This window comes from Prionailurus viverrinus, chromosome A1 (genome assembly GCF_022837055.1).
Source record: "Prionailurus viverrinus isolate Anna chromosome A1, UM_Priviv_1.0, whole genome shotgun sequence".
NCBI lineage: Eukaryota > Metazoa > Chordata > Mammalia > Carnivora > Felidae > Prionailurus > Prionailurus viverrinus.
The window spans coordinates 77265774-77387669 of NC_062561.1; the positions used below are offsets into that span (position 1 = coordinate 77265774).

A 121896-nucleotide genomic window follows, 5' to 3' on the forward strand; every position below is an offset into this window, starting at 1 on the left:
CTGCAAGGACTTGTTAGATTACAACACCAAAGTTATAATCTATGAAAGAAATACTTGATGAGCTGGACTTCATTAAAATTAAAACCTCTGCTCTGTGAGGTTCAATGTCAAGAGAATGAAAAGATAAGCTACAGACTGGGAGAAAATATTTGCAAAAGGCACACAAAGGACTATTGTCCAACATATACAAAACACTTTTACATCTCAACAATAAGGAGACAAACAACCTGGTTTAAAAATGGGCCAAAGGGGGGGAGCCTGGGTGGCGCAATCGGTTAAGCGTCCAACTTCAGCCAGGTCACGATCTCGTGGTCCCTGAGTACGATCTCGCGGTCCCTGAGTTCGAGCCCCGCGTCAGGCTCTGGGCTGATGGCTCGGAGCCTGGAGCCTGTTTCCGATTCTGTGTCTCCCTCTCTCTCTGCCCCTCCCCTGTTCATGCTCTGTCTCTCTCTGTTCCAAAAATAAATAAACGTTGAAAAAAAAATTTTTAAATAAAATAAAAAAATAAAATAAAAATGGGCCAAAGACCTTGACAGATACGTCACCCAAGAAGATATACAGGTGACAAATAAGCCTATGAAAAGCTGCCTCACTTCTTACGTCCTAGGGAAATGCAAATGAAAACAATGAGATCCCACGACACGCACATCAGAAATCCGAAATACTGACAGCACCACTGGTTGGGGACGAGTGGAACTGTCATTCCCAGTGGGAGTGCAACATTCCCAGTCGGTTTCTTTTTTTTTTTTTTTTTTTTTCAACGTTTATTTATTTTTGGGACAGAGAGAGACAGAGCATGAACGGGCGAGGGGCAGAGAGAGAGGGAGACACAGAATCGGAAACAGGCTCCAGGCTCTGAGCCATCAGCTCAGAGCCCGACGCGGGGCTCGAACTCCCGGACCGCGAGATCGTGACCTGGCTGAAGTCGGACGCTTAACCGACTGCGCCACCCAGGCGCCCCTCCCAGTCAGTTTCAAACCAACCATCCTCTTACCAAAGATCCAGCAGTAGCTCTCCTAAGTATTTACCCAAAGGTATGGAAAGTGTACGTCCACGTGAAAACCTGCACACGGACGTTTATAGCCGCTTTATTCATTGTCACCAAAACTTGGCAACAAGCAAGATGTCCTTTAGTAGGTGAATGGGGAAATGAACGGCGGCACGTCCAGACAATGGAATATTATTCAGCACTAAAAAGAAACTATTCAAGCCATGAAAAAGCAAAGGAATCCTAAATGCATGTTACTAAGTGAAAGTCGATCCGAAAAAGGTTACATACTGGATGATTCCAACTTGGTGGCATTCTGGAAAAGGCAGACCTATGGAGACACTAAAAACATCAGTAGCTGCCGGGAGTTGTTGGGGGTTGGGGGATGAATAGGGGATTTTTAGGGCAGTGAAAATACTCTGTATGATACCATAATAATGGTTAAATGTAATTATACATTTGTCCAAACCCGTAGAACATATAACACTGAGAGTGAATGCTAGAGTAAACTATGGACTCTGGGTGATAATTATGTATCTGTGTGGGTTCGTGCATCCTAACAATTATACCACTCCAGTGGGGGACACTGACGATGAGGAAATGTGTGGGTCCGAGGGGTATATGGGAAATCCCTGTAGGTCCTCCTCAATTTTGATATGAATGTAAAATGTATTTTCTCTAAAGAAATAAAGTCTTAGGGCACGCAGGTGGCTCAGTCAGTTAAGCGTTCGACTTCCGCTCAGGTCATGGTCTCGTGGTTTGTGAGTTCAAGACCTGCATCGGGCTCTGTGCTGACAGCTCAGAGCCTGGAGCCTGCTTTGGATTCTGTGTGTGTGTGTGTCTGTCTCTCTCTGCCCCTCTCCTGCTCGTGCTCTCTCTCTCAAAAACAAATAAACATTAAAAGAGTTTTTAAAAAATAATAGTTTTACGAAGAAAGAAGAAAGGAGAAAGAAAGAAAGAAAGAAAGAAAGAAAGAAAGAAGAAAAAGGAAAAGGAGAAAGAAAAAAAGAGAAAGAAAGAAAGAAAGAAAGAAAGAAAGAAGAAAAAGGAAAAGGAGAAAGAAAGAAAAAGAAAGAAAGAAAGAAAGAAAGAAAGAAAGAAGAAAAAGGAAAAGGAGAAAGAAAGAAAGAAAAAGAAGAAAGAAAGAAAGAAAGAAAGAAAGAAAGAAAGAAAGGGAGGAAGAAAGACAAGACAGAAGAGATCACCTATTTTAGGTACCTCTCTCCAAAAAGCGCAAACCCAGGGTAAACTGACTAAACCTTTTTGTCTCCTCTGCTTACCTCAGGCTAAGATAGTTCTTTGGAATAAGGTGGTAGGATACAGTACATTCCTGTGATATACAAATATCTTGTTTTTATTATAGAGTTGGCATGAAAATAAATTTTGTTTAGGGCTCCGTATTTTCCTGATAGATATATGGCCAGTGGGTAGCTGTTGACTGGTGCTCAGTGCTAGCGACATAAGGAATAATTTACCAGATGTGAGGATGTGATGTCTCCACTCCACTGTTTCTCTCTCAGATATCTTTAGTTTCACACCTTCCTCACTGGAACAACTCGAGTTTCTCATGTATTACTCATCAACCCAGTAACTCTCTTCAAAGTATGAAGGAATCGGATTAAATTTTCCTCTTGCCTTAGAATATTTTTCTAAAGCCAACAGGAGGATTTCGCTGGAGACCAGCCGTAGAGAATCAGGACACAGGCAGGCACAAAATGCAGAATCAAGCATGAAAGTGTGTATGGTGGTCCCTTTCCGAATCTACAAGCGCCCTCTTATAAATAAAGGAAAATAACTTGAATGAAGGATGGACAACAACAATAAAAACCATGGCGATTAGCAAACCGCACCCCCGATGTCTGGGAACCATAAATATCCGTCCTTCCTCATGTGGAGGAATAAGCCTGACTGTTTGCAACAACTTACTGTTCTCATCATGGGGATATTGGGTTGGGGACTTACGGTAACTTACAGCTTATCTTGGGTTGGGGACTTACGGTAACTTACAGCTGCACGTTGTTGGCTGGAAGGCCATATGTTTTATGATTCAACCAGATGTAGGCCATAAAACTGTTCTATCTGTTTTGTGGTTTGCTTAGTACTAATAAAATAAACTCCAAATACCTAACTTAGTGGCTGTGCTGACATGGTAGCACTTAGGCAAAGGACAGCTTTGCTGTCTGCTACACTCAAAATGTCCTGAGATCCGAGTATATCTGAGAAGATGTATTCCCGCTCCTAAAGATTTCATAAAGACCCCTTGCAATCTGAATGAATGGTGCTTTGCAATGACTTGTTTTTCTATTGATTTCCAGGCTGATGGACCGTAACCTTCATTGATAGTTCATTTTGGCTTCCTACAGACTGAAAAGGAAATAGCTGTAAGTCTGTTCTCTTCCTTGGAGCCTACATTATTGATATTCTTTAATCATTGAACTGGAACATAAAGCTTCTGTTATGTTGCAATTATTATGTGTCCTTACTAGAACGTAGTTAGGGAAACAAAAATAGACAAGGCAGGGCGACACAGGGCTGTCCCGCTGTTCTCTGCCACACTGAGCACAAAACACACAGCTCAGAGAAAACTCCCCATTCATGCTGATTTTTTGGCAACAGTTGCACAAAAGGAATCTTTCTAAAGTTCTCACAAGTGAAAATATCATCATTTGCATTTTAACCCGATGGGGGTTATGCCGAGGAGCTGAGTCAATTTTCACGGAACAATGTATTTTTTTTTTTTTTAACTCGCTGCTCTCTTTCCCCGGAGACTTTTTGTGGATTTCACAGCATTTTTAAGAACTGGAAGGATGCAAAAAGATTATGAACTTTCGACGCGGAAAAAGCTGACAAAAGTGAGCCAGATTTTTCAACATCTTTTGAGATTTCTTCCACGAGGTTTTATCTGAGTGCCCGCAAACTACGGAAGCAGTGCAGGGAACCTACAGCCACTGAGATTTCTTAAAACACACCCGGTTTAACATTCCTAAGATGCTTCTATGCCTTTTTTTTTTTTTTTTTGCTTTTGTATTCATTAAAGAAAAACAAGATCTAACGTTCCTGCTTACCAGATATTTACATTTCTGAGAATAACCGTGGCGAAAGGTGGCATATGTTAATTCAAAGTCTGAATGGATGGGGAGGGTGGGCTAACTGGTTTTGTCATCTATGGTTTCCTCCTGTGACAGCAATTACCTGCTGTTTACAGACTCTTTCTGATTTTCTCCCCCTTCCCCGTCCTGAGACCATGTGACCAGCTCTGGCCAATGCCTTGTAAGTGGAAGTAATGGGTCCCCCTGAACTGAGTTTTGAACTCTTAGTGCCAGACCCTCCAGATGTACCCCCCACCCCCCACCCCGTCTCTCTCTTGCACGGCAGCTAGGGGCCTACTTCACCTGCCCAGCTTCTGCCCAGGGAGGGGACATAAACCAACCTTTGTTGTTTGAAGGTACTGACATTCTGCGGTTGGTTAATATCAAAGCATAACCTGGGCGACTCTGACAGATCTTTAAAAAGAAATATTTGCAATAGTTGAACCACTTCCGCATCTTGCCTTATAAGTACGGTTGTCTGCGTTGAAAACAGTGTCGCTTTCAAAGGGCTTCGTATCCCTGGGTTTCTGGGCAGTGATGAATGGACCGTAGGCAGGAAAGGACAGTGGCCCTGAAGGTACTCTTTTTTTTTCTAAGTCACGGAGTTCAAAATGCCTGGAGGTCCCGTAGAACAAGAGCTCAGGCTAAGAGTTACCTATCCGCCCCCCACCTTTTTTTTTTTTTTTTACAAGAGAAATCTGGTTAAAATGAACTTCAAAAGTTGCTTTGAAGAGAAAAAAAAAAGTGTTTTGGGTGGAGGGAACATAATACACAGTTAGAACCAAGTAAGTAGGCAAAAGTACCTGGTATTTATGTACTCATTATATGTATATGAATTTCAGAACTTTGATTGTTTTTTTTTTAAGTGGCAGCTGTGACTGTACATTCCCCCACCTATTGCCCGCTGGTCACGGAAGCAGATCACAGGACCCAGGGGTGACGGCAGTCTGTTCTACCCTAGGGGACTTCAGGAGAAGCAGGTGTGATCCAAGATGAAAAAGTACGAGGTTCCTTTGCTCTCTCTGTCACCTCCTGGCCTCACAGCTGTAAATGCCGAGCTTTTTACTGTCTCTGCGTTCTGACCACAGGAACACTCACATTTCACTTGCTTGAAATAATGTGGAAGTCATAAGCACAGTGGACTTGATCTTTTGAACTTCCAGAAGACCCTAACTTGAAGCAGGTTATCTTTCATTTTGAGGACACAATGCAATGTAGAACCTTCTATGCACGAGCTCTGTGCCTTCCATTAGCTACTCGGACAGGTTTTCTTTTTCACCCGTGGCAACGTGAAAAGGCATCTCCCTCTCCTCTCTCTCTCTCTCTCTCTCTCTCTCTCTGACAGTATGTGAACATCTGGTTTGTAGCCTTCTCCACAAAGTTCGTTCTGCAGGACCATTACGTTAAAACATCTGTCATTTATATCAAGCAGTTGACAAAGTGCTCCGTGTTGCACCGCTGCACAGGGCATCACAGCATTAAAATATCTTTTTTGGAAACAAATGGAAACACAGCTCATTGTCTCTTCTTCAGGGAAGTGGGTCCCCATCACCAAGGTTGTCTGCGTTCTTTACCAAATGAGAATAGGTATTCAATTTATGCTAGTGACTTCCCATATTCTGTCCCACTGACTACTATATTTAATTACTCTGAATCACTCCCCACTTAAAGACAATGATGTGCTTCTGAGAGCCCTTTGGACGCTATTGTTTTGTAAATGTGTTTGGCTCTTTAAAAAGCACTGAAAGTTTTCAGCAGCTTTGAACTCGCTGGTGAGAACCAGGCCAGATAGATAAGTCATTGCTTAAAATAAGACCCAGTGTGTGGACACTGCAGCCTTGACCCCCCAGAGACCGGAGCGCCTAGCCCTGTCTTCACATTCTCCAGGAGGGGAGAAGAACCCATAAAACATAAACGAAAAAATGTCATTAGCTGTTTAAGCGTAAAGTGACAACAGAGGAGTATCATTAAGACCCCTGGACCTTTTGAATCCAGCAAGAGGATAAGATTTGATTTGTAAAGAGACTGGCAGATTGCCCCTCGGTGCCTCTGTGCGGCTGAAAAGCTCAGCCATTCCGGAGCAGGTAATACATGATTGATTACATATAAAATATCTAGATGGCCTGATGCCACTCACGAGGCTTTGATGCTGATGTCTTTTTCAAGCAACGGGATACAGCAGCTTTTTGTTTCCAACGGACTAAATGTATTCTTTCTATTCCGTAAGTTTAAGACCGTGTCAGGTATAACGCCTATGAAGGATTAGATAATGTGAGAATGTTTATTATGTTTCAAAAACATGGGGTTTCAGTCAAAGTCTTTAAGCTGATCTTGCTTCTTCCTTTAAAAACATTTTTTTAATGTTTATTTTTAAGAGAGAGAGACAGAGACAGAGCGTGAGTCGGGGAGGGACAGGGAGAGGGAGACACAGAATCCAGAGCAGGCTCCAGGCTCCGAGCTGGCAGCACAGAGCCCGACGCGGGGCTCGAACCCATGAACCATGAGATCATGACTTGAGCCAAAGTTGGATGCTTAATCAACTTAGCCACCCAGGCGCCTCAAGTTGACCTTGCTTCTTAAAAACTCTAGTAACCATAAGAAACTCTACCATTTCTGCATCAGATTCTTTTTTGTCTGGGTAAGACACCGTGTGTGTGTGTGTGTGTGTGTGTGTGTGTGCGCGCGCGCGCGCGTGTGTGTGATGGTCCTTAAATTACTTATAATGCCAAGTTCCAAAGCATAAAAAAAGGAAGAAACAAAGTAAGAATAAAGCAGGCACACTGTTTTATCTTCCAGCTCTCTGTATTCCCTCTGTCCCAACCGTGGTGATAAATCCTACCTCGTCCCCTTGTTCTGGGAACTGAATTAGACAATGCAGATAAGGAGACTGGCAGGCAAGTTGCTCAGGAAAAAAGCAGCTATTCCAACCACTTCCAGTAATTTCAGAATATTTGAATAATTTCTGAATATCACTGGATATCAGAAGTTGCATTTCTTTATTTTTTCTTGTCAAAGAATATGCGATCTTGGCCCAGGCTTCCTTTCTCTGGGTGGTTTTGAGATTTGGCTCAAAATGACCTTTGGTTTTCCATTATTTGATAGGAACCAAGTGTCTTGCTTTTGTTCTTGGCTGGTGGGGTTTTAATGAAATAGAGAATCAAAGCACCTCCCCAGCTAAAGAGGACAAACCAGGCACATGAAAAGCCTGCATTTTTCGAAGCCTAGAGCCAGCCTGAACCTATCAGGTATGTGGACGCTGTTCCAATCAAAATGTCCTGTTTTGCCCACTCAGAATTAGCGTTGAAATACAACCTGGTTAGGTAGACACTTTTTAAATCTTTTTTCTTTTTCTTTAAGTTTTAGTCACTTCTTTTGAGAAAGAGGAAGAAAACGAGCAAGGGGGGGCAGACAGAGAGAAAGTATCCCAAGCAGGCTCCGGGAACCCTGAAACCATGAGATCATGACCTGAGCCTAAATCAAGAGTTGTACATGGGGCAGCTGGGTGCCTGAGTCGGTTAAACATCCAACTTCGGCTCAGGTCATGATCTCGAGGTTCACGGGTTCGAGCCCTGCATCGGGCTCTGTGCCGACAGCTCGGAGCCTGGGGCCTGCTTCGGATTCTGTGTCTCCCCCTCTCTCCGCCCCTCCCCCACTCACACTCTGTCTCCTTCTCACAAAAATAAATACACGTTAAAAACAAAAAGAGTTGGACGTTAACGATTGAGTCACCCACCCAGGTGCCCTAACAAACACACTTTTAAAGCAAACCTCAACGCTGTGATGAGACATGGCAATATTTTGCATCCTACTTTAAAAAAAAACGAACAAACAAAAAAACCCACTAGCTCCGATCCTAAATGGGGGGAATATTGTTTAAATATTGTTTAAATATCAATAGTGTTTAAATATTGTTTAAAATTGTTTAAATATTGTTTAAATACCCACCGAGTAGTACAACAGGTTTCTAGAATTCAGAGATTCCACAAAGAGCAATTTATTACCAAAGGCGTTAGGGTGGCCTTACCACCTCTAATAAGCAAGCAGCTTAATTTTTATCCAATGTATGAAATTATGGTCATATCTGTGATTAGAGAAATATAGTTTGGGTGTGTGTAGCATTCATAAGCCCTTCCTTAGCTTTCCTGGAACAGAATGTGTCCATAAACTAACCAGATAAGACACGGATACAAAACCGGAGTCTGCATTTTAAACTCAACAAGCCTAACTTTCAAACTGTATGCTTCTCCAAGCTAAGGATCAGGAAAACATCACAAAATAGACAGCTTTTTTGCATTGACGCTTGAAATTTTCAAATGAATTCAGCTCTTTTGAGATTTGTGTCCAAGTTGTTTTGGGCAAGATGCCACTTCCTGGAATTGCAGCGAACCTGTTTTTGAGGCCGTTTATTGGAAAGCCTCCCAAGGGGTCCAGGACCTCAGGATGCTTTTCAAGGCAAACAAAAGCCTGAAGAGATGAGTGAAAATTAAGCATCGACCTTCTGCTGGGATTAGCTCCACCTGACCCGAGTGTCCCAGGAACGGCCCTGGCAGGTGTGGCTGCCCGGGTCACCAGCCCGTAACACAAACAAACGAAGGAGAACTCAGTATGTTTTCCTTCGGTCGAGAGAAGAAAAGGCACGAGAGAGGAATTCTGGTTTCCCTAATAACTTCAAAATACTCCTGAGTATTTGAGTCAGGCGGGTTGTTTCTTCACCGCACCTACGTTCATGATGGCAGCTGGAAAACATTTGCCCTACACTCTTCGGATTTCTATAGAGGCTTGGTGGAAAATAGCATATTGTCCAAAGTGCATCAGAAACGAATGCGGAATTATACCCGGTATCCCATCATTACTATCTGGGCCTGGACTCTGTGTTCATAAATAGTACAGATTTATTGACAATCTGAGACAAATGCGCAACTGTAAACAAATAAATGTAGGTACTGGTGGCTTCTATTTAGTTTAATAGATGTACAAACACAGGAAAACTTGCAAACAGCAAATGAAAGTTACGAAGGGGCTTGCCTAAAGGATAGATAAAACTCTTTCAATTTTCTTTTCTTTCGTATAGTCATTTTTTTCCCCTGAATTCCCTAAATATATTCAGTGGAAGAGGTGGATAGAGGAGCTGATTTAAAACAAGGTCAGAATTAGATTTAATTTTAAAAAACTATATGCGGAGAGAAACCTCCACGTTGGGAAAACACACACACACACACACACACACACAGAAAAATAAAAATACACGAAAGAGGGACGCGTGGGTGGCTCAGTCAGTTAAGTGTCTGACTCTTGATCTCGGCTCGGGTCATGATTTCGTGGTTTCTGAGTTCGAGCCCCACATCTGGCTCTGGGCTGGCAGAGTGTAGCCGGCTTGGGATTCCCTCTCTCCCTCTCTCTCTGCCCCTCCCCTGCTCATGCTCTGTCTCTGTCTCAAAATAAATAAATAAACTTGAAAAAAAAAAAGAATGTGATATAGTTGGATGACTATATTTCTTCCGTCCATTTACTTCTCAATAAGATTTTCCTTGGGAGAGACCTCGCTGAGGCTTTTGGGTATGTCTCTATCCGAATATCGAAGCACGACCTCAAACTCGACATGTCCACACCAAGCTATAATTACCTTCCCACAGGCAGACTCGCTCACACACACATACCCTAACTTCACAACTCCTAGGAATAGAGCCACCATTATGCCGCCCTTGCAGATTCTGGAATTATATCTGCTTCTCCCTCCCCCTCACCTTATACAGTGAGATCCCACCACCAGAAACTCTTTTCAGCTCTCCTTTTCCTTTCCATCGCAACCGTCCCAATTCCAAATTCATCGCCCCCTTCCCCCCACTTGAGAATTACAGGGGCCTCCTTGCTGTCGTTCCTTCCACCGTCTGACCCTCCCTCACATTTATGGTTCCCGCTCTTCACCCTTTGACAGCCTCTCAGGGAGTTAATATCGCCAGTCAACAGCTTTGTCCGCCTCGATTTCTAGATCCTTCGCTTTAGGGACCCAACCTGGTCCACCGCCAGTCTGCCACTGCTCCCTTACGCATAGACCGTGCTCCAGAGAAACCGGCTGACTCATCGTCCCCCCAGTCACGCCTGGGGCTTCTCACCCACTTATCTGCCCGTTGCTTATGCCCTTCCAGCCTTTAAAATCGCGCGCCCCTTCCATCCCCGCCTTTTGAAATCTCTGCCGTCCCAAAGCTCTGCTGCCCCTGTTGCCTCCTCTGTGCTACCGTGTCACATCCCAATGCAAGTCCCTTGTCTTTGAACCTTCCGCCCCACCCACAGCACTTTGTGATTCCCTCGTGACACTTGTCAAAGTCCACCCGCCTTGTGCAATAGTTACCCGCAAACCCATCGTATCAAGCTTCCTTAGACTAAATACTCAGAAAGTGACTCAGACGTCCCCTCTTTGCACTCCTGCTTTGCACAATGCAAGCCCTCTGCCCAGCTTGGGTGATTTTTTTTTTTAATGTTTATTTTTGAGACAGAGAGAGAGAGACAGAGTGTGAGTGGGGGAGGGGCAGAGAGAGAGGGAGACACAGAATCCCAAGCAGGCTCCAGGCTCTGAGCCGTCAGCTCAGAGACTGACGTGGGGCTCGAACTCACGAACTGTGAGATTGTGACCTGAGCCAAAGTCAGACGCTCAACCGACGGAGCCACCCAGGCGCCCCCGGCTTGGTTGTTTCTAAAATACTGATTGCTGATTGCCATAGTACTTGAAGACCCTGAAAAACCGGAGAGGTGGAGGTTTCCATCCATACATTGGTATGGTGAAGTTCTCGGAACAATGCCGGGCCTGCCACCGGCACCGTTATTAGTCCTGTTAGCTCTCGGTCAGTGCTCAGACACAGGCAAGAGCAGGACTCCGATGCCACGCTGCGCTGAATGAATGGAAACTAGGTGGAACCAATGCAGATTCTAAATTCGGAGCCTACCCCACAAATCACAGGGCCAGACACCAGCCCCGAGGGCCCTGCGCAACTGAAACAAAGGTCCCGAAGTCCTCAAGGCAAACAAAAGCCAACCTAGAGCCGTGGAAGGAAAGGCGACCTGGAACATTCCCTGTAGGGGACATTCCTAACCCCACCTGACCTCTGACCTCCGACTTACGCCTAAGGCTTGGAAGGTCACCCAAGACCCTCTCTCTTATCCAGATTGACCGCTGGGGCCAGCAGCCAAGGGGAGACTGGCCTTTTTACCTGTTTAGAGGGAAACATAAAGGAGGAAGCTAAAATACGTTCCGAAAAGGTGACTCCCATTCAGGCTCCTTTGCGTGCTTGCCAGAACTTGTGGCTGCCACCCAGGAGGAGACGGTGCCTTCCTTCTGGAGACCGGCTGTTGTCCCACGCCCTTATTCTCTGCTGCCTGCAAAAAGGCAGCTAATGAGCCCAGTGGGCCTTAGACGGCCATGGGGAAGGATCTGTTTGAGAATATGGAAAATTTAATTCCCAGAGGCCATCACTGAGAGTTTTAATTTCAAGAAAGGTGCTTACACATAAATACAATAAATGCTTTTTCATCAGGCAGAGAGAAAACGAAAGTAATCCCACCCTATGTACAAGGTAGCCGCCCATTTCTTACAGGAGGGAATTGGTCTCGTGTACCTTATCTGAATCAGAAGTTTAAACACTCATAGAATACTGTGCCTTGTTATGAATCTTAATACCTGTCAGTCTAATATTTATTTATTTATTTATTTATTTATTTATTTTAATGGGTATTTATTTTTGAGACAGAGAGAATCAGAGCATGAGTGAGGGAAGGGGCAGAGAGAGAGGGAGACACAGGATCCGAAGCAGGCTCCGGGCTCCGAACCGTCAGCACAGAGCCTGACGCAGAGCTAGAACCCACAAACTGCGAGATCATGACCTGAGCCGAAGTAGGAAGCTTAGCCGACTGAGCCATCCAGGCGCCCCTCAGTCCAATATTTATGAGGAAAAAGGATAATCACATTAAAAAAACGCTCATTGTTTCAGAAATCATAATAGAACCTGACCGACAGCAGCAAATAAAGCTCTGAGTTCTGAGAAACAAGGATTCTCAAGAGGAAGTGAAGAGACTGTATCCCAGGACACTGGCCGCTGACCCACCGTCATTTGTACTCAAAACATGGACAAGGTCCCAGGCCATTTGCTCTCCACACGTCATCTGATGTAGTCAGTACAACAATCCTAAAGAGGTAGAATTGTGTGGCATAATAAGTCAATACTTGGAGTTTAAAGTAACTTAACCATTACAAATAAATAAATAAACGAAGTGGAGAAAGACAATATGTTAGAAAACCGGCGAGGGGAGAGGGTCATCAGTCCCCAGACTATTAACTCATCAAAATCTCAAGATTTCTTTCATTCCTTCCAAGAAATAGTTGCTTTTGTTCATCCAGGAAGGATTTGTCTCAGGACACGGATAAGGGAGAGGTGACCTCATGATAATCAGTATGAGAGGGGGAGGAGGGACCTTGTGTTGATAAGTTACTGAATTTCAGGAAGGCTTTTTACTGATAACATACCTTTTAAAAGGGTCTCAGTATTTGTCCAGTAAAATATCTCGGATGCGCGAAATAGTCAAGTATTCATCCAGGAACATAAAACATTAAGGATCTCTTGATTAATTGAGACTTTAACTTTCTTTGTCGCGCTACAGACAAGAAGCATTGTCTGACTATATATAGCAGGCTGATCCTTCACCAAAACTCATCCTCTTTCTTGTTATAAAGCTCAGAGTGAAAGCAACCTTGGCCAAGGTCAGGTAGCCTGCATGGAAGGGTGGACCCCGTTAGAAAGCCCCAGATCGTGGTACCTTTCTGTTCTATCTCCCTGATTTGTTTATCTGCAAATAGCAATGATATCATTTCCCCTGGGAGGGTTTTATAAGGAGTAAATGAGATAATGATGTATATAGAGTATTTGGCATAGTTTATGGGTTGAATTGTGTCCCCTGAAAATTCATATGTTGAAAGGTTAACCCCAGTAGTTCAGAATGTGGCTATATTTGGAGATAATAGCCTTTACCGAGGCAATTAAGCAAGAAAGGAGGTCATAATTCAATCTCACTGGTGTCCTTATAAGAAGGGATTAGGGCACAGACACACACAGAGGGAAGGCCACGGGAAGACCCAGGGAGAAGGCGGCCATCTACAAGCCAGGGAGAGAAGCCACAGAAGAAAGAAGCCTGCCGACACCTTGATCTGGGACTTCCAGCCTCCACAGCTGTGAGAAAATAAATTTCTGTTGGTTAAGCCACGAAGAACGTGGCATACTGGGCTATGGCGCGATCGTGAACTGTTACAACGTATGTTGTGCAGTAAATGTGAATTTCCCTCACGTTGTCAACCTGAGGGCTGACTGCTCCCATAATGAGCTTTCTCCAGTCCAAGACCCAGGCAAACTCTTGACCGCTCTGTATACACATTCTGTGCTGCCAGGATTGTGTCTCATTTCTTGTTTTATGTCCCCTCCCAGGCCCAGAGCCCAGCACTTGGCTGATAGCAAGAATCCTTTAAAAGATGAACAGAAGACGAACTCCGCAAGACCCCTGGGCGGCCGCAGGCCCCTTGAGAGAGCGTGTGAGCCTCTAAGACCACCGGGCCTTGAGCCCATTAGCCCCATGGAGTAAAGGAAGCAGTGAGAAAATCCCGTTCATGGATCAGTAATAACAAATATTTAGTGGTTGCTTCTAGAAGAAGCATGATTCGAGCCTCTCTTTTTGCAGGTTATCGTGATGGCAATAAAACCGACAGATACCTAAACCAGTTTCGTGTGCCCAGTGAACCGGATTATTTGCCACACTGATCGGTAACAGGTGAGCACACGGTGTTGGAAGGACCCTGGTCACTCCCTGAAGCACGCAGGAATTATCACACAAATAAGTCACTGACAGTAGGAGTCTGAGGGTGAAATGTTCTTTGGAAACCGCCCCAACTAATGGGAATAACCATACCTACCCACCCCGGGTGAAAACTGTCCTTCCTTTGTTCCCATTCAATAATCCTTGAAGGCTCACATTCATAACCAAGAGAAAAAAAGGCACTGATGTCCTCGTGAGTGGTTATAAACCTACCTTGGGATGTGACAGATGACCAGTGAGGCTACAATCTGTAAGGTGATACGTTTGAATCTTGATTTAAGGAAAAACAAAAACCAATATTTTAAAGCACTGGGATACGCCTAACAGCTTATCATTCTACAGCTTATCAGTTGCTCTGAGAACGAAGAATTGGCTCTTGGTATCTCCTGAGCAGGACAACGCCCTTAGCAACATCACCAGCTTTTGGTGTTAACTCTTTACTGGGTCTGGACACTTAGCAGCAGAATATGAAACTGATTTTTTTTTTTCCTGATCACATATTCCATCCAGGTATAACGGAATGTAAATGGCTTGTCTAAGAAAATGGTAAAAATTTTATTGAAGCGCAATTTTATTTAAAAATTCATTGTAAGCTGGGGGCGCCTGGGTGGCTCAGTCGGTTAAGCGTCCGACTTCAGCTCAGGCCATGATCTTGCGGTTCGTGGGTTCGAGCCCCGCGTCCGGCTCTGTGCTGACAGCTCAGAGGCTGGAGCCTGCTTCAGATTCTGTCTTCCTCTCTTTTTGCCCCTTCCCCGCTCGTGCTCTGTCTCTCTCTGTCTCTTAAAAATGAATAAATGTTAATTTTTTTTTTAATTTCATTTTAAGTTGAATATGTCATTCGTGCACGTAGCGGTTTGGAGCACAGACAGGCCCTGGAGTCAGACCTCACGCTCCTAACTAACAATGCCATATATTCACCAGCTTGGGGAAATTATTCTCCCTCTCCCTGCCTCAGTCTCCCCATTTGGAAATGGGGGATAATAATGGCACCCATGTCAAAGGACTGCTGCGAAGGCCAACTGACAGAAACATCAGAAAGACTGAGAACTGTTTGTGGCACGCAGGAAGCACTCAAAACCTTTTAGGTGTTGCTTTTCCACATCCTGCCAACGGCAATAATACTAACAAGTTCACAACTTGGAAATCTCTCTCTTGAATGGTTTTCAACGAGATAACCCTAAGGTAGCAGGTAGGTACAAACACCTTGATGAAGATTCCAGCGCACGGGGGTATAATCGCGTTCATTCAATATAATGATTAAAGAGCTTTGTAGCAATACAGCGAGCCCATCTAGACAGATTCTGATTAACCAACGAGAGGCGTGAGGAAGCGATTACAGAGCAGAAATTGGTAAGAAACAGTCAAATAGGTTGTGGAAAGCTGTAAATATTACTTTGTCTCCCTAACAAAATATACATAATCATCAAACACACATTAGTGGAAAACAATATAGAACCTGACATGTAAATGAGGAATTGGAAGAGAAAAGAGAATCACAAGTCGAGAAGAAAAGTCAGCATTTTGTTTCATCTTCGATTTGACCGTCAGGCATTTTTCATTATTATTTAAGGTAAAATTCTTTATAATCACCTGCTACATTTTTTTTTAATTTTTTTTTCAATTTTTTTTTATTACTTTTGGGACAGAGAGAGACAGAGCATGAACAGGGGAGGGGCAGAGAGAGAGGGAGACACAGAATCGGAAACAGGCTCCAGGCTCCGAGCCATCCGCCCAGAGCCTGACGAGGGGCTCGAACTCACAGACCGCGAGATCGTGACCTGGCTGAGGTCGGACGCTTAACCGAATGCGCCACCCAGGCGCCCCGCACCTGCTACATTTAATTGCAATATTCACATACAGATACATAACTCTAGAACATCTCAAACTTTCACAAAGCCTCTAAATAGGAAAAAAAAAATACTTTGAACCAACACCCACCTGCCCTTTTATAGCAAGCAGAGAGTTTCAATCCACGCACGCACATCTGAGAACACTAGCCTTACACGATGGGTCTTGAGCTCTGTCCTGCAAAATAACAAAGTGACAACTTCCAGAGGGCATAGCACCCCGCAGTCCAGGGAAAACGCACACAACCCTGAAAGGCTTTGAAGAGTGGCCAGATTCCCCCAGACATTGATTGCTACCACCTAGATTAGGCACTTGGTAAAATTTTTCCAGGAGAAAAAAAAAAAAGAGTATGCTTTCCGTAACTACTTTAACACAGCTTAATTGAGAAATAAATATCTTCTCTCCAGATCTCAATTTCTTCAGGGAGGGGGTTAGGATCTGATTATCTCTGAATTACCACCTCAATTCCTACATTCCCGGACTCTTTGGAAGCACGTCATATATCTTGCTCTATAAGAAGCTCTCAATAAATGAGTTTTACGGGTGAATGAATATATGCTATGCTCGTCATTCTCCGTGTAATGTACAAAAATCTTTCTGAAGTCCAGCACTTAAGCAGGAATCCAACCTTAACCCCTCTTGACAAATCGGATGGATTTCGCGTCAGAATAAACTTCTCATAAAACAAACTATTAATGTATGTATATATATATATACACACACACACATTCATTTCTTTGCTTTGATCCCTTGAATAAATTGAAGCTTATTTGGTCTAAGCAGGGCACAGTCCCTTCAAGCTAACTGTCCATGGGTCAGTCATACTTGGTACATGTCACCGAAACTGTGTTTTATTTTCCTGGGTTCGCTTATTTTTTTTTAAAGGTGTTTAAAACATTTCAAGGTATCTTAAGTTTGCCTCGCATCCAGATAGGCAACTTGCAAAGTTCAGAAATTCACTCTTCTCTGCCTTTGAAGGCAAGAACAAGTTGGCAGAGAACACTTGGCAGCAAAGAAGGAGACACTGGCCTGCACAGGATGAGAAGTAGATTGAGAGAAGGAGCTATATTGGGCGGTAGGTTTCCATTAAATGGATGTCTTGGGCTTGCCATCTTTCACTGTAATTGCTGGTCCGGGAAGTTGACGGTCTCTGGAGATGAATCTATTTTAAGTTTAATGGATCAGTGGAAGCTATTGAGAGACTGGTACGACTCTTTCTCCTTGACTTTTCCAGTCCAAATGAAGGCATTGCTATCTATAAAGCTGTACATGGATGTGCCAACACGCCCCCTCATCACACCCAAAAGGAAACCACCTTCCATGGACTTTACCTATTGAAAATCTTTCCTGCTGAAAGCACTAGGTCATTTATATTTATTAGCAGTTATATATGTGTTTTCCTGTATAATATACATTTATCATAGATGGATAGATAGATAGATAGATAGATAGATAGATAGATATAGATAGATGATAGATAGATAGATAGATAGAGATGATAGATAGATAGATAGATAGATACAGAGAGAGAGAGAAACCCTTCTGATCACTGTGAAATTTTTCGTATTAACAAAATGAATTTATATAATGCCCAGGAAAAGCAAAGAAAATTCACATGCATTCAGCCTTTCTATGTTTTGGCTTCATTGCAGGTAAGTGTGCAAGCTTCACGCACCTTTATTTGGAAGAGCCTTGGCATTCAAAGACGTAACCTTTGTGGATTAATAAAAAGCCCCCTTCAATGTTCATGGCACAGAATCGTTTGTTATTTTCTGAAGGGCAGATATAAATCATGCACTGGTGTGTGCTACAAAGTGACTTAGCTCTTGAGGAACCCAAACGGTTCGCCAGCTTCCACATACTAAAGTCCTGAATGGGTGAGGAGGGGTGTGATGGGTTGAACTGTGTCTCTTTGAAATCCATAGACTGGGGTCCTACTCCCTGGTACCCGTAACATGACCTTACTTGGAAGCAGGGTGTTTGCAGATGTATTCAACTTAAAATGAGGTCATAAGGATGATCTGTAATCCAACATGACTGGTGTCTCTATAAACAGAAGGAATTTGGGGGATGGACACACATACAGGGAGAACATGTAGATGTCCATCTAGAAGCCAGCGAGAGAGGCCTGGAGCAGAGTCTCCCTCCATAGCCTCGGAAGGAACCAACACTGTCCACACCTTGACCTCAGAATGCCAGCATCCAGAACCATGAGATAACACGTCTCTATTGGACAAGTCACCTGGTCTGTGGTACTTGGTCACAGCAGCCCTACACAGATATAGGGGTATCAAGAAATATAACCAGAGAGGAACGATGCAGACCAAGTTGAGGATTTTAGGGCTTTCATTCCAGGTGCACTGGGTCCGTCATGGTCCCATCCACATTTGTTATAGGTCCACCTGGCTACCGTGTAGAGAATGGATTAGAAGCTAGAATGGATGGCTGGAGAGAAGTAAGAAGGCAATTCCAGGAATCCGGGTAAGAGGTGACAGAGCTGGGACCGGGGTGGTGGCGGAGAGATGGATGGAAATGGCCTGAATCAGGATGTACTTGGAAGGTAGAACCAACAGGACTCAGTAAAGGACTGGATGTGAACCGATGGGAGGTGGAGATGATAGCTTGGAGAATGGCTCATGGGCCTCTGGCTGGCACAGCTGTGTGGATGGTGTGAGTTCTTCCGAAAGGAAGCAGAAAGGAAGAGGAACACATTTAAGATGACGGGCCAAATATAGTTTGGAAAGGAGTTTGGGATACCTGCGAGGGATGTAAATGTGCCTTTCAGGTAGACGGGTAAACATCTAGACTTGGAACTCAGAAAAAATCTAGTCTGAAAATATAAGACGGGGATCTGTTGGCAGAGAAATGGCATTGACAACTGGGGAGACCGTTGAGATCATCTAAGGCCAGAGGTAGAATGAGAAGACAAGAAGGCCCAAAACCAACCCCTGCAGGACGCTGTTAGAATTTCACTCTAGGGTGACATTTCTCAACCTTCGGTCTGCAGACATTTGGGGCCACGCAATTCTTGGTGGGGGGGGGGGGGCACTGCCCTGTGCATTATAGGATGTTTACCAGCATCCCTGACCTCAACCCACTAGATATTACCATCACCCCCTCAGTTACGACAACCCAAGATGTCTCCAGGCATTACCAAATGTCCCCTGTGAGCCAACCTAACCCCTGGTTGAGAACCAATGGTGCTAGACCAAGTGTACATGGTGTAGACCAAACAAGCAAAGTAAAAGTATACGGAGAGACTAGAGATTGAGGAGGGAGAAAAGAAGCAGGGCACGATGCATCGAAAGCCGAGAGAAGAAACTATCTCAGGAATTAACGTGCAAATCAATGCAAAATAGTCAAGGACTATATGTACTGGGAAGTGCCCAGCAGTTTTAACAACATGGAAATCATCGGGGGCTTTAGCAAGAGGGATTTTGTTAAGCGACAGGAGCACGTGGCAAATTGGAGTAGACTGCTATTATATTTTATTTGTACCGTTGACCACATATATCTATGTAACCGGTTTGTAATAATATTTGTGTAGGGGGTGGGGGAGGTTTAATGCCATTAGTCGCCCTGCTCAACAATCCCTCTTTGTTAACAGAACTTTCATTTTTTCATATGCTCTATAGTCTATTCATGGGAAACCACTTTACAATGCCAGTGGTGGTGACCTCATTCTCCTTGCCGGCTATTGGTTTAGGACCAGTCATGCAATAGAAATGTAGTCAATGACGACATCACAAGAACTCTGAAGGCTTTGCGTCAATGTTTCTTTGCTGATGCAGACAACCCAGAAGGGACATCGGTCTTCCTCTTCGGGGGTATAGCCTCTCAAAATTCCTGGAGGATTTGGGCACTTTTACCACAATTTTTCTCTGCGCCGCGTAAGTAGAATTAACCTGAGGGCAAGCTAACCAGTAAGCGTAGCAAGAGGAAAAATGGGAGGGACATGGGTCCTTGAACGAAGTGGTTAGAACTTTGAATCAACCAACCTGGAAGCCATCAGTCGCAGATGTCTTAATGGAGTCAACCTAGCTTCCTTCCGCCTCCCATCTGTTTTCAGCAGTTTCACTTTGCTTGTTTATCGTCACCTCAGCATCTTTCCCTTGGGAATCTTCATTCTGTTGCCAGCAACCTCTGGAACAATACGATCCTTTGCTTCTGATACTCTGTTCTCTTACTAACGTGAATGGAATTCTGAGTTCCCCATTTCATGGTTTTCCAAAATAAGGCAAATCAACCATTGTCACCTCTTGGCCCCTGAGCTATTGTCTTCCACAACTGGTTTCTTGAAGCCAACTCAGGTAGCTCTTCCCTCCCCGTGTGGCTGTCGCCCCCTGGCTTTCTCTGCTTCGGCCACACGCCTTGAGGGTTTGCACACTTGGTCCGTCACCCCCTTCCCCACCCCATCGGTGCCGTTTATTTTGATGATCCTTGCAAACCCGTAGCTCCACACTTCAGTGACCTCCAGTGACCTTCAGCTATCCCCACCTTTAGCACCCACATTCACGGCCACACCTTGGACCTCATCATTACCTTGAAACTGTTCCACCTCCAAGATCTTAAACTCAGAAATTCTTTCCTCTATTACAACCTCCTACTGCCTCACTCCTGGGAAGCTTCCTGTGCCCTTTGATCCTCAGCCCCTCCCTAATCTCTCACGGGTCCCTTTCTGGATATAAAACCTAATTGGAGGCCCCTTAGGAACTGAAAAGGGCAATCAATTATAACGTATTAGGAGGTTCACTTCATCAGTACACTTTTCAAACAACTCAGCCTGGAACGACGTGTGTTTAACTACTTCGATTAAATTTTCACCTGCACTCAAAATTCCTGCATTCTCTAAACCCATCTTATCAGAAGCCAAGTCAAGGATAACCTGCCATGAGTTTTCCCCACTCTTGACTCTCAGTTGTAGAAACTACAAAAGGTAATTAAATGACCACATGTAAGCCAGTATTTCTGCCCCAAATGTCTAAAAAAAACCACGGATGGGAAGGCCATTTTAAGAATGACAACAGAAGTCTTCCAGCTAGCCGAAGAGGGAAACATCCATAAAGAAGATGCTACAGAATGTGTCTTTTGTTTTCTGTAGGGTCACCTTTCTGTCCATTCAGAGTGAGCTTTAGTGGGGTTCCCAGGTGCTTCTTTTCCCCCTGATTGCCCTTCTTCCCTCTTCCTTCACCCTGGCTGTCCCTTGAGATGCATGGTTAAGGCCATGGAACAGCCACCGTTTGGGAAATGAAGGCAGGTACTGTGATCAGCGGGCTGTAATAATGCTGAATAGGAGTCGACTTAGGTCCTTCCGATTCTTCAGAATAGAACAGCTTCCCACTCTCCCCAAAAAGCTTTCTTGAGAATGCTGGGCTCTTAACAACGAAACTTTGATGCATTCCGTTGGAGATGCATTATTAAAGCATTTAATTGACACATATTTACTATAAGAGCTCGAGGAAATAATAATACAATTTCATACAAAATGATACAACTTTATGCCCACCATTCCACTCACTGAGCCTGGCTGGGCGACGACCATGATGTCCTCACTTGCTCAACCCTAGAAACACTGCTCCCCTTCCATCTCAGAGACTCTTGTGCTTATTGAGAGAAAGTACGGAAGTCACCAGTATGGCGTCATCACAAAGGATTTTCAGGAATAAGTTTGACCATCAGCTCTTTTTGCCCCACCAGCTGATTTGACTCTAACCTTGACTTAATTTCTGTCTTCCCTCTACCAGTTTTTTGCTGCCCTAGAAGACTCCTTTTCCACTGGGAGTAAGGATAAGCTTCGGAAACCATATCATCCTGGAGACAAGCTTTTTTATTTTTATTTTTTTTAATTTTTTTTAACGTTTATTTATTTTTTTGGGACAGAGCATGAACGGGGGAGGGGCAGAGAGAGAGGGAGACACAGAATCGGAAACAGGCTCCAGACTCCGAGCCATCAGCCCAGAGCCCGACGCGGGGCTCGAACTCACGGACCGCGAGATCGTGACCTGGCTGAAGTCGGACGCTCAACCGACTGCGCCACCCAGGCGCCCCGTCAAGCTTTTTGACATCAACTGGACCATCCAGATAACTCAGCAGCCACTCGCTCACAGGGAGCTGGCTTGCTCTCTGACTTGCCTCGGTTCCCCCTTCCCATCTTCCCTGGCCCAGAGTCTACTGCTGTCCCTCCATGGTCACCCAGAAATCTCATCTCTTTTAACAGAGAAAACAGTGGTCATTAAGCTCCTCAAATTCCTTTCAGTGCATCCCAAGGAACATTTAAAATTCTGTTCGTTTTTCACATCAGGTCTGTTTCAGAGGGTATCTACCTTTCCAACACCAACCATCCCTCCCTATGCTTGTGAAAAAATTGTCTTCATGTACTAAAGTATACAACATAAGATTTGCCGTTTTCACCATTTTTAACTGTATGGTCAGTGGCATTAAATACATTCACAGTGTTGTGCAACCGTCACCACCACCTGTCTCCAGAACGTATCACCCCAGACAGAAGCTGCGTCCCCATTAGACAATAACACCCCACTCCCTGTGCTTTCGAGTGCAGGAAATACTGTGATGCCTTGAATCCCCCCACGAATGTATTTTCCTCAATTTATAAACATTTTGACTCCTCATCTTAGAGACACTTTGCTTGGATTTGCTCTCAAAAACCTACCCCCATTTTTCCTGACAATTCTTTAAGCAGAATTCTTCCATAGCCACTTCTGTCCATCATCTGCCCATCAGGCCATCTGCTCTGCTTACTCCTCGTCTTCATTAAACTGAAAATGCCTTGAGGGCCAAGACGATGCCTTTCACACCTGCATCCTCAGTGCTAGGCAGGGTGTATGATGCAAAGCAGACAATAAATATTTTTTGGACACGTGGCTGGAGGAAAACAATGGCTTCAGTTGTACGAGTACTTGCGGAGTGTGCTGCTGGGCTGTTTGGGTGGATTTTTTCGTTGTTGCCAAGTTTGACTCCTGAGACTGTGACTCTAGAGACTGCACTCCACCCTTTTTCTGGTCTGCATCTATCTAGTCAATGACATAAATGAACCTATCCCTGATGATAATCGCTACCTTCCAAAATCTTTGCAGGAAAGATACTTAGATTACTAACCAATCTTAGCACTTCACTAACATGGTCTATCGAGTGTTAAAGGTAAGCACCCTTTGGTGTATCTATGCAGATCGAGTTCAATTTCCTAAATTAGGAGCCAAAGAAGAGAAATAATGGCAGGTGAACTAATGCTGAAGAGAAAACATGGAGGAAAGCTATTATTTCTGTGCATATTTTAAAAATGCGTTTATACATTATGGTAGATGACGTTTATCAGTTTTTTGCTGCCCTTCTTAGGAGAATACATTCCTCCCTCACTGAGATCATGGCCTTGCCAGAGCCAATGAGCCGTATGTCCCAGAGGGTGGCCACTTCTTCAGTCTGGGCTCAACACAAAGGCATACAGAATCTGAGTCAACCTGCAACAAGAGTAAGAAGTAAGTCTTTGTTCCAAGATTTGGGGGCTGTTTGTTACCAAGCATAACCTAACAATGGCTGACAAATAGACACCTAAATTCATCCCCACTTATATAAAGTCAATGAGAACATAGATAGAATTTAAATGTACCCGTTTAGTTGAGTTACTGATAGTCTAGCTGAATGTAAACTTCCTAGGACATCTAACTTGTGTTTAGTACATATGACTTTTAACTTGTTTGAGAAAGACATGATAAAGGGAAGATTCAAAACCTCAGGCAGAAGCTATGATCTCCAGAAGCTATTGATTTTTAATCAAATGTATTGGTTAAAACAATGTCGATATTCTATGGCTTTTCTTTTTTGCAGGTAAATGGTAAATATAGTATCTCAAATTCTGTCTTTTCTTCTAACATTCACTCCAAATATTTAGGATTTATGCATTTTTTATGTAATAAAATATAGCTTTCATATTGATATCTTTTCCCCTGAGGGTGAAAATTCATTCTCAGTAGGTCATGTGTTATATGTGAAAAACATACAGTCCTCATAAAATGCTTTAAAGCCCAGGTGAATGCCACTGTGAATTGGTCTAGCTTCTTCAGCCTCACTTTTAAAAGGTCTATAAATCTATCTGTGTTGTACCTTTGGCCCTCTCAAAGCTGGTGCTGTGCATGGGCTGACTCATAAATGAGAGACTACGTATGATTTGAAGGGCACCATGGATTTCTCACAAGTTGCTCTGCACCCAGTGCAAGCGTGATCCTCAAGGACTGAAGTGCATCATCTTAAAGCGTTGCATATTTGAGCTAGTAAAGTCAGGAAGGCTGAAAGATCGATTCTTTTTTATTAGACAAAGCAGATTTCAGTGTATCAGATTAGCTGAGCTCTGCAGAGGAGATCGGTAAGTTGTTTCCCAGGTGGAAAGGTGGAAAAGGTATTAAAATTCTTCAGTGTCTCCCCAGAGCCTTGAGAAAAAAAAAATTCTTTGCAAGACAGACTGAAGTCCCCTGAGACCTGGCCTCTGATTTCCTCTCCAGACTCATCTGTCTGACTCTAGCTACACTGAATTATTCAAAGAGGACGTTTTCGAGTCCCTTTCTCCTGGATAACCCTAGATTTCCTGATTTACCATTTGGCCTATATTTTATTTAGGAAAACTAATGTGAGCTATGACAATGGAAATACCCCAAAGACTTTGATGGTTTACACAAAAGGCCCAATGTGGGCCTGGTCACCAGCCTCCACGTAAAGGAATAAAGGAAGGGAGAGGCATCCTGATCCCATAGCCCATGGCCCGCAGTCCCTAGGCTAGCACTGGTCACAGGACCCCAACCTCACTTCAAGGAAAGCTGGAGGGACAGACATGGGCTTCATACCCAACCACAGCCTGTGCTTTGTCTAGGCCATAGGGCACACCACGCTGAGCCACCAACATCTGCTTGCCCATCTCCCCTCCTCATTCAATAAGGAGCACTTGAGAGTCGTGTCTGCACCTTATTTCTTTGCACTCAGAGCTCCCCGTACCTTCTCTGTCACACAGCAAGTGCTTAATAAATGTTTATTAAAATAAAGAATAAATGGGTGGGTGGATGGATGGATGAATGGACGGATGGATAGTTGGATGGATGGATGGATCATTAAGAATGAGGAACCATTGTTTGAATATTTGTTAGGCCCGTACCTTTGGAAACTCTTGCTATGAATGAGAAAGTTTCAAAAGTGAGAATCCCGCCTCCCCAAAGTACAGTCCAGAAGACTGGATTTTCTCCAATCTCCTGCACCCTGAGATTGAGAGGTCACAGGCATGTTGCCTAAGTTTCTCTGGCCAAATAGACCCACACAGACTCCAAAGCAGATGCAAGCCACAAGGGGGAACATCGTTGTGGGGCTGTAGGTAACAGAACTGATTTCATGGCCTCAGCAGAAGCCATAGTGACTTCACCATCGTTGAATGGATTTCCTGGTGCAGAGGATCAACGGGCGGCAACGGTGTGGGTAGCAGACCAGCAAGGGTGGTTTCTCATTAGCTGCCTCTGTGCTTGTGGTTTTGGGCATTTTTCCATGGGGTTTGGCCTTGGGTCTGGTTTGGTAGCCCTCCCAAGATGTCTGTGATCTACTCAACGTTCCCTTAATTAAATATCTTTTTATGTAACTAGAAAGAGTCAGTTTCCATTACTTGCAATTAAGAGCCAGTTAAGATCCAAGAGAAGAGCACGAGGCCACAGGACATTGGAACTGAGAGAGAGAGAGTGTGTGTGTGTGTGTGTGCACGCGTGCATGTGTGTGCTCCCATACGTGTGTGCATGTGTATGTGTTTGGAATCAAAGGTGAAGGAAGCAGGTGCACAGTGAGGCAGCAATAAAGGCATAAAGGGGAAGCCAGAGCGGCAAACAGGCATCACAGGTAAATTTTGCTGACTTCATTCTACATTTCTTTCTTCTGTTCAGGCTGGTACCTTACACTGCAAGAATTCAGGTCGGTGGTCCCGTGACAGCCCTAATATTTGTCTGTTAAATTCATGTCTTGTTCCTTCAATCCACCATTAAACCTAATATCAATTACGCTCATAAAATTGTGCTCTAAGTAAAAGCTGTTACGAACAGCTTCAAGTGGTAGGTAACTCCGTGGTCTTGCTAAAAAGTGTACCTTTGAAGGCAAGTTCAGATTAACAGGATTTCTGAGCTAGAAGAAAATGAGGCCCAGAAAGCTCGATTGCCTTTGCTCCAAGTAGCAGAGTTTTGCATAGTCAAAGGGTCTAAAAGGGTTTGGAACAGCAAGAGAGTCTTAATGATAGAACTGCAAGAACATTCTGAAGCAAATAGTGCGTCTACCCCATAACACCGTAACATTATGCGTGTACTAATAAATATCGACTCAAAAGGAGGGACCTGTCATAATCTTGGAAGGAACGCTTGAACAAGAGAGAATTTGGAGTTTTGCCCAAGAAATTTTAACTGAATGCGTTTGTTTTCATAAAATATTTATTTCCACTAAAAGTTCATCGAAAGACTATCAAAAGACAGCTTCCTAGGGGACTGCTTTTTCTAGTGGCGATACCTACAACACATTCAGGTGTCAGTTGTTTAATTTTGAAAACCGGTATTTCAAGCAACCCACCACGGCTTGCCCATCTGCACCCAAAGGGCCCTCTCTGAAACAAACCAAAAAAGCATTAATGTTCAAAATGCCTTGAGTTAGGGTTTTCCAAGGTGGCTCCTTCGTGGATGTGAAGGCAATTGACTTTCTCTTGCAATTATGCTCCCAGTTGAGAGAGGTGTAATTGAGGCTAACATAACTGCTTCTGGATGTTTTCAAGGTACTGAAAAGACTGGCTGGAAATGAAGGGTTGACCCTTTCTGAAGCCTGAATCACCGAAGGTTTACAGTCATCCGGGACAGCAAAGCCAGCTCTTGTTTTCAAACAAGACCGTTTTTCAAGCTGTTGCTGAGATTGCTATAGATCCTGGGGGCAGGACTGAAAACAAGATCATAATTGAGCAGTAGGAGATCTGCTTATCTCCCTCTGCAAAGAGCTGGCCGAGGACTGGGGGCCCAGACTGTGTAAATGCAGGGAACAACGCACCTGCTTGGAGCCCTGCGTGATTTTAAAACTTGGAAAAAGGTGAGAAGAAATGGGTCCAAATGCTCTTATGTTTGCTGACTTAAGATTTGGTGTGGGGGTGGAGGCCTGGCGGTGCTACAGGGTAGGCAGAAAAGACATAATTAAAACTATTCATTTCGTTTCAAAAAAAAAAAAAATCTGCTCTATCTTCCCAGCGGGCCTTGATCTCTTTGTCACACTGTATTTGGAAAGTTCTATTGAAATGTCATTCAGGAAGTGCCACTCGGTGGCCTAGTAGAAAAAAAAAGAGAAAGGATAGTTAGGGAATAAGAGGCAGTGAAAGATAAAAGCATGCATGTTTTAAAAGAGTAATATTTCATTAGAAGCCTCTTACTAAGTGCTTGCTCGAACCTAAGCACACACTCAAATCATTTCTTATAAACAAAGTGAGATCTTAAAGAATTACTAATTTTATGCAACTACACGTTTGATTTGTTTTCTTCTGAGCTAATTGATGTGAACCTTCAATTTGATTTTCTTATTCCTTTTTCTGCCTCTAAACAACCTCTTTCTGCTGCTAAGATCTCCCGTGGACATCAAAGGGAGGGTCTTGTATACAAGAGGAGACACCAGGGGACAACAGAGGAGAAGGAGGGTTAGGGTTGCGGGGACCACATTTGTTGGAGCTAATTTTGAAAGAATGCGCACACAGTATGAATATATGTTTCGTGTAAATATGTGATTATGCAGGACAAACACGACAACCTCTCCATCCGCCCCGCCCCCCCATCCCTAAAAGCTGTATCTATCAAAGCTAGGTATTCCAAGAGTGGGGGCAGTAATATCAACACAGGCATTTAAACTTGTCAGTTGTTTTCCTTCTCGGGAACCATGTGAATGCAAAGCCAAAGCAGTTCTGCCAATTCAGAATAATGAGTCAGCTCTTTAGGTTATTAACCAGAATACGGCACATCTTCATTACAACGCGGCAGAGGGGACAGGGGATAGCCGGGGGGCGGGGGGCGTGGGGAGGGGATGATCGTCTTTTTGTCATGAATTTGAGCTTTATTTTCCAAAGTTTATCTGTGTTCTGCACTCGTGCTGAGACACGGATGCGAGCTCCCAGCCAGATAAATGGCAGCATAACTCACTTGCAACGCTTTCAATTATGATTATAATTAGACACGCGAGTAAATCAAATATCTTGCCTGGAGCCTCTCTGTATTCCACAGAAAGAATAGCATTTCTTTTTCTCAAAGAAACTAATTTTCTGTCATCTAATCAATGCATTTAAGCAGGGAGGAAATTAGAATCATTTCTTTTTCTAACATCGATAATGTTTGTCTGGCTCTAAAGAATGTGACATCGCCTAAAATCGTATTGATTACTAGACGCAAAAAACGGGCAGAGAAATCATTTTTACCCTTTTACCAGGTAAACATAGGAAGAATTTGAGCACAACTTCTTAGAACTTTTGCAAAACGTGTTTCTCAGTAGCAACAACTGGATGCTTCCTTCAAATAATCAAAAGTGTTATCATGAATTCACTTTTAAAGTGACTGTCAGGGGCGCCTGGGTGGCGCAGTCGGTGAAGCGTCCGACTTCAGCCAGGTCACGATCTCGCGGTCCGGGAGTTCGAGCCCCGCGTCGGGCTCTGGGCTGATGGCTCAGAGCCTGGAGCCTGTTTCCGATTCTGTGTCTCCCTCTCTCTCTGCCCCTCCCCCGTTCATGCTCTGTCTCTCTCTGTCCCAAAAATAAATAAACGTTGAAAAAAAATAAAATAAAATAAAGTGACCGTCAAAGTTCCAAATCTGTTAGGAGAAATAATCCTACTGGCATTTCCATATACAAATGAGCCATACATGTGTATTTCACCTTTGGTTTTGCTTATAAAAAATAAGTATTTAACAATATTTGACCACTTTCTGAGATAGCCTGTTCAGAAAACCCGAAATCTTGGGAAACGTCAAATCCTTGTGTTAAAAGAGAATAGCGTTTTACGTGTTTCTCGCATGGGTGCCAAAACACTGCCGGCACTAAAAAATGTAAGCAACTATTTAAGAATGTTCTATACCACAGTGCATGCAGCTCTAGAGCAATTGGAAACAACTTAGTGAGGGAAACAGAGTAAGAAGATGAATAATGATGTCTTGTGTACCTCAAAGATGGCCTCCATTTATAATCTGAAAGATTTTGTTACAGCAATCAAGTTGCGTAATCCCACTTCAAAATTAAAACCGCTCTCTTATAAGCCAATGCCATCAGAGACTATGATGTGGGGGGAGACGATTGTTTAGAAAGGAAATACCATCTAGTTGTCTAAGAAGACATTTTGCGGAAAGGCATCAAGACAGGGTTTCATTGTAAGTTGTGAATCCTTTCAAAGGGACGGTGCCCTGAATGTTAACATCATCTCATACATTCCCAGGATGTGTGCAATTACCTCAGAGACAAGAGCTGGGTAGTGAGGTCTCAAGGGTTTAGATAATGACATAAAGTATGTCGCAACGATTATCCGTGTACTTTTCCGGGAGATGTATTATTTAAAACCTACCCAGGACTTCAAGAATGAAAGACAGAGGAACGTCCACTTTATGAAATTGCCATTAAAGTCTTATCTGGAGTTGAAGACAAGGCTAATTATTGGTTTTTAACCGAAGTATCATTCCAGTTTAATATCAGTGCCCGGGTCTTAAATATTGAAGCAAGTCACATTTTTCAGGGACAATTGCCTTTGAATGAAGAATGACAGGGCTCTGGTCTTTGCTGACCCTTACGACTCCTGCCGCGCAATCCATGGCAACTCAGTTACTACAGCAACCCAGGACCACGCACAAGAACAGGATAAGACCGTGAAATCTGATGTCATACTTTCACAGGATAGAAATTGCAAAAGATATTCTGAAGTAGATTTGGTAAGTATGTGATCTACATTATCAATTAGTTGGAAGTGAATATGGAGCTTTCATTGGGGCCGAGAAGGAAGGATCTTGTGTTCAAATGTGGGGCAACATCTCCCGACCGTCTACTATGTGTGACCTACGAAAAGGAACAAGAATGGAGTGTCGAAAAGCTCTTTTCCAGCCTTGTCCTCACCGGTCTCAGCTAGAAGCTCAAACTTAGTTCGCTGCTTTTCTGAGAGGCTTTCGGGCCAAAAATTAAGTGATTTACTTTGAAATGCTTCCATTGGTCGGGTCAACATAAAATCCATAATCAGGTCTCATTAGAAATTATCCAGATAGGGGCGCCTGGGTGGCGCAGTCGGTTAAGCGTCCGACTTCGGCCAGGTCACGATCTCGCGGTCCGGGAGTTCGAGCCCCGCGTCGGGCTCTGGGCTGACGGCTCGGAGCCTGGAGCCTGTTTCCGATTCTGTCTCCCTCTCTCCCTGCCCCTTCCTGCTTGTGCTCTCTCTCTCTCTCAAAATAAATAAACTTGAAAAAAATTAAAAAAAAAAAAAAGAATTGGTCTCAGGCCCCATTCTAGAAAATAAATCTAATTAATTCTGTCAGAGTTTGGGTTCATGAAGTAGTCGTAGCGACTTTCATCCCTGTATTCCTGGCACTTCATCATTAACACATAATTTGGACAAAATCAGTGAGAAAGAGAACAAATTTTGGCCTCAGGTTATTGGCGTTCTACAATTAGAGTATAAAAAGTCCACTTTCCATGTTCTGCTTAGACACACCATGGAACCTAGAATTGACTTTTGTGTTAGGACTCTGTTAAGCCTTTTTATTTTTTATTTTTATTTTTTTTCAACGTTTATTTATTTTTTTTGGGACAGAGAGAGACAGAGCATGAACGGGGGAGGGGCAGAGAGAGAGGGAGACACAGAATCGGAAACAGGCTCCAGGCTCTGAGCCATCAGCCCAGAGCCCGACGCGGGGCTCGAACTCCCGGACCGCGAGATCGTGACCTGGCTGAAGTCGGACGCTCAACCGACTGCGCCACCCAGGCGCCCCTGTTAAGGCTTTTTAAATAAACCCGAGATTTATGTGGCAATAATCGCAATGATGTGTGACCCTAACCCTGCCATTGGCTCTGAGTCAACTTGTCTCAACTTCAAGACTCATAGCCAGCCTCAACTTTGTAACCCTGGAGACAAATGTCATAGCCAGTCCTTCAGTTTGTAATCTCTACAAAAGGAAACACCGAGACTTTGGGGAAACGGGAGACAGCAAAATTAGCACCCATGAACGACTACACGTGATCATGTCTCCATGCTTGTTCACAGATTCGATGTAGGTAGTTTTATTTTTTAAATTTTTTTTTTCAACGTTTATTTATTTTGGGGACAGAGAGAGACAGAGCTTGAACGGGGGAGGGGCAGAGAGAGAGGGAGACACAGAATCGGAAACAGGCTCCAGGCTCCGAGCCATCAGCCCAGAGCCCGACGCGGGGCTCGAACTCCCGGACCGCGAGATCGTGACCTGGCTGAAGTCGGACGCTTAACCGACTGCGCCACCCAGGCGCCCCGTCGATGTAGGTAGTTTTAACTGTTGCATTTTCCCCGCAACCCTGAGCCCATCGTTGGCCTGACTAGCATGCACTCCCATCCAAGTACCATCAGACAGAATGCTACAGGCCGAATTGCTCTGCACCAGCCTGTTTCCAAGTCAGGTGACCCGAAACAGCTCCTTCCTCTCCTTTCAGATCGGTCCCACTGCAAGGGGAGCCCTCGTGTCACATATTAAAAGAATAGAAAGGAAAGCATATCTGCACTTCGTAAGAGGTCGGAGGCAGAAAATAACACTGCCATCCGAGCTCTGGAGTCATTCCTTCGTTTATCGTTAAAATATTTCTGAAGTACCACGTGGCCGAGCGCCGTGTGCCTCGGAGAGACACGGCTCTCCAACAGACTCAGTTTGCGGAGAGAATCAAATCCCGGCTGTGCTGAGCAACAGTGACCAGAACTGTAATGAAGAGTGCACGGCCTGCCAAGAAAGCGAGAGACCTCTGACTTCACGTCTGAGGGGAAGAACGGATAAGGCCTCTGACAGCGGGGGCCTGAGTGCTCCTTCGAGGAGGTGGGGGAGTGACCCCACGGTGCGGAAGGTATGCAGCATTGCAAGCAGATAGAAGATGTGCAGTGTGACCGGGGGTTCTGTGCACCTGCAGGAGGGGGAGGCGTGGGCCATACTCTGAAGGGCTACACTGAGGAATTTGGTCTTCTTCCCCTCAAAGAACCAGGGAGCCTTTTATAATACTCATCATCTGCCACCTCTGTGGCCAACGGTCCAGGCCCGCAACACGGCCCCGGCGTAGCCCCAGCTCTGGTATCGTGTTAGTTAGCCATTGCTGCGTAACAAATTACCCCCCAACACGTAGCATCTTGAAGCAACAATCATTTATTTTTTTTTTAATTTTTTTTTTTTAACGTTTATTTATTTTTGAGACAGACAGAGACAGAGCATGAATGGTGGAGGGTCAGAGAGAGGGAGACACAGAATCTGAAACAGGCTCCAGGCTCGGAGCTGTCAGCACAGAGCCCGACACGGGGCTTGAACTCACGGACCGCGAGATCATGACCTGAGCTAAAATTGAGATTCAGACACTCAACCGACTGAGCTCCACAGGCACCCTCAACAACCATGTATTACGTCCCACTTCATGTGGCTCAGGAACACAGCGGTGGCTCATCTGGTCACCTGTGGCTCCAGGCTGCAGTCTGGTTGGGACCGAAGGGACAGTGCTAGGAAGTGACGTAAGGATGTGCCCGCCAGCTCAGTCCACGAGTGGAGTCGCTTCCCCCGCGTGACTAACCCAAGGGAGAGCGAGACACACACCCAAGATGGAAGATGCCCAGGCCAGAGCTTCCTACGCTTGCAGCCTATTCGCCAAAGTGATATCCCATCACTTTTGCCACCTTCCGTTTGCTGGAAGTGAGTCACAGGTCCAGCCCACAGTCTAGGGGACAGTAGTCCAAGGGTGTGAATACCCACAAGGCACAGGTCCCTGGAAGCTACCTAATGGGCTGCCTAGCACGGGGATGGTCCCAAGTTTGCCTATGTGGCTGGTGACACAGGGCCACACTGCTGGAACAGAGAGGACAGCAGCATGACGCTTGAAGCACATGCTGGATTCCAGTGACATTCTAGAACCCAAGAGGTATGAAGCTCACTGCTTACTCCAATTCTCAGAATGACCATGCGAGACAGGAGGTATCGTGTCCATTTCACAGCTGAGGAACGTGTAATTAATTTACCAAAGGAAAGACCCCCCTCAAATGTTAAGAATGTTGCTGGAACTGGGGTTCAGACCTGACGTAAGTCTGTCTGTCTCCCGACCCACCTGTTTATCTGCTGTGCCCACAGCGTCTGATACCCTATCTCCTTCTGTGAGCTTGTGTTCAGCTGTGGTCCCCCCCCTCAAAGCACTGCGGAACACGCTGTATCATTCATGACGCTCTACAGAGGGAACCATAACATCCCAAAGAAACATGTCAAACAGGACCTTATGACAGATGTTCCAGTGCCCTCAAGACCAGACATGCAGCTCCGATGGTTTTATCATCGCTGAAGAGTACAGGAAGTTACACATCCACAAACTGAACCTCAGACCTAGAGTACTAACCCTGCAATTCGTGATCTCTTCCGGATTGAAAGCACCATCGTGTTGACTTTCTGTGTTCCAAGTAGCACTGTGAATCTTGCAGAACGTGCAGTGTAGAGAAACGAGTTGTGGACGGATGCCAATTTTCGGGAAAGAAGACCGACAATTAACACACAGAAATTTCATTCAAGATTCTATACGAAAATAGAAGCGGCAACCACATTGAACACACATGGAAATATGTCGCGTTTCCCCCCAGAAGATCCTAGTTAATGAGCTTAAAGTAACTTTAAAAAAATGAAGGTTGAGTAGTTATGAAAGCACTTAGTAAAAAGCAGAGAGACATTGGCTCCGTCTGATTGCACGGTTCAAAGATGAAACATGTTTAAATATGTTCTGTAATAATAGCTTTTATTTATATTTATTCCAAGGAACTCAAAGTACTTTGCGAAATGATTTCATGCCCAAGAGGTAGTAGGAGATAGGTATTATTATCCTTATTTTGCATGAGGAAGCTAACACTTCTGAGTGTCCTGGGCTGAGTATTCAGTCCCCGGGCAGACTGGCGAGGCACACCCACTCTGTCCCAGGTGCCTGTCTGGACAGCCGGGGCAAGTTAGCCGCTGCCTTTGAGCTTTGAGCGGCTCGCCACGTGAGAGGGGAGACAGGGCTGAATCGCAAAGCTCTGTGGGAACACAGACGTGAGGATGACTAATTCTTCCTGGGCTGTCAGAAAAGGTTGACAAAAAGAGACGAAAATCTAAACTAGACCCCGAAAGATGAGTAGGTGGGAAGGGAAGTCAGGGAAAGGGAACAGGAGGGGCCAAAGCATAGAGGAGAGGAGCAGGTGGGGAGCGCTGATGAAGGACAAGGTCAACAGCGGCTTCTTTCCACTCACCACCGCTTCTTTCTACTCCTCTTAGTGCAACATACACGTTGCTGCACTTTGCTTTTGTTTATTTACTACTGTTGTCTTCCCATTTCGTTTTTAGGTGTAAAAACCTCTTGCCTATTAGAACTACACACTGAAGTCCCCCAGAATAGCTATCATATGCGGGCTTTTGGTCAGACAGCTCTCACTTCCCCCAGAAAAGACGTTTTCCAGAATGTTCTCTATTCGGCTTCCTGATATAAGAAGTCCTTCCTGGCCTTCCCACCACCACCCTCTGTAATCCTATCAGGAACGATTTCTCCCATGCTGGGTGAGTCCGGAGGACTCCCTACCTGGACTGCCCACTCACATCCAACCCCCGCCCCCCCGCCCCGGGCACCTCCATTACTCCTCGTGCAGGACACAAGATGAGAGGTCTTCAAAGAATACCCCAGAGGAGCAACCTTTTTTTTTTTTTTTAAAGGAGGTTATCTAGGGAAAAAGAAAAAAATCCATCAAATACAAGAACCGTTTCTCAGCAAAATGTCTCTTTTCCCTGAAAAAGAAACAGAAACTGGTCTATCGCGAGCCATCCTTCAATCTGGGGTCATTTTGCAATATAGAGCTTCAAATGATTTTCTCTTTCTTAAAACAGGTCTTATCATTAACTTAATGCAAAAAAGAAAAAAGTCTGAAGGACAAAATTAGATCTACTGGTGTGCATCAATGGTCCCCTCCCCCCACCCAGTTACGGATTTGCTACATTACCAAAAAATCACATGAAAGTCAAAGAATTTAGACAATATTAAAAACGTTTCCAAAAGAACTCAACCTGACTTATATACTAACATGGAAAGTTGTCTACGTTATTTACTCAAAAAGGCAAAAAACAAAAGAAAACAAAACCCAGTTAGAGGATTCCATTGCGGTTTAAAAACATAACGCGTGTGTTTGTAAATTTACTTGTTTTAAAATCTGAGGAAAATAGATCTAATTGTTAACAGTGGTCATCTCTGGGGAGGAGGTTATGAGAAAAATCACGCTTCTTTATATTACAAATTTCTCTATTGTTTTAAGTTTTTATCATAAGCATGTCATTTTTAACAATCAGAAACCAAGAAAAAAGAAACCCAAGGTGGGGGAAAAAAATCTGTTTTAAGGTTTTCTCTCATAAACAGTTCTTAAAACTTTGGAACCTACTTGCCTTTCTTCCATGTTTCATAAAAACCTGCTTTGTTTGTTAAGCTTCATCTGTGAGTATTTTATGTAGTTTTACAAAACACAGTGGGGGGCGCCCCTGGGCAGCTCAGTTGGCGAAGCATCTGACTCTTGATTTCAGTTCAGGTCATGAGCTCGGTTCGTGAGTTCAAGCCCTGTGTCGGGCTCTGTGCTGACAGCATGGAGCCTGCTTGGGATTCTCTCTCTTCCTCTCTTTCCTCCCTCCCTGGCTCGAGAGAGCTCTCTCTTTCTCTCTGTCTCTCAATATAAACTTAAAAAAAAAACAAAACCCAGTCTGGTTCTTCAGCACCTGACTGTACTTGAGAATGTCCAACCCAATATCCCTAGCAAGGTACCGGGGTCCCTCCCTCTCTGCCCTCGGTGCTCAGCTTGGGGCAAGCTGAGGGCAAGATACAGGCTAACAGCATCCTCCCACCGCCACTCCCACCCCCCCACCCCAGGTGAAATATGTGTGATATTCCTCAGAGGCTCCCACCTACCCAGGAGCAAAGGAAAAGGGTTAAAGTGTTTGCCATGGTGATTTGGGAAACTAAGGCAAATGAAAAATTCAATTCCCTTACCGCCTACAGCCCATTGACAAGTCCTCGAAACCCGCAGAGTGACCTCCCTCCAGGAGCTCAGCTGCCTCCATGATGACACTTTGCTGGGGGCAAAAGAGAATCTTGGCTTCACATTATCCCAACCTCGAGGATCCTGTCGGTCTACTTCCTTTATCTCAACTGCCCCAAGATATACGCAGGCAATCCTATTCCAAGCTTATGGTCCCCGATATGCATCTGAAGGGTCTCATGACTGAGGCTTTATTAAACGGTAATAAGTGGCATTTCCCTGGCAACAGCTAGCCCCTGAAGGTCCTAGAAACCTTGCTTCCAAAATACCTCAGAGACTTAACTCTATCCCTGACCCCCTTCCAACCTGAGGGTAGATAATGAGTTAACCCGTCAGGACCCAGTGCAGCTAATCCTGCCCACTTGTCCCCGAGCTTGTCCCCGAGCTTTAATAGAATCACCTTTTTGCACCAAAGACGTCTTCAAGAATTCTTTCTGGGCCATCGGCTCCGGACCACCCCACCATCACCCTAAAACGCTATCGCTCTGGTCCCGAGGAACCCAGGAGTCCTGCTTCTGTGCATGTGGTTCCCTCTGCCTGGACTCCCCCTCCCCCCTTCCCTCCTCACTTCAGACCCAGGTCAACATTGGCCTTCTTTGAGACACTTTCTCTGTTCTCCCTCCCCCCAATACTAGGCCCTCTTCCTAGTATGTGGCACGTACCTCTCTTTTGGAGACTTTTCACACTGTACACATCTGTACTTACTTTTTCTCTCTCCCTGACTAGATGGTGGCTCCCTCACAAACAGGCACAGCGTCCATTCACCTTTGTCCCCTAGCACCGCAGCCACAAAGGGTCCATGTAAAGTACTGATCACTAAAGTAATTTCATAATGGGGGAAATGTTGAACCCAACCCTGTCTCTAACCCTAGCTAATCCAAACCCCACCCTACTAGTATCTCATTGGGAACTCAGGAAGAATAGAGGAAGGGAGGGAGGAAGGAAAAAACGGGGGGGGGGGGGATGAATCCAAAGCATTTTTCTATGCCTTTTAAAACCTACCCATGTGAAATGACCACTAGAGTTTACTTAGAAGCTTGTGTGATAATGTCCCCTCCCCCCGACCTCCCCGCCGGGGTATTAAGGTCTATTTTGCAAATATTTATGGAACACCCATCCTGTGCCAGTTATGATGCCGAGTACATGGTAGGCCCTGGTCTCATGGACCAACAGACATTGATCAATGGTCACACATGCTTATAAGCTATAATAATTGCCACAAATAAAAAAATATGGGGGCGCCTGGGTGGCTCAGTAGGTTGAACGTCCGACTTCTGCTCAGGTCACGATCTCACGTCTTGTGGGTTCAAACCCCGCATCCGGGTCGGTGCTGACAGCTCAGAGCCTGGAGCCTGCTTTGGATTCTGTGTCTCCCTCCCTCTCGGCCCCTCCCCTGCTTGTGCTCTCTCTCTCTCTCTCAAAAATAAATAAACATTTAAAAAATTGTTTTAAATATATATAAGAGGAGGCTGTGGCCTGGTCTGGGAGCATGTTGATGGGCCTAACATGAAGGACGAAAGGAGTTTGCCACGCGGCAAGGCTGGGGTGGCCGCATTCAGAGCAGGGAGGACATTGTGTCACAAAGCTTCAGAGTCACCCCTGGGCCTGACTGTGGATCCGGAGGTCAGTGTGCCTGGAGAACAAAGATGAATGGGCCTGAGAAGAAAGCAGGGGCAGATGACCGTGGGCCTGCCTGGCCACCTCAGGGGCAAAGGGAAACCCCAGAGGGCTTTGCACGTGAGGGTGACGCCATGAGATGAGCATTTTGAACATCTCCAGCCACTGGGTAAAGACGCAAAGAAGGCAAATGGGTGCAGCGAAACCATTTCAGGCATCCAGGCAACAGAGGGGGACCGGTTGTGGGGAGAAGAGAAGAAAATAGGTAATTCCTAGAAGCCAAAACCAATAGGACTTGGGGAAGAGTTGGAGGCAGGGAAGTTAGCGGGCAGACAGGCTGAGACTTCTGGTCCAAAAGATGGACAAGTCCTTAGTTCGTTTACTGAGACAAGGGATCCTTGGAGACCCTCCCCGAGTCGTTTGGGACGTGTTGAGTCTCAGGGGGTTTCTAGACACCCACGTGGGGTTTGGGTGTCTCTCATAATTACTTGCAGGAACTCAGAGGAACCAAATCCGCCGTTCAGGCCTCGGCAGGTTGAGTCTCAAACCAGGAAAGGTTTGGGAGGAGATTGGAGGAGGAGAAAGGTGTCTTTCTTCCGGCTGGCCTCGCACTTGAGCGAAAGCCCGCGTTAGCCTTCTTTGTCTTCTTTGTAAATCATGTCTCTGTGGGAAGTACTACAAACAAGTAACTGCCAAGGCTAGTCGCTGTGAAGTCGCAAAGGATAGAAGCTTCGGAGGTGGGAAAAGCCAAAAATTCACTCGATCCGCCAGCCAGCCACCTATCACGCACCCCACCATCACACCTATGTGTGCGATGGCACCCTCGGACCTTGATACTCTATCACATGGTATTATTCAATTTCACTTCTTCTGGTTCTTAGGTATGTCCACTTTTCCTTACCTGAATATACGTTTTTGAGGGTCAAATCCTTCTTTGTAATCCTTACTCCTCACAAGACCTAGAAAAATGCTCTACTTAAGAGTCTCTCAATAAAGAGCTGTGGAGAGAGTTGAAATAGGGACAGCGACATTAGCTAAACATCCGGCGAGAAGGGGCGTTGCGGGGTCCTCCGTGAGTTGTCAGGGTGCGGTCATCAGCGGGTCCGCGCGTGGCCTTTATGGCTCTGCAGGGGGAAGCGTTCACGCACTGAGACGCTCATCCCTCCGTCCAACAGGCACTGTACCACGGCCATAGGCAGGACACAGAAGGGGAAAGATGCTTTCTCCCAGGAGTGACCCACGACAGGACCTGCCAGGGTGCCGGCTTGGCCTGGAGAGTCTCTCCAAACTACACAGAAGCCACAGCTTCTGCTGACCCAAAAGCAAGAAGAAAGCATCGTTCATCTTTCAAACACCCTCGCTGTTGCTCTGCTTTGCGAAGACCCGGCTCCCTGCCTTGCTGAATGTCAGTATGAGAGATACTTAAACTATGCAGAATGATGGTTTGGGAGGAGAGGCAGCATAAAAGGTGAAATGGACAGGAAGGTTCTTGTCCAAAATTGTGAAACCAAGAAGAGGCATGTGCCCCTCCCTGACTCCTGAGAGCCCTGAGATCCTCTACACGGCCGTTTCGTCATGCTTCTGTGACTAACTCTCTGTCTGGCAACACAACGCCCTCACCGCCACCAGACCTGGTGCGAAGATTCAGACACCCCCCCCCACTTTGGGGCAGACGTGGGTTCAAGGGGGCTGGGGAGGGTTCCCACAGCAGCCGCAGGGAGAACATCTCTCCTGGATACTTGGGGGACTCCTCCGTGTAGACCACACACCGATCCACAGTGTGCCCTCCCACCCAGACGGCAGAGCCGGTCCTGGCTTAGGACCCCCCTGGCCGTGGACCTTGAGCACGGGAGTGATTTCCTCCCTGCTCGGTCTCCTCGGCTGTTCCACAGAGCTGGAAGTTTCGCCCAACGCCAGAGGGCTGTGAGGAGAAATAATACAAGGCTATAAAATCCTTCCGAGTATAAGAGCATTTTGTAGTGTATAATAATTTCCATGGTCATTAGCATTATTTCAAAGTTGCGTAGGAAGCAGTGGTCTACCAAAATTTCTGAACTGGGGATAATTAAAGAATAATGAGAGTCTTGCCCCGGGCACCTGGGCATCTGCGTTGGACGCACACTGAGCTAGGTGCCCCTGAAGGTGCTGGTTTACTTTGGAGAAAGACAGACTTGTTTTTCAAGGTGGGACGGTTTGTGGCGATAGACAGCGGAAGTGAGTTCCGCAGTGACGGGGCAACCATTCATCCTTCATCAGCTTGACACTTTGTCTTTCAGGCTGGATGGTTGTTAAAATGAGAGTCCACGCTGGTCCAGGAATGTGGAATTCCTCTCGTGTGTGTATTGTTATTTTTATACTTTTGATTATTTTCTTAATCTACTTTCCAGGCTTCCTTATTTTATCAGCTGAAAAGCTGGAAAATATCCTTGTGACTAAATACTTTGCTGTTTATTATTTTACTTATTTTTTTTAGCCAAACCCTATGATAACATTTTAATTTGATAATGTTCCATTAAACACATTACTAGGAGGTGGAAAAATATAACAATTAAGGAATGTTTTAGCAATGTTTAGTAAAATGCATCCTCGCGCATAAAAAAAATCATATTTAAGTGCATATAAAAATGCATTCCCTAGCATAAAGACATCATCCTTTTTGAGTTTTAAGATCTGTGACAAATGATTTATAGTAACAAGCTATAGGTACAAGTACACACACATTTTGTAAAGCACAAACTAGAAGCAATAACATGTGGACAATGTTCTGGGATGTAGTGTGAAGATTAAAAACTTAAATGGTTCTAACACTGTTATAATCAGCAAATCATTGACCTTCCTTCATTGACTCCATCAAATGCGTAGTGGAAATTATGTTACTATGTTAGAGTGATGTCATCACGAGGAACTAAGAAGCACAAAGGTATCCCATAAATGCTGCAGAGGGGCGCCTGGGTGGCACAGTCGGTTGAGCGTCCGACTTCAGCCAGGTCACGATCTCGCGGTCCGGGAGTTCGAGCCCCGCGTCGGGCTCTGGGCTGATGGCTCGGAGCCTGGAGCCTGTTTCCGATTCTGTGTCTCCCTCTCTCTCTGCCCCTCCCCCGTTCATGCTCTGTCTCTCTCTGTCCCAAAAATAAATAAAAAACGTTGAAAAAAAAATTTAAATGCTGCAGAAAAATAAGCATTCAGGTAGATCTTGAGTTTAAACACATTTTGTCCAGGAGTCAAGCTAATGAACAGGCCCTTTCAGATATAACTTTTAGGATATAGCTGATAAGCAGACTGAATCTCATTAAGTATTAAGATATAATAAATGTTCTCCCAAGAAAGGGAATAATTGTGTTAGAATTTAGGCTCATATCTTCTCGACGGCAAAGATTTCAATAAAGAAAAGAGGGAAATTCAAAAGGGTTATTTGCAAGTGATGTTCACCCATGTAAGGAAATCTTATTAGGAAGATAATCACGTGAAGGAATCTCGAACAAGAATCCGTATTTTTGGACTTTACTAAAGCCAGTGGTATTTCTGTTGTAAATCTGTATTCCCTTCTACACGTTTTTCTACTATTCAAGTTTTACATTCAATTTTTAGAAAGTAGTTATGGAAGCAATCAACATCTGTGGTGGTATCTGAAAACAAATATCGAGCAGAAAGCCAAAAAACAATAAGATTAAGTAATATTTACATAATGGGCCTAAATTAACCACATGCACAAATGTCTTAAATTAAAGTAGCAAAAACTTGAAACTAGATGTTGGGATGCTTTAGAAAAGCTTAACATTCCTTTACCCCAGACATTTTTTTTTTTCCTAAACAAGTTTGTTTAAAATAATTAGAAAAGGAAACAAATCCTTATGAGCCATATATACGAGTACAGACATGCACACACACACACACACACATACACATTTTAAAAATTTAGCCTCAATTTATTTCTCATGTGGTAGTATGCAATCATTATCCTGCATTATAAAAATTTATTGTGAGCAGAGCTTAAATACATTTTGTTTAATATAATACCAACTGTTATAAAAGTTTCACTTTGCGTTGGGTATGGCCTTGCTTCCTTGCCTTGCTCAGACTAGTAACATACACAATACCGGAAAAGGCACAACTGTGGAGACAGTAAACAGAGCGGGTGATTTCAGGGGTTAGGGGAGAAGAAGGGATGAACAGACAGAGCATAGAAGATGTGTAGGAAAATGAAAGTGTTCTGTATGATTCCACAGTATTAGGTACCTGCCTTTGCACATCTGTCCAAACCCCTTGAACGCACATCACCAAGAGTGACCCTCAGGTAAAGTATGGACTCTGAATGATGAGGACACCTCGATGTGTTTTCCTCGGTTGTAACAAATGCACCCTTTGTTGGGGATGTTTGGAATGAGGGGCCTAGGCTAGGTGTGTGGGAGTGCAGGACGTTTATGGGGAATCTCTACCTCGGCTCAATTTTGCTGGGAACCCGAAACCACAGACTGAAGTCTGGTCAATGTTGAGCTATTACAAGTGTATGTAAGTTACAATCTCTACATATCCCACCTCTAAATCTATATTTCTTTTTTATTAAGGACACAAGTACAAATAACCGTCTAACCGAGAACAGCTGATAATGTTTTTCCTCACGTCTTTTTCCCTACTGACCATTTCAAAAAACTTTTCTTTCTGACGTCAAATATCTTGAAATACTGATTTTTCTGAGCCCTGTGTTCCTGTCGACCGAACTCCCCTTCTTGGCGGGCTTATGTTTGCCGTGGAAGGATTCACCCCCTTTGCACTTGATACGCAAGCTTCTTGGGAAGCTGCTTTCTTCTCTCACTTCCTCCCGGCTGATCCTACCCAGGGTCAGCTTGCATTTCCAAAGGGGAGTCGAGCCAAGAGAAAGAAGGACGCACCATGCACCTGTCACGTGATGGGCACTCACTGAGAGCATATGTGTCGAATGAACGAACAAATACATGAACGAATGAACTGGTTTCTTATCTGTTCACATCCAGTCCTGCACTTCTCGGTTAATCTCTCATGCTGAACTAATCTTGGGCAAGAGTATGAAACAAGCAGCATGAGTAGCATGGTCCACAAACCTCTTCCTTCCCGATGTTCAAGGCCACAGGCGCGGCCTTTCTGCTGCTACTCCAGGTCACAACCATGCTGTGTCAGTGTCCTAGGGCTGCAGTGCCACAAACGGGGTGGCTTAAAACAATAGAGATATAGGGGCGCCTGGGTGGCTCAGTCGGTTGAGCGTCCGACTTCATCCCAGGTCGTGATCTCTCGGTCCGTGGGTTCGAGCCCCGCGTCGGGCTCTGTGCTGACAGCTCGGAGCCCGGAGCCTGTTTCAGATTCTGTGTCTCCTTCTCTCTGACCCTCCCCTGTTCATGCTCTGTCTCTCTCTGTCTCAAAAATAAATAAACATTAAAAAAAATTAAAAACAAAAACAAAAAAACCCAGAGATTTAGTGCCTCGCTGTTCTGAAGGCCAAAGCCAAAACTCAAGGTGTCTGCACGGCCACGGTCCCTCTGGACTCTGGGTGGAACCCTTCCTTGCCCCTTCCAGCTTCCGAGGTTGCTGGCCATCCTCAGTGCTCCTTGGCTGCCACCTGCACCGCCTCGTCTCTGCCTCTATTGTCACGTGCCGCCCTCCCTGTGTGTCCTTGTCCTAACCTGACATTTTGTCTTTTTATTAGGACAACAGTCATACTGGATGAAGGTCCACTCCGACGAGCTCCTCTTGACACGTTTATACCTGCAAAGATCCTATTTCCAAATAAGGCCACCCATCCACACGTACCTTACTGGAAGTGCCCATGCCTCAAAATGCTTACTAAAAAATCACGATGACCACTACGACAGTGGCAGCTGTGCGACCAACAGAATGAGAACAAACAGCCACGCCCTGGTGATGATTTAGAACAGCTTAATGTCTCCTTATTCCAGGAGTGCTCATTCCGAACAAGTGTGTCGCAAACAATGGGAAAACCATACACATCTCTACCTCTTGATTTTACCAAAGGTAACAACCACGTCTTACGTAAGCCTCCAATTCCCTAGCGTTAGCCGCCGGCTGCAGAGGAAGTGATCTCATGTTCAATCAGGCTGAAATTTGGGGAAATTGGTGTTTTTGTCCAGTGATGTGAAACCTAGTGGTAAAATGCTCCGTCTTGCACTAGGAGGCTGGAAAAGGGTCTAGGCTACGCGCTCGGCGATCTGCACGGTACGCGTCGGAGGCCATCATCAGATCTGCCCGTAACCAAGATCCGTTTTTGCAGATCTCACTGGCTGCTCGCCTCCCAGCAGAGCAAAACTCCAGTTTCTCTCTCACTGGGCTCACCAGCTCCAAGTTCCTCAGCAAGTTTAGGGGAAGAGGCAAGATGGCTTTGGGTAGGCTCATTCTAGAAGCTTGGGGTAAATGCCTTACATAGCTCCCACGAAGACAGACGTTCATCGTTTACAGTGTTCGATGGCATAGTTTCTATAAACTGACAACACAGAGAGAAGTAAAACGATGTGTCCGAACCCACCCACGTTTCTGCTGCATCCGACAGTCACAGAGACCTTGTGGATCCCCGTCCCGAGTAACCTCGTCTTAGCTTTTCTGGAGTGCACTGTACACGGAAACTTTCCACATTAGCTGGCTTTTCATCCCCGATGAACAGGGAAATCTAGGAAGAAAACATTTTCTGTTGCTTTAGGAAAATCCTAAACAAACTTAGCATGGCTTTAAAAAGGTATGAGCGTCTACAAGATTGAGAGCCGCATAATGACCTGTAATGAAGTGCCCTTCACCCCCATCTCACTCCAGCCCCGTGAGAGTCAGGAGAAGGGGTCCGCTGGCAGTTGCCGAGTGAGGAATCCCCACCAGGTTTGCTCGAAGGCTCTGGAGTAGAGAGCTCTTGCTTAGGTGAAATCGGGGGCGGGAGGGGGGATCGGGGGAATCAGGGGAGTAGATCGCACATGACTATTTCTAAGTTGAAATCACTTACCGCTTTTGAAGGCGCTGACCATAAACACCAGTGGGTTTTTAAATTTTCGTTTTATTTTGTTTCGTTTTTACCTGTTTCCTCTGCGCAAGGGGAGCACAGGCCGATTAGTGTACAAGACAGTAATGTCCCTGCACCAATTTAATTCATTCACTCATTCATTCCCTTGATGCACATTTAAGGACTGACACACAACGGGCTCCAAAGCTCCAGGCAGGGAGGAGGCGACGGGAACGTGTGCTTCTCAGGGGACACCTCCAGAGGTTCCCCCACATCTCACGACCACAGCCACGTCGTGTGGCCATCCCCAGATGCAGGGACAGGCAGGAGAGACAGCTGTTGGCTGCAGCTCCTACGGTCGAGGCGGGAAGCAGATGTCGGGGGTCAGGGAACAGAGCCTGGGACAGAGCCCTTCGAAGGGGCAGGTGCCTGAAATAGACCCGGAAGACACGAAGGAAGCAACTGACTGAAGACGGAGAGGAAGAGAGTTCTAGGCAGAAGTCAAAGCAAGGATGCAGCCCTGGCCTGGGACTGAGCTTGGCCAGATCAAGGAACGTGGTGCCGCTGGAGCTCGGTGACTGAGGGGAGAGCCGAAGGCGCCGAGGTTCGGCAGGTGGTCAGAGGCAGATCAGGGAAGGGCTTGTGGGGAATTTTGGATTTTGTTTTTCTCAGTATAATGGGAGACAGGTGGCAGACTTTAAGGATGGGGTAAACTTATCCTCTCTGCATCTGCAGAAGTCATTCTGGGAAGCTGCTGAGCGGGTCGGATTGTCAGGGAGCAAGACAGAGGAGGAGCAAGCGATTAGGGGTCTCTCTCAGGAGGCTGGCAGGAGATGGTAATTCCATGGGCTAGAATAGTAGGGGGAAGGTGCGGAGAGGTAGACGGATCGGGGACTTAATTTAGGGGCAAATCACAGAACTTACTGGTGGGGTGGAGTGTGTAATTTATCATCCAAACAGCGATAATTTTGAGAGGGAAAGATTAGCACACCTAAGTGAGTGTCCCAGGCAAACCGGGACATAGGGCAGAGGTGGGGAATAGAGGACCAGCCCCGGATGGGGGCGGGACAATGGCACAGGTGACACGGAGCGGGCAGTGGGCCAGGCTGTGAGCGTCTGAGCTAGGCTGAGTTTGAGGCAGCCATTTGTCAGTCAGGATTCTCCAGAGAACAGAGCAGAAGGAGGGAAATGGATACCTGAACGGATGGATAGATACATAGAGAGGTACACTTATTTTAAGGAATTAAATCCATAGGGCAGGTTAGTGGGCTGACAATTCAGGCAGGATTTCTGTGGTACTGTCTGGAACAGAATCCTTTCCTCTGCGGGAATCTTCAGTTTTTGCTGTCAAGCCCTTCAACTGATTGGATGAAGCCCACCCACGGTTTCACTTGGGTGAAACACGGTTTCCCGTGAAGCCCACCCATGGGAATTGGTTTCACTTACAGTCACCTGATTTGTAGGTGTTCACCACAACCCCCAAATCCTTTACAGACACATCTATGTAAGTGTTTGATCAAATACCTTGGGGCGCCTGGATGGCTCAGTTGGTTAAGCGACCGACTTCAGCTCAGGTCATGATCCTGAGTTTGTGAGTTCGAGCCCCATGTCGGGCTCTGTGCTGACCGCTCAGAGCCTAGAGACTGCTTCAGATTCTGTGTCTCCCCCTCTCTCTACTCCCCCCCTGCTCATGCTCTGTGTCTCTCTGTCTCCCAATAATAAATAAACGTTAGAAAAAAATTTTATTTTTTTTTAAATTTTTTTTTTCAACGTTTATTTATTTTTGGGACAGAGAGAGACAGAGCATGAACGGGGGAGGGGCAGAGAGAGAGGGAGACACAGAATTGGAAACAGGCTCCAGGCTCTGAGCCATCAGCCCAGAGCCTGACGCGGGGCTCGAACTCACGGACCGCGAGATCGTGACCTGGCTGAAGTTGGACGCTTAACCGACTGCGCCACCCAGGCGCCCCTTTTTTTTTAAATTTTTTTTTCAACGTTTATTTATTTTTGGGACAGAGAGAGACATAGAAAAAAATTTTAAATAACCAGGTCCTTTGACATATAAGGCTGCCCCTCAAGTAGTGAGGTCAGTGGGAGAGGTGGATGTGCCAATGAGGAGCTAGGTCACAGACAGAGCCTCGGTGAAGATACCCAACCTCTTCTAAAGCCAGGGAAGAGCATGAGACCCTCGAGAGGCAGGGAGTATGAAAAGAGAAAAGCTTATATGATGACATCCCCCACATTCGATGTTCAAGGCAAGAATCATGAACCAGCAGATTAGACGAAACTAAGACTAAAGCAGAAGGAAAACCAGGAGAGTAGGATTTCATGAAACCAAGGGTAGAAATGGTTTAGAGAAGAAGGTGGTGGACCACCTTGTTAAATGGCACTGAGAGGTTAGTCCAAGTTGGGAAATGGCACCAACCATTGACTTAGCAACCCGGAGGACAGAGAGGGAGGAGTTTGTCTGGAGGGAAACAAAGAAGGACTCAGTTATGGGAAGGGGAAAAAACTGGCATCCGTGCCCAGACTCTGAACGAGGTGGGATCTAGAAACAATAGAAACCCAGAGGGATTTTCATGACACGTAACTGATCACACACCTCAGCCCCTGGACAGTGGGGACCCCGGGAGGTACGCTCGCTGTGGACAGATTGGAGTTTTGATTGAATTGCTGTGGTGACCGGGTTAGTATGGACTATGGGGGCGGCAGGCTGGGGGAGGGCCAGTTGAGTTGGGCCTCGATGGCCCGAAGGGGCAGGGGGATACAAACCTGTTTCACAGAGCTAAAATGATTACATGCCTGCTTGAGCTCAGGCGTAAGGGAAAGAAGAGTGATGGCAATGAGTGATGCCCCTCCAGGAGCTGGGGAGCACAAAACAGAGCCAGCTTTGTTCCTTCGCTTCGCCTCTCTGCCGGGTTGGGGCGGAAGGCTGAAGTGAGTCTGGGCCCTCTTGAATTTGCAGCACCGGTGGGGCGGTTAGATGAAGACGTTTCCAGCAGTTTGTACGGAAATCTGAAGGTCTGGAGAAAGACGTCTCAGCTCAAGTCACATGGTGACTATACAGGACACGTGGTGCCAGCGTGGCCAATGGCTCGTCCAGAATGGTGAGGACACAGCCCGGGCTATTTCTAGGCGGTTCGAAGCCTCACCGGGAGGTTCAGTTTTGCGGCTTAATGGGAAAGGTACCCGTAGGGGAAAGTGATTTCGAATAAGCCAACAGCTCACATTTCTCACTCTTTTCGTCCCCCAAAGCTAGCCAATGTGTGAAGGAAGCATCTTTATTATGGTCCTTTTTTATTTCTGGCCGTGAGTCTTGAGTTACTAGTGACCGGCCGCCGTTTTCTGGAGCAATGTCAAAGCCAAAAGTGTTAGCGGCCGACTGTAATGGGAAGAGTGTTGCTAAGACTCATCTATTAGGCAAAGGACAGTGGATCATGGAGTGACGCACTCATTTCGTATGGCCAAACTAAGAGCAGCTGGAGAGTTGAAAGACAAACTCGGAGATTTATCAGACAGGGTGTTGTTCACTAGCCTCCACACGGGGCAAAAAATGATTTTTATTAAACTGGCCGGTAGCACTTAAGCCTTGGTTCTCACCAACGTGCATCCCCTCTGCCGCCTGTACAAGCCCGCTGAGGAAGCTACATGTGTCCAAGCACAAGGATGCTTTCTTGGCGTGGATCCCAGAACCTTCCTGCACCGTGTGCCTGGTGGGAAGGATGGGGAGTGGCTTCGTTTACACGTTGGGAGGAGTGATGTGTATGAAAGGGATGAAATCGGGGCGCCTGGGTGGCGCAGTCGGTTAAGCGTCCGACTTCAGCCAGGTCACGATCTCACTGTCCATGAGTTCGAGCCCCGCGTCGGGCTCTGGGCTGATGGCTCAGAGTCTGGAGCCTGTTTCCGATTCTGTGTCTCCCTCTCTCTCTGCTCCTCCCACACTCATGTGCTGTCTCTCTCTGTCTCAGAAATAAATAAACATTAAAAAAAATGAAAGGGATGAAATCATTTCTTCACTTGAGCCGTGGGTGAATGCATCGGACAGCTCTTGATGTCTGTCACTTCCGAAGTCTCTGGAAGGTAGCTGTGGATTTGGGGGTAAACACAATGCAGTTGGGTGATGAAGGGCGGGCGACCCTGAGGGTACCCCACTTGCCGGCCCCGACTGTGGGATGAGGTCCTCAAGTGTCAGGCAATGGAAAAAAGGCAGGTGACACATTACAGATAGCGCGTAGGAGCGAGTCCCCTGATGACGCCAAGGTGAAAAGTCGAAATCCGGGGAGAAAACCATAGCCTCCTGCTTGGAAAACAACTTCAGGTGGAAACGGCCACACAGAGGAAAGACACTATTACAAAAACATGTGGAGTTTCTGCAACTATAATAACCTGTCTTGTATGTTAAAAAAATAAAAACTTCAGGAAGTTACCAAAAAGAACGAAACACATACGGGTAGAGCCACTACTCAGAATCCACAAGAGCCAACACTCGCTGCTTTTGATATTTTTTAAGGAACTAATCGAACGTGTCGATAACGTGACCTCTCCCTTCCTTTTTGCATCCCCAGTTGGATTCACAGCCTCCGCAGAGATGATCGGTTCGGGAATTCGATGTGTGCACTTCCCGCCCGTGTTACACACGCGCACGCACACGTACGTGTACGACTTGGATGGTGTTGCTTTCCTCAGCGTACATATGTAATATTGTACTGGGCTATGTGATCCCACACCTTGCTGATTTGGGTTCAGTAGTACGGGTTGGATATCTCGTCGCAGTGACACACAACCGTCTTATTTCAATCGTTCCGCACCCGTTTCAACCGCGTTACACGAAAGTACCAACTCTAGTTCCGTCGTTTGAACTGTTGTCCGTTCCTTTTCATTCCCTTATGTGAATACATTAAAGGTTTTCTCATCCATCCCCAGGGCTGTGGTGAGTACCTTTGTTCGCGTCTCCTTCTGAACGTAAGCCTGAACGTGTATACTCCGCAGAGTAGAATGTTGTCTCTGAAACTTTAACAGCAATTACCGGTTTGCTCTCTAAAATGATTGGATCCATCCGTCTTCCCAACAAAATGCATCAGTATTTTGGGGGGCTCTGTACTCTCTGGAAATTCAAAGGGGCATCCGCTAAACAATAGGCATCGATTAAGCTCCGACTCCAGTTAGTTTACTCAAAGAAAAGTAAACCACGGTGCCCCTCTTCCTGGACCTCGAAACATACATGGGTGGAGTGGATATAAACACACAGAAGAGCATCCTGATAAAAAGTGGAGGACAGGTACAGATGGGGAGGATTCCCCGGGTGGCCGTTGTCCTCGGGCAAGGCCGGACAGCAGGTGGCAGGGACCAGCGCCGGAGTTGAGTTCTCACAGGCTCCGAAACACAGCTCTGGAATTTCAAGACGCAAACAGGTGGCCTGGGGGCCATGGGCACCCCATAGACACGTTTTCATTGTTTTTGTTTGCTTTTTTGTCTTTGGCCCGCACAGTTTCATACATATGAGGCAACGTGGAATAATAACTGAGAGCACTCCTATGAAAATTCCTGTTTCTGGGAACTCTGAGCATCGCATTGCCGGCGGGGGGGGGGGGGGGGCGGGGGGGGCTAGCAGGCTGGGGGGAGCCGGTGACCACAGCAAATGGCGTGTGCGCGGTCCCAGCATCGGGACTCACAGACGGGATGTTGCACAGGCGGTCACAGCCCTCCCCATTGATCCTTTAGTCAGTCCTGGGGGCCCTTTCTGACCGCCAGCAGAAGGATACAGTACAGATGTTATCTGGTCCCAGGCTACATAAAAGAAATACCCCACTGGATGCCTTCCACTGGCAGATTTAGTTCCCAAACTGTCAAATGTCACTCAGCCCGCACCTGGCTCCTCGTTCCATCTCTGCGACCCCCTCTGCTACCGCTCTCTTGGCCTAAGCTCTGTTTATGCCTTCCCTTGTCATTCCAATTTGATGCATGATTCCCCTTCTCTCGTCTGTGACCTCAGCTCTCCTCCAGCCTCTGGCTTTCATTTCTTTCCTCCGACTCTTTGATAAAACAAACAACCTTCCCGTCAACACCCGTCCCGGGCCGGCCCCCCCCCCCGGGACCCAGGCTCCCATCAACGAGGCCTCAGGCAGGAGGCCGAACCCCCTTTGGCGCCCAAGTTTAATGTGTATGACTTTATTCCTCCTTAATTAACTTACTTATTTCGTATTCTTGTCTATTTGCAGTCATGTTCTGAAATAAATATTCAGAAGAAACGCGCAAATACGGTACAACAACCAAAACCAGAAAAAATAGTGTGAAAGTGAACTAACGAAGAGGGTAAGGAATGATTGTACCATGACACTAAGGCTGACCCGCGTGTATCCCGATGGCACTTTTAACAGTTGTGAGCTTCGTGGAAACAGTGGCAAAGACAAACAAACAACAAAAAAATATAGCTACGAATTAATTTGGGTGATGTGCCTTAACTAGCAAACAAAAGAAGCGTATTTGTCCATTTGGAGAAATGAGTTTTCCTGCACAAGAAAAACTGAAAGACTTCAGGAAGAAATAGTTTTTTTACAGCCATGAACCTCTTCTCTGAATATTAAAGATAAATAAAGCAGACCCTTCGCTCTAAGGGCCATTTCAGCCGTGCAAGAACGGAGCGTTTGGAGGAAATCAAAAGATGCCTTCCCCTTTACAGCCTGAAACTGTCGTCCGGCGTGGTGACTATCAGCGAGGCTGGAATGTTCCATCCATGGGAATGAACGCTAATCCTGACCCCTTCTGTGGGCTTTGGCATGATCTAATTTCACTGAATGCTACTATAACTTGCTAACTTTAATTACCACTTAGCACCTGAAAATTGATACTTTGAAGGCCAGGAGAGCTTCCAAGCTTTCCTCTGAAGCGACACTCTTTTTCTTGACAGGTCCATTGTGTGAAATAGACTCATCATTTCATGACTCCTGGACATCAGATTGCTGGGAGCCCAAGCTCATCCCCTCTCAGCATGTTCCGGCCTGACAGTTCCCTCACAATGGTTTTGAAATTCCATTATCGCCGGTGACCCCTCTGACCCGCCCTTTGCTGGGCTGACATCTCCCCTCTGCGGGTGTGGGGGCTACCTTAAACCTTTCCCTTTTGGGGCCTTTCAATCTGTTCTTTTAGAAGCCAAACAAGCGTTGGGAGCCAACGAGTGAGGTACGGAGAACATCTTCTTTCAACTTTCTCTAAATTATCCGAGAAGACAGGTCAGCCACCTGGGTCAACGATTCAGCAGGAAGATACAGGTTACAGTCAAAGCGTTTTCCTCCACCCAGGAACCTGTCAGAACTGGATCACGAGAGAAAATGCCAGAGTCTCAGTGGCCTCGGGCACAGGCCAACTTGCCAGCATGAACATGGGGCTTCGTTTGCCGGGCCCCAATTTTTCCATCTGGGCCCGCAGCCTTGGCTGGTAACATCAGCAGAAGCATGGGCCGTGTGGGGAGGCCCCTAGGAGTCCCGGGTGATGATGCAGCTTTTCATTGGTGCCCTGCTCTAGCCAGCCTGTCAGGGGGCATGGGGGGGGCACCCGTCAGCCACCTCAGAAAGGGTGACACAGCCAGATCTGTGAAAAGGGACAGCAGCTAAGTTAACATAAACGAATCAGATCAGGGACAGGGAAGCAGGCAGAGTGGGGGCTCTGACAAGGGCCGCGGTCCCTCAAACTCCCGCCTCCGGGGACAGGCGGAATGTGCAAGAATATAGGATGGCAAGTTCACATCCAACTTGGCTCGAAAAGTTGCAAAGTCACCATTCTGTGCCCCGATCTTGATCTTAAAGGTGGCTCCCTGCACTTGCCCTGTATGTCTGTTTCTGAAATAATCCCGTTGCCTCCTTGATAGTTTAGGATCCAGGACAAAATATATTTGAGACTTAAAAACCATTGATGGGGGCGCCTGGGTGGCGCAGTCGGTTAAGCGTCCGACTTCGGCCAGGTCGCGATCTCGCGGTCCGTGAGTTCGAGCCCCGCGTCGGGCTCTGGGCGGATGGCTCGGAGCCTGGAGCCTGTTTCCGATTCTGTGTCTCCCTCTCTCTCTGACCCTCCCCCGTTCATGCTCTGTCTCTCTCTGTCCCAAAAATAAAAATAAACGTTGAAAAAAAAAAATTAAAAAAAAAAAAAAAAAAACCATTGATGAATTATTTTTTAAAAATTGCCCCGACAGCTGCTGACATGATTCTCCTCAATCTTCTTTTTTACATGTTGCCTTGGAGACACAACAATATGCAGTTCAAGCTCCCCTTTCTCTGGGAAACCGGGAAAGGACTTTTGTCACTTCTTATCAAGCCACGATGGCAGATACAAGTAATCCTCTCATCCCATAGAGGAAACACCTATTCCCTGCAGGTGTGTGGGCAGAATTCACAGGTGCTTCTGGAAATCCAGTCTGGGCACAGGGCTTTATCTCTGCAAAGCACGGAGCCCTTCACTGAAATCCACCTGCCGGCCACGGTCCAGCCCTTGGCAGCTGCCACGGTGAGGGCATAGCCACAACACGAGAGTTTACTGAGGAGGGATCACTTTGATAATAATTACTGATCCCATGTCAGGGCAGAAGCCGGTCCTAGAATAATATACGGAGAAACTCATGTTTCTGACTTGGGGCAAACGGGGCTTTTGAAGCCCAGCATTCAGCTCTCAAGGTGATACCTTCTACAGGCTGCCTGCAGAGACAGAGCCCTGGGGAAGATGGAGGGATCCGTCCCGTGATGGGCCACAATGAGCGTGAAGAAGACGCTGGGCACGGGGTGGGCCTTGCACGGATCAAAGCCATGCGTGAGTATTCAGGTCTTCATTTTGCCAACAGACTGAAGAATTTAAGGGGCACCTGGGTGGCTCAGTCGATTGAGTGTTCCACTTCAGCTCAGGTCATGATCTTGCAGTTTGTGAGTTCGAGCCCCGCGTCCGGTTCCGTGCTTCAGTAAATAAACATTAAAGAAAGTTTTAAAAGAACTGAAGAATTCAAAGGTGGAAAGCAGAAAGTTCAAGAGTCGTAGCGCTCAAGTTTAAGACCGGCGAGCGCTCCGCGAATTTGAGTAAAGGCCAGATTTTCCTTCCAGGTTCTACATACAAACACGGATTTCATGTTTTCCTTCAGAAACCCCCAACATGCAGAAAATAAGTCTCTGTTTGATTGATTGGCTTTGAGGTTTGTTTTTATTCTTTGGAAGAGGACAGTGGCACGAGCCTCGCTGGGGTTTACTGGGCGGTCAGGTGGGGGTGTGGGATAGGTGGGGGGGGCGCAGAGGAGCCCAGACAAGCCGGGGAGACAGAACCGGGGCACCCAGCTGAACGGGGAAAGGCAGGAACAGCTTGCCAAGTTTTTAGGACGTCAGACTTGCTAGAACATAGGAAATATCTGAAGAAAGGGAAAAATCAAGGAAGAATGTTCTCACTTATTATATGACGTTTCGTACATATGCAAAGGTAGAATAGTAACACAGAGTTTACTAATTATCAAGATTTTGTCATATTTGCTTTGTCTGTACTTTTTTTTTTTCTGCGCTCATGTATTTTATACGAAATCCAGAAGAGCACATTGTCGTACTTTTGAGTCTGACAGGCACGCCGATGCCGTATGGGACAACAATGCCATTACGACACCCCACAAAATAAGCAACAGCCTCTTGCGTCATCGACTGCCTCCCTTGTCCATAAACCAGTTTCCCCAACTGTCCCCAAAATGTCCTTTTACAGTGGGGTGGTTCAAATCAAGACCCAAACAAGGTCACTGCATTACATTTGGCTGTTAGGACTCGTCATCACGGGGTTTTTTGTTTGTTTGCCTGCTTTCTTCAAATTCTTGACTCGTGTGGAAATCCCATCACTTTGCCTGTAGAAGGTCCCACATTTCGGACGTGCGTTTGCTTCCCGGTGCTGGTTTTTTTCTTACAGTTTTGAGCCTGGATGATTATAAGAATTTTAAAACCACGGGCAGAAATAAGGAAATTTCAAGGAGAATGTTGCAGGACAAAACAGAAGTTCTATTTTGTTCTGTGCTTTAGAAACTTTATTTTTTTTAAAGTAGTTTTGGGGCGCCTGAGTGGTTCAGTCTGTTAAGCGTGTGACTCTTGATTTCGGCTCAGGTCATGATCTCGTGGTTCGTAGGTTCGAGCCCCGCGTCGGGCTCTGTGGCGACAGCGAGGAACCTGCTTGGGAAACTCTTCCTCTCTCTCCGCCCCTCCCCTGCTGACGGTGTCTCTGTCTCCCTCTCTGTCTCTCTCTCTCTCAAAATAAATAAGTAAATAAATATTTTTTTTACAAAGTAGTTTTAGTTTCAGAGCAAATTTGAGGGCAAGGTGGAGGGACTTCTACAGCGCGGATAACAGTCCATTAGGAGATGTGTCTTTTGCAAAGGTTTGCTCCCAGTCTGTGCCCTGCCTGTTCACGCTGCTGACACTGTCCTTCACATAGCAGAACTTTGCCATTTTAGTGTCATCCCCCTTGTCAGTTCTTTCTGTTACGAGTTGTACCCTTGGTTCTGTATCTAAAACATCCCGGACAAACCCAAGGTCGTCCAGGTTTCCTCCTGTTATCTCTTAGCAGTTCATACTTTTGCACTTTACATTGATGTCTGTGACCCATTCCGAGTCATTTTTTTTTAAAAAAGGCGTAAGGTCTGTGTCTAGATTCGTTGTCGTGCATGTGAGTGTCCAGCTGTTCCTGTGTTCTTTGGGGAAAGCCTGTCATTTCTCCACCATATTGTCTTTGCTCCGTCAGCGTGCAGTCGGCTGTACTGTATGGGCTGTGTATTCTATCCCACTGGCCGTTTTGTCTACTCTTTCCCTGACATCCGAGCCTCGATTACTGTGGCTCATAGGGAGCCCTAAAGCCGGGTAGGCTCAGCCCCCCAACTTTGTTCTTGATTACAGCAACAATGAACACAGACAAATAAACAGATAAGGACCCTGCCGCATCTCACCCTATCTTAACGCTGTTGCTGTTCTCAGATGGCTCAGCCCCATGAATATCAGAAAGCAAGAGCTGAGTGGGGCAGGCGCCCCCCCGCCCCGCCCCTTCCAGTTTATTCCCCGCTGTTTGTGCCCAACTTCTTAACATTTTATGAATTGTTTTGAGGAAAGTCCAACGAAAACACTCTTGCTTTGAATATGTTAACGTGAATTTGACAAGAAATGGTTAATGCATTATCTTCACAAGCCTCCTTTTTTTGCCCCGTCCCCAGAGCAAACCTTTTCATTGAAAAATAAAATTTCTCCAATTTCCAGGGATGCCCATAGTCACGCGGTTTCTGCTGTGCCCTGCGTTGTCGCGCTCCGCGCCCAAGTGTTTCTGTGCCCTCCCAGGATCCGGGGCCCGGTCTCTGACATTTACTGGGCGTCCTTCCTCAAACTCTCTGTGTCCTAAAGGCCCCTGACGCATGCCGATGTCCTCGTTACGAATACTCTGACACGGATGTTCAGTGCATTTCGGTAGGGCGACCACGGAGGAGTTCAGAAGCGCTTGACAAGCCCCTTCCTTCCAGTCTTGCTCGTGTCAGCTCAGTTACCTGCATACAGACAGAGCGGTAAGACCGGCTGGGCCTGTAGCATGTGCTCAGTCCTGTGCCCGGTGCCGAGAGGCGTGGCCTCGAGCTCTCCGCCGAAGTCTCGCAGGGGTCTGCTACGACAAGAGCAGAAACTGAGGCTGGTGGGCGGGGAGGGGCTCACCTCTGGTCACAGGGAGCCGTGGTCGAGCCGGGATCCCGGCCGCCAGTCTGATCGCAGAGCCCCTACGCGTCACCAAACGACGCGTCCAGGCCACGCTGTCATATTGCCACCCAGTGACTTTCCTCCTCGTAGTTTCTGACTCGGGGACTGGACTGTTGGCCTCTGCTACGTGCATTAGCGGCATCAGTGAAACCGCCCCCCGGAAGCATCATACTACCTTGGGAAAAGCAGGCAAACCCATCGTCTCTCTAGAAGAACGTGTGTCCAGTATTCAGATGACCGTATTTCACGATACTTGGTTTCCCTTGATAACTGAGTTTCAGTATAACTGTTTTTTTTTGTTGTTTGTTTTGGTGTCCTGCGTATTTTATTTTATTTTTAATCGTAAGATATTAACTTATTCTATAATTTTACATCATCCTGTTATTTTCAGGTGTATGTCGTGGTGATTCGATATTTTTGTCCTCTGTGTATTTTATGTCATGGGTTTTAAAATACTGTTGTGGGTCAGTCTCCTCAGGCTTCACCGATTGCTGACGGAGTTCTCGGCTCAAAAATTGCTTAGGAATCCCTCCTTCACTGCCTGTCCTGGACCCAGAACTCATGCCTCCTGGGCTATGAAGCAATCTTCTTGAACACGGGGAACCTAGCTTCCCCTCATGAAGGCGAGTGCCTGTCACAGAGATGAGGCATGGCTTTGCGGCTGGCAATCAGTCGGGTGTCACCTGGGAAGGCGCCCCACCCGGCCTGAGTCACTGCGCCCAAGGCCGTGGGAACTGACCAGGTAGGGGCACCCACATCCTTTTACAAAGCCCAGACTCCTGGTGCATTTCTCATTCTGACTTCCGGTTCCCAGACTCCACTGGACTCCCTGGCCTTTGTCCCCATTTCTTATTCTCGACTTTCCTTCCTGCTTTGACTCCTCTCCCGGAGCCTGACTCCTGGCCACCAGAACTCCTGTTACCTGCTCCTTGATGAAGCCATCTCTCTAGAATGCACCTGTCTGACCAAGCCCACCCAATCTGACAGAGAGGGACGCTAGAATAAAGGCACCCGGCAACCGAAACTTGCATGTGATAATGAGAATGCTTCTATTCACAATGGAAGGAAATGCTAAGTTTCTTTTTTTTTTTTTTTACTTGACCCCTTTTACCCATTTCTCCCACCCCCAACCCACGGCCTCTGGCAACCCACCAATCTACCCTTTGTATCTATGAACTTGTTTTGTTCTTGCTTTATTTCCCATGTAACAGAGATCAGATGGTATTTGCCTTTCTCTGACTTATTTCAGGAAATGTAAGTTTCAATTAGACGTTAGTGACAATAAAGATATAGTTTTTGTTTGGTTTTGTTTTCTTTTTAGGCTCAAGGATCCCCAGATAATATCCATAAAACCACCCATGGGCCCAGGTGTCAAACTCCAGCCGTGGATGATTAGAAAGGTAACTCATGTTTCTGGGATCGCTAATCTAGGGCAAACAGGTTCCCCGCTCTGCTCACGACTCCGTATTTCTCTAGCATGGCTACCTCCCTCTCAAGCTTCTTTAAACCCCCTGAGTGAGTGTAGAAGTTCTCCAGGATGGTGTGACGTGCATTTAACAAATTCCTCCGGACGACCAGGAGATAGTCACCATTCCCTTCCTTTGCTTCAGCCAATTGTAAAACAGGTTCCCGCTGCTGCTGAATGACCCAGCGTCCAGCGAGGTCCCCGCCTTGTGACTGTCTTCCCCAGGGTGGGGCCGCTGTGACTGCTGTCTGGGGTGGGCCCGCTGGTGCTATTGGCCCCCAGCACTGAAGGTTCTACCGCTGGTCCCGGTGGCCATCACAGCAGGTGCCAAAGCTGGGAGAGCCTCACGTGGGACCTGAATTGGAGTGAGGACTTGTGCTCTCACCAGGCAACAGAGATTTCGGTAAAATCGCTCTTCTAATTTGTACATTGCTTTGATTTTCGTTCCTTGTCCGGGCAGGACTCGGATGGGAGCATGTGAACGCTAGGCCAGGGGACTCCCTGGGGGCAGAGCGCTCTGGCCTGAATCACCCCTCCCTGGCACCTTGGCACATAGCCTGAATCAAATTGGGGAGCCCTGTGTCTTTCTGGTTTTCCGGAGATCCCTTCCCAGGGACTCCTCAGCTCCTCACAGACGCAAGCCTCGGGCAGGCCAGCGCCCAGGTCCAGCCCCGTTCTGCTCCCAACCATTCTGTGCTGCCAAGTTCCATCGGCAGCCGTGACCGTGCTTGTGTGTTTAGTTCTGTGTCTAAACGGACTGTCGCTGGGGCCTCCGCGTCCCACCTGGTGCCCCCACTCCTTCTCCCCTGTCCCGGCCACCCATGGAAGCACCCTCTGGAGTGCATCCTGGGGGGTGGAGTCTGGGCACAGGCCTACATCCTACCCCATGCGAGAGCGACAAAGAGCCACCCTGAAACTGAGCCTCTAGCTGTCTTCGAGAGAACAGCATTGACTGAGTCTGTGGGGGAGGTCTTCGTAACAGAGGGGGATCTTGCGGTTTCTACAAAATAAACAAAGCCTTGTCGGTGTTCTCTTCATTGGCTTGTTGTGCTAATAATAGATTAGTCGGAAATGGGGTCAGTTGTAAGTAACCGGTAAAGATAATGAAGATAAACCCTGTGGGGGCTGCTAATTTTCTCTTATGCATTATAATTGCAATTTTTAATGGCTGCCCTAAAATGGCTGAGACTTTTAGTCTCGGGTACGGTTTTTAAGAAAGTAAATTCTCGTTAAAAAACTGTTTGGTGTGGGGGCGCCTGGGTGGCTCAGTCGGTTAAGGAAGCGTCCGACTTGGGCTCAGGTCATGATCTTACGGTTCGTGGGTTCGAGCCCCCGGTTGGGCTCCGGGCTGACAGGTGGGGGTCTGGAGCCTGCTTTGGATTCTGTGTCTCCCTCTCTCTCTGCCCCTCCCCCACTCGTTCTCTCTCTCTCTCTCTCTCTCTCTCTCTCTCTGAAAAATAAATAAACTTGAAAAAAACTGTTTTGCAATATGTGCAAATGTGGAATCATGACGTTAGATACCCGAAACTGGTTAAATATTACGTGTCAGTCATACCCCAATTAAAATAAATCAAAACTGTATCTTTACGTACATACAAGCTAACGGTCTTGCCACAGACAGTATTGTTTTATGCACTTTGTTAGTCCTTCGAACCATCACAACGACTCTATAAGATTTTCACTATTAGTTTCCTCGCTTTTACAGATAGGGAAACTGAGGCCAAGACCATTAGAAAGCTGTACTCATCGCGAGGCGAGATTTAAAGAAGTATCACCACATGGATCCAAGAACATTCTCGCATTGTTAACTGCTTCAAGACCTTAACTTGATGCCCATATGACCTTGAACTCCTTTGGGGAATCATAAAACTCCTCTTTTAGTGACTTTCAGACTGTGGGCTTTGACCCCTAGGAAGTTGGGGGAAAACTGTGAAATAAATGTAATGAGTTAGTTTGTTTCTTTTTTTTTTTTTTTGAAGTATCCAAAATACCAGAAGACATTGCATACCATGGTGGTAAATGTTGTTTCAGGAAACTCTTGTATCAGTCGCATGGTGGGGGGACGGCGGGGGAGGGTGCGCTAGGTCACAGTGTGGCACAAAACCGGGTTACATTCAAGAGAACTTGACCAACGGCGTCTCCAGGGTTTGAGCTCTTGCTGCCTTACCTGGACCCTGAAAACTCTCAACAACGTCCTCATCCAGGTCTGAGCTAAGGTGTCCTGTCCCCTTGCCTTTGAAGCACGGTGACAGCTACCTTTCGTGGTGAGAACAAAGGACGTATTATCTTCATGGCATGAGTCAAACACAGACCCCAAGACGTGGAGCCGCACACACCGCGTGATCCACTTAGGAGGATAATCACAGGGCAGCTATGGCAACATGGCCGCCTGGCCCTCCTCCCTCGATGGTTCTTCCCGAGCAGATCTGCACGGGCGTTCCGCCCAGAGTAACCTTGACTCTCCTGGCCGTGAGACAGCGGCTGTGTGCGAGCCTCGGTAGGAGTCACTCACCGAGCAACAGCCCTAACAGGGTCCCCACTCTACACCCTGCCTTGGGCACCCAAGCAAGCCCACCAAGAAGTTTGAAAGGCTCTTGGTGATTGGCCGAACCACCTTCATCCTGTATCCCTCCTGCTCCTGGCTTAGTCATCAGCACAGTTGCAGATCATTGCCTGCTTGCTGAATTTGCTTTTGGTGTGTGCAGACCTTTTTTGGAAACACAATTTGAACAGAATCGTTTAAAAAATAAAATTAAGAATTGCTTCCAAGAGATGCATGCAAAGTGTGTAGGTCTTACACAGCGTGCTTTGGGACTTGATGCGGAGATCCGAGCTGAGAAATACAGAGCGACCCTCAAGAAGACAAAATTCTGGCCTCATGAGCTCTATTGTTTCAGCCTGATGTAGCAATCTGACCCTCAGGCTCATTCTGGACTCAGCAGTTTCCCCGGCTGTGCTGGGTGTGCAGAAGATGGCCTGTCCCCATACCCAACACTTGGCGACAATGGCTTCATGACGGGGTGTTTTTGTTTCCAAGTTAGCATAAAATTCGCAAGTATGAATCATTGGCAGAAAATCTGCAAGGAAATTCCCGGCTCTTATCAGGTTGGGAGACGTGAGAGTGTTGGACCTCTGGCCATGGCATCACTTTTCTGCTCGACAGCCCTGTCTAGACACGAGATGCTGCTACCCAGACACATTCCGGGGGAGGGCAAAGCCTTTCCTCGCTTTGTCACATACGCCCGCAAACTCTGTGTGTCTTCATTCTTGTCTCTGTAATAATGACTGCCTGCATTTACTTAGCTAACGTGTGGGTTAATCATGCTCTTATTAAGCTGCAAATCTCGGGGTGCCAGGGTGGCTCAGTCGGTTGAGCGACCGACGTCGGCTCAGGTCATGATCTCACGCTCGTGAGTTCAAGCCCTGCGTCGGGCTCTGTGCTGACAGCTCAGAGCCTGGAGCCTGCTTCAGCTTCTGTGTCTCCCTCTCTCTCTCTCTTTCTCTCTGCCCCTCTCCCACTCACCCTGTCTCTCTCTCAAAAATAAATAAAAAAAAAAAAAAACATGAAAAAAAAAGAAAGTAAGATGCAAATCTTTCATTGGCATTTTGTTTGATTCCTCTCACACCTCCTGTGGGTACTACCATCATGCCCATTTTCTGGTGGGGAAACTCAGGACTGCAGAGCTCATGGGAGATGCCCAAAGTTGACCAACAATGAAGGTTTCATCTGTCGTGAGGGTCGAGGTCTGTTGAGTTCCAGCTGCTTGTGCTAATCTCTGTGTCACTTTGGCTGCCCCGTTCCCGCCCGGCACCCATCAACCCAAGACAAAGGAACGGCCGGCTCCAACGGCCGGCTGCATCAGAACTCTATTACTCCCTGCCTCATACACCTGGGCTTCTCTGTGTTTCTGTAGGACAACATCATCAGTGTCTTAATCAGCCTGGATAACGTAATCCCCTCCCCCAGGCTTAAAGCACCATTTTCTCAAAATAGATTGAATCATGACTCTGATTATATGAAATCGGATGAAAATGGACACGCATTAAAGATTGTACTCAAGGGGCACCGGGGTGGCTCAGTGGGTTAAGCATCCAACTCTTGATTTCGGCTCAGGTCATGATCTCACGGTTCGTGAATTTGAGCCCCGAGTCGGGCTCTGCGCTGACAACACGGAGCCTGCTTGGGATTCTCGGTCTCTCTCAGTAAATGAATAAATACACTTAAAAAAAAAAAAGAGTGTACTTAACTCACTAATAAGGGAACCGGTAGGATGCACAAGATCATACAAAGGACAGACACAGTTTTACATCAGGAACATAACGCACGTGCCGACTCCGGCAAAGCCAGCCTCTTCCGCAGCCTAGAAGGAAATTGCACTGAGCCCCTACCTCTACCAGACAGAATTTATTTCCACCTCCTCAGACGGGCTTGCAATGGCGTCAGTCGTCTCCACCTTACAGAGTTGCACACCAGTCAGAGGCATGGAGAGGCCGGAACAGGCTAAGCTGAATGATGTGCTCTCCTCCAGGAGTCTGCAGACTCCAGTCATGCTGCTTCTGTAAAGTTTACTAGGAGGGAGCCTCTCCCATTCATTTACTTGCAGCCCACAGCCACCTTCATGGTACATCGTGAAGAGAGCAGAGAGCTCATGGCCAACAAAGCCGTCATGTTACCTGTCCGGCCCTTCACGGAACATGGCTGCCAGCCCCTGGCCGACACCGTGCCTGGTTTCCTGCTGAAGCGTCTTTCTCCCTCATACTGGCTGAAGTTCACCGCTTGGGATGTTATAGGAAGCAGGTGACGAGCAGTCTAGGAATGTCTTTCAGACCAATAACTAACGGCAGGAGATATTTGGTGTGTTAGTTGGCGAGTGCTGACGTAACAAAATACCAGAGACGGGGCAGCTAAACAATAGATATGTATTTTCTCACCGTTCCGGAGGCTAGAAGACTGAGGTGAAGGTGTTGGTGAGAGTTGGCTCCTTTCTGAGGACTGAGAGGGAAGGGTTTGTTCCCGGCCTCTGTCCCTGACCTGCAGACGACTCTCTTTTCTCTGCGTCTTCACGTTGTCTTCCCTGCGGGCACGTCTGTGTCCAGATTCCCTCTTCTTATAAGGACCAGTCGTGTTGGATGCGGGCCCGTGCTAATGGCTCCACTTGAAACCGGTCACCTCTGTGAGGACTCTGACTCCAAGTATGGTCACATTCTGTGGTCCTGGGGGTTAGGACTCAACATCCGAATTTGGGCAGGAACACAATTCAGCTGATAGCGTTTAGTTAGAGGGGAATTTGTGCCCTCAGGAAGTATACCGTGGAGATGGTCAGGTTGTCTACCAATGTGTGAGAATCACACTCCTGGGGTTGCGTCCGGAAGCTGTCACCAGCCCACTCATTCTGGGACTCAGTGGCTGTTCGTGAACACCTCCTCTCACCCCTCACTCTGTTCTCTGGCTGCAGCTCCAAATGTAGAATACTAGCGTATGAGCGGGAACCTCAGCAATGATACATTCGATGCACACCTTTATATTATTATATTTTGACTTAGTGTACAAACCAAGAAGAACAAGATCTTACTTTTGGGTCCGATTCAGTAGCACCTTAATATGAAACAGATGTTGGCTTAAATAACAGGCGTAACTGTGAGGGGCAAAGAAAGTTTGTTCTTTCTTTACTCTGGAAAAACTTTCTAATGGGTTTCCCCTGTGTTTAAGAGACATCTAATGATACTGTACGTATAACGTAACATTAATATTAACGCTTCACCTGTCCAGTAGGGGGTAAAGATTTTTAAAAAATCAGCAACCCAGAAGGGCGCCTGTGGCTCAGTCGGTTAAGCGTCTGACTTCAGCTCAGGTCATGATCTCACGGTTTGTGGGTTTGAGTCCCGTGTCGGGCTCTGTGCTGACAGTTCGGAGCCTGGAGCCTGATTTGGATTCTGTGTGTGTGTCTCTCTCTCTCTGCACCCCTCTCTCTCTCTCAAAAATAAATAAACATTAAAAAAATTTTTTTTAAATCAGCACCCCAGGATCAAGCGTGGCCATAGTGAAATGTATCACAAAGCCAAGACTTCAGATCAGCTACTTAAAGTACAGAAGCACCGTTCAAAGATCATTATTGAGCGCCTATTATCTTCCAGGACTATTTACGCAGGCTATTTCCACGAAGCTTCACAACAGCTCTTCAAGGTGGGTGTTAATAGACCTCTTTTCATTGATGAAGAAGCAGAGGTTCCAGGAGGTTAAGTGGCTTTCTCAAGAACCTGTACTGAGTAAGCATCAGGAGTGGATTCCCACCACCACCCGTCGCCAACGCAAATGCACAATGTCCGCTATCTCTCGTGAAAGCTGTGATGTGATAGCACTGCGTTTTTGAAGGACCCCTTTACGCATTAAACCCTGCGCGCTTTGGATGGAACACGAGGACCACCGTTTGTAGATTTTGCACAGGGAGCAGGACACATGTGCTGAGCAACATGGCAGGGAGGTGTGTCCCCATTAGATTCCCAACTCAGGGTGGGGATAGCTCGGGCCGGCCAAGCCTGCTCTTCCTTGCAATGGGATCTTTCCTAACGTGTTTTGATAATGCTCGGGGGAAACCTTCTGTGGCTCAGATCCACAGAACACAAGCCCCGTGAGCTATTTCCCTGCATGTGGCAATTGGCCAACAAGAAAGGGAAAGAGCCTAACAGGAAACAAGTGGACTCCATCTTCTCTCTTCATGGTCGTCAACCGTTAGCTGTCGATTGTGTCTTTTTGCTGAAATAATAAAAGCCTCGCCCAGTTTCTCAGTGCCCGTGAGGCGAAAAAAATGAAAGTATTCGTGGCGTGAGAAAGAAGAAGGAAGAAAAGAGAAGCCAATCATGTTTGTCCTTACTGCTCCAGAAAACGACAGCCAAAGCCTGTTCTACATCTGGACAGGGAAGGCATAGGTTGAATGTTACAGAGAAGTTTTTATTGCCAAAAAAAATAGTTGTGCATTGACTTGCTATAAGCTGACATTTTATTGGGGAAAACAAGAAAAATGGGCAGTGTCTTCAGGAGGCACGAGTTAAATAAACCAGATGTGTCCTGAGCAAAGCCCTCTAACCTCTAGAACCTGTTCATCAGATGAGACCGTTGAAATTTGGGGTCTACTAACCAGGAAGCCTGCAGTGGGTGCAGTTCATGCCAGTGGGATGGGATGTAGGGGACCAGCCAGGAGAATGTAAGCTCGGGGGGGACCCGGGACACGTGGCCTGGAGGGCTGGGAGGGAGGAAGAAACAGAGGTGCCCAAAATCCACTCAAAAAACAGCTGCACCCTTTTCTTAAGGGCTCAGGCATTCGTCAGCCCCTCTGTGCAACGCCCCTGATCTGTTGGCTGAATCTCTATTTCTTAACCCTCCGTAATATGTGCGGACAAGTGAGGGTCAGATGGGCATCGTGGAGGCTGAGAGAGCGGGTGTCCATCCATAAATGGAGACTTTCTGAGCCCCATCCAAGACCAGGTGGGAAACCATACGTGCTGCCTGACGTAGGGAGTTCCAGCCCCAAGTTCTAGTCCCGGCTCTAAGCGTTCTAAATACTTGTCCCAGAAAAACAATGTACTAGAGGCATGTCTCCTCATACCCGTTGCTCCCTCTTATCTGATACATGGAATTATGTTTGAGCGTTTACCTCCTTTAACTGGAGAGACTGAGCCCGTAAGAGAGAAGACGTCAAGCTGTTATCAGCCACGTACTTGTCAGCAATCTTGCGTGCGTGTTGGGAAAAAGGGATTCTTGGGTCACTGTCTAGTCCTCATGAGATCTGGACCTCTGGCTTTGGGTACAGGAAGTGTTATTTTAAAATGGAGAATCAGGTGCTTGGGTGGCTCAGTTGGTTAAGCATCCGACTCTTGAGTTCAGTCACATGGTGATCTCACAGTTCACGAGTTTGAGCCCCGTATCGAGCTTTGTGCTGACAGTGTGTAGTCTGCTTGGGATTCTCTCTCTCTCTCTCTCTCTCTCTCTCAATAAATAAATAAACATTAAAATGGAGAATCAACATTTATGGAATGGCTTTAGTAGGCAGTCGTAATTCTTAGAACCCTTCTTTACCTCCCCCCCAATTTTGTTTTTCTTAAGAAAACAACATTTATTTTCCTAAAAAGAATATGTTCCTTTGGAAAACTAAGATTAAAGTCCCAGGCTGTGATTGCTACACCAATAGAAGCTTTTTATCTTTGCTGCTTTTCCGTTTCTCCTTCCAAGCTTCCAGCACATTTTAGGCAAAATGAGGAGTCATTCGAGGGAGTCGGTCCCTCAGTACCCAAAGCCCATCCCTGGCGATTTTTCCATAGAACAATTAACGCCGCCTCTGGCTGTTTCCACGTGCACATAGTAAAAACAAAGACAGGTCACAGAGCACACGAAATTCACGAGGGAATTACTGCCCAAATCTTACTAGTTGAGAGTTATATTAGATCCTGGATACTCAGTACAGTTTGCAAGAGAACTGCTAGCAAGTAGCTTATACCACGGTCTCTTCTCTGTTGGAAGCAAAATGTAAGTCTGCATCGTGATCCCAGCTCAAGACCATGAGTCTGAATGCACGCACACCCTGGGCCCCGAATTAGTTTCGAATACGCTAATGAGCACTGATGTATATATATACACCATCTCTCCTCCCTCCCCCCTCTCTCTATCTCTATCTCTCTTTCTGACATTTTTAATTCCCAAAGCCTGGAACCAAAGCAATATAGTGGCTTAACAATTGCTACTTAAAGAGATGGTATTTTCTTAAAAAAATTTTTTTTAAATATTTATTTATTCGAGAGAGAGAGCAGGGCAGGGGCAGAGAGGGAGGAAGACTAAGAATCTGAAGCAGTCTCCAGACTCTACACCATCAGCACAGAGCCCGACGTGGGGCTCTAACTCATGAACCTCGAGATCGTGATCTGAGCCGAGGTCGGACGCTCAACCGGAAGAGATGGTACTAACCTTTTTCATCACATTTGCCTCTTGTAGGTTTTAAAGGACATCACAGAGTAAAAAACGCAAACAAACTGGAGAAGAGAGGCCGTGGAGTGGAGCGGTTATATATTTAAACCAGAAAAAAATTTAAAAAGGGGGAGAGAGAAAATTGGAAGGCAGTCCAGGTGTACCTATCAAAACTCCAGATGTGCAATCTCTTTTATACAGCAACTCCACCACTAAAAATGTTCCTTTCTGGGGAAAATACCGTAAGATGTTAAGCACATATAAAGTAGGGTCGTAGGCACGTGCTGGGGCAACAGACGAGCCTGCAAATCTCCTGTCATAACGTGTGAATTTCAGTTCTCTCGCTAGAGCCCAGAAAGTAGCACAGATCAGTGGGGGCCCTCTGCTCCCCTCAGTCATTCTGGACCCAGGCTGACCAAGCTCCCACCGTGTTTGAGCTCTGTCCTCTGGAATTTAACCACAAGTGAGGCTGGGGAAAATAGGAGAGCGCGTAAATTATCTGATGAGCTCCACTGTAAATACTCAAGATGTATTGCGTGTAGGAGCCTAAAAACCAAACTTGGTTAGCGGGTGATGATTTAAATGAACTGTGGTATATTATATGTTTTTTTTTTTTAAGTAAATTCGAATGTGCCAATGAGGAAAGATCTCCAAGATGTATTATTTATTTTTATTAAAAAAATTTTTTAATGCTTTTTATTTTTGAGAGAAAGAGAAAGAGAGAGAGAGAGAGAGAGTGAGCAGGGAGGGAAAAAGAGAGAAGGAGTCACAGAATCCAAAGCAGACTCCAGGCTCTGAGCTGTCAGCACAGAGCCCGACTCGAACCCACAGACCGCGGGACCATGACCTGAGATGAAGTTGGACGCTTAACCGACTGAGCCACCCAGGCGCCCCAAAGATGTATTATTTATTTTAAAAGCATGATGGAGACTAATGTGTAATCTCTATAGAGATAATTTTTTAAAAACATGCATTTATATGCAAGTACATGCAAACAATGGTTTTCTGAACAGATAGACAAGATTCTGTTTATGACGGTCACTTTGAGGAGTGGAGAAGGGGCTGGGAAAGGAAATAACCTTTTTCAATTTTTACTTTATTATTTTTTTCTAGGACACAAACTTTTTACCAGATGCAAGTACAGTACCGTTTTCATCCAAAATAAAAAAAAGCTAAAAAAGATACAGGTAACAGACTAGCTGATTATATGATGAAATTCTTGTTAATTGCCCCAAGATCGATAACGGCATTCTGTTTCCTTGAGGCGGATTCCTTTACCTCAGATGGTAAGATGCGGGAAGGAGGTGTCATGGGGTCTGTGACTCCCTTCAAATGCCTCAGCTGAAGAACCGCGCGTGTCAGGGAGTGTGTGCGTGTGTCTGTGTCCACAGAGCATGCCCGCATGTGCAAAACATTGACCGTCGAATCTCCATGGTAGATAAACGGGAGTTGGCTGTTCCGGTCTGTCAACTTTTCCGTGTAGCTTTTCCCAAGTAAAAAGCGAAGGAAAATAAAATGAAGGAAAGCGATAAAAAACATCCCGCCTAAGAACAGAGAGCTTCACAGATCTCCCGTCTTCCTACCTTAGGGCTGATGTAGATGAAGTCCAGAGGTACTCACATTAAAATGTCAGAAATCAGACATCAAAAATCTGAAGTCAAGACACATGACAGAGAACAGCGGTGACAATGGTCTGTCAGAGAACAAGTTCTTGAAAAGGATTTCTGTTCGGGCCTATAAAAAGCCGGGCGACCTTATTAAGCATAACCAGACTCTTTAAACTGCTTAATGACTGTCGTAATCACGGTACCTGCCTGGCTGGCTTAAAAAATTCCGCTGCCACATTTGAAACACTTTTCCAAACTCTGTTCTCCAAGTTAGCATAAGTGAGGCTCTTAAAAACAATGCACAGGGGGACGCAAAGCCATCTGACTTTAATCCATTCTCTTGCGAGCCTGTGAGGTGGTGGTGACTCAGGGAGAAAGTATGTCCCTACAGGTCATTCTTCAGGAGGTGAGGTACGCTGCCATTTCGGTGGACGGCCGCCTCTCCCTGTGTCGTTAATGGTCACCGCACACAGAGGTTTATGAGTCCTGCTCCCTGCATTATACACAGCCTCCGATCCGTTTCCCACACTCTGGCAACTGTCTGCAACCAGACCCCAGTCCCCACGGGGGGGAGGGGGGGGTCACGGCGCTGGAGAGAAAGGGCCCATCGAGGTGTATTTTCCATTGTGGGACAAGGTAGGTCATAGCTTCTTTGGAAACGGGGAAGGGTGCCTCGGCCACGTCCAGGAGATGCCTTTAACAGACCCGTGTCTGTCTGCGACATACACGGCGAATCTCGGACACACACGCTCTCGCCGAATGGCGTGTTCTAGTCTTTTCCTGACCCTTAGGCCACAGTGTGGAGGAATGCCTTGAGTGCGGTGAAGGCGAGACTAGCACTGTCCTTATTTTTCTCGGAAATATTGAAGGGAGCCGGCGGGAGCTTATCTGTCCTCTTCCCTTCGCAAGGGGGACCCTTGAAAGGCAGAGACCCAGGTTCCTGCAGGAGCAGCCCCGCGTCTGCGCGTCTGAACCGCGTATGTTCCGTGTACCGTCTAGGTCACTCTGGCAAACATCCCAGACGCTCAGACTTCATATTTTCCCCCTGCTGCTTCCGCGCTCCGTGCTAACTACCGTTAGCAGACATAAAGCTCCCTGCGATTCTTTCCTCAGAACGAGCTAGAGGAAAACTACCAATTATAGCCAAGAAGCAGTCCTTCAAACACACGTACACATTGCAGTGTGGGCTGGAAACCAATTGGAAATGTTTTGATTTGCCCTTTAAGGCCAGAGGCAGGCACTTAAGGCAAACTCCTGAGATGTTTGGAGGAACAGTTATACTAAATTTAGCATCCTAACCAGGCAGTTGGCATAGATGTAATGAAAGATTTCAAAGGAAAGAAATTTAACCCGCGGGAACATAAAGAAATTTAACCCACAGGTGACGAAAAGAAGTCTACTAAGAGACTAATACTTTTTTTTTTTTTTTTTTTTAAGAAGATGCTCCAGGAATACAACCTCCAGGGGTTGTAACTGTCACTCCTTCCCTTCGGATGGCGTGTGAGATTCCTAATTGTTATTCACGGAAGATCTGGGTTGCCGACTGGGCTCTGAGCTCCCCTTTGGGAGGGATTTTCTCTTTCATGTTGCCCCTCCTTACGTGAAGTGCTACATAGATGCGTGTGGGATAAGCAAACAAATTGTGTGTGCGTGTCTGTTCACTGGACAGAAGCTTCTAGAGTAGATGAGCGTGAGTCTGCTTGCCCATGTGGGCTCCCGGGTAGTGTCTTGGGCCAGTCTGATGAAAGGTTGGTCCCACTGAGGCTGGTGGCCCCCGGTGCTCTTTCTGTCCCTCCATCATCATTCTCTCCCAACCTGTGGGTGTTCGTTGCTGATGCGCTCCAGGGATACTGTTTCTTGACCTGTTGTGTTTTATAAGCTGCACTCCCAAACCAGGCACGTATAATTGAGCTGAAGCATGGGCAGTCCCCCAACAGCGTCCAGAGGAACCCACATCCCGAGGGTCGGCCTCGGTGGAGGAGAGGCTGTGCCTTGGGTTCCCGCAGGGAGCCAGGAGTTCCAGACAGAGGCGTCCCAGCGGACATGGCTTCCGGGTCCCATGGCACTTCAAAAGCCAAAGGATATAACGCAATCCAAACTGCATTAAAACGGAAGTTTTACACACGGAAGACACACGGAAGACACAGAAATTGGGAGTTATGTTTACAAAAACATGTTGCATTTTCCTTAGCGGCTTGAGTAACACACAGACTCACCAGATGGGGAAGAACCGGGAGACCAGATACTTACCCAAGTGGAGGGCATGGGAAGCCACGACCAGCTCCTTCTGTAGCGTGTTGTTGGCTTTTCTTTCATTTTAGTTTTCTCCCCTTGGTGGATCTTTTTTTTTTTTTTTTTTTAATTTTTTTTTTTCAACGTTTATTTATTTTGGGGACAGAGAGAGACAGAGCATGAACGGGGGAGGGGCAGAGAGAGAGGGAGACACAGAATCGGAAACAGGCTCCAGGCTCTGAGCCATCAGCCCAGAGCCCGACGCGGGGCTCCAACTCACGGACCGCGAGATCGTGACCTGGCTGAAGTCGGACGCTTAACCGACTGCGCCACCCAGGCGCCCCTCCCCTTGGTGGATCTTAGAGCCAGACGTTAATTTCCACCACTCTCTTGGGTCTCCCTTTCAGGTTGCATTATTGATGCCCTTGTATACAAATAAATGATATACCTGAAGGGCAGTCTTGTTGGGTTTTGCTTAAGATTTCAGTTGATTTTAAGCGATTGTCTTTGATGACATTTATCCCCCCCTACTGTCCTTGGACTTTTTAAGATAGAGTCCCCATGGCTCTGAAAACAAAACACACACATAGAAAACTCTTGTCATGTATGAAGTACCAATGGTGCTTGGGAAAGAATGGCTCTATTATCAACTAAAAGATGTTTCTTCAGTCATACAATTCTTTGCCCTAGATAACAGAAGCAGAGGTATAAACAATAGAGGAGGTATACCTAACAGGGATGTGCTCCGGATGCCAGCATGGAAAGAATCAAATAGTAAGCGAGTGAGTCTGAAGTCTACGAGGAAATGGAGCAAGGCTGGTGGAAGAGACTGCCACCAACACTGCTGCTTGGCCCGAGGTGGGTCCCCACGAAGTATGCACGTATGTACTTGAAAGTTTATTTATTTTGAGAGAGTGTGCGCACATGCGTGTGAGTGGGGCAGGGGCAGAGAGAGAGAGGATCCCAAGCAGGCTCCACACTCAGCACAGAGCCCGATGTGGGTCTCCATCCCGTGAAGCGTGAGTTCAAGAGCGGAAATCAAGAGTGGACGCTCAACCGACTGAGCCGCCCAGGCGCCCCTCCCACGAAGTATTTAAATAGAAGCTGGGGGGGCGTCCTGCTTGCAGTGACCTGAAAACGTGTGTAAATGAAGAAAAAAAGATCTAGTTAACAATTATGAATAAAAGGCTGCAAACCCAGGAGCATAGCGACCAGCGTGCCTCCACTGCCTTTTAGTGTCTCTATTTGAATTTTCCTTCCTCGCCAGGAAGGGGCAGGGGACAGCAGGGCCCTGAGCCCCGTGTGGGATCTTGTTGGAGGGGTGGGAGGAGGGTCAAGGGCAGCCCAAAGTGGGCGGGGTGCGATTGTGAACCCCCGTAGTTCTTCAGAGCTTTGCCCCAGGGATGCTGGGAGAAGGAGCAGTTTACATCAAGGCACTTTTGTTCAGCTGAAAGGCGGGCGGCTTTACTGCAAATCGTGCAGAAGTTACAAGTGACCTTCAGTGCGTTGGAATCCCACCCTCTCCCTTTGCAGGTGAGGCGGCTGCGCACAGAACGTGTTGGGACGCTCTGGAAGACCGAGGAAGCATCAGTGGCAGAAACACAGCCTCAAGCGAGGTCTCCCCTTTCCCGCATTTAATGCATGTATCGACCATCTATGATGATTGCTCATAAACTGTGTTGGTATTATTATTTCTCTCATACTGTGTACGTCTATAGATGGGCATTCTTCTCATGAGGGTGTTGGTTGTTTTTTAAAATGTAATTAACGTCACGTCAAGAATTGTTTTGAAGAGATTTCGTTAATGTATCACAGCATAAAAATCTTTTTCAACGTTTATTTATTTTTGAGACAGAGAGAGATAGAGCATGAACGGGGGAGGGGCAGAGAGAGAGGGAGACACAGAATCGGAAACAGGCTCCAGGCTCTGAGCCATCAGCCCAGAGCCTGACGCGGGGCTCGAACTCACGGACCGCGAGATCATGACCTGGCTGAAGTCGGACGCTTAACCGACTGCGCCACCCAGGCGCCCCATACAGCATAAAAATCTTAGAGTGGCACACATCCTTCGCTTCTGGGGTGCAGTTTAATCACTCAAAACTTGATTCCTCCTCCTGGTATGCTATGTTTTATTTATTACAAATAAATACAGTATCTCAATATCCTCCCCATCACTGATGAATACTTCTCTACCTAGAAAAATAATCAGTAGGATAGGCAAGACTCTGCCATTACAATGCTGAAAATTTGCCTTCAAGGGGCACCTAGGTGGCTCAGTCGGTTAAGCATCCAAATTCGGTTCAGGTCATGACCTCCGGGTCTGTGAGTTCGAGCCCCGCGTTGGGCTCTGTGCTGACAGCTCAGAGGCTGGAGGCTGCTTCGGATTCTGTGTCTCCCTCTTTCTCTGCCCCTCCCCCACTCACCCTCCGTCTCTCAAACATAAAAAAAATCGCCTTCAAGTACATCTATAGCATAAATACCACAAATATTATCTGAAACCAACTGGAAACCAAAACCAGTGGAACACACAGGTTAATGTCCTTTGCACAACAGCAGCAATTATGTTTCCTTTTGAGCCATCTGAAGACATATTTGCTTCCCAAGGAAAGAGTAGGGTGATCATCCTTTTATTACACACTGTAGAGAAATGACTTTTACTTCTCTGGGTTGTTTTTTAACTTTTACTGATTCTTCTCTGGGTTAGGATCAGAGACTGACAGCAAGGTGCACAGCAGTTACCTGGCGACTGATAGTTTGATTTTTTTCTGATTTCCACCGGGCACCTTTATCACAGTGTTCGAAGGGGCAACTGTTGTGCCAAAAAGGAACCTGACAATTGAAGAGAGGGATGGAAAAGTGGCGGGTGTGGAGAGCACAGGGACTTTACAACAGCCTGCTCACCTTTCAGACAGAACTAAGAGCACCTGATTGTGACAACCTCTGGGAGAAGTTTCTGTAAGTGTCCTTCCCGCCAGTTAGAAAGAATACAAGTGGGTGCATTTCACTTCTTAGCGGAGTTTGGCTTGCCCAATTTGGGAAACACAGTTTCGAAAAGAGGGTGGAAACAATGAGGTGGGGTGTTTGGTAATTTAAGCTGTAATCTCACAAAGGCCACGATGTAAGTTGCAAACGCAGTACTTACTTGGCTGTTGTTCTTTCATTTTACCCAGACCGCTCATTAGTGATACTGGCATGTAGGGTGGAACTTTCTGCTTAGTCACTTGGCTGTAAGTTGTGCCCTGGAACTTGGATTTGCCGTGAAGGGGCAGGTAGGCGCCGCGGAGGAAAATGACGGAGTGGATGGAACTATTATTCCAGCGCCACCTGAAATCGTGGGCTCCTGGAGAAGCCCGGGGCGGGGAGGAGGGGGAAGGAAAGCATTTATGCCACAAACATTTCTTTAGTACAGGTACGCTAGGAAGATGCTGCTGAGATCGCTGCCTCTAAAACCAGCCTTTCGTGAGGCGTTCTTGGGGGGAGGGTGGGGCTTTTCAAACACTGGAATTCTTCACTTGGCTGGGGCTGTGATCTGTGGCTAGACCGTCTGGAGCATCGGGCTCCTCTGTGCTGGGGCCTTCCCCATCCGGACGCACCCCCCCCCCCCGCCCCCCAAGGTAAGGAAGGGCCCGAGGTAACGCAGCCAGAGATCTGAGCACTTTCTGGTCACCGGTAGCTGCTTCTGCCCTGTCTGCCACTCTGCTCTCCACACCTGCGGGTGAGGAAGGTCTCCCCGGAGGGTGGGGAGTCTGCAGATCAGTCTTAAGACCCCAAGCCCACCAGCGCAGGGGAAGACATCCCCAACCCCCCGCCATCTTCCCCAGGAAGGCCAGCATTGAAAACGCGGTTAAAGTCACCACTGGCCTCTGGCTTGCTTCAATCTGGTGTCACAAAGCATGATTTCATCGGCGCTAATGTCGTACAAAGAACATTGGACTCCTTCCTTCCTTCCGGGATTCTGCTGTGAGGAAAAATGAAGGCTTCGACAGCAAACTGCTTTGTTCGAGTGGAAACTAGATTTGGAATTAGGCGTTGAGATAACTAAAGTCCATTTGCCTGCCTCCCTTTCCTCTGGTCACTTACTTAGGTCACTACTCGACACTGGGGGATCCAGGGAGACTAGGGAGGTTTTCTGTTCAGGGTGGTTAGGACTTTACAAAACTTTATGATCAGATGATTTGTGAAATGTGAGCTCGAGTTTTATGGGGAAACCAATGGGCTCCCTCGTGGCCCTCTGCAAGGTTCACATTCACGTTATGCGAGTGTCCTGATTGGGAAAAAATGGGCACACAGGTGCCCACGGGCAGAAGGCTCTGGATAACTGTTAATTATAGAGAAACAGAGCAGAAAGCAAATTAAAATAAGCAAAAAAAAAGAAAGAAAAAAAGAAAAGAAAAAGGAAGGAAAGGAAAATACTTTGAAGGCGCTTTTTCCATAGGAAAAAAATATTTTATTTTTTTAAGAACAAATTCAGTTTGAAACAGACGTGGAATGGGACCTCACGGATTCCGTTTCTGGGGGCTGACTGCAATGTGGAAGGAGGCTGGAAACCTAGGACAGGCCATTAAAATAAAATGAAGAAAGAACAAAAATATTTATAACTCAAGCATAATACTGTGTTACTTACAAATTGGACAACGAAATCTTAAATAAATATCCATGGTACATAATTACGGCACAAATATGCAGCAATTTGGCAACCTTTTATACCGTTTTTCTTTTCCTCATTACAGTGCAAAGGGGGGAAAGACACTGCCGTTTAACAAGCTGTAGCTAAATACATTGCAAAATTCAGATTTTATACAAAACATCTTGCTTAGACTTTATAAAAAACCAACATTGCTCTATGTACACAATCTGGGTAAGAAAAGCCATTTCTGTCTTGTTTTCATGTGTATTTTTATTAAAAAGGTGAATAAGGCTACTGTAACACCCCGAATCCATATACAGTAAAATCTGAACCCTATTTACAGCATCTTCAGTTAAACGTTATGGTGCAAATTCCAAAGTCAGGTGACTAGGGATGAGAATACAAGCAAGGCATTTACAGTAACTTTCCAAAGCGGCACCAACTTCAAATAAAGGGAGAGTTGGTAGATTGTCATATTCTGCACCAGACACAAAACAGACGCACAGAACACTTTTCCATTGGTTGCAGGTAACTCTTCATCGAATTCATCTGATTTTTCACAGTTTAGCATATAACCAAAAGGTAGCCAACCGATGAGACACATTTGATTTCATTAAAATCAGACTATTTCCCATGTTTCCCCTTCTTGCCCCTCTCCCCCATCCGAAAGGTAATTGTTGATGGCTTACAAGAAAATCTTGTACGAATGCACGTAAAGGAGAGGGTGGGGTGATGGAAAGAATTACATATGTACTGTGGCTGGTCACCATGGCAACCCTCCACAGAACTATGATATAGATATATATAATATATATTGTAGATATATATTATACATATATGTACACATGTATACCACTCACCCACTCACACACACACACACGCACTTTGGACCAACATCATTTTCAGGTTCAGGAAATAGAGAAGGAATAATTTCTGTGACAACTCATGTTTGCAGGCATTCACTGGAGGTCTGAGAACCTTAAAATGCTGTTGCTACATTTTTTTTTTTCTCCCAATTCAGAAAGCAAAGTGTTACCATAGTAACGGGACTGTGTTAAAGATGTCTATTTTGCATAGCACATAAAAAGTAGGTTTCCTGTTTACTCGTTTTGTTTCCCAAAAGGGAGGGGACGGGGAGGGGGTGGGGGAAGGGGGCCGGAGCTCAACTTTCAGCCCTAAGCCCCCTCTGAGGGGACCCGGTGGATTTTAGCGAACACTTCAGCCATAAGGCAAGGGAATACACAACACAGAAATGAAATGCCGGAACATCTTGCCACTGTTAAATATATGATGCGGTAACATCCATTTCCTGGTATGCAGGGCTTGTATTTCCTAGTCTACGGTTACGTGAGATGCCTTCAGAGGACTGGGTTATTTTTGTATTTACTCCCGTTATTGTTATTTTTGGAGTGATGTTGTTTTTCCCAGATGGAGCTGTCCAATTTTTCTTTTTTTAAGCACTGAGCGTTGGGACCACGTAATTGCCACAAGTGAATTTCACGTCTTTCTGGTGTGATTTGTGTGCAATCTTAAAATATATATTAGTACAAATCTGTCAGTTTCTATCCCTTGTGTTCTATATACCTGTTATAAATACGTGCCATCTTCCTCCCCCCTCGACATCATGATTTATTTCCGTCTTAAGGACTCAAAGAAGTTCGCAGTATGCGTCACCTGGACACAGCCTGCGGGCTGTGGCCTTGCTCAGTACCTCCGCGTCCGCCCTTGCAGCCGGACAGGACAGCACCGCCATAAACCAAAGTGTCGTGAGGCTCAAGTGGGGGTGCGGGGGGAGGGCACGGGGGGGGGTGGGGAATCTGACCTACCTTTCACATAGGAGAATGCCTCAATAACATGGATGATGATGGAATCACAGCCTGTTTGACCTTTGGCTTGTAAACTTCTAGGTCAGATCCGGCTCTCTGCTGTTCTCCTAAATGCTTTCCCTGTGTTTCATAAAATGTGATCAGTATAGCAGCTGAGTCTGCTTCAGACATCATCCAAAGCCGACCGACTCTCCTACAGCGCCGAGGCCGTGCGCCTTATTGCCAGTACGACAACAGTCCTGCCCAGATCTGTCATCGGCGGCCCTCCCGGCCCGCCCCTCTACGACAATGCCCCTTTGTCCTACCCAGCGGAGAGAGACTGTGCTCCTCCTGCGCGTTGCCATTTGATCGGCGGATCCCTTCCAAGGCACCCCACCCCATCGCGTGCGTGGTGTCTCCTACTTGCCTCTTAAAACCTCAGCCAACCAAAGTGCTGTGCTACCTAATTGGGGTTCTCCCTCGACTTTCTGCTCCCGACGCACCAGCAGCAGCGTTGAACTGCATTTGCAGACAGCCCTCCCCACCCCCACCCCCCATCCTGGCCCGCCCCCTTCCATGAGCTCCTGGTCTTTCTGGTCTTCCGCAGCTGAAGGCTCCTTAGTAGCAGACGCAATTTCTAGAAGTGTAGGACCCATTGGCTCCAGCTGCCGTGGCGCGGGGGCAGGAGACTCCCAAGGTGAGTGTGCCAGCAGTGATGCGGGGTGTGGAGTGAGGGGCTCGCGCTGCAGGGCCCCGGAGGTCGGCAGGGGTGTGTGCAACGGTGAGGACTGGGCGCAGGACCTCTGAAAGCCTCCCCCAGCCAGAGGTCTGTGTGACAAGTCCGGACGCTCCTCGGGAGGGACGCCCAAGGCAGAAGGCGGCGTTTCCAGGCCCCGCGGCCCCCGGGGGACACCTGCCCGGGATGCTCACGGCTCGCCCAGTCCCCCCCACGCCCGCTGCCGCTCTGTCGCCCTCGGCTTCCTGCAGGCCCAGGTGACCGCGGCGCATGGCTTGGAGGTGGAGGGGGGAGGCGGGCGCTGCGGTCCCATCGGGCACCTTCCACGCCAGTCTCCCGGCCGGCGGTGGGCGTCTGTCTTCACCGCGGTCCGGGCGCTACAGACTAGGTAAGCTGTCCAACTCAACAGGGCTCTTCCGAGAAGGAGTGCTCCCTCTCCCCCGCCGTGCTCCGGTCCATTCGAGACACGGGGGGGTCATCAAACCCTCCTCGGGGCGGTGGCGGGACAGTGGGCTTCCTCCGGGAAAGCGAAGGCACCGCCGCGTCTCAGACCTTGTAGTAAATGTTCGCCGGGCTCTGGGGAGGCATCTCCTGGACTATGTACACGGGGTGCCCGTAGTCCCCGCTGACCTTCTCGTAGTGGGGGCAGAACACACTGTCCGCAGTCCTCAGCGGGATGATAATGTCACTGGGCTCCGAGCCGCTGTTGTTGCCGCTGCGCTTGGGGGTGGCCAGCGTGCTGAGCGACAGTGTGGCCGTGTGCTGCGGCGAGTGCTTCCTGTGTCTCCTCCGGTACTTGAGCAGGAGCACCACCAGCGTGATGATGATGACGATGAAGATGATGCATCCTGAAGCAATCCCTGCGAATAAGGCCACTTCGGAACCGAGGATGTTGTTCCCCGAATGCCCGGCACTGCTGCCGTCTGTGCTGGAACCTGCGGCCGGGGACGGAAAGGAGCAGCCCAGTTACTGCTGTCCCTGCTCGGATGGCAGCCCCCCAGCCTCGGTTCCCAGCCGCGCACACCGGGCAGGACGTGGCGATAGCCCCAAAAGGGGACACGGACGGGACCCGGGCTCACCGGCCGCTCTCAACCACAGGTGTCCCCATCCGTCCACCCTTAGGGACAGGAGGGGACAGGCTCCCACGCTTCCGCCCCAGGTCCTAAATCGCCGCCAGCCACAGCAGGTGGACACAAAGGAAGCGGCCACCTCTGGGGCCAGGGCTGACTGCCGTGCGCTGCCCCCCTTGCCCCTCTGGGTGCCGGCCTTCCCGAGCATCTCCCGCCGCCTGCTTTCTATAGACAAGTCCTGCCTGCTGCGCGCTGAGGGGACCCTGGGGCCCTGGGAACACATGCCGCTCATAACTCACTTGTATTATTTGGTTTACACCTAAAATATATTGGGAAGGCAGCAGAAACACTCACGCTGAACATGCTGCCAACCCAAATGGGAAGCACTAAAAACTTGCCTGGCATCATTAGATTATCCATTTATCGGAGTGTCACAAGAATTTGACACATCTTGCCACTGAAAATTAGAAACAACAGCCTCCCTACATGATGCTTGTAAAGCGGGGGAAGTGGCCTGCAGATGCTGACTGCACATGCCACCAACAGGCACGCTGGTCCCTCACACGAGACTGCTGACGTCGGGGAGCAGCTACCGTACAGACATGTCATTAGCGTGGAAATAAATACGTAGCTATCTGCTCAAGGACCGGTACGAAAATGAAATTCAATGGCGGCCAACTTTATCCTGTATTCTAAACTTCAGCCAGTGATCCGACTGGTATTTTATTTTATGCTGAAAATGTGAAACAAAAATGTCAACAGTAACCACTCGAAGAACACGGCATTATGCGATATTTTAAGATGCCACCACCTAAAATGTAGAGGAGGATCAATCAGGCTCTTTGTGGATCAGACATAATTAGGCGAGGTATTAGAACATTAATTACATACATGTGAATATCGGCTCTACGCTACTGTTGCAACAGGCACGATTAAGTGTCTCCAATAAAAATAACTTTGGTCTGAGTGAGTAGTGCTCATAATTGGCACTTGCATCTGATAAATTCTACTCTTCTGAATGGGAAACTTCCGTGGGAAGGCGCAATTCTGTTCTTATCGAGCCATTAATAACAAGTACCTGCGAGCAAAGGTTACTGACTTGGGGAACTACAAGTTAATCCCACTAGTATCCAAGGGCTTGGACTCTGTTCTGCCTCTTGCTCACGGGACCCATGGATGCATCCACACACACTCACGCTGCCATACCTGGATTTGGTTTGACAAAGGGACTTGTCGTTGAACTTCTTCCATTTGTACCGGCTTCTAGTTCTGGGCGTCGTGTCGGATCATTATGCCTGGTTGACCCAGCGGAACTCGCATCTATACGAGGAACAAATGATTACTTATAGCCCAGACACCTAATGAGATCTAGCTCTAAGAACTGCCGCGTGTCAATCTCAAGAGGCACAGACAGCAATGAACGTGAGATTCTTTATGCAAAGTGCTGTGACATACAAGAATAGAGTTCTCCTTTTACAACGGAACGGTGGTACTACTTATGTCAGAGGTTCAGATCGTGAGGCCATCTGTGGAAACTATAGGGATTCTTGCATTTGGCACGCAGAGCATTGCAGATGACATTTCAATTTAAATGAGCAAGTTGACTGACTACTATACCAATTTCTAATTAGAAGAATAAATCTTTCTGCACAATAGGTTATCTGTGTGGGAAAAGGCTCAGTGAACTAGTCTTCTGTACTTGAGATGCAGAAATGGGCCAAATGGCAGAAACCTAAGTTTTCACTCTGGGTAGCGTAATTTTTTTTGAACCAAAGAGGTGTTTTGCTTTTAATAAGAAAAAAAAAAAAAGTGTGTATAGAGATACACGTACACACACATATGGCAATGGATGTTGTACCTGGCTGACCTTAACTGTGAGAAGAAACTCCAATAAAAGAAGTTTGTTACACCGACTTGAGGAAATCTGTCAGTGGCTCAAGGTGCAGAGAAAGATGTGCTTTCGAAACTAGGCTACGAGTGCGTGAAGGTGGGCGTTCACGGCATTGGTGCCACACTCGTTGGGGACTCAACCAGATTATGGTGGCTTCATGGAGCAGACGGTCTTTACCTTGTCCAACTTTCATGAGGATCTTCATGGCTCTTGTCTGGCACACCCCTCCCTCCTGGTTATCCAGGCCCTCCAAAGACCCATTTGATGTAGCTGATTAAAAATAAAATGGACAAAACAAAAAAATAAAGAAAAATCAGGAAATCAATAAGCCAAGTTTATATGAACATGAAATGTCTGAAAACAATTTGAAAAATAAGAATTCACTCTTAGTCACAAGTTTTCGGAAAGCATGGGATGCTGAAAGCCAAAAAATAAAAAATAAAGAAAATAAAGAAAAATGGATCCTGTCAACACCGCTGCACGTATGCTATCTGGTTTCAAGTTTACTTAAGCGCTTTCTCCTTCCTTCAGAATCAACTGATTTAGGGTCAGTCCATACATAAAAGGGACAGGACCTTCCAAAAAGCTTACTATTTCAGGGTCGGCCTCAAAAGAGCAAAGTAGTTAATACAGTAACTTTAAAATGTGGTAATCATCGCACAACACCTGCTTCCTCTACTACAGATTTCCTGCTTCGAGAACAATTAGCTCGATGCTCCCTGTTTGCCAAGCATCCAAGTTCGGTAAACACTAAAAGAGGAGACTCCCACACCCCCTCCTTTTCTTTCCCCGCCTTATGTGAGATGAAGTATGTTAGGATTCAGGTCTTCCACTTCTGAAGTTTTCTCTCCATCATTTTGCACTGGACTGGAAATAATAAGTGTGTTATCATTACGAAGACCGGCCTTAGACAGACTCTTCAACCAAGCTACCTGCTGGAGCACAGCTTGACCGACAGAGGGGACCACGCGCGCCCTCTGCTCTGTCAGGGCCCTGGGGCAACCCTGGGGTATGAGGGGAGATTGTGCAGTACCCACTTGCCTCCTGTTTAGCTCGAGTCCCTTCCCGTTTCAAGAGGGAGGAGGAAGGACAGGACATTTGACCACTGTCAGTACTTTTAAACAAACAGCCTATGCTCCACTGTGTGTAAACACGTTGCTGTTGCGTCTCCTTAGGACGGTGAGTTCTCTGAATAGCGTTGTGACTAAAGCTGTAAAAAGACTGCCAGGTACTTTGCTAAGGAAGAGGACTTAAATTGCAGGTCAAGTTCCAGAAGAAAAAGAAGGTGGAGGGTGCTAGACGTTTCCATTCTTCCAAAGTTCAAGGGGCAAGGAACAGAAGTGTTTCATATACATTACCGTGCGGTAAATCATTCTCTACTTTGATTATCAAAGGCTGGTCTACTAACACTGTACTTTTCAAGGCACGGAAACAGGGACAGAATTTCTGGTAAAAATACATCCAAAGGCACTCTTTCAATGGGTTGTTTGTTTTCCAAATGGTGGACCGGCCAGCAAGGTCTACATGCACACATAGCTACAGAGTTACAACTTTTACTTTCACTGCTTTGAAAAACAATGGCTGCTTCTTGTGTGTATAAATATCTCTGTGCTTATCTGAGTGTTTCCTTAAAGTTTACAGTCTTACGATCAGACCTCACTCCTCCGCTGACACTGGTGCCGAGTTTCTCCTGGGAAAATGGGCAAAATGGCCATAATCATTCTGGGGGTAAAAAGTAGACAGTCTCCTCTTGTAGATTGTTGAGAAAATGTTTGGCAGAGAAGTTAAAACAAATACCTAAAAACTTTATACGCCTCTGTGAATCTAATAAAAAAAAAATCGTTTTTTTCCTTCCCCATTTCTCCACCCGCTTTCTCTTTTCCCTCCTCCAGACAGTTTCCTAAATTTTGAAGGGTCCTTTCCTCCCAAAGCCATGAAACAGTGTGGCTGTCTACGTGCAGGCACTGTTTGAGGGCAGGTGCAGAACAATGCTATCATCTCTCTTTAATCTTTCTCAAAAATTAGGATATGTTTTCATGTAGAAAACCCTGGAAAGCTGAGGTCTAGCCAATGGCTTCAGAAGTTTACTTAATTCAAATGGAATCTCAATGTTTTCTATGCTGTAGGCACATAAATGCACTCTCATGCAAAAGTGCACCCAAATGCACAGCGAAATGACCTCTTTCTGACTAACGGCTTAACAAATATGTTAAAAATACGATCTGAAGGGTGGTGCACAGAAAAGGCGGGGGTGGGGTGGGGTGGGTAGAGCTTTGTTTGTTTGAACCTGGAGGTCAAAAGGTCAAAGATTCAGATCTGAAGGAGAAAAAACAATGAATACCAGAGTGGGTAAGACAAGACGTGGTAGAGAAGAGTCACCGTGGAACAGAATTCAAACCTGCGTCCTCAAAGATAAAAGCTTCTGACTGCTTCTACCAAGTCCATTTGGAAGCAGGAGGGCTGCACCTCATTTGGGTGATTTTTTCTTTTGATTTTAATTTGTAGGTCACCGCCCTTTCTGGATACCAATGCTTCCGTGCAGAGTGCTTGTGGGTGTGCCCTGAATGCTGTCCAAGTGACCCCCAAATGTAGAGAGCTCCAAGAATTCAAATTAAACTGCAATCTGTAATTTAGCATCCACAGACTGTAAGATGGTAGGAGGAAAACTGTGTAGCCGGAGAATGAATCTGCTCTCCATTTTTAACAGTTGAAACTTTTTTTTAATTCCTTGAGGGAGGAAGAGCCTTCAAGCCCTGAGCTGCACAGAGAGAAATGGGAGCTTGTGCCTTTGCCTGGTTCTTGGAGATCAGAGGCTGGTGCTGGTTTGGCGGGGGGGTGGGGGGTGGGTGGGCAGTGGGGGTGAAGGGGGAGGATGGGCCAAGAGGGAGAACACTGTGATGTGCATTCCAGACGCTTGCTTTGTTCCCCTTTAAGTCAACTTGCAAGTTGCAAAGGTGACTGGAAGATATTGGAAAATTCATTACTAACGTTAACACAGCATCCCAGATACCTGGTTGTTTAAAAAGGGAATGAACTATAAAATACAGCTGGATGTTTGCTGTGAAGGAGTTTTGCCCTGCCGTATGGTAGCCATGACCCGAGCGGTCCCAGAAAGCCTGGTTGGAAGATGTCAGCAACCAACTGAAGCTTCAGAAGGTTAGCTTTCTAGCAAGCATAGAATAATTTAGAGTGACTTGAACTTACTTTATATTTGATTCTGTAATGAAAATTACCCTCACTCTTCCCTATGACCTCCTCAGCAGGAAGTGTAGGGAGCATCGTTCTCATTCTAGTGGTCCTCCTGTCCCTTGCCTTGAGCAAGGACACTGACAAGTGTCCTGTCCTGATAGCACCTCCTTATGGCAGTCAGCTCTGAAATAAAGCCACAAGATTAATCCTCTAAAGGCATAGTAGTGGCTCACTCTGAAAGACAAGAAAGTGCTAATGCTTGGGGAGAAAATCTAATTCCATTTCAGGAGACAATTTGGCAATATTTTTTATTGTTGATCTGAATGTATTAGGAATTTTTGACTTAGAGAGAGGGTAAAAATAAATTGCTACCTCATTATCCTTCGCTTTTCTTTGTATCTACCAACATTATCTAATGCTGCCACAATTATAGTATTCCTAAATAGATGAAATTGCATTTAATCATTTGGAGACAGAAAAAATAATCCTGTTATACCTAAGCTTTTAGTGCCCATTTTTTTGTTCTTGGTCTAGAGAAAATATAGACTTTATAAAATTAAAAATTACTAAGCAAAGTTTCTCCATCCAGTTAGAAAATGGGCTTAATAAAGATACATGGGCATTTTATAGCCTGCTTTTAAAGGCTTCTGCTTCAGGGATCTAATTGCATGTAGTATGTATACTGAAATTACCAGATTGTTCCCCTGGGGCCTGATTTCCAGTGGGTGGAGATCATTACTCAGCAAAAAAGTACCCCGAGTTCTCACTGCCTAAAAGTTCTTCACATCTGAAAACTGCACTGCCCCACATCTGTGTCTTCCCATGAATTTGCACACGGACCTATATCTGCAGCTCCTACTCCCTGGGAATGGTACACTGGTTATCCAGGGAGAAAAAAGAGAACCGGTGAATAAAACAGACTAAAGGGGCAAGAATCTTTCTGGCCGTGTTTTCTAGACTGTGCCCACAGAGAGGAAGTAAGAGTGCATTTTAACATGTCTTCATCTGATGGCCACTGCCCCACGCCCCGGGAGGCTCCACTCTGTGGCACTGGCTTTGGGCGGTTTTCAGTCTACCACTTCGGTAACCTTGTGCTAATCAGATGGAGGAGTCACTGCTGGGTTGGTACTGTTATATGGGTCTCATTCACAAGGAGGTCAGGAAGGAGGGCAGCACAAAAAAAGTCTGCAGGATAATGTAACATCACTAGGAAGGAATTCTTGGCTATTCTGGAAAGGATGAAAAAACACACTCATACTATGCAGGTGATTTCAAACTATTCTCAAATGTAGCTTCCTGGGATGGGGCAGGGAATGGACGGACACTCAAAAGCAAACCTTTTTATCCACTTTATCAAAGCAGTCTACCAAAGGAGAGACAGATAATAAGCACAGAGGATCAGGAAAGCCACAGAGATCAGTTTCCTAATAAGAATAGAAACTATAATGTATATAAAGCTGCACATATTTGCTCTTACTTGATGATGAAACAAATAGCACTTTGTGGCAATTCTCTATCAATATATCCTCTTTGCACGACTCTCTTCCATGCATGTCATGATACGCTGGCCCTGGTAATTCTGATTTCTTAGGGCCGGTCTTCCTGCACGTGGGTCTTTCTCCTTAAGCTCAACACAGACTCAGAAGAACCAGAATCCTATCACCTGACAATCCGAGGAACCCAAAGCAGCAGAATCAAGTAGGAAACAGAGAAAGCCATGACCTTCAAATAAACATGATACAAACAAGCTTACTGTCTTCTACCAGGGCTCGCAATTCTTGGAACGTCTAAAGGCTAAAAAAGCTGGAGTGAGATGTGTAGGTTGAAAACTAAGGAACCCGATAAAAATGTAATCGATGACGGTGAACATATAAACCCGGGAAACTTAGAGCATTGTCCTTAACACCCTGACAGTAATTCAAAGTCAGAATGTCTAGTATCAAAACAGCGATTTAATTTCTAGATCTCAAGGTAGTTCGATGCCTTGGATATCACAAGGGTCCTTTCAGATACTGAGGAGAAAGATTCTAAACATGGACATGATAGAGTTCAGTGAGTGCCAAAAATAAATGCCTTTTTCTGTAATTAATAAAAACTTCTGAAACAGAAAAAACTGTATAATGTGCCAAAAGGAAGGAGAAAACGTCCCTTTTTCTAGCTTCTTTTCACGTGTTTTTCTTTGTGGATTTATAGTGTAAGAAATGAGGAATGTGTCATCATCAGTTTCCAAGGGCTTCGTTATTTCTCCTTGCCAGAACATTCAAGAAAATTCAGCATGATTTCAAGGCAAATGGCATTTCATCCCATAATACCAAATTTGCCTTATCTTTGCTATATAAATAAATGCTTCTTAAAATGGCCTCAATTTGAAGAAAAAAAAATACAAAGGAAGATATTTTCAAAGTGAAATATACATCCACAAAAAAGGTTGCCTTTTTTTTTTTTAAATCTCTACTTGATGTGACAGCTCTCACAGGCATTTGATTAGCTGATTTTTAGTGTGTGGGGAACAGTTCACAGTTCAAACACTGTATAAGCTACGAGTGAGGTAGGATGTGTGTGTTTCTCCCCCAAGGAAACATTGTTCCAGTATGATAAGAAGAATCACTTGAATTAAAACCACATCACTGTGGTTGTGTTTTGAAATTTTAAGGCAGTAAATCATGCATTAAGAATTAATAACTGGCTTAGCCCCAGTGACTTCTACCCAACACAATTAATTAGTTTCTCTGCTAGACAGAACGATTTGGAAAAATGAATTTAAAAAGGGAGTCACAACTTAGACCCTCCCTCTTGTATTCTAGCATTAAAATAGGAGTGAAGATACCAGGTATCAAATTTAAATGGATGCTCTTGAATAAAACAGTATAATTTTATTTCCTCAGTTTCAAATGTTCATCATGAACAATGATAGGATATTCTATTGACAGCTCAGGAAAAAGAGGTGGTTTTAAAAATGTGTTAACAACCTTGAAACAGCTTAGTAAACTTTGTGCGTTCACTAGAAGATTTAATGACCGATATTGCCACTTTATATTAATTTGGGGGGAAGAGGGAGGTAAGAGGTTACTACGTAAACTGAGTATGAAGGTGCCAGTGTATTTATTATATCTCGTATCTCATATACCGCATGAGACTTGGACACTGAGGGAGGTCAACCTATTGAGAGAATCGTAACAGCATAGAGTCATCATATGTAGAACATAAGAAATCCTATCACAGCTTACTCAGAAAATCTTTTAACCATCAAGAACTGTATACAAAGATCAAGTTAGTGGCAATCATGAAAGATGCTAAGAGCCAGTTAGTTACCTTTGAGAACACAGTCCCGAAGAGTCACCGATTACCTATGACCAGACTGAAAAGGAGAAGCAGCGACCATGTGTGAGCGTGCGTGTGGGTGCGTGCAGGCGTGTGCGAGTGCATACATAAGGAAGGGGTATATGTTAGTGAAAGGAATACCCTCCGGGTTCCAGCAGTGTACTGACGTTTTTCTGACAAAGATCAAACAGTCCCAGCAATAAATTAAGTGTCCGTATTTTTACTAAAGGCCCACTAACCACATGAGACTGATTATGGGGTTGTTTACTCTGTTTCCCCTTAAAAATACTGCCTCCAACACCTTAGTGCCTTGATTTTTAATGGAGAATTCTGTGGAGAGAAAACACCCCTTTCTAGGTCTAGGATTTTATGGCTAAAAGCTAGGATGATTTATGTACGGAATCTTTCATTAGGTAAAAAAAAAGTTTCAATAAGATCTCAGAAAACAAGTTTTCATCTAGGTATGCTTTAAGGGGATTTATCTTATTGTCACAACAATTCAGACAAAGTTAACTTTCTAAGGATGTGTCAGTCAACAGTAAAATTACCTTTATACAGGAGAGTCAACCTGAATATGGGCCAAAACCCACTAAAAGGAATTATGTCTTATTTATTTTTTAAAAGTTTATTGATTTATTTGAGGGGGGAAGGGCACCAAGAGGGAGAGAGAGAGAGCGAGAGCGAGAGAGAGAGAGAATCCCAAGAAGGCTCTGCACTGTCAGCACAGAGCCTGACACATGGCTTGGAACTCACAAACTGTGAGATCATGACCTACGCGAAATCAAGAGTCGGATGCTCAAATGACTGAGCCACCCAAGCACCCTAGGAATTGTTTTAAAAATAGGTGGCCAGGGGGCACCTGGGTGGCTCAGTTGGTTGAGTGTCTGACTCTTGATTTCGGCTCAGGTCATGACCTCACGGTTTGATAGTGTGAGCCCCACATCAGACTCTATGCTGAAAGTGTGGAGCTGTTTGGGATTCTCTTCTTCCTCTCTTTGCCCCTCCCCTACTCACTCTCTCTCTCTCTTTCAAAATACATAAAATAAACTTTAAAAAAAAAAGTGGCCAGATACCCATTTCAATAGACTGACCAAAACTCAAGTTAAAAAAAAAAAAATGGCAAGAATGATATAAGAGTTCAAAAGATAAAACATTATTCCCGGTTGCCTACATTAGCCTTACTTAAGCACTCAGATTTGTAAAACTGAGAACTCCCGGTCAAGACACTGTGATATCATCTCATCCAAACATTCTGAACCGCGGAGACGCATGTGTTTGAGTGAATTATTTCTAGCCCACAATCCGCTGCCCACTCCTGGGTTTTTGACAGTCTTAATCATTAAGGTATCTGTGTGGAGATATGGAAATGTCTAGATCGCAAAGGGTCAGAGTACAGAGTTCATGGTGGGGAGGGCGCACCTCCCCCCAACTTCTTGCTCATTCTACTGTCACTAATCGGATGCAATGATATTAATGGCCCAGTAATTGGGAGTCTGCAGCACTGAAGTGGAAAACATCCATCTGAGGCAGAGTTCATCTCTGGGTGGTAAGACTTCACTAGTGACTGAATTAATGTTTGCTGACAGTTTAGAATATAGCCCTGCGGATGAGAGAATGTGCCCCTCTCCATGGCACACGCGTTTAGATGGACGTGACCTTATTTGCTTTGACCATCTAGAGACCGCTGGTAACCCCAATAAAGTGCCCTGTCTGAGTCTGCCCTACACCTGAACCTTATTCCATTCAGGGAACACGTTCTATACTCTGGGAATCCAGAGCAATTTTCCACATGTTTGCTTCAATAAAAGAATACCTTCGTCTCTTGGTTCAACATCAGGAACAATGAGACTAGGCTATTTCACTGATGCAAAAAGCTGTTTTCAAAGCAGAGCTGTTGTTAGTAACACACAGCCTGGCTCCCTCCGTAATGTAATCAATTATGTTTCTTCCAGAGGTGCTGCACACCCACCCATCCACCCACCCTCCATCCGTCTGTCCGTCCGTCCATCCGTCCACACTGCAGCACTTGTACTTGACTACGGAAATTTAAAGTCTCGTTGCCTCTATTTGTATATTTGAGAAATTAAAAATTTTTGTAATTTTACTATTTAGCAACTTTCCATTGAGGGGCACAGCGGCACAGTCTGATTTGATTAACAAATGGAACTGACGGGGCGCCTGGGTGGCTCAGTCGGTTAAGCGTCCCACTCTTGATTTTGGCTCAGGTCATGGTCTCACGGTCTGTGGGATCGAGCCCCGTGTCGGGCTCTGCGCTGACAGTGCAGAACGTGCTCGGGGCTCTCTCTCTCCCTCTCTCTGACCCTACCGTACTCAATGCGTATGCACTTGTGCTCTCAAAAGAAATAAACTTCTTAAAGAAAAGGAATGTTGTTGATTAAAAGATCTACAAACAAAGAGGCCACGTGGAAGAATTGACACACTGTTATTACAGCCACCTTTTCTCACTGGCCCTTCTTCCTTTCCTATTGCTCATGGGATGGTCTTTGTTCGACTCTGGGGCCTATGATGGAAGTTAGTTCTAGTCACACGACAGACCACAGGGCACAGGCCCTACACGTTTGAACAAGCACAGAGATCGTTCAGTATCTGGATCGTGCGAGCTTCTTGGTACCGCTATGTGCCGTGTGCACACATGCCCTCTCTCTACTGTCCCTGGGTATGTGGTGTGCACACAGGCATAGTCTCTTTACAGTGCGTGTGATGGCACGCGTACGTGTAAGACCTTTCCTCTCCCTAGGCGAGAGACCCAGGAGCACCGTCGCGGACCAATGACGCTGGTCTAAGGCCCCCCAGCCCTGGTCTGAGTTTGGACTCTGGCATTTCATGGCCTTGGGAACTGCCCATACCATTGAGGAAGTACTCATACTTTCCAACCTCTGGTTTTCTCATGGCGATAAACATTTCTCTGCCGCGTTGTTTCTGAGACTGCAAAGTGACACAGCATGTGAAGCCACAACGCTTTCCTTTATGCGACCAAACACCTGGCCAGGGATCTCAGAATTCGGGGAACAATTGTACGACTCCTAGGAACTGCACAGGTTTTCTCAAAGTGATTTTTTTTTTTTTTAATGCCTGTCTATGCCTCTTGGCTATTTTTAAAAGTGCTTTAGTTTGCTTTAAATTTTGATCTTCAAGGTGAATATTTAAAGGCTATTAAGAAACTCATTCTCTCTCATGCTTGTATTAGGTCTCCAGTATTACTCAGTTATTTATAAGGCTAAGTGAACTTTCAAAAAGCTATAAATACAGGTGTTAGATATTAACATGCATTTTATGAAACTGTAAAGGCAGTTTTATTCTGAGTGATTCCTAAAGAATTCCACTTTTCACATGGAATCTTCTCATCTGCTCTTGTTCTGCTTATTTTGCACATGAGGTTTTTCAGTGTCTACCACCCCCCCACCCCCACCCCCTTCAACGCCTTCCCATTGCTTTAAGAGTCGGTTGTCTTTTTCTTTCCTTAGTGGTTTTTGGGGGTAAGGAATAGTGTTCACAGGACTCTCTCTGTCTAGCTTAAATGAGATAACCTGTCACGCCTGCCCAGGTGACACCATTGGATGTGAACGGAGTCCCATTCCATGCTAGCCCTGTCCTTCTGCACCCTGGGGGATCCATCGGGATAATTATCCCAACGGCCATGACTCCATCAGTCCCATGAGCCCAAAGTTTCTCAGCACAATGTCCAGTTAAGCAGAAGCTGAGACTTTATTCCTCAAGTGCAAAGAACGTGAGCTTTGTTCGTCTGAAATCCAACAAGGAGTCTTACTGATACATTCTGGAAGAGCCTTCAGTACAGTCAGAAGACGATTTCACATTATGTTAAAAAATAATAGAAACAACACTTCTAATTATCAGGCTAATGAAATACCTTTCCCAGCCTGTCTCAGTGACAAGGCAGCCCTGACACCCTTCTCTCTAGGAGGATATTTATACCACGTTAGAATGTTGCCGAAATTATCAATAAAAACACAGCGTTTCCTTTGTGTGGCAGGGAACTGAGACAAAGCCCTGGCAAGGTTGGGGAAATGCAAGTAGAGAAACGATTCCATGGACAGAACAGTCCTCCCGCTCTGTCTCTTCTGGGTCTTACAGAGGATCTGCTAACAAGCTCAGGCAATTCCACCAACAGAAAGATACAGAAATGCATGTTTCTTCGGAAAGGAAGCCCAGAGACAAAAGAACTTTTATGACACTCCAACAAGACGAAGAGAAGAGATCTTATAATTAAGTTACGCAGCATTCCTGAAACTTGTAAACTCTCTGGAGTTTCATTTTATGGATGGTTTGCAAATAACTTATACTTTGCTAGCACATCTTCCCAGCCTGCTAGCTTGCAGGAAAGCCTGGCTTCGCCCTTGGGCTCCTGCCTCACACACTCTGCTCCAAGGAGACCCCATGGGTTGTACTTACTGGGAGCCAACCTTGGAAATGAGCACTTTATATAGATCATGCATTTCAATTCCTGTGACCCTGCGCAGGCAGATACAGTCAGCATCCCCAGTGCACAGATGAAGAGATTGGGGCAGAGGGTGGTTAAGTTACCCGCTGAAGGGCATTCAAGAACCCACATCTGTCTGACTCCAGACGCACACCCACCAAGCTGATCTGTCGCTCTACGTGGCATGTGTAGATAATCCTCCAGACACCCAAGGGTCTGATGGACAGTCTATTACAAAGATGACAGTTGTAGGGGCGCCTGGGTGGCTCAGTCGGTTGGGCGTCCAACTTCGGCTCAGGTCATGATCTCACAGTTCGTGGGTTCGAGCCCCGCGTCGGCCTCTGTGCTGACGGCTCAGAGCGTGGAGCCTACTTCGGATTCTGGTCTCCCCCTCTCTCTGCCCTTCCCCTGCTCACGCTCTGTGTCTCTCTGCCTCTCAATAATAAATAAACATTAAAAAAAATTTTTTAAAAAACAAAAAACAAAGATGACAGTTGTAGGTTAGAAATAAACGTGTTTAAATGCTGGAATTTGGCAATTATATACAAGGTATAAAGATAAATCCTCACCCCAAAGTCAGGGGCTTGAGTGACAGGCTGATACGATCATGTCACTAAACTTGATGGAAGCATAGCTTTTGCTACGTTTATCATATAAAATAATTCATGAAAGAAAACCCATAATTATTTTACACAGACCACACATTCTCACAGAGCTGAAAAGAAATCTACATGTACAAGGATATTCGAAAGTTCCCACAACTTTTGTGCTGGCGAAAGGTTACGGTACACCCAGTATATTTTAGTGTCAGCTGCCAGACCTACTATTCCCCGAAATAAAGAAGTATGTCGAAAACCCAAAGGGAAAACAAACCCAAAAGGAAGACAAATATAATGAATATAAATACAAATGTAATAAATGCAGGAAATGGAATCTGCTGTTCCCCTGCTTTGATTTCTTTAAGGATAGTATTCTGTTATATTTGTATGTAAGCATTTTGATTTATTTTGCAATTTTGCTCAGAAGTGAAGTCTATGCCTAAAAAATAGCAAGCAAAGCTGACTGTGGAGCCTTCCAATTTTATATGCTCTGATTTAAAAAAAAAAAAATTGCTTTAGAGAACTAAACCAATGGCCTAGGAAATGGTGACTCCTTCAGACTTGTCTACTGCTCCCTAAGGAAGACCTTCCCAAGGCAAAGAAAGGGAGAGGCAGCTTTGGGAAGGACCGCTGTGAGTATGGCAGGGTGGACGTTAAAGAACGACCTCTGATCAAACCATCGTTGGAAATGACGACTTTCAGACTATTCCACAAGTTCAAATCTTGGCTACGGATGTGAAGTAAAACATCATGAAAGTTACATAAGGCTAAACTGGGGCAGGGGTGGGGGTGGGGGGGGCTCGCACACGTGGTCTTTGTCACAGGGCTCTGCTGCGGCCACTGTTCACTTAAAAAGTATTAACACAGCGGCACTCACTCGTCATTCATGTCTGACTCACATAATTTTGGAGGTGGGGTGAGAACCTCTTTGTAGGTATTTTGCAAGGTCCTGTGCTGAGCCTGGATAACCAACCTGCGGAACCTTCATGAAGTCGGATGTGGCCTAGGGCCAGAAAACTGCTGACTCATTCGGCTCTGGGTTGTCGTCTCTAAAAAGAAATTGGAAGCCAAGCACAGAGAGTATCTACAAGAAAAGTCTAGAACACAAATATGGATGAAGGCTGAGAATACAGTTAGGGAGGTTTTCCTTCTGCATTAATTGGACTGTTTACCAACAAGATAGAGCTTCCCTTAAAAATGCACACTTGAGAACAGATGGTTATTTCACAAACTTTAAAAAATGTTAAAGGCAAAATAAAAGTAACTATAGGTTACACAAAATAACGCGTACTATGCTTTTAAGGCAATTGAGACTCGGAATGTAACTGGGGTGCCTGGGGGGTTTGGTCGGTGACGGGGGTCCAACTTCAGCTCAGGCCATGATCTCTCAGTTTTTGAGTTTGAGCCCTATGACAGGATCTGTGCTGACGGTTTGGAGCCTGGAGCCTGCTTCGGATTCTGTGTCTCCCTTTCTCCCCTCTACCATTTGTGGTCTCTCTCTCTCTCTCTCTCTCTCAAATTGAATAAAACATTAAAAAAAAAAAAAGAATATGAATGTGATAAAGAATAGGGGGCTTTTTCAGACCAAGTGGCAATAACACCCCCCTTTTGAGTCATTTAAGATTAGGAGATTTTTTGATGCAAATTAGGCCCAAGGCTAATTACTGAAATAGGTCACTTGAAAAAGTCAATTCTAAACATTTAGAAAACCCACATGTATCATTTTGCCACATGTCAAAGCAAATAATCATCTATGAGAAGAACTAATGAGGAAGCGTATCATTTTGTCACTTCCTAAGGGAATTTAGTGGATACTTGGTAGGTTTAAAAATACACATCCAATTAAGAATTAATATTTACTTCTAAAACTCCAAAGGGTGGTGACTACATTCTATATCCGGTAACACTGTAAATCAAATTAAGTGTCTTTAAAGAATTCATAGCAGATCCCGTCCATTTCCGTTGGAGGAAAGGCACGTGGACACGAGACCCTACCCTGGATGTGTGTTTCCAGCCCTAAGATGGTTTGGAACTGCAGCCCTCCATCATGGGCCATAACAACAACAATAAAGGAACATTCTAGAAAACAAATCAAAATTCAAAGAAATAAAGGGACTTTCTCCTTAAGCACAGGCGGCAGGACTGGAACCCAGGTCTCTGGGCTGCTGGTGCAGTGCTCCTGGAATCAGTTTACCTAGGGAATTAGCCAACACCTCAGGACCCCACGGGCAATCTGGACCCGTCCCCTCTGCGGTAACTCGACTCCCAACTATCCCTTTCCTTTTTCCTTCCCCTGAAAAGGAACCACACACAACGGTGATGGTGTTAACACTACTACTCTTAGTTATGAAGGTTCTGAGACGCTAAGATTTGGAGCTGAACACACTGTCCACATGACAGCATCTTCCACACCAACATTATTCACTGTCTCAAAGTGAACCGATGACCTGAAGTGTCAAAAATACATTTGTAAAGCTGAGTACTTTCCAGCCCGCTATCTTGACTGGTGCTATTTTAAGTCGAGTGGGACTCCTGGGTGTGTGAGTGATCGTTGGAGGTGGAAATCAGTGACTTCTAAAAATCCTGAAATTCTTGAAGAAGCCATGGAAAGTCAGCACGAACTTTTTAAACTATTTTAAAATGTGTGCCTCTCGTCTCTCACCTTCTTTCCTGGGAAAGCTGTCTATCCATGACCTCTGCTGTGGGGGTGGGATAAGAAATGAGCTTCTGGCTTTTCCCAAGTCTCTGCAGTGACTTTCTGTGTGTGCGACTCGACAGGAGTCCCTCAGCTGCCTAGTGAGGGACAGTCCCCCAGGTTGGCCTCTCAGCCCCAGGCCCTTTCCCCAGGACCCCCCACAACCACCCAGTGCCAGCGCTCAAACAGCCTCTCACGGGTTCCCACTGGAAACCCTTCACTCTATTTTAAGAAAGATTCTTTTATCCCAGGCTACCACGTGGTTTTATACAGCGAAACTTAACTCTGAGGCAAGTCCTGGAGGCCAGTGTAGCTCAGCTACCTGCTACTGAAGTTAATGATGAGTTTTTATCAAAAGAAAAACAGTAAGAGATACCATGGTTGCATAGATTAATAGTATAATTTTAAATTAAACTGTGCTTCTAATGTTTGTTTTTGAGAGAGAGAGAGAGAGAGAGAGAGAGAGAGAGAGAGCACAAGCAAACATGAGCTGGGGAGGGGCAGAGAGAGAGGGAGACACAGAATCCGAAGCAAGCTCCAGGCTCTGAGCTGTCAGCACAGAGCCCAACGCAGGGCTTGAACTCACAAACTGTGAGATCATGACCTGAGCCCCCAGGAGCCCCTAGACTGCTTCTAAATACACACCTGTCATGTGTTGATGCCAATACCAAGCACGCAGTGTTTGTGTTCTTGCCTCGGACCTCAGACTGAAGGCTAAATCCCACCATGTGTGCTGAAATCCCATCTGTGCTCAGGGGGGGACGCAGAATGTACAGAGCCATCTTTATGAAGTCATCATTGAAAATAAAGGGGCAAAATCTGGGTCTGTTGGCTTATCTCCATGGAAGAGCCAGCTCATGGACTTGGGCTGCACACACAGTTCTAGTGACAACTCAGGAGCAGCAGGCACTCGACGGTGCCCCCTCTCAGGCACTGCACCTGCCCTCTCCCACCTCCTCTGGGCACCAGCCTTCTGTGTGAATTCATCTGAGGTAAGTTTCGGTTCCCTGCACTAAAACATTAGGGTCCTTGGTAAACAGTCTTTAAAAGTATTTTTTTTTTTAATTTTTGAAAGCTTATTTATGTATTAGTTTGAGAGAGAGAGAGAGTGTGTAAGTGGGGAGGGGCAGAGAGAGAGAGAGAGAGAGAGAGAGAGAGAGAATCTCAAGCAGGCTCCATGCTGTCAGCACAGAGCCTGACGCAGGACTTGAACTCATGAACTGTGAGATCATGACCTGAGCTGAAGTTGGACGCCTAATGAAGCCACCCAGGTGCCCCGTGAAAAAGTCTTTAAAATAAATAAATAAATACGTAAACTGCTAGACTTCCAATAGCTCCATTTATGTTACCTAATAACTTTTATATTTTCAAAGATTTCTCTATTGTTTTGTATCATTTACCACCCCACCTGCTTGTTTCTTCCATCGGAATGCTTTTATTTTCATTTTATGATAATCATTCTTTGAAATCTATAATTTACCCCCTTTCCTTTCTTCATGGTACTTACTCTTGCTAAGCTACTCTCTGGGTGTCACATTGGCTTAAAGATAGGCTTTTAGTCTCTAGTGTTTCAGGTTTGCACAAAGGACAGGATAATTAGACGGCTATGACCATCTTCATTTTAATAACTAATGTGGTAAAAACTAGTGTACTCTTGAGTACCAAGTAAGTCAGGGAGTTACTGACTTTGCACACTAAAGAGTGAGTGGCCGGCAGGTTGAGAAAGCCAGTTTCAATGGGATCCAGAGAAGACGGTGGGCGTGCCCAGCGGAGAGCAGTTCTGCATTCCCTGACGGACTGAAGCCGTAGTGACAAGCGAGCAGACGTGCGACCCAGCTCTGAGCAGAGCTTTAAACCAAAGAAATTAAGAAAAACATATTTCATTGCTTGAGTGATGTAACCAGCTAACTAACCTCAGTCACCCAGATTGCACTCTGACAAAATCCTGGGCCGGGAACAATCCTGCCTTTGTGCCAACATGCAATCTGCCCCTAGGGGGCATGTGTTTGGATGTGTGCCGCCTCGGCCTTCACAGCTTCATGAAGGGAATGCTAGTTCAGATGCGACCCAAAGGATACACAGTATGTTTCCTAAAACAATGTGTCATTTTACTATGTAGATAGAAAAAACCAAACCAAAATAAAACTAATTCATTGAAGAAACCCAAGTTTTTGTCTTATTCTTCTAATTGTGGTTTGCCTAAAACACCCTTCCTTTGAATCTGGGAGTCCCATGTGGAAAGGGTACCATCATCCCACCTTGTTTATTGTTGAATCCCTAGTGCTATGCAGTTTCTGGTGCAGAGTAAATACTAAATGCATGAATGAACAGATGAATGGATGGTTGGATGGATGGATGGATGGATGGATGGGTGGATGAAGAGAAAAGTCATTGCACAAGATTTACCTATCAGATCTCACCAATGGTCCTTAAAAATGTTTTTGTCAGTAGAGATGCTGAGAATATTCATATATATCCATTTATTTCAATACTATAAAAAGACTAGGAGGTTTTTTCCTCTTTGGGTATTTATATTATCGAGTACTATGAGTATAGGGTCCCTCATTCAATTAAGGTTTCTTTAAAAATGGACAATTTTCAGCAAAGATTCTCACCAAATTATTTGCCATAATAACACTCAAAAAAATTGATACAAACCCATTTAGCTTATCCTATATTCTGTAAAATAAATGAATACAATTATACTTACATATAATGTAATAATCTCTGTTCTTCTGAAATTCTAGACCCCAGAGGTTAGGGCTGAACTCTTGAAACTTGATGGTGAATTTTACATCTTGGTCTGGTCTGGCACAGTTGAGAAGAGGGGTATTTTCCTTCTTAATAGTGCATCGATCTGCTTGCTCTTTATCAACCATATAAACTTTATAATATTCATACTGGCCAACAGTTTTAGAGTCCACTTTGGGGCAAATAATATCCAATTTGTCTCCTATCTGTGGGTATAGTACCAGTCCTTGTCCAGGTAGAAATCTAAAAGCATTAAAAAGAAAAGAAAAAAAAAAAAAGCCACTGAGTTGATAAACATGAACAGTATTCACAATAATTACAATACAGCCACGCAAGGACAGTAATTCCAAAGCATACTTTTATAAATCCACATTTGTATTCATCCAAAGTATCTTAGTTCAGATCATCACGGGGCGAATGTATTTAGGAACCAAGCTTTAAAGAAAAACAGTCAAAAAGAAACCACTCTCCTTACTCCCGAGTAGGATCAGTCAACCTCCTGACACTTCTTTTTACCACCTCCTCACTTGTAATATTTCAGGACTCCTTTGTATAACTTCACAATAACTTTTCCTGGGTGGTGAGTCACACCTTCACACCTGTTTGTTATTTTTTAAACCATCGGCAGCTTTAGTTTATTGGGCATGCCACAGAAAGATGGCAGGGATTCCAGGGAACAGTGGGTGCACTCACACTCTGTTGTCCTGTTAGTTTCCATTTGCTGTTGATGTTAATTAACAGACAAGTTTCATCAAGAATGTTTCAAATTACTTATCGTAATTAGTGAGCCACTGATCAAACAATGGGGCTTTTATTACACCGAACAAAAGAACTGTCTTACAAACCCATAAAAGATAACCAGAAGTAATTCCCTCGAGTATTGATTCAGCTGCAAGATGAAGAGTCCCCAAATTACAAGGACAGCCACTACGGTCCCTGCTTCACAGACCTTTTTTTCTGCCTTGAGATGTATTTGCTCCAATTAATTCTTAGAAGCAAATCTTCAGAACTAAGATGACTGAGACAATATCCCCCTGGTGCTTACAGCTGAAAGCTTACAGCTTCTCTCCTCTTTTCTCCCTCTTGCTTGCCATGCTGCTGAAAGATCTTTCTTAATGGGGAGTTTCTCTGAGAAGCGGACACAAGAGCTTTCTAACGAACATCCACCTACAAGTGCTAACACTAACAACACACTTAGAAACCCCATCTCGTTCCTCCCTCCAAGCAGCCAAGCCTGTAGGCTCATTAAAATACTCAAGCCCAAGAACAAAGCATCACGTCTGAATCCTTCCAATCCAACCCTTTATTTAACCAGGGAAGCCCACCAGCCATGACAATGAACGGGTCATAATTCACAGAAAGAGAGAGAGCGAGCGAGCACATGCATACCTGGATGATGAGGCACCCCAATTTCAAATACACAGTGAGGATACAGGTTATGATTTATGCTAATGAATGGTATTAATTTTTCTGAAAAGCACATGAGGTTGTTATGAAGCATCAAAGAACATAAGAAATTGTGGTATAGATTATATTAAAAACCAATACTCTTTATGGCAGGAAAAACGCACGCTGCACACAGTTTATCACCTTCCTCGGGAATGTGTTATTTACAATCCCTAAGAGAGTGTGTGTGGTTCCTCCTCCCTTTCTTTCCCCCAGACTCCTTTAGCAAGGACATGGCATTCAAAGAAAGAGAGAAAGAAAGAGAATCTAACAAAATCTTTCTCAAAATGAGTATTTTTTAGAACAATGACAAACTTCAAACAACCATGTGTGCACCTTGAAGAATTTCTACAACTTCTGACAAATGAGGGTCACCACTAGTCAAGAGCCTCTCTGTGACTTTTTTGGCCATTTGTATGGTTTTCTGGGGAGATGCTTTGAAAATTCAAGTCCCAGGCTATTGCCCCCGCCTCCTAAGTGCCAGTGTGCTCTCTTCTCGGCAATTCTGTCTTTCTTGTGGGTAAAACACAACTCTGGGTTCTGGGGGGCGGACTGAAGGGCTGAACCAGAATTTACTCCTGCCTCTCACAGCGATTCTCATGTATTCTTGTGGTCACGCAGTGGGGGCAGGATGCCTGGCAGTCGGTACGAACGAAATGTGCTCGCCTTCCTGACACATCCTTTTCCTCCTCTTTTATTCCTTGACCTTCTTAGGAAATCTTCTCTGCGTCCAAGAACCAGGGGCCATTCCTGCCTGGGGGTGCCCACCGCACTCCAAACTTTTTCTGTCCTAGATCTGCTCCTCAGGGAGCTGGCAGAGAGAGAGAGCAGCACATGTTAGCTGTGTTAGAAGTATTCCTAAACCACAGCTAAGGCCTGCAGCCTGCAGGCCTGGGTCTGCCTCCTCTCAAAGCACTGGTCTTCACCATCAGCTGTGACCTGGGACCATCTCCCCAGGGACTCGCTCGGGGCTTTAGAGACCAGGATCCTTCGCGGCCAGATGGACCCACCTTCTTGTGCATCCAGTCAATTACCTCAAGGAAATGGTTGGCTCTGCCCCCTCCCCCCCAGCCTCGGATCACGGCCACTTATCAGAACTTGCCCGCATCACACCCCGTATGTCACTAAGCTCTCTCTTCATTCAAAATGCTCCCTAGATTGTATATCCTTCATGAGAGGGCTTTTTTTTTTTTTTTTCCTGGCTTCACTAAAGAATCACTGCAGATTTCCTCCCCGCCATGTAAGTAACTGCTTATGATGGTCTCTTCACACTCCCCAAATGCGAGTTCCAGCTTGGGCTGCGGCTGCCGGGCCGAGGCCACGAACCTACGACACACGGGCCGGTCTGGCTGAGAGGACCAGCATGTTTTAGACTGTATTCTCAGAAGGCACAAATCACCTAGAAGCTAGAAACTGTCAGTGATGAGGGAGTGACGTACGGGGAGGGTTAAGCCATGGGATGGCCTGGCAAAATGAAAGAGAAGGGCAGAAATCTCGAATTTCAATAAGCCTATCTGATATGCTCATAAAAACTAAATCCCGATGAAGCACCCTATTGCAAACACTTTGCAAAGTGTCTGTTTGCTTTTCAGAACACATTGTGGCAAAAAGTAAGGCGACGATTTGATCCTTTTCCCTTTCAAGAATCCCTTAAACGGAAAAAAAAAAAAAAAAAAAAAAGAATCCCTTAAAGGAAAAAAAAAAAATCCCTTAAAGAAAAAAAAAAAAGAATCCTTTAAAGAAAGGCCCAGCATTTCAGTGTTTTAAAGGTATACTTATTATATATATATATATATACACACACACATAATATATATTTGCACGTAAACTGGTTTATAGAACATGATTTATATATAACATAGTGTATGTAACATAAAAAACATATAATGTATATAAATACACGCATACATACTGATGAGACTATGGTTTCTCAGCAGAAACTGAGAGCCTGAATCATACATTTCTTGCCTACATTACCCACTGTGCACCGGCAAACCTCAGAAGCTCCTTTGCTTCCCAGGAACCCTCAGTTTCTAAGGCAACACGAGAGCAAAAAGAGAGTCAAGTGAGTGTAACAACTAAAGCAACCTATTTTGTGCCAGATGCGCCGAGCGACAAAAGTGTAAGGCTCTCCTCACCAGCAGGGCACAGTCTAGTCTAGCTAGCTCCCTGAGGGCAGGCAGGTCCCGTGTGTCTGAATACTGAATGCCCAAGGGCCACATATGGTAAATGCTCAATAAATTACGTATTCATCGACAAAATGCGTAAGAACTGGTGGAAGCTAAGAAAATGCACAAAGAAGTTCCAGTCCAATTACGTGCCATTGTCTATTTGTGGATCACAGGCATGGAAGAATTCTGTAGACAGGACCCCCAGGTGTTGGGACAGGGATGGACTGAGATGAGAGCAGGGATGGGATTTCCAAGACCTCATTCCAGGCCTGGCGGTCTTTCTGGAGAGCACGGAGCAGTGCAGACTGAGCTTGTGATCCATTCTTTCTGGAAGGATCTGTCAGCATGGCAGTCTTGTACAATCCCTTCCCATCTAAAATGCAGGGCACTTAGCCCCTCCAGAGCCACCAACAACAAAAACACCACTGCTTTGGAGAACTTATTCTCGGCTACGCACCGATCAAAGCCCTTTACATCACATTATCTTCATTTAGTCACTGCACACGTACATGACATGCCAAACAGATGAAGACTCGCTGTGCCAAACACGCGACACGACAGGAAAAGCCCCCTTCCTTTGCACACTTTTCAGTTCTCGCTGCATCACATTACAGCATAAATCTGGTTTTGTGAGCCGCAAGTTTTTCTAAATTGAGGTTTGCATAGTTAAGCCACGAGGCTAAGCAAAATGAAGAGAGTCAACGGGACACACAGGCTTGCAAGTGCCACGTGGGGCCTAACTCCATGCCAGGCATGTGCCTGAAGCCTGTTCCAGATGTGGTCAGCTGAGACCACGGCTCACAAAGGCGGCCATCTGGTAACCCTACCTGGCCCAGGAGGCTGTGAGCAAACAGGCGGGGAAGAAACCGACCAACTCTATGAAATCTGTGTTTTGATTAGAATGCCACGGACGGTCTCCTGACAATTCATGAGAATCCAAAATGTAAATGAAAACAAAATGGGGTGAATTTCTTAATACCACTTTTGAGTGGAAAACAATGCGTCCCATGTGTTAACATCAAGTCGGTAACTGTAGAGTTCTGCTTTTGAAGCTGGGTCATTTATATTTGGATTTTACTACCTCAAGATTGAGAGACCTTAACAATAAGTCAGACTACACAGCATAAACAATGCCCTGAATATTTCGTAATATTTAGTAATACATTTCTCCTATTTTGACTTAGGAAGTGTTCAAAAAAACCCACAGAATGATGGGGGGTGGCAATGGGCTAATTTCAAATCACTAACCTGGCTCTCCACGGTGGGGATCAGATACAGATTTCTTTTTGTGTGATGAAATAACCTTTACCTTCTAACCAAAAGGAGCACAGAGGAAAAGCCCCAGAGGTACAAGCCATACCACGCAGGGGAGGCGGTTTTTATTAAACTATATGCAAACAAAAGTAGGTACAGGTGTCACTTAATAAAGTCTGCCGATTTCTAATCCCAAACAGAAAACAAAGACCTACAGGGCTTCGTGTCCTAGATAGGACAGAGACGGCTCCCTCTCTGAGCCAGGCTACTCTTCTTGTTGGGAAGGAGAAGTCACATCTCCTGTCCATCAGGAGACCTGGGGCTCAGGGCTGCTTCCTGGAGTGGCGCGGACTGGGCGTGTCAGTGGAGGGTTCCCCAGAAGGCTCTAAGAGGGGAAGGCTGGGCATAAACAGACAGCTTCCATGGTTTTCCCCAGTGAGTCATTTCCAAGCAAGACAATAGACGTGATGGCTTTGAATCAAATATAGAGACAATAACGGAATAAAACAGAAACCCTACATAGGGTTTCCAAAGTTAAGCTGCATGAAATGAAAAGGTCTGATAGCAGAATGTTTTTTATCTTCTGATTACCTATCAAATGTAATCCAAGTTTTTTTTTTTTTTTAAAGTTATTCAGCAAACCAGACTCTAGTATTTCCCATAGGGAATACTTTGAATCAATCTAATAACTGAAATTAGACATTAATATTTAGTAATCTAAATTAGATCTCTAATAATCTAAATTAGACATTTCAAGTTCATATTCATTATTGTAGAAACTATTTATAATACAGCTCTCATGTGACATGATATTCCTTAATGTATTAATAATCCACACTGGGGGCACCTGGGTGGCTCAGTCAGTTAAGCGTCTGACTTCAGTTCAGGTCGTGATCTCACGGTTTGTGAGTTCAAGCCCCATGTCAGGCTCTGTGCTAACAGCTCAGAGTCTGGAGCCTGCTTCAAATTCTGTGCCTCCCTCTCTCTCTCTCTCAAAAATAAATACAATGTAAGAAAAAAAATGTATTAATCCACACTAGGTATCCATGCTTAAAAAACCAAAACAACAAACAAAACAACAAACAAAAACCCCAAGCATAATACATTTAAAGTATAAACCAGCTATTTCAGAGTTCAAGGGTCACAACATGCAATTTTCTCTGACAGACCAGAACATCACACATGTGACCTCAAGTCTGGATTCCTCTGTTGACTCCTGTTATGTTACCAGGACTCAGAGGTGCCTGGGAAATAATCGGATGGAGGCAGGGGGCGCCCCATCAACTTCAAACCCTGGCCAGATGGAATGTGAGGATCCATGGGAAGCCAGGAGCGGAGATACTTAGGGATAGCTGTGTCGGGGAACCACAACTGCACCCCTAACCCCACGACAAATGCCCCATTTCCTCCCCTATCTGGTCCCGTATTTGTCCCTGACCATGACACCCACACCTCAGGACAAACATTCAATGACTTCCTACACTTTTCTTTGGAGTAACCCACCCAAAATTAACCTAGAAGAACGGCCAAGTTGTGGGATGGCCCCTTGATGCTGCTACAGTCTGTGAGAATCTCCATGAAAATCAGAAGGCCTGGTTCTCCTGGGGGAAGCAATCCTGGGAAGGTCGACTGAAGACTATGCCAAACTGCCGTATAAACAAGGGCAACTCAGTACATGGGAGCCGAATGCAAAAGTACCACGCTGACACGGAACAACAGAGATCAGAATAAGATGTAGACAGGACTGACCAGTTTCTGTGTCCAAATAACTGGGTCGGGCAAACCCCCTCCAGCCAGACACGATGACAGTGCTTCTAATGTAAAAAAGTCTCAGTCCCGGTCCAGAGTCGCTTGTATTTGCTACTATGTACCTAAGAATCTATTTAAACATCTGATCTTTCTGCATAAGTAGGGCAGGTATCATCCACCTGAGAACAGGAACCCTGTCAAATCCTGCCAATGGGCAAACTGGGGAGACTGGGGACCCACCCATGATGTGCTTGCTACCTCAGGAGCACGCGACTGAGCGAAATAAAATTCATAAATGAACAGAGGTTACTTTTTTTCACGGAGGACTGATCTTTCCTTTCGTTTCAAAGTTACATCAGAGTATATGGTCGCGGCCAATTTCAGCTGCAAACATGCACGCTTACACAACGTGCCTTACACCATTCTGCTTACTCTGCTGACGACACAGAAAACATACACCGATGATCCAACTGAGGGCCTTTACCTGAGACTGCTTTGAGCTACTGGGTGGTAGATTTAGGGTGATTTTCAGCTTTCTGCATTTTTCACAATTTTCTGCAGTAAACATTAAGTGCTTTTTGTGATCAGACCTGGGACATCACATTCAGCGTACAGAGAACAAACTGTAGCCTGTTCCCGATCAGTCTTTCCAAATGCTGGTTTTAAAAATAAGCACTTAAAATATTTAAAGCCTGCAGACGTTTTAACCTTTTTGGTGCACTTCCTTAGAAAGTAACTAAATAAAGTTATTATGGGGGGAAGTGTGGTCTATTTAAGAAGTCAGTTCCTGAGTCCACAAAAGCTTAGTAATTAGTGCACAACCAGTGTATTCACATGAATGAAAAATACGGGATGGGTATGGTTTATGCTGAATCACTGCACTGCAGAACTCTGTCAGTTGGCTAACATTTGAGGGAATCTGAGTTCCAGCTTCAGAAGCAGGTTTGGCCCAGGAGCTGGCACCAAAAATCACATCCGATCGCGGAATGGGTTTATTTGCACGCCGGAGTTCTTGATTAAGTACGCTTTGCATTTACTACATTTTGGAAAACGTGCCCTTTTCCCAGAAGATGCTCCTATTTTTAATTAAATGTCAAAGACTGCAGAGAAAAGGAGCGGGTCTGTTTGTAAATTAGTCCCTTTTGAAATCTGAATGAGAAAGAGCCCTCTGTAGCTTGGCTGGCCCCTGGTGGGGCTTTCTGGTCACCCCTGACAAACGGCTCTGGGTTAGCCCAGACCCACGAGTGACCCGGAACGTCACTGTGCCCTGGGGGCCTCCCACGTCCACATGGACTGTTAGAGCATGGACACAGCAGCCCAAGAAGATCCCGTTCAGAAACACTCTGTGCACCAGAGAATAGAAATCCTGCAGAAGCAGGACTTCAGTTCGTATGTGGATTTCATCAGCGAGCAGAATATACTCCTCTTGTATCACTTTGTTTAATGCTAGATTGCTGCCACGGTTTAATAAGACCAGCTCTCTGAGTGCCCCGCACACAAGTGCTTCTTACCAAGGGAATAAATAAAAGCAGGGCCCATGGCAGACAGAGGCAACATGGACCCGGAGAGATACTTGGAAAAAGTTTCCTTTTTGTGGATAGCCCTTTACTGCCCCCTTTAGCACTTTCACATCAGAACAAGATTCTGCACAAACTTTCTCCGAAACCAGAGAGAGTGGGGTGTAGCTGTGGGGTGTCAGCTGTATCCAGAATTAGGTCACCAGATACCACGGCTTGGAGTAGCAGGTTAAAGGGCGAGTGCACCACGATCGTGTCAGTGGCTCTAAACCTCCAAGAAATAAGACAGTCACTGGAGGTCTTAATTGACATTTTCTGCTTTAATTCGAAAGTGTATGGGTGCTGGGACAATGGCTTGTTTTCACAGGTGCCCCTTCTTTCACACTTTTCTCACACAAATATCATCTGCAACATGAACCTGATTTATTCAAGGAAAAGAAAAGGGGAATAAAAGCAGGCTGTACAATCTGGGACCATTAAAGTGTTATAAATCTAAGAGCTGAGTTGGGGGGGGGGGTGAGGGGAGGGGTGCCTTTCAAGCTTCACACCAATGACAAGCAAAATCTTTTCCAGAAAAAGAAAGATGAGAAGCAGAGAAATCACAATGCGCTGTGAGCCGGTGGATGAGCAAACCAGTTTACCAACTTTTCAAGGTGAGGAGTGTGCCTCTTTGTCTCTGTACACGCTGGAGAAAAAGCATTCAACTAGAGTCTAAAGGAGAAGTTTTCTTTCTAAAATCCTAATATGCAAAGCCAGAGGCCTCACTCTGGCCAATGACCTCAACTGGTGCTGCCGAGCGCTTTTATTTCAACTTAATCCACTTCCCTGTTGTCCTACAATTACTGTACGAGTCAAAATAATATTAAGTTTCACAGCCTGCAATGCTGCACAATTGAATGAAAACGGACCCCTTTTGATGTTAATCTTGTTTTTTATTTGTGACATAGTGCTCAAACATTGGTGGCTAAAGTGAATTTTATTTTAGAATGTTCAAATATTCTCATGGTTTAGGTTTCCATTCAGGAAAATAGAGCAAGTTATTTATTTAAGTTTTATCTGTCCCACTGTAATAAAAACTTCCAAGTCAGAGGCCAGTCTACAGCAAGCTGGGGTTGACAAAGATATCTTCGCACACTTATGATGAGCAGCGAGTACTACAGACAACTGTTGAATCACTCTGTTATACACCTGACACTAACGTAACACCATGTTAACTATACTGGAATTAAAATAAAAAAACTCAATAAAAAAAGAGAAAAAGATAGCTTTGTCTCTGTAAGTCAGACGTCGAGCGTGTCACTGTTTTCTTTTCCCAGGTTCACAGAGAGGAGCTGATCTCTGCAATGGAATTAAAAACAAAGATCGGCCACTTGCAACAACAGCAACAAAACAATAGAGGTTTTTATTTATGGAACTGATCTAAGCTCCCCCCTTCTCTCAAAACTTTCAGAAAAGGCATCCCATGAAGTCTGTAGCTCGAGAAGGCAAAACTGGGGTGGCTGGGAGGCACAGTGGGAAAGCAAGAGGGAAGTGAGTCACCCAGGCCAACTCTGTCCTGCTGGCTCATCCACTGGTCCCATTGGCGAAACAGGTATTTCAGAACCCTCAGAGGCAAGAGACGCTGCGAGAGTCTTTCCCAACTGGGATCTGTTTGCACCTGTAAGGTCTTGTTCCAAACGTGCTATTAGCAAGAGTCTATAAAGGAAGGTGGGACTCCTGCTATTTATAGGTGAGGCACCAGAAAGAAAAGTGGCTTTCACATCCATACAGAAAGAAATTCAAGGGGCATTTCCAGATGGTTCTCTGTTGTCTTAGAAGTGTGTGCATCCCCTTGCTCATCTACTTGAGTGGGAACATTGCAGACATGAAAGGCACATGTAAATCACAGAAGGGAGTGGTTTGGCATTTTAAAAACTGGAAGGAATGGGATTAAGATCTCCCCGCACAGCAACATCACAGTCTAGAGTGTGGGCGTCTCTTCCTTCCATCTCTTTCTTCCCCATCATCACAGTTTTTTTTTTTTTTAATTCCAAAGAATCTTGCCTATTTAGAAAAGCAATTCACCCATGTTTCATGGGTGAATGAAAAACCTCTCCCGTTTGGTGGGGAAACGGCACTAAAAGAAAGAGGCACACCAAGAGGGTCCAATTCCTGCTCTTCAGGCTGGGGTGTGACCCCGAGAGTGAGCCTGTTGTGTTTACTGAGGGATGCCCGGCCCTCCACCCCACAGCCTTGCACAGAGTGGGCCGCTCAGAATGAACACTTGGATAAGTAAGGTTTAAGAAGAGACAAAACTCGCTTCTCTCCTGATAGAAGCCTGCCAACACAGCTTACAAGGCTGTGTGCCATCGATTTACAACCAACCACCTAAATGCCTGCCTCCTGTGCCCTTCCTTCTTCCCGGGCTCCGGAGGAGGGTCAGGGACAGGTGTGCTGGGGGCACTGGGCAGGACACAACCCAGAGTGGGGGAGGGGGGAGGGAAGGAGGAAACCAGGTCCCACGGCGGGCAGGTGGGTCTTGCTGACATCACACAGGAGTCAAACCTGACCGGCTGGAGACTTGCACGAAGATCCCCCCGAACGGTATTTTATGAAAATGTCCACGGCGCCCTGCTCTAACTGTGCGCAATACATTTCCTGCTCTGTCGCCACAAGCAGCTCGAATGCGGCTTCACCAAAACACAAAAGTGCACAGGAATTCAATACTCTTAAGCTATTCAAGCAGGCCGCGTGACTGAGTTAAACCGAAGGACACGGGACACGGACAAACGAGGAGGACTCCCTGGGCCCTGAACTCTGGCCTGGCTGAGACCTGTAGCCAGCTGCGGGGTCCGCAGGTGAGCAGACGCCGAGGTCAGGTCCTGGGGAAGTTGAGGAACCTCCTTCTGGAGGCAGGAGAGGCCCAGGCTGCCTGGCTTCCTAAAACAAACTGCTCCGAACTCGCAGAACATCAAAAGCCAGATGGGATATACTGAATGGATCCACAGGCAAGAAGCCAGAATCCCAGTTTGCTGTAGAAATAGGCCTGGACTTGATTTGAGTCTTCTCAGCTCTGACAAGCTGGAAGCTGGCCCGGGTCCCAAAATCCAAAATAAAATGGCATTTAATTGTGACTAGACTCTAAAAAAGATGTCATCCTATCTCCTTAGCCTGACACACACCCGCGGCACCTTACCAAATGCAGCCCTCCTCGGGAAGCCGACCTCTTCTCCCAGCAAAGAAATGATCAAATATTTAAAATTTTTAAAAGGAAATGTTAATAGTCAAAGGAACAGTACTCGATAAATGCATTAATATTACATACTTTCATAACGGTCTAGTTTCCATTGGGTAGGACTTTGTTATCAAAGATTCAAAGGATCCATTTAGAATTGTAATAGCCATCATGGGAAAGGTTATAAATCAAGATCGACATGGAAAGGATTATACCTCAAACTTTTTTTTTTTTTTTTAAACCCACCATGCATGCACTGTTTTTGGTAAACATAGGCTTAGTTTAGTTACACTATTTCTAATTACTCCGTGCCATCACATGAGAGAGAGAGAGAGAGAGGCAGAGAATTAAGAGAAAGGGTCCCGGAAGCAGAGGAACCAGAGGAACCAGGTTCAAACGCAGACAGTACCACTTATTAGCCATATGACTTTGGGCGAGTTAATTAATGTGCCTTGGTTTCCCCACCGATATCACAGGAGTCATCAAAGCACCTCCCTCAGACAGTTACTGTGAAGGTTTAATGAGTCAGTATTTGTCAGCTGTTGGAGTAGCATCTGGCACATGGAAGGAGCTCTGTACCACTGTGGTTAACACCAACTGTGTCCACCAGGTGAGGAGGTTTCTAAAGAAGGAACATGTAACATTAATGCAAAAAATGCTACTCTTCTGCCCATCCCTACAGGTTGCATTCACGTATGTGTTCAACAACACGATCTCTTACTCCATCCTGTACTAGGATCCACAAAGCGGATTCAGCCCAGGCTCTGCTCAGTCCATGGTGGAGAAACTGATTTCTTCAGTGTTATAAATGTTACAACAAAGCATCAGGGGTCGGGTCGGGGAAGAGAGGAGAGAGCGCCTACTTTACGGTAGAGAGGAAATAGCGTGCTTCATATAAGAAAAAAGTCTTGAAAAATGAGTAGAAGTCTGGCAGGTGAACCCAATACAACACAACAAACCTTGAAAGGTGAACATGGCATTTTGTAATCTTTATTCACATGTCATTTTTACGTATTCTGCATTTGTATACGGTAGGCAAAGTAAACCATAGCCAGGCACACAGATATTCAATTAGTTTTTATTAACAATAGTTGACATTTATGGCTTCATTGTGCCAAGCACAGAGCTAAGCTCTTTTAATCCTGACCACAATTTTATTACTCTTTTATTCAGCACTATTAGATTACCGCCTCCATTTTAGAGACGGGACACGGAGGTTACTCCCCTAGTTACACAGTAAAAAAACAGCTGCACTGGGACCGGCCCCAAACAGCCAGATTCTGAAGCATGTACTCTTAGCTCTTAACTCGGTGAAAACAGCACTTGCCTGGTTGTCTTTGCTAAATCAAATCGCCAGACCTTTCCGTTACCATCACATGCGTCTTGAACCAGGAGGCACTGCTAATTGTCCTATTAGGAAAGGTAGCTGAAATCACTGTTGGCATACCCCCATTTGCCTCATTTGTAGGGTCTGTCTTTGAGCTACGCTCACATGTATGAAGTGCTGTGGGTGCTCACGGATGTACCCTTGACGGACACACACACACTGAGCTGTGGTGTTACTGCTCTGACTTGCTTCCTGCGTATTTCAGAGATCTCCTGGGACGACACCTCCACCACCTTTCTCTCATCAGTAACGGGGCCTCAGAGTTAACAAATGCCTGTTGACTACATTAATGCTTTATCCACTGGGGATGACTGAGATGATCCCTATGGCCTCCAGCAAGGCAAGGACCACAGATTTCTTCAAAGATTCCAAAACAACCTTAGAAAATGATGAGCTAATGTTGAGCTGTTTCCAAAAAAAAAAAAAAAAAGAAAGAAAGAAAGAAAGAAAAAAAAAGGTGATTGAGGGCAGTGGTTCTCAAGGTGTGGTCTCAGAGTGGCATCAGCATCAGCTGAGAGCTGGTAAGAAATGTAAATTTCAAGCCCTGCCCAGACCTTGGGAAGGTAGAACTCCCGGGGTGGGGTCCAGCAAAACCCTGTTTTAACAAGCCCTCCAGGTGACTGTGTGCCACTAGGGCCACTGCTCTGGAGGGTAGATCTCTAGTAATAGGTGCCATTTCAACACAACACGAGCAGCCATAAACACACATCTGGGTTGTGTCTGGCCATCGGACTAATTCTTATTGGATGTCACCGCTAGCTAGTAGTAGGTGGGGGGACTGCCAAAATGAAACAGCTCTTGCCCCCACCTCTTAGGGATAGAGAGGGCCCTAACGGGGATTAAGGCTTGCAGTATGAATCATGACAGCACAGTGTATAAGGTTTTCTATACCCTAGTTATTTAACTAAAGTGCTGTGGGATTATGGAGAGAAGATTTAAAGAAATTATGTCTGATCTGTCATAAAGAGGGCACTCATCTAGGGGAATCTGTAAGCTCTATCAGACAGTCCATTATAATGAAGATCCATCTATAGGAAGGAAGATCCTTCCTATAGACAAGGGGAATTCGGGGCTAACAAGAGCTCGTTTTTATCTAAGATGTACCCCCAATTTAGTTCTGGTAGTTAGATAAAAACTGGCATTTTCTAACTTCTTTGGCAGGGAAGTTACATTCTGAGCTGGCCCTGAACACGACCGGCCTGGGCCCACTCATTCGTAAGACAGTTGTGACTCAAGGCAAATGTTTCAGGCCACTGTGAGCCAGCTCAACTAGTGGAAAGAGCAAAGGACCATGATTCAGAGGCATTTCATCAGGTGGTGGAACCACGCTGTGCCTCAGGTCACCCGTGGGAACCATACAGACTGCAGAGAAGCTGGAAACTCTGATACGCCAGAGGTGAGGCGTCCTGAAGGGAGTGTGGCTGGGGAGTAATAGAGTGGGCAGACAGCAGGGTGTTGCACCTGACACACACACACACACACACACACACACACACACACACACACACGGGCGTTGCATTACAAGCACACCCCCCGTAAGTACCACCCAAGCCAAAGGCCCGTCCACCATCACTTTCCTCCAATACAAACACGTTGCCTCTACTGGTGTCAACAATGAAGAGTGGCACTCATTATTCTGGGGTGACGTGGGAGGAATCCGTACACTCTCAGCAAGTACTGGAAGACCTCTACAAGGACTGGAATTAAAACTGGACATAAATGAGCTTACATTGGGAAAATAAACTGGACCATTCCATGGTTTCACATAGAAAGCACGAAGCCTCAATAGCACTGGAGAAACCAGAGCTTTCAAAGCAAAGCACGTCACCCGTGGTTCATTCCGAGCGTCCTGAACGTCTGCCGCCACTGAGCTCTTGGAACCTTTACCTATCCGTGCTTTTAGAGAAAGAACATAGTAAACTGTTAATACTTCACTGCAGCCATTTCCCCCTTCATATTCTGGGTAGAGAATTACTAAGGGCTTGTTTTTCCTTAATGGAGTGTTCTCCTACCAGTTTTTTTTTTTCCTTTTTTTAATTCAGCAGGCACGCACTCACCAGCCACAAAATGCTTTGAACTAGAATTACACGTTTGAGTTTATACAGGAAAAAGGAAAATAAAGAGGCCCTGCCAATTCTCTGCAGGAGCAGCAGGAAGAGGTTCACCTGGCACTCAGCATGCGTGGAAAACGTGTCATAACTGATCACCTCCTTTTTTTCACCAGCACACCAGATCCAACCATCCTTATCTCTAGGATTGCTGAAATACACTCATGCAGGTAGAAGGAGCGGCCGGAATGCACCACATGTCGGTCAGCGGACAGAGGCAGGGCTCCCCGGTTCCATGTAATCACTTTAACCCCCAGTTCCTAGCAGAAAGCCCGAGGCCAGGGCAATTCAGCTTCTCCTTTTGTCATTTGCCTGCCATAAATATGCACCAGTCTGCATATGAAAAGCTGAAGGAGGCCGCAAGCTTGCTGGACATTTATCATGCTCTGTTCCCTGTTAACAAGCAAATACTTTAGCTGAATGGGCCATTAGCAATCATTGTCAAACGTAGAATGCAAGGTGCTTGGATGTGACCAGCTTGTAAATTAGGGGTGTCCCTTCTCTTTGGCGAATCTAGACAAGTGCAAAGGATCTTTTGATATGGATTACTGAATTAGACTGGAAAGGAAGGTAAAGTCCGCAGGCACTGGACCTGGGCGAGTGCAGGTGCAATAATTTTTAAATTGTTTGTGACCTATGAGAGCTACATAGTAATGACCAGAACAAACAGGCGACAAATCCCAGCGCCAAGCAGAGGGTCGGGTCAGCTGAGCATTAGGAACCAAATCAACCCAATGGGTCTGGAATAGAGTATTTAAGATTTGATGCAGATCTCAGACGCTCACAGGAGGAGTTAGTCTAGAAGGGCCCCATGTTGCTGTTAAAGGGAACAGCATGGAACCCTCTTCATCCACTCCATCAAGAAAGGCACTGGGGGTGTTTGTAGCTTTTGGGATTGTCAACGTCTTAAGGGTTCAGACTCTCCTAAAGAAATGCCGAGACTCTTCTAAAACGCCAAACAGGAGGCAATAAAGCAAATATTTCCTCTCTGGCCCGACCCGACTGGCGGATGTCACTCCGCTTGTAACCCAATCATGGTTTTGTGTTTTGTTTAAGGACTAAAATGGAAAGTGTGGAAGGCAAAAACAAAAGTCCAGTTTACTCCCAAGATTGTTCAAGACAGAAGGCAGTAAGACCCTACAGCACAGCGATTCTTTTTGTGTTTGTTTTTAACTTTCAAGCGGAGCAGCGCTAACACTTTACAATCCTATCCTTAGGTGAAGGGCAACCATCCCATTCAACTCTAAGGTGAAAACTCACATCCAAGAGTAAAACATCCTCTAGATAGAGCCCATTGGTTTGGTCCTATTGGATTACTGCTGATTTGAATGAAAACGCCCCCCACCCTGGTACTTATTGTATTACATATTCTTTTCCAGGGTGGGAAGGACCAACCTTGGAGGAGAGCTCTTTGGCTGAGGGAGAGGGACAATATGGAAAGTTTACCTTTGCTTCTCCCATGCAGGGGGATGTGGCACCGGGTCTAAAACATGGCTACAATCCAAAGGTCTCCCTTTCTTTGCGGGTAGCGCCAGCCTTACCTTCCCCTCTGGTTTCTGAGCCTTCCCAGCATGGCCCTGCCTCAAGCCCAAACAGATGTAGGCAAGGACCGCCAAGGGCAGTTAATCCTACAGAATGGCCGCCGCTGTCAGGCCAGGAGTTAAAAGGGAAAATCTTGCAGGCTTTCACCGCGGCGCTGATCCGAAGTTTTAATCAGCCCCGTATCTCAACCGCTAGGAAAAAGGGCGGCCAATGAAATCTACCTTGGCCATATTATCCACCATCAATGAGCAAGAACTGAGCAGCTTTTCTTTGCTGCTTGAACCATCCCGGGCCACAAGTAGGGCTTTCATACTTTCTAATCTGAGTTTCCAAGTCTGTGTGGTTCTCACATAATAGCCAACAGCCTGGAGCAAGGGCCTGCGCTTCGACACCCTTTTCAGGGACGTGTCATTTCCAACATCAAGCTAATCTATATGTTGCCATGGCTTCACCCTTTATCTGCCTTTACATCTTATGAACTGCATGGATTTACCACATTATTTTTATCTGAAAGACAGAAAATGGTGGTTTTATTGCCATACAATCAGATTACTGCCGCTGGTTTCTCTATGCCTTTTTACCATACTTCAATCAAAAGGGATCAGTTTCTTTATACTCTGCCCTTGATTTACATTACATCTGTAAAGACCTAGTCTGGGTTGTAATCCCCTTATTAACTATGACCAGGGTTGATTTGCCTAAAAATAAAAGCAAATTGTGTCAGACCCTTTCACTTTGTTTTTGATTCGGAACTACAAAATGGATTACTGAAGAAATCTTCAGAGTTCACACGGCTAGCATAGCACTGAATTTAAAACAAGAATTAAACAAGTTAAACAGGGGGCCGTGTCAACGGTTTACATTTTCCATCATGGGAGAAGGACTGAGTTCCTTATGTCTTTGTATTCTCTGGCTTTACAGAGACAATAAAGCCACAGGAGTTTTCCCAAGCTGTTCGGAACACTGTCCCCTTCGCCATCCTTCTCTTCTCTTTTCTTCTATCCCTCTCCCAGCCCCATTCTAATCCCATCCCTTAAAAAAAAAAAAAAAAAGGTTGGGGAGGGGAGAGCTCTTCCCTGAAAGAGCTAATTCCTGCCTAGAAGCTTATAGCTCTATGGGTTCTGCATATTTTAATCAAAATATTTTAAACAGTTGAACACTCCTATTTAAGGCTCTCCTCCACTGCACAAAGGCTGAGCTCATAAGCAAATCTATGTAGATGTATGATAAGTGACCTGAAAAACAGGCCCTTTATGTCAGCAGCCAACGAAAGCAGAGATTAGACAGACAGAAGTGCCATTTTCATCACTATTTTTCTTACAAGAGCCCTGCTTTTTGTCTACTTTGTGAAGGAACGGTTTAAGAATAAAGTTTTCATAAGACGGTAAGGAAATATCCTTCCTACAACAACAACAACAACAACAAAAATATCCTTTTTTGCCGAGGGTCCACAGTCTGTATTTCCTTTCCCTGCCACTCCCATTCCTATGACGCATGGCTGCAGTCACGCTGGGATCTCAGATCGTCCCCATTAGGCAGACGCTCTGGGAAACATCACACTAAGGTAGATGTCACCCTCAGCCTCCTGCGAGCCGCCCAAAGCGTTTCAGGGGAAGGCAAGGTGGCAGGGATTGACTTGCACCCGCTGCTGCAGTGTCCCTCTGAGGATAATTACTGCACTGATCCACCAAGCAAAGGATTTCTCTCAGGAAATTTACAGACAAGAGGTTTTACAATAAGTAATCGAAATGCACCGATGACTCTTCAGCCAACTCCACATGGAGAAACCATGCCCATCTATAGTTTTCAGCTGGTCCGGGGGATGGTGGCTAATCCACCTGTCCTTCTCCTTCTGCCCAGGACTCAGAAACGTTCGGGAAATTTGCAGTCATTTGCATTTCTTTACATCCATAGGACAAGTGTCAACAGCTACGCTTTGTGAAAGATTTAGAACCGAGTGCTTAACAAATCATCTTAACCTCCAGCTCCCGTTTCTGAGGCTTGAAGCTGTAATTGGCGAGGTTAAAAAGTGCAGTCCCTAGACACATGATTCCCAAATAAATTCTCTTCTCGCCTGAAAAGGAGGCGACCAGGCATGTGGTGAGATATCGCTTTAGCTCCGTCTTTGTGCTCGCCCTGGCTCAGTTGTCCTGTGGAACAACGACAGTCCATTACCTATAGTTTATCATCCTGACAAAACGTGAGGAATGTGGATGGTAAAGCACTAACAATTTCACCCCTGGTGTTTTGTGCTTTTTTCTCTCTATATTAAAACCGACAAGATTAACCCAAACGCAAACTGTGGAGCATAGTTCAAGGGGCTATTCAATCCGTGTTGAATGTGCATTTGTTTATCTACAAAAATAAGAATTTCAGACACAATGGAAGGCAGGCTGGCTTATATATGGTATTGAATGGACTGTTTAAACAGCACTATCCTTTGTAGTTTATTTTATCAATCTCTGACAGGTCCGTATTTATTCAGAGCCTGACTGTGGTGGGGCCCACGTATCATAGGTTATCTGGATATTATCCAGCCATTCTTTTGTATCAAGTCAATCAATACCAGGAATTCAGCATTCTGCAGGGAAAAATGACATGGGAAAAGAAAAATGCTTTGCTAACTAACCAGTATATGGTGCACAGGGAACAGTCCCCCTAGCCAAAAGAAATTAATGCTCGGCTGAAATCTTCAACAAAGTCAGTGCAATTCATTGTAGAATGCCACACCAATACAGCCTTGCCTCTGACATGGGCATCCTTTTAGAAGAGGCAACTATTTGATTCTGGCAAAAACATCACGCTCCTTAAAGCTGTTCTGCTGAAATGTTAATTGGAAATGAAAGCTAGGCTTTGCTATTCTCTGCTGAGTTGGGGTGGGGGGTGGGGGTGGCGGAGAGGCTGAAACAACCTGATGGGCAAAAACTGAGGCAAGCCTACCAGCGCCTGTGCATGAGATGTGGGTGACCCACCTCGCAGGGCCGCCGCTAATGTTTCAGCACACAGAACTTCTTTTGATTGCTGTATAAACTCTCGGGGATGGGAGCAGCAGACAGTGTGAGTCAAGTAGTTATGGAGACAGTGAACTTACAAAGGATTTTCTGGACCCTGCATCCAAACAGCTGCTCACGCTCCCTATGTCGACCACCTGCTAAAAAAGCTGACCTCCGAATGAAACAAATCTAATTACTGATGGCTGCTTCATTACAAATGAATTGTTCCACAGTTCATACGAACTGATGTGAAACTTCCATGCATTTGATTACCTTCCTGCCACATCGCATCTACTGACTGAAACTTTTCCCTGGAAATAAATACGCAACTTCCCCAAATAAAGCAACCCCTTGGCACGAGGGGTTTTTATTCATTCTCCAACTGAGAAAAGGCTCTTTCATATCATTCCTCCAGGAAGAAATCTTTCTGACCTCTCAAGCTAGCATTCACAGTTGCATACTTTCTTAAGTAGACCTTTTCCAGGGACAAATTATCCAGTCCTCCAGGCAAGGCATTATCATGACAATTTTAAAAGAAATTCTACTCTTAAGGACCGGAGCCGTCATAGCCAACAGAAACCTCATCAGGGCAGGGAGGCAGGCTTCTCCAAAATGCAGGCCTCCAGCAGGTCTCCACATCTGTGGCCAAAGCACAGAAAAACAGTAATCCTCATCATCCGGACGGTGGGTAAAATACCAGTCGCCTGCCCCCACCCCAAATACAGCAGGAAAAGAAGATATTGATGTCCATGGTGGGGAATAATCATGGTTCTACATTTTTTCCCAAGAAGGTTATTTCTAATCTTCCTCCGGGATACACACCAAGGAGTAAACACGGAGACACATAGATACTGAGCTGAGCAATGGACGGCTTAATGGGAGTTTCTTCCGACGAGATTTAAATGTAAATATTAAATCCTGGTGGAGGGGAGCAGGGGAGGGGAAGCAGCCTCCCCAAACAATCCGTCAGTGAAAGTGCAAAGTGGAGCGGAGCAGACAGCCCGGGGGAAGAGGTGAGGGCTGGCGCCGGCAGCATTGCGCGTGGAAGAGTGACCTCTGTAGGCGCAAATCGAACACTGGCTGGCCTCTTCCCTGCTCGCCCAGCCCCGGCTCCTGGACCGCCTGGCCCGGACGCCGGCTGCTGCACGCCGGGCTGAGCCCGGCGCCTCCCCGCACCACCCGCTGCCTCACCACTCCGGATCTGCGCGAAGATGTCACCGCGACTACTTTCTCAACAAATACAAATCTTATGTTAAGGGAAAACAGCAGTCCCTACAAGACCAGGCGGATGGAAGGGGACCGCACGTAGTAACTTTTAACGGGGAGCAGTGTTGCAAAGTGCCATCTAGCATCATGCAAGAATGTGTTTAATCCGATTTATCGCTGTGACGTTTCTTGCCTTTGTAATGGGGGACTCTTGGTAAACATGTTGGCAGATTTGAAATTTATCACTTTTAAAAGAGTGGATGCAATTCTTTAATTAAAATGTGGTTTGTAAATCAATCCCTCTTCTCTTTACTCCTAAACCCATGGCCAACTTGCCTGTCTTCAATTAGGCCATTGGTTTTCCTTCTGATCTCAAAGGCTTACTCCAGGAACCGGCCAATGTTTCCACACTTTCCCCAAGTTTCCCAAGGCTAAAATCCCATGATTCTGTAAGACATTTCTGGATCTGATTCGAAATGTATCCCAAGGAGGAGCTAATACGCAGAACTGAATGTACAGGTAACTAATTAGGAGTCACCGCCCGGTATATTTAGGGAAGAATCGCCTTTTCTGAATTCTAAATGTGTCGTATGCTGGTAGCTCCCACTGAAAGTTAATGTTCATGAGGCCTAGCTTTCTCCTAGCTACACTGCTTGATAAAACCAAGTCGGATCCAAGGACCCCATTTCTACACAGGCTTCCCAAGCGCCAAGGCTTCAGGGGCCGTGTCGACTGGGCAGGGCCTTAAGCTTTTGCAGAAAGCGCCCTTAAAATCAAGTCAACTAACAGGACCGCGCAGAGTTCGGGGCCACTGGTTTAGCAACGGAGGGAGAAGCCGACGTGCAGAGAGCTCTCCGGGAGAAGCCTAAGGCCCGTCTCCCCGGCGGGGAGGAGAGGGCTCGCCGCCCGAGTTCTCCGGTGGAGCTGGCGAGCTCCCCGCGCACCCTCGGGCAGGCGGCGGGGGGGCCGAGGCGCGCGGGCTCCGGGGCGCAGAGGGCGGCGGGGGACCGCAGGCTCCGTCCCCGGGGGCGCGCTCCTCTGGCCCGGGCTCATCGCCGCCGCCCGCCTGCGGGGATCTGACCGCGCTCCGGCGCTCCCGGAGAGCGCAGCATCCCCTCCTCTCCCCGCAGCCCGCCAGCGCCTGCGCGCCGGCCAGCCCGGTTTGTGGCCATGTTCTCCGTCCTCGAAAAGAAGTGAGGGTCAGGTACCGCCATCGGATACTTTCCCGGACGTGACAGCCTAGCCGCCGAGGGCTTTTTAGCACACCCCCCCCCCCGGGAGCTCATGGGGGAAGGAAGGCGGGGAGGGCGCCCCTTAGAACCAGAGCACCGGCTGGAAAGCCGAACGAAGAGTTCCACCAAGTAAAATGTGGCGAGGGTGGGGGCCAGGGAACTTGGGGTGCGGGGAACCGGGGTTCCAGACACAGGCTCCGAGGCTCCGCGGCTCAGCCCTTCCTCCCGCCCGGAACGGCGCAACGCGGCGAACCCCCAGGCGGGGACCGAGGGGGGAATCGCGGACGCCACTTACTTGGAGTTCGAGGAATTCCAATAGATGGGCTCTAAAACTATCGACCTGGAAATGGCAGTTCTGCATAAAACCATCAAAACTCCCCAGCAGTACTTCCACACGGAGTCCCTCCTCGCGGCCATGGCCAAGCCGCTCCCAGCTCCGCGCACTCCGGACGACGGAGGGAATGGGCGCAGGCCGGAGCCCCAATCCTCGGGGCACACAAGGAGGAGACGGCAGGCAGCTCCGGGGCGCGCCGAGCAGCTCCAGGCGTCGCCGAGGTCGGGGGGCGCTCCGCTCGGGGCCCTCAGGGCGCGGGGCGGGAGCGCACGCGCGGGGCGCGGCGGCGCGGCGGGCTCGGGGCTCCGGGGCGCCGCGCCGGACGCAGCTCGGACGGCAGGCTCCCGTGTGGCTCCAGGGTGCCGGGCGCGGGGCGGCAGGGAGGGCGCGCGGCCGGGACACAAAGGCGGAGAGACGACTCGCGCTGGCGGCGGACGCTGCGCTCCGAGCGGGCCGCCTCGCACTATAGATCCAGGGGGGTGGGCAGCGGCCCGAGCGCGCGGGCGCCGCGTCGGCGCGGTTCCATGTCCCGGAGCGCGGAGCGGCGAGAGGCGCCTGCGGGCGCGCGGGAGCCTCCTCGGTCTTCGCGGCTCCCGGCCCGCGGAGCAAGCAGGAGGGCCTCGGTCCCCGCCGCGGGCGCCGGACGCGCGCGGGCCTTTGTGTGCGGGGAGGGCGCCGGGACCGCTGTGCGCGCGGCTCCTAGCTCCCGCCGGCGCCGCCGTCCCCGCCGAGGAGAGTCAGCGCGGCCGGCGCGCTGTCAGAGCACTATAAACGCGGGGCCCCGCCCCGCGCCGCGCAGCCCATTGGCCTGCGGCCCGGCAGCCGCGCGCCAGTTGGGCGGCCGACCCGTCCGTCATCAACCCCCGCCCGACATTGGGCGCCGCGAGGCGGGGCGCCGGCTGACAGGTGAGCCCCGCCTCCGGCTCCGGGCGGTGGCGCAAGAGGAGCGCAGCCGGGCCCGCCAAAGACCCGGCCCTGACGCTTGCACCGGCGCCCCTCAAGCGGCGGGGTGGGGACGCTGTTCCGGACGGTAGAGAGGGGAGAGGGGACAGCACGGGGCCACCTGTCCCCGCGCCCAGCACGCGCCTTCATTTGCCGGGCAAGCATTCTAACTTCAACAGAGAGACAACGTCGAGGGCGAAACTTTCCCTGCGGAATGGAAGGCTTTTCCCGCGGGTCTCCGTGTTTTACACGGAGTGTGCCCTCTGCGGGACTGGCTCACACCCTGTACGCGCATCCCTTCGCTGCCCCCAGCAGCCGTCCGAGCGTTGTGTTTCACACCTGACTTCGGTACCTAACGTCAGCTCAGGCCCGACCAAAGTCAACGGGGGCCAGGGATGCAAACGACTCCTGGGGACGGGGCGCCAGCTGGGCGGCCGACGATGGGTCCTGGCCCCGCACCCTCCGTACCTCGCTGCGGGCGTTCCCTGAAAGTGTCGCTGGCCCGGCCGCGGGACCTTCTCCTTAACTAGTCTCTGGGACACACTCACGCCTCCCCAAGGTGACCGAGAATTTAGGGTGACGGTGACAAATAACGCCCAAATGGAGAGGTGGCAGGAATTCTTCACTTTGGTTCTCGGCAAGTGCTTTCCCAAAGAACGCCTTGGACGCGCGCCACCGCGCCGACGGCTTCCACGGACCCACAGCGCCCACTAGCGACCTGCCTGACTTCCCTGCGGGCGAGAGCGCGACGGCCCGCCCACCCGGAACCAGACCGCCTGGACTCAACAGAGCACCGAGTCCGCGCCGGCAGCTCCTGAGATGACGGACAGCAGGGAGGACTCGGCAGAAAGAAGGCATAGTACCCACGTACAATTGTTTGAATAAGAGGAAGATACGCCGTATACCCCCAACATGCTTTAAAAAATTTTGTGTACTCCAGGATTTCTTTAATGTTTCAGACGCAACGAAGCAGACGGTATTCCTGCAAGATCTGTTT

The 121896-nt window shown here is 46.4% G+C and overlaps 1 protein-coding gene and 2 long non-coding RNA genes across 5 annotated transcripts; 2 read left to right on the plus strand and 1 right to left on the minus strand.

Annotated features, from left to right (window-relative positions):
* The first annotated feature begins 57235 nt into the window (after positions 1–57235).
* LOC125168961 (uncharacterized) lies at positions 57236–59810 on the plus strand. The gene is made up of 3 exons (XR_007153357.1): positions 57236–57801; positions 58012–58269; positions 59572–59810. It is a non-coding gene; the product is annotated as an uncharacterized LOC125168961 (long non-coding RNA).
* Positions 59811–75091: 15281 nt separating this feature from the next.
* On the minus strand, positions 75092–120685 carry EFNB2 (ephrin B2). 3 transcript variants are annotated; one of them, XR_007152312.1, is made up of 6 exons: positions 119919–120685; positions 97764–98047; positions 80968–81060; positions 80106–80219; positions 77115–78764; positions 75092–75209 (listed from the first exon to the last, which is right to left on the minus strand). XR_007152312.1 is itself a non-coding variant. In XM_047859592.1 (6 exons), exons 1-6 carry the CDS (start codon positions 120038–120040, stop codon positions 75913–75915), a joined length of 1068 nt encoding a protein of 355 aa, XP_047715548.1. In that variant the 5' UTR covers positions 120041–120685; the 3' UTR covers positions 75092–75912. The 3 variants fall into 3 exon arrangements, 2 of the variants coding, with proteins under 2 accessions (XP_047715548.1, XP_047715557.1); XM_047859592.1 differs by having other exon boundaries at positions 75092–76125; positions 78523–78764; XM_047859601.1 differs by lacking the exon at positions 75092–75209 and having other exon boundaries at positions 76392–78764.
* LOC125166015 (uncharacterized) lies at positions 95968–107359 on the plus strand. The gene is made up of 3 exons (XR_007152314.1): positions 95968–96045; positions 106515–106594; positions 107258–107359. It is a non-coding gene; the product is annotated as an uncharacterized LOC125166015 (long non-coding RNA).
* Positions 120686–121896: the final 1211 nt, after the last annotated feature.

Bases quoted from the DNA above. Each gene is read 5' to 3' on its own strand.
- EFNB2 (XM_047859592.1), bottom strand. From the start codon at position 120,040: ATGGCCGCGAGGAGGGACTCCGTGTGGAAGTACTGCTGGGGAGTTTTG. The intron at 81,061-97,763 runs GTAAGTATAATT...ATTTTTAATCAG, and splicing joins CAGAGATTATTACATTATAT to CTACATCAAATGGGTCTTTG. The intron at 80,220-80,967 runs GTAAAGACCGTC...TTCCTCGTATAG, and splicing joins CCTCATGAAAGTTGGACAAG to ATGCGAGTTCCGCTGGGTCA.